Genomic DNA, 144,179 nt, shown 5'->3' with positions numbered 1-144,179 from the left:
AGTGTCTTAGGACCAATAAAACCTTCCTTGGGTGTACTTCCCTGTTTACGATCTGCTGACAGATTGTCCAGAGCCAACCTAATACTGTGTGATTTTAATTTTATAGGTTATTGCGGATCATTCCTACATTATAAAGTACTTGCAAAGACTATATCAAGTAGCTGTCCAACGCATCGCAAGTAATTGCTATTTTTGCTTTACTGTTTACTTTAAACAGAAACATACGTTATAACTTAATTATTGTTTTCCAACCAAAAATAACAAAAAGTATAGGCCTATTATATTCAGGCCAAAAACTACCTCAGGTAACCATTCTAGTAATGTGGGGATGTGATAATCCAGAATGTACCATAGGCAATTGGTAAATACTCTCCATTGGAAGGATCCAATTAAGGTAACATTTTTGCTCTTTTTATTTTTAAATCACACATTTGACCCTCAGAATCCCCAAGTTGATCTTCAAGCAATGGACAGATGTCACAGAATCGGGCAAAAGAAGCCAGTGATCGTCTACCGCTTCATCAGCCGGGGTACTGTGGATGAGAAGATTCACAAAGTTGCTTGCGGAAAACGAAAGTTGGAAAAAGTTGTGATTAAAAAGGGTTAGTATATTGGTAGTTTATATTAAAATTCAAAGTTAAATATTCCACAATTACAAGGGCTAACCAGAAAGTAGATTACGTTTTTTTCTTTATCCGCTAGGGGCGGGGCTAGCACGACCATCTTGGTGTTAGTTTGTTATGCAGCTCAGTCGGTATCTAGCCGTGCTAGTAAGAGGTTTCTGCTGTACTCCGTTGAGTTACTGTGACAGTTTAAAATTTCTGTGTTAATTGAAAATTCCGCAAACTCTGAAGTGCGTGTAAACAAAAAAATGAATGAACTCTTTGGTTACAGTTTGGTAACCAAGCTTTTCGGTTATAATCTCAAGCAACAAACTTCGCGAAATTTGTGGAAAACCCATAGAGAGTTCTGTTATTGTGAACTTTCTAACTTTACTGACAACGGACATTGGCATCGACTTTTTCGACAAGTTTGGCAGTCACAATGCTGGATCTTCCACTTCGCTCTTCGTCGTGAACGTTAGTTCGGCCATTTTTAAATTTGATGACCCACTGACAAACTCCACCTTCAGTAATAATGTTTTCCCCATAAACTTCATAAAGCTACCGATAGATTTCTATCGGTTTACAGGTTTTTTTTTCAGTCAAAAACCTTAAAACTGCCTTCTCTGTTTTTTGTCTATCGACCAATGTTTAGAGCTGATTCATTTTTGAGCTGACCAAGTAGGCCTAGTTGGGAAAATCCTCCTTACCCCTAAGGTTGTGAAGAACCGTCATATACACTTGACACTAAATGTGTCGATGTTGAAACAAGAAATTCTGTATGAATTGGTTATACTACACCAACTCCTTTCTTATTGTCGTTCCATAAAAACACATCAAAAATACCATATCAAAGGTAAATGAAGATATTAATAAATATTACTAACAATATCAAAAAGAAAATTTTATTTTGGACCACTCCAAATCAAGGTAATTTTGGGATAGTTTCCCATGGTTGTGTAGACATCATTATCATCTTCCGCAATCGTTTGTGACTACGGCAAAATTAATTATGATCATCTCCTGTGGTCCTGTGGACATCATCATTGTGTTTCGCTATCACGGAAAAATTTCTGATCATTTCCCGTAGTCGTGTAGACATTGTTATTGTCCCCCACGATCATGGCAAAATCTGTGATAACTCTCATGTAATGGAGTCATCATCATCATCTTCCATGATTGTAGCAAAATCCTGATCATCACCCTCGGCCATGTAGACATCATCGTCTTCCCCTATCACAGCAAAATTTTGACGTTTTTCAGGGAGCAGTATCAACTATTGACGATTGATTCTTGATACCAATAATACCAATGACTATTGGTGGTGTCGAAAATCCTCTTCCACTCATGTTGGCTTTGTCAGAGCCTCACAGTGTAACTGTTATTTATTATTTCTATTAATGTATTATAAAATAAATTTGATTCAAATTATATTTAGAAAATGTTCAAGTCAAAACAAAAAATGTTTATTTACCAATTACAGATATTGTTATTGTTTCTAGTCTTAGTTGAAACTGAAGAATTCAAGTCTCCTTCTCTAGGAATACAAGTTATTCTTGGTTTATGTTTAGGTGCATTCAAGCTAAGTGGACCAGCGAAGAAAGCTATTAATGACCTTGAAGAACTCCAACAGCTTCTTGAAAGTGCAGACCACCATAAAGAAGTTCAGTCCAACGGACTAGGTAATTATTTAAGGGGTTCCCTAACAGAGTTTTATGGGTTTGTTAAATGTAAACTAGATCTCAATCTTTTGTTAGATATCTCTGACTTACAACTCCTTATTCTTAAATAAATTTTTCTTGTATGTATACAATTTTAAGGGATGGATGGGTCCTGAAATGGAGGAAATTCCCATTGCAAAGCAAATTTTCTAACTAATTTGATTTTTTTACTGTGGTTCGGTTCACAAGTTACGGTTGAAAGGAATTCTATTCTACGTTACATTTTCTTTTTGACACTTAATACGAGTAGGCTCTCCCTATTCACCTAGACCACATTTGAAGAACTGATGCTGAAAAAAGTTTAATACAGGTATGAAAGTAGATGTTTAATTACAATTTTTTGTCACAGTATTCACAGATGAAGAGCTAGAGGAGCTTCTAGACCGAACTGTTGACAACGGCGAGAATGAGGGAAATCACTTCAAGGTGTTGGCTGCCGGAGCATCTCAGTAACGTCTCAACATCTCAATGTATGCATCTCTTGTTTGTGTTCCTTTAATTCGTTCAACGTTGACACCTTTGTGGCCTGTATTTGTGAGGCAACGATGTACTTATGTTAATTAATCCTGTAGATACTCCAGTTTATTGAAACGTTGTTTCTAAGAAAGGTTTCATGAGCTGTGATAGTTGTAATGGTTTATTTTGCCATAATATTTTTTAATGTTGGATATAAGTTTCATGGATTCTTACTGTATAATACAGATATTTTCAACCTAAAAGTGCCTGAATGTCAGTTTTTTCATATTGCTGCTCATATTTTATATTTTATTAATACTTTTTTAAGGTAGGTTATGATGTATGTCATAGAAAATAACAAATACCACCCTGACCCGTTAATTAAATAAGTACATACTTAAAGTAGTGCTTCAAATTTTTATTTTCTTACAGTTTATTGTTGATTGGTTAGCTTTCAAGTTTTGCTCTGGTCTTATTAGTTTGAAATGAACCTGTAACCGTGTTCCATTTTGCATTGATTGTGTTTTAAATTATGACTATTTGTGTGAATGTCCAACGTGTGTAATTTACTGTCTTACCGTGTTCGTTTAGTTTCTCATAAAACATCTTTTACAAAATTGACAAAAGTATTGTAGTTACATGTTATTTATTGATTCAAAATCAGGTTCAGTTAAGAAGCTGTTGTCAATTCTTAGTATTAGACTAGCTTTAAGATGCCATGACAAACATCAGAAATGCGAACAAATGTTCCTCTTACTTAAGCAGTTGTTAATGTGTAAACTTTTGTACAATACATTTTGTTACCGTTTTTTATTAACGTAAATTTTATTTCTAACCCCTGAAAAAATTGCCTTCTCAAAAAAAACCTTCATGTATCAATCGCTTGCACAATAGGAATAAGAAATCACCATAAAATATCATATTATGCATACAATTAAACAGTAAACTTTCATGACAATCCCTGATCTGTACAATCATCCACAATATTAGAAGAAAGAACAATACATAGTACACTCCCTAAGCTGGCAACTTAAACTATTTTGCACTGGTCTAAGGTTTTCTTGTACACCAAATAAGCCCTTTTTTGCCTGGGAATGTTTGCAGGTAACCAGCCAGGCTTGAACATACTGGGCAGTAATGATAAACCTTTCTCCATTTTATGTTGTCATTGCCTAGTACAGTGACACCACATACTTGAGAGATTTATAAGTATTCAGTAATGAAGCATTTTTTGTAATTCACTGCTTCCAAAGGGGTAGCAGATTTTTATCCCCCTGGAATTTTACCCCCTGGGCGAATGTGACGTCACAAACCAGGGAGTAAAATTCCGGCCGCAAACTTTTGAGTTTCGCGACATCAGTTTGATGGATTAAACGCGGAATTAAACGTATCTTTTCACGGTTGTGAATTTAATCAGAAAACATCAAATTATAAAAACCTAGAGTGTACGGGCCGGAATTTTACCCCCGGACTTTTACCCCCTCATGAGGTCAGCTCAAAATGTACGGCCCGGATTTTTACCCCCGGAATTTTACCCCCTGGCCAGATATATAAATTAGTAAGAAGGCTTAATTATCTTCATTCAGTTTTAATTTAATAGTAAACATTTCATTATTAAGTAGCCTATCTTAATTTATTTATAACATCAACTAATCAAACAGGTTTTTAATTTTAATTTTGAGATTCGAGTATCAGGATTCGATCTTTGAAAGCTAACTATTGGTTAATATGACGTATAAACAAACATCAGAATGAGAATGGTAATTGATTTGAAGATTTCTTTTAACGATTTATTATACAAACGTGGTAAATAATGTTTTTCGTTTGTATTGCAGCGAAGAAATATTCACCCAATTATCATTTAAATAAGCTACTCAGTTTATTTTGCATACTTACTAACCAACAGTTGGCCCCAAACAAAAATCCCGAACATCAAAATTAAACAGCTAATTCTGTTTACTTAGAAGCGATTACAAAAAAAGGCTACATAATAATGAAATGTTTTCAATTAAATAAAAACAGAAATTGGAAAATCAATCATTCTTAAGAATTTCTATACCCAGCCAGGGGGTAAAAATCCGGCCCGTACGTCTTCAGTTGTCTAAACGTTAGTTGTATGGACAGGGGGTGAAATTCCGGTTTTTATTGCTAATCTAATTAATCACGCTCTGTCTATTTTCATTAGACTTCCAAATCCGCGGGGGTAAAATTCCGCCCCCGAACAAACTTTTGAGCGCTCAGGTTACTTATACGTCATAGTGACGTCAGCTTTGCCCAGGGAGTAAAATTCCAGGGGGATAAAATTCCGGCGACCCCTTCCAAAGCCCTGAACATTGGAACATAAGTCACAGATAGATGTATAGGTTTTATTATTATGAATTGCGTTTGATTTATCTTTTTCAAGTGCGTTTTAACTGTATACCCAATGATAATTAATTTACATTGGCCCTTTGATAACAAGACTAGGATTATTAAATAAGACTAACCTGTTATCAAAATTGACTTCTTATGGAGATTTGCATGTGATTGGGTAAAATAAAATCAAGGGAATTTTGACTATTTATCATGGGTGTGTTGTTATCAAGGTTCTAATATATTGCTATTCAGAACATTGAAGTCTCAAAACCTGAGTAAATCAAACAATAATATGTTAATATAAAATCTTTAATGATAAAACTTTTGATTATTAAAAATATAAATCAGTCTTTACAGGAATACATTCTCAACACACATAAAATATACTGTACATGTTCAAAATACTTGTACAACCACCATGCAATAAAAAGAGTTAGAGTAAGGCGCATTTCAAGGACAAACTATTTTCATTGTAATCGTTAGAAACCAGCAGCTGTGTTAACGTTAATACAAAGGACCAAAAGTGCAATCCCTGATCTTAAAGGTGGGCAGTTGGAGTTGAAGCTAACAGCTGATGCATATCTGTCAAAGACTGCTCCAAACTGCGGCAGAACTCAACAGCACAAGTCTCCGGACAAGAGACGAAGGCTGTGGTGCCAAACTTGATGTCGTTGGGTCTCGGGTTGTAACAGCAGCCATAACCATCTTCGACCAGAGGGCCGTAGATCATGAAACCGTCACTTTTCAGGGCTACCTAACAACATTTTTATAGTACATTAATATTTCAACTGTACACATTATTACTAGTTAAAATTTACACCTAGACATTTTCCAGGGAGAAATTTGGTCAAGTATAGTTTAACTCTTTCCGTGTGCAAGAACACAACACAACAAGAATAATAATAGGACAAGAATGATAATTTTATGCCCAAGCACTCCACTGTTCATCATAGGTGCTTAAAAGATGTTTAATGTAATATGGTTCAAAATCCAGACCTAAACTCACACTAAATATACATACTCAAGGACATTCACTCACGTTTTTAGTCAAAAAAGTAGTCACCAGCATTTAAAGAGACTAACTTTTTATTAATAAAAGGGATAACAGAGTTGCTTACCTTAGAAGCACAGATAGGCTCTAGAAAACAAAAAAATGTCTCAGGCTCCCCTGAGACAAAAAATGTTTGTTTTATGTGAGTTCTCATTAGGCCTGTTGTTACGTACGGTGCAGAAACCTGATCTCTTTCCGCAGTGAACACAAACGCATTGAGAGTGTATAAGAAAAATACATGGAGTGGTGAAGGAAGGGGATAGATGGAGGATATTGAAGAATGCAGAAGTAAATGACATTTTGCAAGGGGAGGATATTGTGCGCTTCATCAAAGCAAGAAGGATCGGTTGATTAGGCCATATGGAGAGAATGCCTCAAGAAAGACATCCCAAATAACTATTGTGCCAGAACATGAAAGGGACTTGGAGAAGGTGAAGGCCGAGAAGAAGATGGCTTGATGAAGTGGAGGATGGCCTGAGGACGTTGAGAGTGAGGAATTGGAGAGAGATGGCGCAAGATCGAGGCGATTGAAGGCAAATTGTAGCTGAAGCCAAGGGCCACCAAGGCCTGTAGAGCTGCCGAAGTAAGATGCGAGTTCTATAGCCCACCTGTAATTCTAAGCTAACCTAGCTGTTATTCCTATTATTTGTACAAAACAAAATCCTAGAAAGGAAAAAAACAAACTTCTGAGTATAATCAGCCTCTGTTGGCAGATACGTTCAATATTTTTATATTTTAAATACTAATATTCTAGTTCTACCTGTACTAACCTGACTCGTTGATATCCTCATGTGCAAGCTCTTCAGATAGCCAGGATCCGAGTATAGGGCAGGAACAGGTAATCCGTGGTCTAATGCTGTTAGTTTCAGGCCTAACAGGTGTCTATCCACACCAAAACCATTCAAAGCCTGTAAACAAACCCAGAAATGTGTGAACTTGGGACAGCCAAACAATTTAAATAAGCATAATACTATACTACAGTATTGATTATCCAACCCAAACAGCAAGATCGGATAAGTTAGGTCAAACAAAAATTAATGAAAGACTACCTCGGTTACCAAGAATCTCGGATAACACGGAGGATTCTGCAGACGGCTCGTCCAGCTTACCATCGGTCTGCGTCCAACCTAGTACGCCTAGTAATCAACTATGTAGTAGAAGGCCTAGTAGATTTTCATTTTCTAGGTTACTGCTGATTATTCTTACCAACAAATCACAAATTACTTGCGACTTTTAACTTTATTTAAACAAAAACATCAATCTATATATATGAATTACCTAAGCCGATCTTTGTGTCAAAATTGTGGGCGAATGGGAAGTCATAGAACGACGGGAGAGAGATCAAATTAAAGGTATCCATCCCGTGACGGAGGGAAAAGTTGCGGATTTTCCAAAACTTTAAATGAAATTTAGATATAACGTAAAATGTTCTCCATTAGTATTGGAAGTCATACACAGCTGGTTTTTATGCTACGTAAAATACTTAATTTTACATAACATGCACATTACATTACCATAGCTTTTTTCACATTTAGAGAAAAGGACGAAAAGGTATTGTGTTTTTCTACAACACTGCTTCAATTTTAACAAGGAGGATATCACAAAACTAAGCTGTAAGCAATTCACTTCTGCTTCTATAATCAATTAAATATTTGTAACTATATTATTCCTTTACTCAATGGTTAGCGTGTAAATTAATGTAAATACCGTACAAAGAACTAAGGAACGAGTATTATAAAAAATTGTATATATTATGTTAATTTCTTTTTATACTTTTATTTTTAATTTTGACTATTATTACAATTTGTGCCGTATCACACAAATTGATAACTTTCCTGCTGTGATATATGATAATAAATCTAGATTATCTAGCATTAGACGTTGGACAGTAGTAACAAGACGAGGGCTTGGACCGTTCCCATTCAAAACGTAAAAAATGTCACTGGCATAAAAAGACACACCAAAAAATAGGGATTGGCTTTCTTACAAAATGTAATACAAGTTTTCCCTCATTTTTGCTTACTGTGATATTTACATAATTAGTTGCAGGTAATGATTGATTCCTGACAAATGTTCAGTAGGTAAGGTACAGCATAGGCCTGTCTATTTTATGTGAAATCATTATAATTGTCTTTTGCTTTAATACAGTACTCTATGTTGTGCAATTCTTTTTTAACCATCAACTATTCATATGTAAATTTTTCAACTAAGTAAACTTTTAAGTGTATAATTTGAAAATTAAATCGTATGTTACAGTATTTTCAAACATGCATAAAGCTCCTCATATAATTTTTACTAGGTCGCCTTTTAAGTTAGCCTAGCTTGAAAGAACAATATTTCTTCAAACTAAGAGGTCAAATGAAATTTTGTTCCTGAAATCAATTAGGTGGATGTGTAACTATTGTATACAACAAATTTAAACATCTATATTTTCTTTTTAGTGTCCTCTCCGTTGCAAAGCACGTGTACAGCAGCTAGTACTATTAAAGTAATTACTGTTTCCAACTGAAAATACATTTAAGCAAATACAAAACGGCCTTCGATAACCGGAGGGCTCATGTGGAACAGTTGACAAACCCTGTGGTATTTTTAATCTATTGTTGAGTATGCAGCATGGGAAAAGAAAGAGAAAGTAGATTCAGTGCAGCCACCATCACCTGTATTGTGTAATCCTTGTGAGCATTCACAGCTTTTTTCAGGGCCAGAACTTTTTGCTGAGGTGACGTCGCTGTGTCAAGCATCGCTTGTGCAAACTCAACACTTTCTTGAGAGCACGAGCGGATGGTCTCTGTACGGCCGTGCAGGTACTTGCGTGTAGACGCTGTCTCGTAGTGGGCCCCAGGCACATTATGGAGCCTGAGACAATAAACGAGGAACTGTAGATGTTTTGATAGGTTAACTTGCAGGATTGATCATCGATAGGTCAACCATAGAATTTCTCATACTGGTAACATCTTTGCAAAAACAATGATAGTCGATATTACAGTATTTTGTTTTGATAGGTTAACTTGTAGGATTGAGCATCAATAGGTCAACCATCGATGTACTCATACTGGTAACATCTTAGCAAAAACATTGATAGTCGATATTATTTTGTTTCGATAATAAACTCTGCCATGCTGTGAATTGTTTTAAATAAAAAGTCTTTGAAGGAGGATTGGTTTTCTGTGGTTACTAATGCTGAAATATAGTATCAGACCAGGCAACTTGGGGAAGATAAGAAATGAGAAGCAAGAAAGCTTACTGGAGACTCAAACAATAAATTTCTAATCTGAGAGTTTCATTTTCATATACTTTCCAAGAAAAACAATTTATATAAATCTTTTTCAAGTAACCATTTTGCTATGGAAAATGGTAGGATAAGTTCTTTACACTATCATTATACCTGTAAAATGCAAACTGCATCGCCATCTGGATAAAGCTATCAGGACTGAGTTTTTGGCTCTTGATGAAATCTTTTCCGTACTTGTCAAAGGAAAACGCTTGAGCTTCTAAATTGTTGATCAAACTGTGAACAAAGGCAAAACAAAAAATATTTTGGTGAAATTAGTAATGGTCGAATCCAGGAATTTTGAATCTCAAGTATATACTTAAAAACATAAAATAATATAATCCCGGGATCCACAAGCCAGACAATAAAATAATAAAGATACCCCCGCCGCAGCAAACCTGCCGACTAAGCAATTTCCATTTGTCTGAATTGATTTTCAGTTAAATATATTTTAATAACATTAGGTTTAACAAGTACCTAGGTTTGCTGCAACAAGGAAACTAATAAAGTGTGTTTTTGAGTAAAATATTGATAGCTTAGTACAAAATAAATAAATTTGCCAAGTTTGATCAAAATATATCCATAAACAAGCAAACTACAACATTTGACAATATTCTCCATAAGAATAACATGGGAATTTTAAATTTACAATTTTTTTTTAATTTTCTTCGTTACTAATAATTGAATAAAAATACTTTTATATACTAAATTATTTGTTTTTTTAAGCTCTTTAAAACGGTCTAAAGAGAAATCAGGAAATTTTGTGTTTTGAGGGTCAAAAGTGAGAAAAACCAATTTTTACCCCATAAAACCCCCCGTAAAGCCCCGTTCCCATGGTCCGATCGTGCTGGTTCGCGAACTCATTCAAGTTTATCCTGCCTTACACCTTCAAACCAAATTTCATCAAAATCGGACAAAAATTACTCAAGTTATCGCGTTCACGGACGTATATATATATATATAAGTCTATATATATATATACATATATAAAAATTTTAACGAATGGTGTTTTTGGCCTCTGGGGACATCAAAATGAAAAAGTAAATCGGTCCCGGGTCTAGGTCTTACCATGCCACCTACGGTAATAGCTACTTCCCTATAGGGAAATTCGCTAAAAACCAATTTTTACCCCATAAAACCCCCCGTAAAGCCCCGTTCCCATGGTCCGATCGTGCTGGTTCGCGAACTCATTCAAGCTTATCCTGCCTTACACCTTCAAACCAAATTTCATCAAAATCGGACAAAAATTACTCAAGTTATCGCGTTCACGGACGTATATATATATATATAAGTCTATATATATATATATATACTAGCTGTAACCCGCGGGCTTTGCCCCGTTTAACTTCTTAATTTTCAAGATTATCTCGTTCGCATGGCTCAATCACGTCCTGGTTGAAGTTTGTTCGCTACGCTCACTCACCTTTAGGTTGGAGCTCGTTCGCTGCGCTCACTTGCCTTCAGGTTAGCTCGTTCGCTACGCTAACTCGCCTCCAGGTTGAAGTTCGTTCGCTACGCTCACTCACCTTTTGGTTGCAAATTAGCTGTTGTCATAAATGTAAAAGAAATAATAGTGCTGCACCCTGTTGGTAATTTTTGTAACTTTAATGCTATTGAACATCACAGAACAGAACCAACTTGTTTAATTGAAACAGCTGTTAAGATTCAATAATTTCATTTCTCATAAGGTTAACATGGGAAACTCCAGAGCCACTGGGGCGGAGCCCGAAAGGATTTTTGAAATAAGAATATGCCTATATGTTAATCGGGAATGTGAGCTATCATCATGCCAAATTTCAGCCCAATCCGACCAGTATTTTTCGCGTTCACTTGTCACAAACATACATCCATACATCCATACATCCATCCATCCAAACTTTCTCATTTATAATATTAGTAGGATTAGTAGGATATATACATATATAAAAATTTTAACGAATGGTGTTTTTGGCCTCTGGGGACATCAAAATGAAAAAGTAAATCGGTCCCGGGTCTAGGTCTTACCATGCCACCTACGGTAATAGCTACTTCCCTATAGGGAAATTCGCTAAAAATTAAAATTACAGTTGAATAAAGCCTAGATAACAGCCAAGGAAATTGATGTTTTGATTTCTGAATAGTTTTGTTAAAGTAAAAGAATAGCACATCAGATGTGCTATTCTTTTACTTATTTCAGTCAACTACTTAATACATACATACAAGCAAACATTTCTCATATTAGAGTATAAGATTTCAAACATTTCTTTTACATGACCATTATGAACGTACTTTTATAAATTCCTTAAAAACCTAATTGATTACAGAACATTATGGGTAATCAATTTATTTCTTACTTTTAGCCAGGGGGGGGGTGCAAGTGCACCTCCCTGTGGGCGCCCATGCCTAGATTGCTCATCTATACCTCCTTGAACTGCCATGTTTTATGGCAGTTTAAAACTATTTAAAATTTGTTTAGGCCTATTGTGTTGCTCGGCCTATTGGCATTGTGACTTTAAAACAAAACATAAATGCTCCTTGTTTCCTAGCCGCTGTTTTAGTTCCTGAAGAAAAATGTTTTTTAATATTTTTAGGAAAAATAAAAGTTATTCCCTGTGTATGATTAATAATCTATAATTAATATGCCAACACGAAATTTGTCATTTGATCTCCTTCCCCCATGTTTGCGTACATTTTATAATTTAAAAAATCAAGAAAGCTTGCGGATATGAGTGGAAAACCATTTGTAGAAAACACTAAAACCAAGATCAGCTTTTGAAAAGTGATAAATTATCTACAAGAAATGTTGATTATATCGAACTTGTATGGACATTATTAGTATTTTCATTAGTTAAATAATCTTTTAAAAGTTGACTCTTTTAAACTCATTATGAGTGGAAATTATGAGTGTTGTTCGTTTTCAAACAACTCCTGTAATACTTTGCAATTGCTCAAATTCGAGCAACATGTACACTAGTATTTATTAATTGATAATTGAATAAGTTGATACTTACTTTTCTAAGTTTGATGCCGACGTTTTTATAGCTTGTTTGATCTCTTTATTCACGTTAAATCTTAACGGGACACAGAGATTTGTGGGAGTCGTGTGATCGCCTTGTACTTGAGCTGATTTGTTTGATTCTCTGAAAAAGAATACAATTCATCTTTGAGACAAAATGTTGTGGATCAGTCACCAGTTAATTACCAAAGTTAAAAACGGTCGTCAGTTTCATCCGTTGTGTGACAACGGCAATTGTAAACGTTTGGGCATGCTATAAAAAGAAACAGATAAGATAAACAAGGAAAGTAATGAATAATAGTTTAGGAATTTTAGTTTTAACAGTTCAGATGACCTTGTGTACCAGATGTAGCATTGAACATTGGCCTAGGCTGTTGCTACTCTACATACAGAGAAATAATTTTACAGCTCTCTGTAAAGCCAGTTCCACGTTATACCTTATGCTTACTAAATTTACTCTAAAAAAGATAAAGCAGTTACATTCTGGTGTAAATCATCTCAATTAAATTAGTACAATGTGATTTATTATTGCTGTCCAATGTGCTGTTAATTTAAAATACAAATGAAATCAAATCAATCAGTTAGATTTTTCAGATAGATTGATTGATGTTCCATATTTTGTGAACTATTTGGTTTATTGGTCTATAACAGATCCCCACATCATATCACTAATGGACTCAAAATTGAAAAACAAGATGCATAGTCAAAGCCTTTTTATAATTTAGATTGAACTTTAGGTAGAGCTTATTGCCAAAATATTGTAGGCCCCTAATCACAAGCTGAATTATTTTAGTGTTGATTACTAAATTTATTTGAACTCACATATAAGACATTATGTGATCGACAATTGAAGCTATGGGTTGACCCTCTGCAGGACTATGTTCATAGGTCAATCCAACTCTCCCCTCCTGGCTCACTAAGAACTGAGAACAGAGTAAATATCTATGTAAGTAAATTTTATTGATTTAGAAAAACATTAATATGTGTGTTTATTCAATTTAATTGGTAAGAGTTAAAATTAAAATACTTTAACACAGCTGCACTTGAATCTACTTGCTCTTTTTTCAGTGCTACATACCCTACACAACAATAGATTAAGTTTCAACATCAGGTTTTCATGTGAGAATAACTTAACTACTAGAAAGCTTTTGTATTGCACAAAACTAAAATTTTACCATAACAAGGCTTACCATTATATGTTTCATTGGTTTTGAGGAAAAGCAAAAAAAAGTAGGAGATTGGACACGGCCTAACCTGGGCCCAGAACTCTCCCTCCCCTACATAATGTTTAAGATTTATTGTGAAAAAAACTGCAAAGAAAGTTCAAAAGTTGAATCCCTTGTTTATATTTCAAAAGTAATCACAATGATCATCCAAGATAGTTTTTCTTTGATGTGACATTCAAACAAAATGTTAAAATATGGAAAACATAATACAATATTTTAGGCATATCCGTGTAAAAGGTTGATAAAGCAAACCATAACCTACCAACTACAAAATCAAACTAGTGTACAAAAACTGATGCTATACTGACGGCTAAAAAACTATCAAACTTGTTTGATCATAGGTATTCTTAGTGTAAGTAAAAAAAAAAAAATGTTATTATTTCTTATTGAAATCAAGAAACTGTATGTTTTGTTAAATGACATGACCAATGCATGTATATGTTATTTTGGTTAAATAAATGACTTATTAACTGATCGAAGGATACATAAAGAAGCAAACAGAAACAACATAAATGTATTGATCCCTAACCTCAACTTGTTGTCAACACCAAAGAAAACAATATCAAGGAAACTTTTGTTCAAGTGTTTACAAATTCTAATCCGTTTATTTATAACCTAAAAATAACAGACATTTTTAAAACCATCAACTGTTCACCACAGCAAACATATTGTAGACAGTCATTAAAAAGAGAGCTTTCATTGCAGATGTCTAATAGACCTAGTGGTGGCCATAACATAAATCAGCAAGTTAACATTCAAGAAAAACTTATGAATAATTATATGAAAATTTATTTTACTCACGTAGAGTAAATACTCGTCATATCACTACATTTCAATACCCAAAACAACTTACCTGAATGGTCTTGTCGTACCAGCGGTTGCCGCCGTTAGACATGACTCCGTTACCGTGTATCGTCTGCAGCCCACACATGGTGCGGTCGTCAACCCCCTCCTCACCTGAGGCGTCGTCCAGACACAACACAAACAACGCACTTTCAATGCTCTTTAACGTCTCAGCGTTACTGGGATCTGGAAAAACAAAAGATTTTGATGAACCGTTAATTCAACGTGGGATTAATGTTTTGCAAAACTGTTTGTGTAGTGTTGAAAGCTATTGTTGATATTTGTCTCTATAGCCTAAGGTTATTTTGTAAGAAGCAGTTGGCTTTGAATTCAATTAATTCAGGAAGACAGGAAATGCAATATGAAGTCACCTCATTAAAAATGATTTGTGAATTATTGATTGCATGGTGAGATAGTTGCAGGTTAGCTATCAATATTGCTTTGATATTGTTTTGTTATTACATTAACAACTGAAATATTTGCTTGGTCTGTTATGGCAATTTGAAAAAAACATAGTTGCAATTTGTACTAATCCACCAATTCACTCAGCAATATAATTGCTGAAATATTCTACCCTACAATAAATCTAAATAGCTGTGTGTTTTCTGTGGTGAAATATACAATTAAGCACAATGTTAACAGAATCACATTTGAATTTTAAAGTGCCCACAACAGTATATTCACTAGTCGGAAATATTTTCTTCAGCAAATCAGCAAAATCAGATCAAGCAATAGGACACATGTCCTTGACTTCAGCTCATTATTTTTTGCTTTAAGAATAAAAAGAACTACTTTAGCTCAGCAAAGCTTGTAGTAAAAAAGTATATTTTCACTGTAGTTTAGCAAAAAACTGTTACAATATGTAGGTATGTGAGCAATAAATTTCTTGGCCTGTTACCATAGAGGTAACACTTTAGATACAACTCACCTTTTACAAGAAGTTGGTAGTTTTCACTCCAGACATCTCTGTGGTCCGAAGTCAGGACTCCGACTGGAGCAACATTGTGATCACACATGTCCACAATTACAGTTAGTGCTTCATAGATTTGCTGTTGACTACACGGAGCATTATCATCTGATATTACATTCAGCTGGAATATCTGGAAAACTATAATCTATAAACATTCATCACAAGTATTTTAAATGAGTCTCATAAATTATTCACATATAGTTTGTAAACAGTGGTTAGAAACACGGATAAACAGAATTAATAAAATATTTTGTGAATCATAACTTCTCGCTGCAAGTATGAAAAATTTCTGTATGTGGTCCTGGTTTGTGCAATTCCAGTCCACTCTGTATTTAAGTTACCACTAAATTTAACCAATGTCGAAATGCCAACATGCAACATCTCCAAAGATTCAGAAAGAGCTGCTTTGTTGCGTCAATGTAATTTAATAGTTTGGGATGAGTGCACCATGGCCCACAAAGGAGCTTTAGAGGCTTTGGATCGATCCCTTTGTGACATTCGGGGTAGCAACACATTGATGGGAGGCTTAGGTGTTTTGATGGTTGGGGACTTCAGAATTTGACGTTATTGCATTTGATCAATTTTAAAAAATGCACACAATTACTCCCAAATGATGACTCTCGGTCGGTATCTTAAAGGTTTTGCAGTTTTGTTGCATTTTCTAAAATTAACTGATGGTTAGTGTGTCTGAACAGTCAGAAAAGACTGAAAATCTGTCGCAGTCATGTGTCTGCCTCTGCACTTCGCGACATGAACGTGAATCACCTTCACTGCTAACCACCACGCGCCCGCTGAAGCCCCAGGCACGTGCCCAGTGTGCCTTATGGCGCCACTGACCATCTATGCAGCATATAAGAGACATTTTTTTATATTTCTACAGTAATATCACTGTACTTACATTATTGTTATGCATGACAACAATATGTCTCGAGTCAGGGTGATAAACAATTTCATCTCTAGGTATCCTTGGTAAACGACAAGTCCCAAACACTTTCTTGTATTGTGCCATATCCAGTGGGTCTTTCCCCATCATCTCTGTTTGTAGCTTGTCACTGCAATAAGAAGTACAAATAGTATGCCTATTTGTTTTTATTTTGTCACTTGAAATAGTGACATAACTTATGTTATGAAACAATGACTCATACTTGTATTACATTTCAGTGAAACTAATAGAATGCCACACTCTTGGGAAAATGCCCATCCGTGAATATATTGGACTTCAAGAACACCAGACAACCAAGAACCAACAAAATAAAAGGTAACCTAAAACTTTTGATTTACAATTTATTTGATATGTTTTACGGTTTTACTTACTTATCAATGAGTGATTTAAAGTCCAGCACAGCAAGGACCAACTTAGCAGCGAACATGATTTGCTCCTCAGGAGATTCAAAGTGTTGCCTTGGCATTACCAAGCCCGGACTGGAGAAGACAACGACTGAGGATCGATACTCTAAATAGGCTGAGTTTAACCACCAATCAGCCAGCTGAAAAAATCACACACTTTAATGATAAGAACTATAACCTCAAAATATTATATCAAAACTACAAAATACTATAGGGGAACCGAACTGAAACAGTTGGATGAATAAATTAGTTAAAAGCAGAATAAAGATAGTTTTACTCTAAAGTAAAATAATTAACGACAAACCCAAGTGGTAGAGCTGGTAGCTTTAATGTATGTATGTAAAAATAAAAATAAAAAATAGTACATTTAAAACTCCTTTTTTCCAAGTTTATATTTCCATTTTGTATTTGTAGCCAACTTTAGGCTGCCATTATTTAAGAAGTATTTTCAAGAAGTACATAATAACAATTTGTAGGAAATTTTATTGTCTCTCAGAATATCACCTTCCACTTTGGTTGATTTCCTCACCATTTCAAAGTTATTTGCAAAAACGTTAAGCAAACTCAAAATTTAAAGTAGTGAGAAAATACTGAATTAAAGATGTTGTTGTTAAGCTCTGTACAATTAAATCTACAGTTCTACTGAACCGATTTTATTAATTAATAGGTCATTGGATAGCCTAATTTGTGAAGATTTGCAAATAATTATGAAAGTACGGTTGAGGTTGCAAACAAGATCGATGATAAATAACTCAATTTTTTGAACAATTTGTGTTGGTTGTTATTTAGCTGTGTGCTTTAATGAAATGGAAGCTGGTATTTCAATGAAGGTTCTTAGGTCAAAACAAATAGAATAACGAAATTAGAATTAATTAAATATATCTATAAAAACTAAATTCCATATTCAAGATATAATCAAATTTATATTTTCTGATTGAGCAATACAGTATTTTGAACTTAACTGATTAAACTATCAATATCTCAAGTGAAAGCCATTGAAGTATTTTAAGACAAAGACATATAAAATAACTTAAATAAAAATAGATTTACGTATCATTGATTGCAGATAGGTACTAAAACTATTGTAATTATTGTTGATTCGTGATTCAGCAGTGTGCTTTAGGTAGTCCGATCTTAATAATCAATAGCTCAAATGAGAGTTGGTACTTCAGGGTTTTAGACCAACATGTATAATGTAATTAGAACTGCTATGATACATCGTTAATTGAAGTGAATAAAATGCTTTCGTCGATTAATACAATAGATAAATTAATGATGATGCTTGATGACAAATATGTGCTTGCATAGCTTTATTTTAAGACAAAAATTATTAAAATCGGGCGGGTAGAAGAGCCCTCCTGTAAACCATCGCCCGCCTGCAAAACATTGAACTCGAAAAAAACCAAATTTAACTCCCGTAGGAAATGTACAGGGAGGCAGTTTGTGCATAACTTGAAATATACGTCAAAATGAATGCCGATGCTTGATGGCAAATCTGCGGTACGTCCATACCTTTTTAAGGCCAAAATTATGAAAATCGGTTGGGTATAAGAGCTAACACGACTCGGAAAAGAAAACCCATTTATTTTTATAGATGGCAATAATTAGTTTACCAGTATGCATAATCTAATCATACGAAACATTTATTAATAATTCAACAGCTTATTGTTATCCAATTAATTTTTTCTTTGATTAAATGTTGTTGTTAAAAAACAATTTGCATTTGTGTTTAAAGTGTGTTCCTTATGTTAATTGTGTGATTCTAATGTTATGTGCTTAAACTGTACCATTAATTGTCTTACAGTAGGCCTACAATAGTCTCATAAACTTATAACGCTGACCGAAAAGGTGCTGAGGTTGAGAAATGTTGGAGGAAAAGGGGTAGGTAAGAAATTCTCTTATTGACAATATCTTAATTTGCAACACTACAATATTAAAATACGTAAATTTCAATTGTTGAAGAAAAAAACATGACCTCCTTTTTTCATAGGATTCAAGGTTGTGGTGTTGACTAACAGACTGACTAGCCAGGGAAGTGTTAAGCGTTTCAGTCGTCAGGTTTGCTTGTCTTGCATATTCTGGTTTTAACTTATTTCCAACTAGCAACAGTGCCCGTTGTGGTTAAATACAACGGTCTCTAGTAAAATAACGGATATGAAATCCATACACCACTTTACTCACTAATATTAATGGTACAGTTTAAGCACATAACATTAGAATCACACAATTAACATAAGGAACACACTTTAAACACAAATGCAAATTGTTTTTTAACAACAACATTTAATCAAAGAAAAAATTAATTGGATAACAATAAGCTGTTGAATTATTAATAAATGTTTCGTATGATTAGATTATGCATACTGGTAAACTAATTATTGCCATCTATAAAAATAAATGGGTTTTCTTTTCCGAGTCGTGTTAGCTCTTCTACCCAACCGATTTTCATAATTTTGGCCTTAAAAAGGTATGGACGTACCGCAGATTTGCCATCAAGCATCGGCATTCATTTTGACGTATATTTCAAGTTATGCACAAACTGCCTCCCTGTACATTTCCTATGGGAGTTAAATTTGGTTTTTTTCGAGTTCAATGTTTTGCAGGCGGGCCAACCTTCTTAAATGGTGTTTGTTCCAAACTGAGTCCTACTCTGCACGTACCCAATTTTCATGTTTCTCTGCCCTCTTGATCAGCAGCTGCTGGAGCTGAGAGCCAACGCCACCTGGCTCACCAAACTGGCGAAACACAGTCTCAGTCTGTGCCAGCTGTTCAGGTGTCACTAGCGGCCGAATTGATCTATAATCATCAAACCTTAGGGTGCGTTCACAAAGAAAGCTGGTTACAAGTAACTTACTTTCAGTGCTTGTTCCAAGCGCTTGAGAATGTTGTTGTGTGTTCACAACAAACGCTTGCATTTCAAGCTCAGTGTAGTCTCAGCTGCAGCTCTGGTTGAGACAATATCTTCCTCAAGTGACGAAGAGTTATTTTTGATTGAAAATGTAGAATAAAAAATTCGTAGAAGGAAAGTAGGTTCTCATGCAATTAACCACGGAAGATGTAGGTTCGGAGAATACCACCATCTATTTCCTCAATTGAAATAGGTCAAAGTGAGGTTTTTTCTTATATATGAGAATGGAGTTAACCACGTTTAATTACATCCACAAGAAAAATGAAAGTGTTTTAGTGAAGTTTTGGGGGTGGAATTGGCATAAGCAACCTATCCATGCGCCAGAACAAATTTTGGACCAATAATAAAACCTAACAAATACTCGAAGGGAGTTTTAAACGACCCTATGTAGCTGATTAATTATGATGCAAATAATATTGTGAGATGTATTCAAATGTTTAAATGTTTTAGGTAAATAAAGTTAAAGTATACAAGTTTCATATATACGAGACCACTGTGCTGCGATAGCAAATATGGCCTGGAAAGGGGTTGAAGTCGAGCCTATTATGAGAGAAGCTGACCCTGCAAACAATGTGCCTGCTTTAAAAGCTGATTTTAAAGTTAATGGTATTTGGGAGGCTGAGAGAGTAGCGTTTTTTGATAATCGCATTGTTAATGCTGACGCTCCCTCTTACGCCAACCAAGAATGGGGAACAATATCTCGAAACCATGCCGTTCAGAAACACAATAAATATGACAAAGCAGCCGAAGACATCAGAGGAAGCTTCACACCATTAATATGTTCCACGGAAGGAGTCCCCCACAAAGAATATGAAGCGTTTCAGAGGAGAACAAGCGAAGCCCTGGCTGTAAAATGGAGAAAACCATACTCCCAAATTATCGGATGGTTGAGGATCCAAAGCCAGCTTTCCATCATTCGAGCAGTTTCGCTAAGGCTACGGGGAACTAGACGAAAAATTCGAAGCATTCAATTTGAAGATGGTGCCGCAATTCCCCCATTGCTCTATTGAGCTTTCATTTTATTTTTGTTAAACATTTATATTTGATTGAAAATCATAGTAATATGTTGAATTGTTTGAAATGTATAAATAAAGTTTTATTGTTTATTAAAAAATAAAAAAAAAAACTAACACTTAATTAATATTGAATTAAGTTTGTTTGTCCATCATCTTAATACAGTACATGTATGTTATATTTATCCTATTGGTTACGTTATTGAACATTCTAGGGAAAAAACCACAATACGTGGGTAATATATTTTTTTGGAAATTGGAAGCTCTAAATACTTGAGCTTTCAACTCATCGACATCCATACCTCACTGTTAGTTGTTTGTTGTTAGTTGTTGTTTGACTGGTTCGGTCAACAAGTACGAAACGTTCTTGCGTGCTTGTCAGAGCTTGTAACAAGCGCTTGCCAGCCGGCACAAGCTTTGTCTGTGAACGCACACGCTTAATACTATGTTGACTTTTCTCACACCGGTTCGAGATTGCAAGCGCTTGCCAACAAGCGCTTGTAACCAGCTTTCTTTGAGAACTTAATATAATAATGATTCTACTAGATCCAATTCAAAATGTAACTTAAGGTATTTGTCTGAAACAGTAGCCAAAAGCAAAAACTGATGTAAAAATACCTGATGTGATAGTTCCAGTTTTTTGTAATCTAAAAATAACTTAATAGGTAGCCTATACCCTAAACTAAGTTTGTTTGAAAATGTAGGCTACTTTTTACTTGGGTCCCGCTCAATGCTACTAATTATTGTTATCTACTCAAATCAAATTTATTATTGTTATTCATTGTAACACTTTTATTGATTTGTTTTGTTGTAACAGTTTTGTTTATTTTTACTTGTTTTGTTGCAACCGCTGTCTTTTTGCCATCTTTTTGCCGTTTCTCTTTTTTGTTGTTATCAATTGATTCTGATTCTTTGTTTTTCTCTCAACATCATTGTATTACTAGCTTTAAGTAGGCTAAGTCTTGTTTGTATTGCACTAATTTGTACGAAATATCAAAATGGAGCTGTCCGTTGGAATGTAAAATAAGTAAATAAAATTAAAATATTGAAAACCATTGGCATTAACTTATCAATTTGTATAGGCCTATATCGAAATATTAACTGTAAGAAAACAGTGGAAATATAAAGCTACCTATGATAGTATAACCCTATAGATATAATAGCAAGGATGGATCTGACTTTATTTCGATTTGATGGTGAAGTTGAGAACAATAAGTGTACGGTATGACCAATGTGCTACTTAAGCTACCTAACCAAGTGCAAAATCGTAATGTCTAAACTTATTTATTTAGCCTACCGGTACTTATTATCTCCACACCTTTTGCCATTTTACATTACATAGAGGATACGCGTCCGGTAACCGGACGTGGATAAGGCGTCCGGCAATGACGTCATGGGGTTGCGGGAGCCTGGAACGCCATTACCACAACAATACAATGATCAGCCATCGGTGGTCGTGGTGTAGTGGATAAGGTGCTCGGCTGATATGCAAGAGGTCCAGGGTTCGAATCCCATTGGTGACTTTAACTTTTTGTCGAAGATTTTGCATTGAATACCATTTCTTCTTAACTATACATCTTTTGTTAGAATTTTTGGCATTTAGGCCTATAATTTTTGTTTAGAAAAAGAATTTAACCTTAATTCGATTTTTTCATTATCAGCAAGTTTGGTTGGTTAGGTTAGGTTATGACAGTAATTGCTGGACGTCTAATCCACGTCTGGTTACCGGACGTGTATCCTCTGCCTTAAGTTAACTTTAACTTAATTATGTCAATAATAACTTAACACTTAATAACTTAATCCTTATGAACTAATATACAGTACAATAAGTGAACTTATTAATAAATTAAAGAACATGGTTTTCAAAGACAACTTTGCATAAAACCGTGGCGAATATTCCACATAAGAATAAACAATGCGAACATACATGAATAGTTAAATTATGAATGGAGTAAAGAGTTAACATTGAAAAAAAAACTGTAGGTACCCAAGTGAATATATATATATATATATTAGTTAGTAATTTTCCTGTAATAATAATGAGTTCATTACCTGAGACATTTGTTGAGGGTGTCTTGAAGCTGAGGAACAGGCAGTCGAGGAAGTTGAGCAGAGCTTAAGTTACGAACCAATGCAACAGAGGACTGTGACCTAGCAAATTTAAAGCAAAGATGCATTTTGCCAAGTTATATTACTAAACTCTAAACTAATGTTACAAAAGATACATTATAGCTTTATTCATAATCTGAGTTAGAGCTTAAACATTTGTTTATTTTGACAATAATTAATTTAAAGTGCTATGGGGAAATAAATCTTTAACACTGGGTTTGTAATTAAGAAAAATAGCTATATTAGTTCTTTTATAAATTCTTTTATATTAAAAGCTCTAATTGTAAAATCAAAGATAAGCAAAGAAACAATAACGACAAATGTAACATAACCAAACTACTAGTATTTTGACAGGAGAACGTATGAATAGAGAATGACTATCAAAAAGAGTCTGTACACAGTAGTACCAACACTAAAAAATATTCAACTCGCCGTCCGCCGAATGTGAAAAGCTTCACCGATATGGTGAAGCACTTTCCATTAATCATGTAGATAAATGAACCAATTACGCATTGGAGCGTATGTGTACAAAATACCCCCGCCGCAGCGAGCCTGCAGACTAAGCGAATTTCCTGATTGGATTTACACTAAAATGTATCATTAAAAATATCACATTTCATGCCTATTTAAATAGAATTTAGTTTAACGACTACTTAGGTTTGCTGCAACAGGGAGGGTAAAAAGTGTTTTTTAATGTAAAATGTTAAAAGGTACTGTAGTTTAGTAAGAAATTAATGTATTTTCCAAATTTGATGAAAATATGTTCATAAACAAGCAAACTACAACAGTTGACTTATTCCCCATAAGAATAACATGGGAGTTTTAAAATTAAATTCTTTTCAATTTTCTCCGTAACCTATTTCCGTGTAACACTTGAATATACTAAATTATTTTTTTAAGCTCTACAAAATGATTTAGAATAATAAATTTTAAATTTTTTTGCTTTTAGGGTCAAAAATGGGAAAACCCTATTTTTACCCCATAGAACCCCTCATAAACCCCCGTTCCCATAGTCCGATCATGCTGGTTTGCGAACTCATTCAAGTTTATCCCGCTTTACACCTTTAAACCAAATTTCATCAAAATCGGACAAAAATTACTCAAGTTATCGCGTTCACGGACACATATATTATATATATATATAGATATAAATTTGAACGAATGGTGTTTTTGGCCTCTGGGGACATCAAAATGAAAAAGTAAATCGGTCCCGGGCATAGGTCTTACTATGCCACCTACGGTAATAGCTACTTCCCTATATGGGGAAATTCGCTAAAATCATTTGCCATGAAAAAATAGTTTCGCTCTGTTAGCAACTAACTTCAGTACTTCAGTAGCTTCATTTCCTTTCCTTTGATTCCTGGCAACCTCCAATCATTTATCGAGCTACAATCTATGCTAGGCCCTACAATGAGCTCCACACTATCCAGTGACGGCCTCACCTATAAAAATAAAAATAGGCGTTATTCAAGGTAGTTTAATACTGTAGACCCATTATACACTTCCTGATACACTTCGGTGTATTATTTTATAAATGGTGATACAAAATTACAAAATAATATACAAAATTTGATGATCGCCGATCGAGTTGTAGGGGGCCCCTTCGCTTGGGGCAAAAATACAATAAATGATATAAAAAATCTTGTCCTTAACGTAGAACGTAACTTGTACAATTGTGTTTGGTTAAATGCAGATTCAATGGAGTTCTAATACGTTGGAAAATTAATGAATTATATTTTAAGCAGGTGTTCCACCACTGTATCTAGTACCACAACTATCACAACATCATCTCTGACAACATTTATTATAGATCCAATTTTCTCTAAAATCGTCTTATATTCTGCTGTCATAGCATTTATGTTCTTATAAATAAATCAATTTGTTAAAATGCATTTTAGAATGTTTTATACTTAAATCCAACAAAGACCCAACGATTCTTTCCTTTGTAGGGCCAACAAATATAGTTTCCGTTGGGCCAACGTTGGCAAGGAGTTAAAATTTCCTCCAACCATTTCCCAACCGTGCCGACCATTTCCCAAAGTTGGGCCACCAATGTGTGCTACTTGGGTATGCATTTAAGTACATACCCCTAGAGGAACCTTTTTGCTTATTTTAACCCAATAAACCATTATGAAGTTTAGTGACGGACTTTACAGACCAGACACCCTGTATTGTAATAATTGACAGTGGCATATGACAACAATTTCTACAATGATGATAGCTGATAAAAAATCTCCTAAAGTGCACAGTAAAATGTTATAGTAGTAGGTTTGTTTATGCCAATGGTGCAAAATTGGTTTGTTAACTACTAATATGATATTGTGTTGCCGATATTTATTGAATATTTCATCAATATTTAAACTAAGTTGATAATAACATTTTTCTATAGATATTGTTCAATATTGGAAAGGAATTAAAACAATATTGTTTGAATATTACCTTAACAATATTGTTTTACAATATTGAACAATATTGGGAACATATCGAAACAATATTGTTTTAATATTGAATTATAATATTTATCACCAATTTTGTACAATATTGGCAAAATATCAAAACAATATTGTTTTAATATTGAAGAAATCAATATTGTTGTAAATATTGGACAATATTGTTTCAATATGATGAAAATATTTTTTTGCTACTAGGGTAGTTTAATTTACTTTAATTTTCCAATTCAGTAGCCACTGGGACAAATCGTCCAATGCAGCCTGAAGGTTTGATGATGCCAGAAAAGGATCCTGATTTGATGATAAAAAAGCAGTGTCGTCTGCAAATGTTGCGACTGTAATTTTGTGATGTATTTGATTAATAATTCTGCAAACACTACAAAGAACAAAGCTGAAGTGAGTAATGTTGTATTGAACGTTGTTTCTGTTGTGTTTAGAAATTAAATAGAGCTACATAACAAGAATCATAATAACAACATAAAAAAATAATAATTTAATGATTAATCTGATAAGGGAGAGGGGCCAAAACAAACGGCAGTTTACATAGAAATTGAAAAGCTTTGACGTCACGTTCTTTTGAAAAGACCATATGCAAACAAAACTACACGGCTCGCACTGATACAAAATGTTCCAAAGGTGATCACCATGGGTTTATGGGTTTAGATCAGGGTGTTATGAACACTCCAAGATTACTGACTCGACCGGCTATCCTAATAAAAACTGAAACTGAATCAATGCAAATGTTGTATTTGTTATTTTGGTTTAATAAATGAGTTATGAGTTATGAGAGTTAATTTACTTCCTGTAAACAGTAATTTTATTAAATGAACGGGTCTGTCTCGATCTAGAGAATTACATAAAACTAGACACTTGGCTTTGTGGCACTTTTTGCAGATTTTCTATGCAAATAAAGATAATTTGATTTGTAGCAGCATAGTTTTAGAACATTAATTTGTCAGTGATCGATTAGTTTTATAAGTGCTACCGTGTTAGTATTAAATGCTAAAGCGGAATGGGTGTTGGCGGCACTGCTTCCACCGCTTAACAAAACTTCGTTCTTCCGGAATCTGACCCTTTTTGGAGAAGTGGTGCTCGTAGAGGTCCTGTCAATTATCTTTCTCCATCTTTCAAAATGCGTATCTACAAGGACATATTTACAGGTAAATAGATTTTATATTACATTTGGATGATTCTACAAATATAGTTTCTTAATGTGATGTAATTTTTCTAGTAAAGTACCTATTTATGTCATACAGTTGGAACCCCCTCCCCCTCCAAGGCCCTGTTGACAGATGCGTTTTGATCTTTTCATTATTAAATTAATTTTGATTAGTCAACATAGCTTTTAATCTCCTTATAGATCTAGGTTACTTCGAGGACAAATACTAACGAATGTCATAGCCTAGGCCAACTTAAAGCTCTGGCAGGCTTATAAGACAAGACCAAGCTTGACTAGGTTAGGCCTAGGCCTAACTTAGCCTAGCCTAAGCATTTAACTTACATATTTTATAAACTGTCGAGACTGTGTTTGTTAATTGTCCTTCAATCTCTGTTTTCTTCTCTGGTTATGGTCATCGGTAGGCTAAAGATAGGCTAGTTGTGCAGTATATTTAGTAACTTACTGGTAAGCTACAAGTTAAGTACCTTAGGCCTAGGTGCCTCCAAACGAATTTTCAATTTAGATATTTACTTTATAGCCTACTTAGTTTTTTACCTCCTGAATCCAAATATACTTAAGCTGAAGTAGGCTACCTAGCCTACCATTAAGTACCAAGCACTGCTGATCACCTTAAAAATAAGTTGTTATAGCCTAACTTACAACATTACAATAGGCCTAAGTTAACCCTCCGAGCGTCACTTGTCGAAAAATCAACTCACGACACACTTTGTGTTGTCACTTGTCGATTTTTCGACACACGAACATCGTTTACGTCGAAAGCTCTATGACTGACTGAATCGGATTGAACTGGATCGAGTTAGGTATCGTTCTTTTTGTTAGATTGTAAGCTTTCTCTGGAGGTCTGTCTCTAAGCGCTTTTCATTTTAGTTCCGTAAATATTGTAGCAGACAGCTGACGAGCGTATTTGTAAACAGCTTGGTTAACCTCGGACGGCTGCACTTTACTTGACGTCCTACACTCATTCGAATGAAAATATCGATCGATATATCAAATAATCGATTGCTTCATTCGATATATTGTTTGGTTAGTTAGGTAAGGTTAACCTAACCTAATTAACCAAACGATATTATCGAATGAAACAATCGAATGTAAATATTGATTGAAAAAACAATCGAATGAGTGTAGGACGTCAAGTAAAGTGCAGCCCCTCGGACCGATGACTGATGTGTTTTATTACGTTTATCATTGTTTTAGTGTTAAAAATCAAAAGTAGTGATATACGTGGTGCATTATAAGAAGATTTAAGTGATTTTGAAGGGCTGGTTGATGATCCTCAAGAAGTAGGTAGTGATATTGATGTAAATTACCAGCCAGATTCCTAGCTATGGTTAGGCTATGCATTCTTAGCTAAACGCTATGTACTGAAATCTGTTTTTCACTCATAACTTATTTATTTGATAACTTACCTCACTACATGATTATATATTTGTAAATCCTCATAAAATTTAGAACAAAGTGGCTATTTTCAAATATTTATAGGAGGCCTATACTTAATTTATACAATTTCATTGAGCGCAAACTTATTTATTTTTTTTTCCAAAAGTTTTTTTTTACCTAAAAACTTTTTTTTACTAATGTTCCATATTTTTTATGTATAATATTGAAGCCCATGATTTTCTAAACAAAATGGTATATAGAACAGTAGAATTAACATTGTTTTAAGCTTCTCAGATCCGTTTTAATAAAACCTTGCAAATGCGCCAGAAATAGGCGGACATTAAGGCCTAAACTATGGACACTCGGAGGGTTAAACAAGGTAGAATTAGAAGTGGAATGAACTGTGGGAACTAAGCCTGACTGTTTTCAACTGAAAGATAAGCAACTGGAAGAAACAACTTTTGAACTTTTACTTATTATACTTTATAAGTTAGGCTACTTTACTCTTCTTTGAAATGGCGACCATACAAAGTAGGTATTTTAAGCCAAGTATGAATGGAGATGATTGTATGATGAGTTTCGCGATCTTGTAGTCTTGTTAGTGACTAAGGCCGACATATTCCTTAAAGACAGCTGTTAATTAATAGCCCATACAGCTAATGGCGACTAAGGGACCTACAGTTTGTAGTGGAATCCGAACCACTTATTTTTCCATGGTATATAATTATTAAACTTTACTCTCTCCGATTCTGTCATCGGCAATAAACTTACAGTAGGCCTAAGTTAACCTTCCATCGGGCGCATCACGGAAGTTACCTCCGTCTAACTACTTTTTTCGTTTTAAAAACCATAAGGTAAATGCCCCAAATACCAACACCCTAAGACTCAATTCAAGTTTACATCTGCAAATAAATAATTATAGGTTATGTTAAGCTTGAGTATTATGGAGTTAATAATTTTGCCATGATATAAACTCTCAGATTACATAAATAGATAAAAGAAAAACATCCAATTAACAGTTTTTAAGCATCTTAAAGTTGGGGAAACACTCTTTGTACTTTTCTGGAAATACCGACAGCAATGAAACAAAATACCGACACCTCATGTCCTAAATACCAACATTATCATTTTAACACCAATTTAAGAGAGAACAGGAACATTATCATCATAATAAAGTATTTTTATTGAAGTTTGTGTATTCATTTAACCTATTCCACAACTTTATTTCAATATTTTGTCCCTATCCATCCCAAAAAGTAAAAGTTAAGACTTGAACATTCTCCAACTTACGGTAACTATGGTAACTTACTTCCCAATTTTATTGAAAACCACTTAGACAAAGTACGTAAAAATTTGTTTATGTTTGGCAAATGTAAATTAAGTAGTCTCTGTATTAATTATGTGCGAAATTGTAAACATATATCGACATCTGATGAAAATTCACTACGATGTAAGAGCAGCAGCAGCAGCCGACGCGACTGACGCTGGCAATGCTGTCTACAGCTGGAGCTGCCTACTTGATAAGCTGTTACGCAAGTTTCTGTGTTTAACTTATTCAATTATAGTACTGTATGACTTCTTTGGTAAAATATAATTCCAATAAAACTGGAACAAGTAAGTATTTAATGAAACATGAAAAAGTAACTTAAAACCATTGACGTATTTAAGTTTACATTTTGGATTGGCCTACCCTTAGTATTAAGATATTATTTACAAAAACATACAGAAAATACAAATACATACATATACAGAAATACAGCTACAGAAGTACAGTTACAGAAATATACACAGACAAATAGAAGAACAAATACAAATAGAAAATATAAAAATAAAACACGCACACACACACACAGATCTTAGAATGCTTTAAAATATTGTACAAATGTTAAAATACTCAAGCAAACACACACACTCTCTATCTCTTACAACTGAAATCTATAATGTCCACGCCGATCAAAAATTGGTTCACTTAAAATTGTGACAATTTCGTCGAGAGGAACCTCGTCGACGTCGTCATTCTCTGGCCAAACGAATGTATCTCCTACTTGGGCAAGAAATTGTATATTGCCAGTCTTCTCCTCGCCGTTGACATCAAGTAGCTGGCCTATGTACCGCTTGGTGCCATATGGAACAATCACCCACTTCCCAACACTAAAGTCCTCGAAGCAGAGCTTCGGATTCACAGGCACCTTGTCGATGTTGAATGCACTTGGTGCCATTGATACATCCAATCCTAGATCTTCGGAGTCGGACGAAAGTGGGGAAACATCTTCCTTTTCAGTCTTTTTTCTAGGCCCACTGACCTTTTCTTTTTTAATTTTCATGGCCACTTTTTTCATTTCTTGTTTTTCTCTTCTTTTTTGTCTTCTTTCTTCCATTTCCTTTTCTTTTTTTTCTTTTTCAGCCACCAATGTCTTTCGGTACTCCTTCCATTTTATACATGTTATTACTGAAGGGACTTTTGCCGTTTTTGTCCTCCTTTTAATCCCAGATTCCTTTTTGGGCCCAGGCCAAAATACGCAGTCTTTGAAGGGCGACGGAATACTGCTTGTGTCCTCTTGGACAGCAGATGTAGATGGCTGGGCGTCTTCTTGAACAGATGTCGATGGCCGAGATGTAGGGGTAACTGCCCTGGCACATGTTACAGGTGGGGTCGATCCAATGTTGGCAGGGATTTGTTGAACAGGTTCGGACACCACGGTAACAGGGAGATCGAGTTCCAAACCCATTGATACATCCAATCCTAGATCTTCAAAAAGTCCCTCGTCCACAAATATTTCTTCCTCTAATTCAATATTTGATGAACAATCGATGAGGACGTTTGGCTCTTGTTGGATTGTTGTGGGCATCATTGGATCTGGATCATCTGGGTCGTCTGGGTCGTTGCAGACAACCTCTTCCATATCAATGCGGGTACTATTTACAAAATCAAGAGGTCGATGTTCCTCAACAGAGTTTGTAGTTTTGTTAGAATCACTACAATTACTTTGGTCAATGCTTGTTTTAAGGTCTTGCCGAATGCTCCTCCACACTTCATACAGCGATTCATCACGACGCTTTATAGGTCCACCATGTCTAAACGCCTTTAACCTGTCATGGCCTATTTTCTTCTCAAGATGAGCGAGGCAGATGTTTACTCTCTCGGTTTCTACATTAGACTGTTGTGTTAGGGGTTTTGGGTTTTGGGCCAAGTTACCTACAATTTTGGTCATGTCAATGTCATTGACATCTAACGTAACTAGACCGCATGTTTTAAAACCATTCTGAATGGTTTCTGGCTTGATTGTCCTTTCAATCACTGACTGCAGCATCGGAGGAAAGTCTTCTTTCTTTAGCTTTTGTGAGGAGTGGTCAAACCTCCATTGGGACACTGCTTTTTTCCACGCATTTTTCAGTGGGTGGAAAACCGCGACGTCTAGAGGCTGCAGCAGATGTGTAGCATTGGGCAAAAGGGCGACAAGTTCAATCTTCTTTGAGGTACAAAACTCACTAAGCTCAAGAGACAGATGTGATACGTGGCCATCCATGAACATTATCACAGGTCTCGGAATATTATTTGCAGTTAGGTAAGGTTCAAATGTGTTGGCCATGTATTCAAAAAAAGCTTCAGATGTCATCCAACCTGATTCACTCTTCCCCAAACCCCACCCATCTGGCACAGCCATCCCTACTTGCAAAGGGATTCTCTCGTAAGCGTATAGAATCATTGGTGGTGCTACCTCCCCATCTGCTCTCACAGTCATTAGAACTGTGACGTTTTCCTTGTCTGTGTTTCCAGATATGTTGTACACACTTCGGTCCCCTCTGGCTGCAATAACTTTCCCCGTTTTGGGACTTAAAAAGAATGCAGTTTCGTCGCAGTTAAAAACCCGACGAAGGTCTTGGAATATGTCCATCAAATCGTTTTCTTGGCAGTAGGTCTTCACTTCGGCACACCAAGAGGCCACACTTTCTTGAGTGATGGCAGCTCTGGAAGTTGTCAGAGTCTGGCACTCCCGGACTGCCAGATTCTTGTGGCGGCCCATAAACAATTCGTACCAACGTCTACCAGGCTTTTGATTGACAAATGGGTTCGGCTTTCCTGATTTGGCAAGCATGCGACCAGCACTGAATATAAGTTGCTCTTTAGTGACTGGAAAGCCTTTTGTTTTACAAGCCAGAACCCATTGGACCAAAACTTCCTCTTCGACGTCTGACAGAAGAGGTTTTCTCCCCAGCTTGCACTTCTCTTCATAGCGGCCGTTGATCTTGTCAAGAAGGGTCACTCGAGGAACACCGAAACGTTTGGCCGCCGACGAAGTTGTCTCCACACCACTTCTTACAGCCAGAATGGCATTTTGCATGTCCTCGTCTGCATATTGCTTCCTTTTTTTCGGGGGTGGCGTTTTCGCTGGAGGCATTCTAAAAAATAAAAATAAAACGTGATTAGAAAAAGGACAAAAACGACTAAGACCACAGCATATTAAAATGCTATACATGATTATAAATATGAAATACGATAGCAAAACATGTTTTAAAGTCAAGTGTCGGTATTTTTTTTCGTAAATTATTCATGAAAATAATACCGACAACGCCATGTCGGTATTTGGCAAAATGACGAAAACTTGCTCTGAATACCGACACCGGCCAAAAAATTACAAGAAACCGTTAAAAGCAAGATTTGAATTACACATTTAAAAACCTAAGTATCTAGATTCACATAAATATTAAAGTTAATACTAACACATATATGACAAATTACTTATTCGCTAAAGCAAATCCCAATGTTCGTAGTGAAAACCTGTAAGATTCTTACCTGAAATCACCGTAGTCGTGCACCGGCAGACGAAACTTGTCATAACGAACTCAGAAAAGGAGGGAACTCATATCTTCTTCTTCTTACTTGTAGAAAAAAACATCGCAAACGCATCTGGCTTACAATATAGCCGGTAGAGACGACAAGGACATTATGTTTTGTTATGAAATGTGGCTGTGTCGGTATTTAGTACATTGTCGGTATTTGGGGCACTTACCTTAGCATGTGTTCGGCAGGGCTGTGGCCTGATTTACCTTATGAACCACTTTTGTGGAATCAGTTTTGTATACGCTAACCCCTTTCCCAGTTGTCAGTCGACCTTGGGGAGTGGTTTGTGTCACTACTGGAAGTAGCTTCCGTGATGCAACGGGTTTCCCGGAGCCTAATTCCGTGTGCGCCCTTGTGTTTGACCGTATTTAGCGATATTACAAAATGGATGAAGAAGAACTGATTGGGAGATTGTTGGCTAGTGTTGAAAGGGAGGACAAGGAACAACATTTAGAAGAAAGAACTAATGGTGCGTGAGTTCGGTAGGCTAAGCCTTTTTTTTATCATGAAAAAGAGCTTTGACAAAATGTGTGGTTTTTCTAACAAATGATTTTTTGCATTTGACAATAGGTGTTTTATTTCAAATAGGCCTACCATAGAAATTTTTTTCTAAAGAGCTTTGACAAAGTAAGTTGTCCTTATGAAATAAATATCTTTTTTCATAATTCCATAGGTGTTTTTATGTCATACACAGATGCAATTTTTGTCTAAGAGCTTTGATTGAATGAGTTGTCCTTGTACAAAATTATTATTTTTATTAGACCATGTACATGTTTTTATGTTATACAATATTGAAATTTGTTTTCTAATATACGATAGTAGGCCCTACTGTATAAGTACAAAGAGTAAATCTTTTTTAATCCACAACACTTACGTATTTTTATTTGTTTTCATAACATTTTCTATTTTACTACTTAAAAGTAATAGTGTAATAACTCATAAAAATGTTTTTAGTTTTTTACTCATCATTGCATAGTTTTTGTACTCCCGGAAGTAACTTCCGAGAGCGCCCTTTGGTGTTTGAAAATCAATGCGCCCGACGGAAGGCTAACTTGGTGAAGGCATTTTACTTCACTACTACTAACCTTAACACTACTATAACACAAAACAAAAATAACTTAGGTACCCATACTCATACTGTACTGCATAGTGCCAAATAAGTTATCAAATACCGGACGCGCCGAATTTCGTCTCAAATAATAAGCATATGCTTAAGACATAAGACATAAGATCAATTTATTTCCTGTAAAACTTACAATATACAAGTCATGCTTCATCTGATCAACACCAAGATTAATGCATTTGTTGGCTTTTAATCAGTCTGGAGACAAATGGGTTTGTAAATCGTCATTGGCCGCTAGATCCAGTGAGCCGTGATTGGTCATGCTGTACGCAGTTTTTGCAAATTTCTAAAATCTCTTGTCTGTTTCCTTTAGAAAGCGGTTGAGTTTCTTAGGCTTTAATAACTATACCTGCCGATTTGTGATAGAGTACAGTTGTTAATATGAAACTTTAAATATTTTTCTGTCATTTCAAACCATAATTAAGAAACTATTTTAAGACTAATTTTCAAGCCCTCCGGAATTGGATGGCGAAATGTAAACTAAGCCTAAGTTCCGGATGCATGTTCAGAATTAGGCAGCGGCACTTCCTAATTTCGGATTGTTACGTTTTTCGTCATATATTTACTGATTTTAACTTGTTATTAACTGTAAATCTCTATAAAAACCATATTAGGTAGGCTATAAACAAAATCATTAAGTTATTTTACAAAATTTATAAAAGTGGAGTACTTTAGAAGGATATTTTTAGCAGAAAATTGCCTTCTTAGGCCCACTGAAGTAGGCTAGTTTCTAAACTACTAAGCGTTGTTACGTTTTTTCGTGGTATATATTTACTTATTAATTTTAAATGGCTATAAAATCCTTAATTATTAAAATTATAAATGATAAATTTTCCAAAAATTACAAAAATGTATACTTTGAGATACTCTTGTTAGGAGATAATGGCTTTCTTAGGCCTACTGAAACAGTTCCGAACCCCCGAACCTTACATTTTTTGTGTTATATATACACATTATGAACTGTTAACAGCTATACAATCAGTAATTATTACACTTATATTGATATATATTTTCAAAATTCACAAATATTAACCCTTAGAGTGCCAGGCGAAAAATAAAAGTAACGCTAAAAAAATGCCGATGATTTTTCCCGAAGGTCGCGCTAAAAATGCCGAGCGCGATCTGGCGATTTTTAGGTTAAAATTTCGTAAAAATCGAATTTTCGATATTTCGACCAACGAAAATCGATGTATCGCATCTAGTAACTTTCGACTCAATGTTAATATATGGGTTAAAAGAATCCGAGTATCCATTCGGTTGTTATGACAACTGTTCGATCATTACGAAACGTCCGGTCAGCCGGACGTTGGCACTTTTGGCTCGTTCTAAAAACGTCCGGTCGGCCGGACGTCGGCACTTTTGGCTCGTTTTAAAAACGTCCGGTTCCCCGGACGTTGGCACTCAAAGGGTTAAGTACTACTCCTAAATGTTATTCATTATCAGAAAGTAGTTTATTAGGCCTACTGAAGCAGTCCCAAACTACCATACCGAATGTTACGTTTTTCTGTTATTTACAAATTATTAACTTAACTATAAACAGCTATAAAGTCGGGAATTATTACAATCATAATAGTTAGCTTATATATTTTCAAAATGCACTTATTAAACGTTATTTAGCAAATAGCAAACCAGAGCCAACACACCCTCATCTCCCCTTACATGACTCACATTCTTGTATGCCATTCCAAAATACCAACTGACCTGCCATGATTAGCCCCTCCACATTCCTACAGTATATATATAACCAAGACATCAATCTGTCCTTGTTTATATTGAAATACGCAAAAAACCTACCAGAGGTCAACTCACCCCATCTCCACTTACATGACTCACATTCCAGGGAATGCCTAAACCATACCAGCTGACCTAGTAAGATCATCCCCTTCACAACCATGATTTAACTCAACCCTTGTTATTTTTAATGTGCTAAATCTTGTATGAAATATATCGGTAATTTAAGAATCAAATGAGGATAAAAATTGCTTTAATACGTTTTTGGGCTTCCTGAGTGCTGGCAGGATTGCCGTCCAGTATTAGGCGGTTTCAAAATATTTGGTATTGGTTGAATAAAACACAAAATACCTACCTATGTCTTATTTATGGAAATATTTTAGTAAAAATGTAATCAGACAAGTTCAGGGTGTCCACATTCTGGAAAGTCAGGGATAGTCATGGAAAGTCATGGAAAAAAATTATGGTCATTGAAAGTCAGGGAAATAGGCAAGAAGTCATGGAAAGTCATGGAAATTTCCAATTATGGATGGATTTGAGGGGACCATTCAATGCTCTAGTCAGCCGTAACCCGGACTGTTGTAGCATTTTTTCAGGTTTTTTCACAAATGTTCGACAATTCAATTTATTACAGTTGTATTATTTTATGAGTTTTCGGTTTGTATTAGTTCATTGTTGTACCTATTGTACTCCATTGTTATCTGTTTATACATATTTCAGTATTTTCTGTGAAATAACTTGTCTAGGCAGTATTATTTGTGTGTGTATGTTATATTATAATTTGCATGTAAAGTTCGTGAGTCATGGAAATCAATGGTAAATGGTCATGGATAGTCATGGAAAGTCATGGAAATTAATGACAATTTTTTTGTGGACTCCCTGAAGTTGAAATTCGCTTAGTCTGCAGGTTTGCTGCGGCGGGGGTATTATCAATACCGTAAGTGCTGTTGTAAAATACAGTACAGTTCCTACTGTAATTTATTATGATGAGTTTTAACTTGATTTAGACGCTCCTGTTTGTATTAGCGACGTGTTTCAACAAAACTGCTTGCCGGTCAAAATTTACTAATATTTAATTGACTCTCGATAGTCCGGATTTTTTGCAATCCGGACCGGACGTCTGCCACATTAGTCCAGATGAGCGACAGTCTACTGTACTGCCTAATCCAAACTTGTTTAGTTGTTCGAATTTATAAAAAAGTCACCAAATCTATACAAAAAAGTATAATGCACATTGTATAATGTAATTGTCCTACTGTTAACATGAAAATATATCAATAACATTATTTTCATAACTTCAATAAACTTGACACTTTAATAAATCGAAAGCAGAGAGCCTGGGTTGATACAGCAACGATTTTTTCCCGTAACCAATGACATGGATTAACCAGAATACAGTAAATAATTCATGACAAATCTTTATAATAGTCCTACATTTTAGGGTTTTTGACTGCCAATCCTTTAGTTGGAAAAACACAACTTGAAACAAGTGTAGCTATATTATAATACAGCTAGCCTAATTTAAATAGAGGGGCCTATTTGTGAAATACCGGGTAACAGTGGGCAGTTTTGAAAACAAACCTGTAATTATGTTAAATCCAATGTTAACCTGCTAAGCATGGGAAGCAGGTAGGCCTATACAACTGGTTTATCTCTTCCATCTCAAAGTTAAACCAACCCAATTGTTGAAAAGCAAAACATTTTTCAGGGTGGCTAGTGACCTGGAAAACCTCGAAATGTCAGGGAATATTAAATATCTGGAAAAGTCAGGGAATTTTGTCATAAGTCAGGGAAAATTGTAAAATGTTTAAAATAATTTTAATAATTGTTAGGAAAGGTCGATCTGGTTCGAGAGTACGTAAGCTGTGTTGGTGAAAACTAAGAAATATGTCTGTACAAATAAATTTTGTGTTTTTTTACAAATTAAATTTTGTTATAAACTGCGTATCATCTTATCAAACTCATTTCAATTTTATTAACGCAAGTTGAAAAATTTGAATATAAGCTAGCCTGTATCTATAGATTTTATGTATTTATTTCATGTAAAGAAACATATATGTAAGATGTTCTTCAGATAAAGATTAGTCCTTTTGAAGAATTAATTAGTATTTAAACTGTTATTTTGAATTTGTCGATCAAGGAAAGTTTAAAAAAATCATGGAATTGTCAGGGAAAAGTCAGGGAATTTGTCAATGTGATTTCACTAGCCACCCTGTGTTTGCCAACTAACCTCTTTTTTAGCTTTAACTTTGAATTCTAAACCAAGCGTTTCTTTTGTTTTAGGTGATGAGATGTTCTCAGACACCTACAAGATGAAGTTGGTGGATGAAGTCATGTATGAAGTAACTGGCAAAGTAAGTGTGGTGTAACATTGTTTTAGTTGAAGTAAAAAAATAATATTATTTTCTCTTTATTTAAGGTCAGTCTAAAATTGCTATTAAGTAGCCTAGAATAAATTCATCATTATGAAAAGATCTGTTCAAGTTCTTAAATTTATTAAGAGGATGGACCTTATAAATGAAGTGAAAAAACTTGCACCTGTAGATAGAAAGGATAGATAACATAAATATTGAGTGATTGGCCTAATAATTTCTTCTCCTTTCTTAATGTTTAATAGTATTTTTATATTGGCCATGCTATTTTACCAAAAATCATTTTGGGGCCATAGATAGATACGAGTCCCTCGCTGTTACTTATTTAAATTCTATAATAATAATACATTTTTATAGTTTTTTTAAAAAGGTATTTAAAAATCTTCAAAGTCTTGAGGGAATTGGTTTTCAGAAGATATCTTTTTTAGTTTCCAATGAGACCTCTTAGCATTTTCAATACAAGAAGGGTCTACACATTTGGGTTGGAAAGGTGCAGTAACCCTCCTATTTAGAATCGCCAACCAATTGATAGTCTTAAACCACTTATGACACTTGATGTCATCAACGCCTCTTTTTAAATTTCCATACCGTCTGGTTAAATCCCTTTGAAGTAAGTTCTTCACAAGATCTTTTAGCTCAGAACTGAAGGATCTTGGCATCTTGTACTTGAGGTAAACAATCCTCTCGTATGTTGTCATTGTATCATATGCAGCAAATGGAGAGTTCCCTCCTACAAACTCATAAGCTAAAATACCAACAGCCCACCAGTCAATGGCTTTTCCATAGGGCTTACACATTATAATTTCTGGAGCTAAATACTCAGGAGTTCCACACAGTGTATATGTTCGTTTGTCTGTCAAAAGCTTGCTGTGTCCAAAATCGGTTAACTTTAAGTATCCTGTGTGGTCAATTAAAATATTTTCCGGTTTTAGATCTCTGTAAATCACATCCATGTAGTGAAGATATTCTATAGCCAAAATTACCTGGCTCATGAAAAATTTTGCTTGATTTTCAGTAAAATGCCCCAAATCTTTAAGATGTGAATACAGTTCACCACCTTCAACAAACGGCATCACCATGTAAATGTAGCTATTGTCTTTGAAGCTATATATTAGATACACTGCCAGGGGAAAGCTTATAGATTTAAGGATGAGTTTTTCACTTTTTATATGACTAACTGCCTTACATTTTACCACTTTTTCTTTTTCTATTGCTTTCATAGCGTAATACACTGTGTTATCTTTGTGCTTTATTAGTATAACTTCACCAAAACCACCACTGCCTAAAAGTGTCACCTGTTCAAAGTCACATAGTTGTTCTTGGTGTATAAATGGTGTGTTCCAGTTTTCTGTAAAATGTTCTTTTGACTTAATCAAAAAGTCTGTCCATTCGCCTATCTCACAAGGTCCACATTCAGGAAATCTAAATTTTTCTAAGTTGCATTTTGTATCTTTGCTAAAAGACATTGTTTATTTTGATTTTTAAAGTAATAGCCTTGTTTTAACTGTATCATATGGTGCAAAATAGTTAAAAATCACATGTTGAATTTTAACAGCATCAAACCATTGACTATTGAATACTAATATCAATAATCAAATATCAAACACAATATAAAAATGGTAGCCTTATTATTCTCTTTATTAAATTGACTATTTGAAACCTGGTTTATTAAGAGTTATACTAACTTATGATGAAAGTATTTATTTGTAAGCTTAATATTTTAATTATTTTTGCCAAGGTCTTTTTGTCCTGTTAAATTAATCACTGTGTAAGTAACACTTGAACATTTATTTACACTTAGGTTTATATAGCCTACTGTTTTAACACCCAAGACAGTAAGAGTAAAACATATAAAAGATGGTAAGTGGTGATCAATTTAGATTAATTGTAAACTCAAATTTAGATCGGACCCAATAGTTGAATGACAAGACAAATAATTGTGTGGCTTGAAAATAAATTAGTTTTATTGCAAAGGAATTTTTATTAAAGAACTAATTGACTCCAAAATCATATTTTAGGATGTAAAAAAATAACAATTTCATACAATTCAAATTTGACATAAAACAATTTAGGGTACCTAATTTAATTATAAGTTTATAGGCCCTAATAAACAAAAACATGCTATTTTTCACCATTGTAGATAGGTTTAGTTAATTTCTTCTATATTTATAAGAACAACTCCCTTAAAGCATGCTTCTATCAAAAAATATTTTGATATGTAGGGTCTATTTTTGTAAGAGTGTAGATAAACAAAATGTTTGATCTATTACTAAAATTCTTAGGTTTATTACTCTAGAGGGTAATTTTAAATTGCAGCTGGTCCAGAGAAAGCACGGTGAAGTTCAGATTGACGGTTTCAACCCTTCAGCTGAAGAAGCTGACGAAGGAACAGATGTAGCCGTAGAATCTGGAGTGGACGTTGTTCTGAACCATAGACTGTGCGAGACCTACGCCTTTGGTGACAAGAAGTCATACACCGCCTACCTCAAGGACTACATGAAAAAGTAGGAACAATTATTGTATAAATTAATCAAATTTCTCGTTGATTTAATTGTTGATTATTATTGGTCTTAAAACATTCTTTTCATCAATTGAGACTAAAGCTGTAGCCTAGATTGTCAATTATGATTTGTGAAAGAAGTGTTGCACGACATCCTAATGTCACCACGCGTTCAAAGCCGCTACCAGTTGCACAACGTCCAATAGCTCAGCGCTGTTGCACAACGTCCAGAGCTCATTGGGCTGGTGCTTTGGACGTCGTGCAACTGGCAGCAACTGCTACTTTTTAAAAGAGTGTAAAGTGTGTTGTTTCATGACGTCCAGAGATTGTAGAAAGACTTTTTTTATTGCGTGTACTTTTGGTCATGGCAAGATTTGGACGACTGCAACAGTCAAATATTTTATATTGAACGTCGTGACACTGACTTAAATCATTGGATATCGTGGCACTTGGACGTCAAGCAATGCAACCTTTGTGAAGTTTATTTAATTACTCAGGTGAAAAATCATTCTAAATTGGAAAAGTCAATAGGCTTGACAGTGTTGTGTACATCTTTATGTTTTAAACTTTCCCTGTCACTGTCTTGATTTGTTTGTACCAATAACTTTTATCAACTGTCTACTGTATCATACAAGTTAATCTCCTAATAACACCATAAAATCAGTTATACTATGCTCAACACATCCTGTTTCTCTACTATAATGTCCTTTGATCATTCTATAACATTTTGTTACGTTCCTACCAAATTTCAGTAATATATCTTAAGCTAACGACTCTCTACATGGTTCTGACTCCAAATATCACCCTCGCACAAGGTCCAAAATGACAATTCCTGGTACAGCGAGGGAGGGTCGGTTTAAATAAATGTCCCTTTTGCAGAAGGACAGAAGGAACTGCTTTGCTACTATACTATACATTGAATATTACAATTGTAACAATATTCTTATAACATAAATATAACTAAACACAATACAAGTAAGAAATAATATATACAATCACTTTCCTTAACATAGATATTTAAAGGAATCCCCTTGCAAAGTTTGGGTCACTCTAGGTTCTTCCAACAAGGTTGAATCGTTGGTTGTTTATTTTATTGTATTTTTGAAGAAGAGCTGTCATACTTGATATCCATGATGATTATTTTATTAACAAAAGATACAAAAATAATTCTTGTCAATTTGTATTTTTTAGACTCGTAGAAAAGCTACAAGAAAAAAGCCCTGACCAAGTAGATGTTTTCAAGACAAATATGAACAAAGTAATGAAAGACATCTTAGGAAGATTTAAGGACCTTCAATTTTTCACTGGTAAGCTGTGTTCTTGCAGTTCATATCTGGCTTAATTTTAACCTAGTAAATTCTCCTGTAGGTATTTACCACCAATTCTATAGACAGATTATTTAGTGTTTGTAGTTTGTATAATAATCAGCGCTGCTTTCCCCAGCTCTGTAGGAGCCCTGAAACCTTGTAACTGGCATACTACCCTTATAGGCTACAGTAAATTGTATAATGTCATTCTAATGCATAAATCTTGTTCAAATTTAGCTTTGCATTAGTTTAAAAAAATAAAATTCTAACCAATAAAATGTTATTATGTTTTACTTTTAATAAATTCTCTTGTTGTTAATTAGTTAGCAGATAATGTTTGTCATTTTTCTTGATATTCTTCATATATTGCTCCTACTGGCCTCATGTAAACCCGGTTGTACTGAATAGGATCAACTGTTTTCAATTATTTAAACCAATTATGATCAGGGGCAGGTCCAATTTCAATCCTTCAAAAACATAAACTAATTAACTTATTGTCTTAATAATAAAACAATAGTCCAGAATTATAAGAGCTACTAAACTGGCATGCTCTAATATCCATTACAAATAGTTTTGTAATGGAAGCAATGCATGCTAAAACAATGGTCTTGCAACTATTAAGTAATGTTAATTACAAACATTGCTATTGAGCAAGACACACATATTTCACTCAAGTTTAACTTGTAGGTGTGAAACGTGAGCAGCTATTTAACACGTTTGCTGCGGCCCATCAATGGCAGGCGTATCCCCGGTGCAGCACAGCGTTGGAACAAACCCAATTCCTGGGTCATTGGCTTTCAAATTTTGGTCTGACGAATAGCAAAAAAACGTGTGGTGATGTACTGCGTTACGACGAGAGTTGACGTAGTTCGCTAAAACACCCACAGATACCAGCACTCCTTGGAACGTAGCCGGTCCCATTGTATTGCCAATTGGAGGGAGAAAGACAGGACAACAAGTTGATTTCTGAGCTTGCTAAGATGGGGATTTTATAGGTAAATTTACTACCAACTTGCACTACAACAAAAAGAATGACACCCACTACACGCTAATGTGGTATAGGTCCGCATTCGACCGACACTATGCTCGCACTGAGCAACAGATTGACGCACTGCAGTGTGGTTTTTGGGTTAGTACTGACCTGGCCGCGTGAGGGTTGCCATCGCCGTGGACCAGTACTGACCCACCCAGTACCTGGCTTTTGACCCAGCACGTGTTAAGCCAAATAAAGATTGTAACACTAAGAATATAAACAATAGTCTATCTTCACTCTAGAGAGAGTGTATTCCATATGTTGGTCATCTTTAACCCTCCCAGTGTTACTTGACGAAAATTTGACAAGCAGCACACTTTGTGTAGTGTTACTTGTCGATTTTTCGACACGCAGACATCGTTTACGGCGAAGGCTCTATGACTGACTGAATCGGATTGAACTGGATCGAGTTAGGTATCGTTCTTTCCGTAATATTCTAAGCTTTCTGCAGAGGTCTGTCTCTAAGCGCTATTCATTTTAGTTCCGAAAATATTGTAGTAGACAGCTGACGCTGCTGACGTGCGTGTATTTGTAAACAGCTAGGTTACCCTCGGACCGATGACTGATGTGTTTTATTACGTTTATCATTGTTTTAGTGTTAAAAATCAAAAGTAGTGATATACGTGGTGCATTATAAGAAGATTTAAGTGGTTTTGAAGTGCTGGTTGATGATCCTGAAGAAGTAGGTAGTGATATTGATGTAAATTATCAGCCAGATTCCTAGCTATGGTTAGGCTATGCATTCTTAGCTAAACGCTATGTACTGAAATCAGTTTTTTGCCCATAACTTATTTATTTGCAAATCTACTTCCTTATATTATTATATATTTGTAATCCTCATAAAATTTAGAACAAAGTGGCTATTTTCAAATATTTATAGGCCTATAATTTATACAATTTCATTGAGCGCAAACTTATTTTTTTTTTGAAAATTTTTGAAATTGTATTTTTTTTACCTAAAAATTTTTTTTTTTTTTTAAATGTTCCTTATGTTTTATATATAATATTGAAGCCCATGATTTTCCAAACAAAATGGTATATAGAACATTAGAATTAACATTGTTTTAAGCTTCTCAGATCCGTTTTAATAAAACCTTGCTAATGCGCCAAAAATAGGTGGACATTAAGGCCTAAACTATGGACACTTGGAGGGATAACAAATAAAATAGTTGAATTTTTTTCTTCTTCCAGGAGAGTCAATGGACATCGACGGTATGGTCGCACTGGTGGAATACAGGGACATCGATGGTGAAAGCACGCCTATTCTCATGTTTTTCAAGCATGGCCTTGAGGAAGAGAAGTTTTAACTCATCTATTTGTAACTTAATTGGCTGACGAATCATAAACAAAATTATCGAAGGTTAGTTTTTCTTAAATAATGTGCTTTAGCGAATTTCCCATATAAGGAATAAGTTTAACCCATTGGCGCCGACTTACGAGCGTTACTCGTACGGCCGCTGCAGGCCCGGCGGCCGACTTACGAGAGCCGCTCGTGTCACCGCTAGGCATCGCCATTTTTTATTTAGTTATTATAATTTTTCGCCCTTTTTGTTTCTTCTTACTATTATAATGTTTATAAATATATTGCTTCTTGATTTGTGTATTTACTCATTTATTTTAGCGAATAACAAACAATTTTGTGTTGCAATGGAAACCACATATCACCAAAAAACAGCTGCGGTAAGGTAAACAAACATTTTTTTTTAATTTTATTACTTTTAAAAGTAAACAACTTTTGATTTTTCTACTTAGGGAATCGATTGACCTTTATAATAGTAGTGTTATTTGGTGTCTGGATTAATCTTGGAATTTGTATATTAAGTTTACTTTCAAAATATTGTTTTTAAAATTTTTATTTTTATAATCTTTATATATATATATTTTTTAAGTTTAGAACTTTGACTATCCAATTACCACTTTCCTGTAGACAATTTTACTGTGAACAAAATGGTGAAAGAATTATTAATTTATTACCTAAGGTTTTCTTTCTATAGCAGTTAGAGTAAAAGTCTACAAATTCGGTAAAATTAATTGCCGCAAGAGGGTGCTGCAGGTAGCGCATTAATTCCTTCCCCAATGGGTTAAGCTTTTACCGTAGTACTCATGTAAGACCTTGACCCGGGAAAGATTTCCTTTTTCATTTTGAGGTCCCCAGAGAACAAAAACAATATCTGGGTTCAAATTCATATATGTGTGTGTGTGTACGCGCGTCTCCGTTAGCACGATAACTTGAGGTAAAATGATCAGATTTTGGTACAAACGTTTTAACCTACATTTATTTTACTGAGTTTGCGAACCAGCATGATCGGACTATGGGAAAGGGGGTTTTATGGGGTAAAAATTGTTTTTCCCATTCTTGGCCCTAAAAAATAAAAGTTTAAATTTCTTTCCAAACCATTTTGTAGAGCTTAAAAACCAAATTATTTAGTATATTTAAGCATTGTTGTACACCTGATGGTTACGGAGGAAATTCAAAACAATGGTAAACTTAAAATCCCCATGTTATTCTTAGTACCTGGGAAAGAGCTTTGCTCGGGTAAAATCACGAGTATATTTGAGAACAGTATTAAAATTTCACGAAAATAGCATATTTTATCACTAAGGCCTAAAGTGTTTCTTTTTGACCCGAGGTCAAGTCTTACTATCGAGGCAAAGCCGAGGTTGGAAAGTGAGGGAGGGTTAAAAAGACACTTTTTTCCCGTGTGGTGAACTATATTTTTTGTTATATTGCAACATTAATTACAAATTAAGCTAGAAAACAAAATCTTTATATCTTTATTTCAATGTTATTATTGCTGATTTATTATTTTTTGTGTTAAAGAGATTTGAGTTACTCTTAATGGAGTATTTTACAAAGGAATTGTTTACCTGAGGAAATTAATGTTTGGGTTACCTGAGAGTCCAACAGCGTATGAATACAATGTCCATACAGTAGACTCAGTCAAGTATAAAGTGGTCGTTGTTTGCTTCATTGGCCACCGATGACAAGTTGTTAATTTGCATTTTGTGTGTGTTAAAATTTTGTTTATTTCTCAAATAATAGTGTTTGTTTTATAAATAAAAATGTGTGTAACAAAACAAAAAGGAAAACGGAGTGAGTGCCTTTCTAGTTTTTGCCGTGGGGATCATAAACTGTCAAAACCTTAAGGTAGGCCAGAGTGAGCAGAGTATAAGAGTTATTCAGGGGAGAAGTATTAGTGGAAGGGGGTGTAACAGAGACCGGGTATAGTTTCTTAACTGGGCTACCCTAATATCAATTGAAAAATATTAATTCAATTAGTAAACCTACATTCAATTGTTCATAATCAGCAAGTTTGGTTAGGTTATAATTGTTTCATTTCATCCCTCAAACAAGTTTAGCTCATCCTGCCCCGCTTGGTTGATCTTTCCACCCCCATACACTCACACCGCCAAGCCTCAGGCTGTAAAATGACCCACGTTAATGTTTTTAGGCAATTGGCACTCGGCCCTGCACTCAAATAAAAAATGTATGTACACAGTATTTAAAAGATGTTTGTACGTAAACGTGTGTTCAAAGCTTAGCTAATTATTAAATCTCAATGTTAGTTCATTCTATTTCCCAGTCATTTTAGGTTATTTTTGCAATAACCAAGATTACTCAGTTACTCATTGTGGTGGATAATCGGGGGTCTGCTGTATATTTTTACCTGAGAATGAAAATGAAACTCATAAGTTTTTGTCCAGCTGCGATGCAATCCAATGGTTACTTGTAAGCCTGGCCCTCTGTCTAAAAAAAAGAAGAAAAAAAGCTTTTGTTACTAATATTATAGACAAAAAGAATTAAATATAGACCGTCAGCTGTGCTGCGGTTACCATAGCTTCTGGCGTACACCGCTTGGAGCGCCATGTATTTACGGCGTACGCGCTACGTAAACTACAGCGGTGTGCGCCGGAACCTATGGTAACCATGGTAACCGCAGCACTTAATTCTTTTTGTCTATGCTAATATTAACTGGGATGTGAACAGGCTTTGAAGCTAAAGATAAAGTAGAAACTAATTTGTTTAATGTCCAGTGTTGCTCTGTTGTTAATGTTTTTTATCCTTTTTATTTGTTTCAGGTTGAAACACTCAAATGTCCACCTTGTCACTTACGACTTAACAACTTGGTGTTGCCATGATTGATGGCAAATTTGTCAACCTTTTAAACTCTCTATATTTGTTATACTAAATTATTCGAATCTATTGATACACTTGTAAATAGCCTAAGTTTTTGTATTTCATATGTTTTGCTTTATTTATTTTTACCTTGTGGAAGATGGGGAAAGATGACCTCAAAAACCAACCTTAAAGAAGATATAATATTTTGCAATAAATATTTGCTTTGGACTTGATATTTTAATTTACCTTCTCATTTCTGTATTGTAAGCAAACTTTACCTATGACCGATTTTTAAAACAAGCCGTTTCAGTTTAGTTCTTAGAATTGAAAAGACTCACTTAACAGCATATTGTTTACTTAACAGCGTTTTTGTTTTACATTACAACACAAGATTAACGGACAAATGAGGTTCAAGGATTGAGAGAAAAGAAGCAACATTGTAATATATAAACATCAACTTATCAGCTGTTGAGGCAAATTTAATTGATTACAACAATGAGTGAGTGGTTGGGACCATATGTCGTAGCATCACAATCAGTGGCTATGAGAGGTTATAAACAAAAACACCAACTTCTTGGAAGTTTATGAGTAGTGATTTTTAGTAGCCTAATTAAGAGGTTGGTATAGTAGTGTAACATTTCTACTTGTCTCGTTAAGAATATCCTTACGGATACCGTGGCGTAAACTACTATAACAATTGATACTTAAAAAGAATATTTTCTAATGCTTTTCTTTTTTACTAAAAAAAGCTAAAAAATACTGAATATTGGAGACAGGGAGAAAGGTCAAGACGAGAAAACAATAATACATTATACAGGGTTGGTACGGTCAGGAAAACCTGGAAAAGTCAGGGAATTATGAAAAAATTCTGTTATTTCTCCTGAAAGACTACTTTTTTACATATATGGTACATTCTGCACCTAAACATGTTTTACCTGATGACTAATGGCAAAAAGAACGACACTGATGCACATTTTTATATCAATAGTTATTTATCGGTACGGGGGAGGAATCCATATGTATATAGTTAGAAACAAGTTTTGTATTTGGGAGTAATTAAATAAGTTAAATATTTAGGCTACATTTTTTCTAATATTTCTTGATTTTGACTTGTCTATATCGACTTGCGGTATACCTGGAAAAAGTATAATATCAGTCTGGAATACCTGGAAAAGTCAGGGAATTTTGTTTTACAAATTTAGTACCAACCCTGTTATATCTTTGATTCTAACTCAAGCTAGATAATGGGTACATACCTAGTACAAAGTATAATAAATAATTTATTTTAAGAATTTGTCCCCAAGATCTCCTTCAATGATGGCATTTACAATTATTTATAGGGTAGGATGAAAATTATTCTTCTTCGGAGAATAAAGATAAAGTATTTGCTTTGGAAAACATGAAGGAAGAATGTATGTACCAATGCAACCAACATATATAGGAAAATGTTCCAGGCAGTTAATAACCTTAATACCACGGTGGTTAAATAATAGGTCCTTAGAAAAAAGATAGAGCAACACAATATTTTGCGAAGATTAAATTTGATTTATTTTTCAACTTATCTCCTTTTAGCTACACACATTCACCTAAACGTTTCTGCAACCTCCTTATGCCTTTATTGATTTTGTCACTGCCGTCCAAATGAACTTGAAAAGCCTTTGAAATGCTCTTGTTCTCTTTTATCAAATTTCCCATATATAATAAGCTATTACCGTAGTACTCATGATAAGACCTAAACCCGGGACCGATTTATTTTTTCGTTTTGAGGTCCCTAGAGGCCAAAAACACCATCCGTTCAAATTCGTATATATATATGTGTCCGTTAGCGCGATAACTCGAAACAAAAATTATCCGATTTTGATAAAATTTGGTACGAATGTGTAAACCTACGTTTATTCGAACAAGTTCGCGAACCAGCATAATCGGACCATGGGAAATTGGGGTTTATGGGGTAAAAATGGGGTTTTCCCATTTTTGATCCTAAAAACAAAAATGTTTGCAATTTCTTTTTAAAACGTTTTGTAGAGCTTAAAAAAAATAATTTAGTACATTGAAGTGCTGTTGTATGCCTAACGGTTACGGAGAAAATTAAAACTGTTGTAGTTTACTTGTCAATGGGTATATACTGATAAAATTTGGCAAATGTATTTATTTCATTCTATACTATTGACGTATGGTCCAAAAACACTTTTTACCTTCCCCGTAGCAGCAAACCTAAGCACTTGTTAAATCTAATGTTATTTAAATTGGGAATAAATATTTATGGAAATATTTGATTAAAAATGTAATCAAACAAGTTGAAATTCGATTAGTCTGCAGGTTTGCTGCGGCGGGGGTATTTTTATGATATCTTCATCTGACACAAAATGTTTCCCACCAGGACTTTTTAGGTTAGGTAATAAAAAGTCACTCAGGGCTAAATCTGGTTGAGGCAATAACTCAAACTTCAAGTCCGTGATCTTTACCATAGAATGCAGGGCAGGTGTGCACCCTTGCTTTTCTTTATGTAACTTAGTAGAATCTTTATTTTTCAATCGCCCTAATTACATTTTATCAATGACATTTTGCCGTAATTTAATCGCTCACACAGCTTAAATGGGAATAGTACTCTATAGTTATTGTTTGTCTCTTTGCCAGGTAGTCAATGTAAATTAGTTACTCCACGAACATCACAAAAAACAGTTGCCATCACCTTGCCAGCTTCGTCTTGGGTGCTGGTTTGCTTGAAAAAACCCACTGTTTGGACCGTTCCTTTGTCTCCGGAATGTAGTAGTGAATCTATTCTTCATCTACAGTTAATGTATCGACAAAGAAACTCATCATGATCACAATGATGCACAAGAGTTTGTTTACAAAAGAAATCGGCTGCTGATGAATTCAACAAGAGATTAAGTGGTGGAAGAGAACAAAGAAATGTACAAATGAACAAAATAATTTGAATGTTAACAATTTACAATTACAAATATTTGGATTTTGAATAAGAACATGTGATCAAGGGGAAAATAAAAGCAGACTAATAGAAATTGAAATTTAGACGATTTGAGTTGAATCACTTTGTTCACTATCTTAAAGTTAAACCAGAGAGGAACTTTGTTTTAAGTAACAACTGGTGAGCTAATTAAGAATTTAGAATTTCCTTTAAACCAGTTTGTTGCATTTAGGATTTTGATGAGGATCTACTTTGTGTTGCCTTAAGGGTAAGCAGCCTTCAACATTTTAGTTACAATTCAAACAATAAATATACGCCCGTTAGCATGTGTTCGTGAACGCTATAAATTGAGTAATTGTTGTTCAATTTTGATGAAATTTGTTTTGGTGGTGTAAGGTGGGATAAACTTAAATGAGTTTGTTAACCAGCATGATCAGACGATGGGAACGGGGTTTTATGGGATAAAACTTGGTTTTTCTCATTTTCGACCCTCAAAACATAAAATTTCCCAATTTCTCTCTAGACAATTTAAAGAGCTTAAAAAGACAACTAATTTAGTATGTATATTGAAGTGTTTTTGTGCGGTTATTGGTTACGGAGACAATTAAACAAATTTTAATTTGTGAAAATTCCCATGTTATTTTTATGGAGAATATTGTAAAATGTACTTTGCTTTTTTATGGATTGATCAAACATGGCAAATTTATTTATTTTATACTAAGCTATTAATATTTTAATAAAAAATATTTTTTTACTAGCCTCCCTGTAGCAGCAAACCTAGTTATATGTTTAACCTAATGTTATTTCAATATATTTAATTGTATATCAATTCAGGCAAATGGAAGTTCACTTATTCTGCAGGTTAGCTGCGGCGGGGGTATTGTTTTCCACATACTATACTCCTACTGAACGGCTGAAGAGTACACCAAATTACCTTTGTGTTGTGTAAACCTCTAATCTTCCCTCAAGAATGTTGAAACCCTATTCTTAAAATTTTGATTACTAAAAATGTGAACAAAGGCCTTTTGACACATCGATGGTTGGACAAAGGATGACAAATCAATGTGGAAAACATGTTTTTACCCTTTAGCCAATAGTCTATGCTATAGCTCAGGAAAACAACAGCACATTTTTGTTCGTACTGTACTTTTTAAACTAAGCCGAACATAACCATTAGCCTGAAATATAACTACTGTCAAATGCAGTAGTTGGTAGTGTTGATCATGTTAATATTCCAAGAAGCTCATTCCTCTTTGATTTTTTGGATATTTTAATTTAAACATTGACCTTGCCAAACAAGTACTTATTTCATTATTATACAAAAAATAGTTTTGTTCATTGTAGTTATTTGCTTTGAAGTGCAACTGTTGTATATGCAAAAATCAGTCCAAGTACCTGTAACAAAAGTTAAATAACTAAATTATTTAACTTGATATTCAAATTCAACCTCAATAAAATAGTCTGAATTAAATCATAATAACTTTTGATGACACCTAAAGGCACTCTATAGAAATTTTACATCATAACTCATCAGACTATATATTTTCAAGCTATACGTCTTGCAACCATATGAACTAACTAAGACTCATTATTCAGCTTGACAAAAGAAACAAAAAATGTAATATAACATGTGTCTTATCTCATTCCGTTTTCGGTCTATCTGTCTGTATGTGATTTTTACAAAAACTTTCATAACTCCTAAACTGATTGAGCTACAGCACAGCGTTGAAATCCTGAAAAAATGTTCATCTTATTGACCTCTATGTTTGTGCAAAATATATTATATTATTAAAGTGATACAATCAAATTTTATGTAAATGGTTAAGGCCATTAACCAAATAAAATTATAGGCATATGGCACATCAAAATAAACCTCAGAGTGTGTAGATTTGCCGAAAAGTATTTGTATGAACAAAATGAAAGGTCATCCAAGAGGTTGTCACCGATCTTTAACAGGACGTCGTGAAAGAGAGCGGCGAGTCCAGGTAAAACCACGTGGGCCACCTCAGGACGTAAGGTATGAATTAAGGTCCCACTGCTTTTAACATTCCTTCTGGTGAGAATTTCTTGAACTTGGGCCCTTAATGAAATATAAAGTCAAAATTCTTAATTGTACATCGGTGGATTTGCGGGTAGAACCTCTTGTATGAACAAAAACTCTTGAACTGTTTAAAAATGACGGCTTTTAAACATATTTGATGCCAAATTCCATGAAAACCGTTAATTTTCCAAATGTTTGCAAGAAATGTAAATCTAGTAAACTTCATGCAGATTACAATGGTATCTAAAATTTTAGTTTGGACAAAGAATAACTGAGAAATAAATTTTTCTTCTTGCCATACCTTCAGTTTTCTCTATTTAAACAATGTTAAAGAGTAATTTTATCAATTTCACTCATATTTGGGTTAAAATACGTACATAGTGGCGTCCCATCTTAAATAATTTATAATTGATAGTTGCTGTACAATAAATTGTCAAAACAAAATCTAAACCCCCAATTTGTATAACAAATTAGACTTGAAATTAAAATAAGCTGTCATGTAGAATTTTAATACACTTACACTGAGGGTTTGATTTAAGTCAATTGAAAACAATCCACAAGCGGTGAATTCAATTTCAGAGCACAAGATTAGCTCCTCATAACCATCCAGCTGAAAAAGAAAAAGTAAAAGTTGCTTTAAAAGCAATATGAGACTACAGGTGTGGTCTGTAGCTCTGTACATATCCACACACGGACATCACACCGAAAACCACTTTTTTGGGGTTCAGAGGGACCCAAAACGGATGGATATATCCACTCAAACTAAAAAACATTCTCCATACTAGAGGGAGTATAGGGGGAGAAAGTAAAAAAGTGATGATTCTAATTTCCATAAAAATTATTGTTGTAACAACCAAAGGTAATTTTTAACCTTTTAATTTGCTTTATTAATTTGAGTAGTGTGTTGAACCATTGATCCAGGAGCCCCTGATCACTGTTATAAGAACTGCATGTTCAATGTCCAAGAGCCCTGTTGTGTACTGTTTATGTTTTGTTTATTCATCCTATTTATTTATTTATCTACTATCAACATTTTATAGGAAACCTCAGTAATTTGATTGAATAAAACAAAAGATGTCATCGTAAGGAAAGACAGCCCTGACTTTAATAGAAACTATAGTCAGTGATCCTGCAAGCACTAGCTACTCTCGACAAGTTGACTTTGTATGGTAATTCTATCAATACTGTAGTTCGAATTTTAAGGAATGCCCCAAGCCATCAACCAAGGCATGAGTGACATATTTCCAAAAGTAGCAGGTATTGATAAGTATAGTACTGATGTGTCCAAGTACAGTAATGTCTTCTTTTGCACCGACATATCAGAGTAAAAAATAGAAATAAAACGGCTTGACCGGTTTTGATTACAATTTAGTTAGTAGTTATATTTACTTTTAACTCTAAAATGTTACAAACACAATTCCTGTGAAAAACGCAGTTCAAAAGCTATTGAAACTTTTGTCATTTTCCCATAAAAATCATATTTACTCCTACCGCTGACCCGTGATAAGAAAAGAGTTGACAAGCTAATACTTTAATAGGTACTTTTCATAACGGGAGAAGGTATATGTGTCAGATTGCTGATACTGTTTATTTAAAGTGTTTTCCCCAGTGTTTATTATGTTTCAGAGTATTTAAATTTTTGCATTCTTTTTACCTGTTCATTTTGATCCTTGGAAGCATCTTCTACCCAAAGAATTCTTAAGCGGCGAAAGGTCTTCATTGTATCCTGCCACTGAACAGCAATAAACATTAAATACTGTAATTATTAATAAAAGATAAGTACAATTATGAAAAATGCATTTTTACTTGTTGGTCTTAAATCATCCTTGATTTATGGGGATGCTTATACACTTTCCAAACCAACCAAACTTGCTGATAATGAAAAGTCGAATGAAGGTTTACTAATCAAAAAAATAGTTCTGTTCATAAAATAAAATAAAAAATATGCATAAAATTCAATTTTTTAATTATAAAATTAAACTATCATAACCTAACCAAACCAACCAAACTTGCTGATACGGTAATGAAAAAATCGAATAAAGGTTACCTAATCAAAAACTAGCTCTGATCATAAAATTATAAATTCTAACAAAAAATGTACAGTTAAGAAGTAATCGCATTCTAAGTGAAATCTTTGACAAAAAGTTAACGCCTCCGGTGGGATTCAGAATTCTCGATTCCCCACCCCTCCACCGGTGACCACTACCCTCAGGCCATAAATCAGAAGATCAACCCAAACAAAGATCTGGTCCGTTGTCCGTCTCCCGTAATTTTATCATAACCTATACCAAATTCAGTTATTTGTGTTGTAGAACTTTTGTCAATTGGCAAAGTGCCTATATCTTGTTGACAGAACCTTGGAGGAGAAGCTGAATTTGTCAATGTGATCATATTGATTTCACCAGCATTCCTTTTTGCCAATGGGCTATTTCTTCCTCGCAGTAGGGTTTATAATATAATTATGTAAAATAGTAGTCTTGGGTTATTATTCCTATTAAACTCTGCTCTATTGGTAGAAAAACATATGCAATTAATTATTAAATTAACTAACTTTTATGAATCCAAAGTACAACTAAATAAAAGTATAAAAAACTTTATTATGCTCCTAGGAAGTCCGACCATATCATGGATTCCTGTCACTAGAATACTATCACAGAATAAAATTTGAACTGCGAACATTAATGTACTCTCAAAGGGTATTGATGTAAAACAGCAAGTGAATTAAGTATATCACAGAATCGGGTACATACTCTTAATTCTGTGGTCCTATTTTATATAGAAGCCAATAGTTCAACGTGTTTTAATGTAAATTTGCTTAAACCTTTAGTAACCTGTTTTGCTTAAGTGAAGTTTAACTTACTTTAAGTGTAACTTGCTGACACCAGTGGCACAGAAAAAACAGTCTTCCTGTTATGTAAAGAACATGAATTCCAAGAGATAAAACTTGCTCAAAATCCCCGATTTTAAAATTTTTTACTAAAATAATGGCGTAACAAATCATTTGCAAAACATAAATAGAAAAAATATTTAAAAAATGAACACTAAAATACTTAGCAAATTGATTTCCAAATTGGGAAACGAACAAGAAATTTTTCAATAAATCTATTATGCTTTTAAAAGTTTTTCCATTGCACTGATTCATTTTTTTCAATTTCCTATTTAAATCTATAAGAGATCTTGAGACCACGTAACACATAAGGACTACTGTAATTTCTATACAAGCCGTCGGAGCATATTCATAGTTGAACTCGAAAATAACAAAAAACAATCTATAATCCAAATTTTTAATCACAATAAATAAAAGTAGATAGATTATTGTAATCAATGGATAAACAATCAGGAGTACTGATAGACTGAGCGGAATCTTTTTGCTTTTTGAAGGTAGAGTAAATAGTCTGCAAGCCAGTGAACAGCAAATGCATAGTTCTTCTGGTTGGTAGAAAAGAACCAGAAACAAACAACACACAGCTGATAATTGACTTGCGTTAAAAACTACTGCAAATAGGTTATCAATGTGTAATCGCCAAGGGAATAACCTCTGATCATGACTGAATCTAATAAAAACCACAATTTGGAGAACCGTGGCCAACTTCCACTTGTTACTGACAGAGAAGCAGGCTGAAACAAAGAAATTAGCATCAAAATGTAAGTTCATATGAATTTCATAATCATGAACACTTATTATCCATAAAATAAAGAATAAATTTATGAATAAACAGAATATTGATGAAAACCTATGCTGGGACAAACATGTCGAACATATATCGAGAAAAATTAACTCCGGTTTATTCGCCTTAAGGCGTATGGCCAGCCTATGCTCATTGCCTGTACTAAAACAAATATATTTTGCTCTGATTCACTCTAATATTTCTTATGGAATTGGCTTGTATGGTGCAACAACAATAAATAATCTGAATACAATTCTAAACCTACAGAAAAAAGCAATTAGATGTATGCTCAAACTTGAAGATGATGACTCCGCAAGAGAACACTTCAAAAATCTTAAAATTTTAACTGTGTATGGTCTGTATATTTTTGAATGTATCTTATTTTTTTATAACAAAAACTTATGTACAACCAATAGGTCATCAATATAATACAAGAAGACAGACCGAAAAACATTTTGAAAAACATAGATTGGAATTTAAAAAAAAAAAGACGACATACATTGGCAATAAATTCTTTAAAGCACTTCCAAATGAACTAAGATCAGAAAAAAATAATAACAAACTAAAATGTAAATTGAAAATATATTTGATCAACAAACCCATTTACTCAATAGAGGAATTTTATGAATACAACAAAATTATGAAGCAGTAGTGGTAGTTTTTTTTTAAATTTATAATTGTATTGTTTTTTAGCTTTATATTTGACGCCATTTCTTGTAATGACATGTACAAGGACAAATAAAGTGATTTGATTGATTGATTGATGGAATAGGATTTTATGGTATGGAAAATCTAAATAAGATTCCTTTTCCATAAGTCTTTTATGAACATTTTCCCCTAACAACCAAAATAATTTTACCGTGCAATGTAGTACGAGTAATTTACTATTAAATAGAAGCTAAGCTGGGAGCAGCCAATGATATTAACATTGTTATACATGAGCAGTGGTTATTACCTATTTAATGGCAACATTAAAGTAGTATGTCCCTCTATTTTAAAACTAGGCACGTGACTCAAATCTTTAAGCATAACAATTTAGAAGTTTTGAAGATTAATAATTCAAGATTTAGAATGAGAGTTATTCTGAATAACAGTTGTCACACAGTGTATTGTTTTTGACAAATAACCTGACATTGGATTGGTAAACATGAGTAACTTGAACTGATAATTGCTTACCTTTATCTTCACCACAAAGGTGTAGAGAATAGTTAATGTGCCTGTTCCATTTGATTGGCAAAACACCAAACACTCGGAGCATAAAATATAGACATGTCATTACTAACCAGTCTCTATCCATCATAACGCCACTTCTCACACACCTGTTTCTGTATATTCTGTGTTTGACCATACATTTCATCATAAAATCTCTGAGGAAAAGATGTAATCATCTTTATTCAAAGGAAACAAGTATTTGGTATGATAGGAAGTCATTCAATTTTTTTTAAGGTCGCAGTAAGTGTCTCAGAGATGGTATCATCCAACAATTGACTGGGATCACATTACACTTGAGTTACCTCTTTATTGTAATTTGTTGCCAAAGAAGTCTGGCCGTAAGTTAAAAATACTTGACTAGGAATACGTTCTTTTTCAAAAAATTGAATCAAGGCCATTAATAATACTTGTTACCGATGTGTTTAAATTAAATGTTAGTTTCCAAGAATTGCGTTCATTTTGATTGATGTCTGTATGATTTCAATTTTAAATTATTACTATTAACTTTTAACGTGTGTAGAAAAAGGTTATGCATTACCAAAGTGTTCACATGGAGTGAAGAGCACTAAGGAAAGTATTGTAATATTGATGGAACAATTTTACCATATTACCTGTGATAATGATTAGCCATGGAAAACGTTTGTTTGACTCAGAACAACGTGAAACAGAAAAGTATCCCTAGTTCTTTCACTATCTATTGTCATATTATGTACAAATGTACTTTGTTTTGCACATGGTTCCAAGATAAAAACTTTCATTGAAATAAACCCATTTAAAAAATCATAATAGTTATCATGGCTAGGAAACTTTCAAGCTGATAGATTTCAAAGCCTATAAAAAGGAATATTTGACTGAACAATAAGCTCATTGTATAAAATTACACACATTGAGGGAATTATAAAGTATCAAGACCTTTCGTCCACATTTAATAGAAAGCTCCATGAATTTGTGAACACGAGACGATGTTACACAAGGCTCTTACTGGAGAACTTTAACATTAATTAGAAATTGATAATTGGTTAAACTGATAACTGAGATTTCCCTCTTTGACTTTCTTCTGCTCAGTAGTACAAGTTTATGGAACTAACCAATATGACAATTTTTATGATAATCAATAATTAGACCTCCTCAGCAATATGTTATCTTCCAAAGAGATAACTACATAAAATTACTGCATGGTTTTTATTCTCTTGGCCATAGATTTCCAAACATATGTTTCCAAACCTCATGACAATGTCATAAAAAATGCAGAAGAAGAAAAGAAAAGAAAGTATATGACAGCTTGTGAGAACCGGAATGCCTCTTTCACCCCTTTGATTACATCAGTTTGCGGAATCCTAGGAAATGATTTTCAAACACTAATAAGAGCTTTAGCTGAAAGATTGTCAGAAAAATGTGTTAAGCCTTACAGCCTAGTAGTCAATTGGATAAGAACGAGACTGACTTGCTCAATTTTAAGGGCAACAAGCATGTGTCTGAGAAGATCTCGGAAAAAATGGAGATCTGCTAGAGAGTTCGAAGATGGAGCAGGCATCCAATATATATATTGAAAGAATCAAAATTTTTAGTAACATCTGTAATTTAGATTTATTTGTCTTGTAATATTTATAATAAATGTTTATGTTTATGTTTATAGTTTTTATTAAATAAATTCACAGGGTAAAAAAAGGAAGCATTAAAGGTGTCAGATTTTACTACACACAATTTACAGTTATTGTTAATAGAAAATTATACAGGCTTAAGATAAATATATTTTTTTATAAATAAGTATTGATATAGGTAAATAACACGAAAAAAAAAAACTAAACAAAAGCCATTCAAGGATCTTTTAGCCTCCCTCCAATAACAGAGAGCAATCAGTAGCGGCATTCTAATATAGAATATATTTTACAAGATGACTCCTTACCACTCAAAGCTTAGTTTTATAACTTTAACAAAACTTTCAGTCACAATTTTTACAAACTAAATGAGGGTCTAGTCAAGTAAAGAAAAATAAATAAGGTATAGTTATCCATTAAAAAACGACATTGGCAGAGTTAACTTGAAAATATAGTTGTACTGTATAAGAGACAACTTAAATAATGTTTGGTTTATGGTACAGTTTCTTAAATGTATATATCAGTAAGACCGCTCTATATCCTCATCATTGCACATAACTAGTTGAAAGAAAAAAAACAAACACGTGATTCCCTGCTTTGGGGAATCTAAATTATTTGAGTATCGGTTTAGAGAATTTTCTCAAAACATTAAACGCTAGATTTGTGGTCGGATTAGTTGTTGTAAGACAGACAACTAACTGGTATACTAAGAAAAAAAGTTTACTTTAAATATTACCTATCCTTAACAACTTTGCTCATCAGGTCAGAACAGATAAAGATGGCCTTTTCTGAAAAATACAGCTAAAGTACAACCTGTCCCAATGTCACAATTTCTCTCTGCAAGATCTCATTTACGGTGTTTTCTGATTTGTGATTAAAAAAGTGCCAAAGAACAACGGATTGAGTATGTTAATACGTCACAGAAATTTACACAGATAACAACCATTGTTTGAAACGTCAGTCTCATTTTAGTACTAATTAGACTGATCTATGGTTTTACCTGTGATATACTTAACAGTTCAATCACACATACAAGGACACAGACTGTACAGTATTTACAAGGTCAGTTACAGAGTTACATCTACATGTAGCTGTAGTGGAGTATCTCGTCCCAGTTGGTGGATGACTGGAACACTTCTTGTTGTAGCCAAAGCTCGTAGTGTTGTTTGAACTCTTCTGTAAGTTCTATGCCACTGAGGGAGCCCAGTACACTTGTGATACAGGTGTCGATGGGTTCAAAGTCTGGGTCCTGGAACAGAAAGTATGTAATTGACTGAAGTCCCGGAGTCACCAACACTTATCAGTACAGTTCACCCCTTGCCCTACTTTTTACATGCCACGCACATTTCTGAGGCTAAAGTAAGGTTAATATAGTCCTATTGTATAAGCACTCAATAAAGTCACCTCATACAGAACAAACTTGGTATATTTAACTTAATTTAAAAAATATTTTATATGCGGTAGAACACTATTAGAATCAATTGGGACTCTAGCGCATTTGTATAGTCAAAAATTGTTGCCGAAATTTTGGGTATTTTACAGAAAAAAGTATGATTTGAGCAAAGATTTTGTAACAGAAAGATTCATGCTTTTGCCGCAATTGCAGAAGACAATTACGATTTCCTGTGACCGCTTGAGACAAAGATGATGTCGACAAGACCGCGGAAGATGTTCATAAGTTTGCAGCGATCCCTGGAAATGTTTCCAAGACCATGGGAGGGGTTTTAGATTTTGCGATCAGAGCTTTTGCCTTCTTTGATAACGATTCTTATCACTGTGGTTTTAAGCTTTCTCCTATATTACGGATTTTTTGAGTATGGAAACTATCTACATAAAAGAACATAACATAACCTATAAAAAATAATTGCCACACTCTCAGCCTTAGTACTGTATAACACATTAATCAATCCTGGTATAACATATTACCACAAAGGCTAGCTGGCCAGAGGAATGCATCTGAACAGGAAAGTCTTCAGTTTCAATTATAGGCTTACTGTACTACTTTATACTACTACACTGCAGTACAATGTTCTTTAAACAGTCACTGTCGATAAACATTAGCACGTACCAAACTACTGGTGCTGTAGCGGCGTGTATTGAACCTGTCAACAGCTGCTCTCAGCGCACACTCCTCAGCCTGGAAATCCCAAGGTCTGGCGTCTAGGTCTGCAACAGGAAATTTCCTAAGTTATCAACATGTTTGTGACAAACAGTTATAGTTCAGGCAATAGATTGTCATTAGGTTCCATCTGAGAGGGAGGGAGATGAACAGGTTATGTTTATGCTGTTTACGTTTAAGGGGATCAATTCAACTAGGTTTATCTATTTTCATTCTTAAACTGACTACAGCTAAGATGGGAATGGACTCTTCGGTCAATAGTCAAGAAGCTTTGCCATTGTGGTGTTAAAGACAATCAATGTACATTTTCATACAATTTCACAGTACCCAAATTTTTTTAAAATTCCACTTATTTTCTTTTACTAAAACATTTCAATAAATAATAAAGCAATCATTGAATCATTACATTTACAGTCCATCTTGTAAATCCAACTTTAACTACACAATTCTTACCGGTGAAGAAACATATTGTGAATTAGAAAAAAAAATTATCACCGTTTCCATATGCCCAGTCATCGTTCAGACGATGACGCACTTTCTGGTAGATTGCACTCATAGTCTTCATGTTGGACTTCCTCCACTGACGACCCAAATATTTGGTCTGCATCTTCAACAACTTTAAAACGTACAGTTGCATCATGGCGTGACGGACTTTCAGAGTCCTCTTGAGGATTGGTGCCGATTTGAATACCACCAGCATCTGTAGAATTTATTATGATTACACCACTTGAGAAAAAAAGTAGCAGTTCTAGGTGGTAAAAGGAATTGTAAGCAGCAATTTAATTTTTTTTAAATAAATCGATAGTGAAAACTCTTGATTATCTACTGGCAGTTTATCTGCTTTTATTTATTATCAGCAGTAGCTATGGAAGTTTAACAAAAGAGAATACAATAAGAGTGGCTGGTGGAGATATACTGGGAAAACCATACAAAAACTAAATGTAATAGCGATTTGTTTTTTGTATGACAACTCAGGTTATTTCTAAAATAATCAGATATTACTATTTAATTGTTAAGGCTATTAGAAAATTTTACAAGTTGACATCTATAAGACAAGATGTATGTAACAAGACTAAAAGATTGTGCTACTCATCCTACACTCATCTCCATTCATACATGGTCGCCATTTCAGATGAAATGATTAAAGTATTATGTTAAAGTTTTTCTAGTTGGCTGTCCACAGAGGATCAGCTGATCTTACACAAATTGTTATTATATTGTTTAGGTTTTTAGTTAAGCATTTTACTTCAGGAACTTTGGATATATATGTTACAAAATTTACAACTAACCATTATGCGGGATGGTTTCCACTTGGTGAGTTTATTGAGTATACGCAGCAGGTTGATGCAGCTGAACACGTTACGCCAACAATACAGCTGACTGTCTCCGATCTCTAAACTCTCGGCTGTCAACTCAGGTTGGTCACCGATCACACACGCGGGGAAGTCCAGGATTGGTATGCTACACAACAACACAACCATTGTAGTTTAACAAATCTAAGAATGGGAATTATAAAAAGGCAGACACTGAAACTTCTACAATGAGAGTTTAGCGTAGAGATAGGCTTGGGATGACAGTTTGTTTAATCTCACCAGGCATTAGATAGATAGGTAGATTATTTAAAGGAAGAGATAATAATTGTTTGATACAAATGGCATATTGATTTAGATTAAAAAATAAGTAGTTTTAAAAAAAATTAAAATTTCCAGATTATAGCAATGTCAAAGCAAGATATTAAACCCAACGTTAAACCCACTGAATCTGAAGAAAATATTTAAGTTAAGACTTACGACTTACAAATTTAGAGAGTGTGCGAGGGGCAGGAATTCTTGTAATGCCGTACGGGAAATGTCGTCCTCCTTGTATAACAACAACCTAGCTTCAGTGTGAGCTCAGCCTCGCACGGGGAACGTTGTTTCCGATTGCTGCTTATTGTGCCAGTTTTATAATTCAATTCAGTATATTTGATTTACAGATATGACTATTTTATCGGTGGAAGGGGGGTTTTGGCTTGGATTTAGTGAAATGGAATGCAACAGTGATAATAATTACTGCAGTGAAGCATTGTTGAAGGAGCCTAGCCTCAAAATTGTGCTCGACGCCTTTTTGCCGTATTTTTTATGGTGTATCCGGTTTTTCGTCCCTACCTTTTCCATCCATTTGGCAACACTGAGACCCTGCTCTTTAGTGCTGTCTTCAGTCAGTCTCTTAACACGACCGCAGCGAACGTGTTAAGAGTAAAATATTGAATTTCAAATTTAATTTCACCCTTTGCCTCTGCTACCACAAGTGACAATAACGTCATGAAATCTGAGAAGGGAGGTTCAAGTCAATTACGGTACAGATCAATGAGTGGTGTCGCCGATACTGCAAGATATGCTCACAGGTGTTATCAAGATTGTTGCAACAATTGCAGGAAACAATCAACTTAGTAAAAATTACACGTATACCCAACACTTAATAATAAATTTAATTGTTGTCAATCAAAGGTGAAATATTGTATCTCATTTTTACTGACAATAACCAACCATCCAAAAAATCAGTTATCCTAACATTCCCTACCTCAAATTGTTTTAGATAATCGACTCTCTACTGTAAATGGAATTTCAAGATAATCTAACACTTACACATTCTTAGCGCCAACAAAATCCATGATGGTTTGGTTGAAGAACTTGAGCACAAGTGGTATACAGTTGGCAAACACCAGGTGTTGTGACATGAACTCAAACTGGTAAATGTGGTTGAGCTTGAAGTGCTTCAGTAGGAGCAACAAGATGGCCGACACTGCCTTCACTACAATCTCCTTGTGTCGGTTGACATCCGTACCCAGCTTGAGGGATTGTAGAACTGTCATCCTAAAAAATATCAACTAATATAAGTCTTTAGCAGAACCTCTTTAAACTATGATATGTGTATTTACTATTACAGGAATTAACTTAATTTGAGAAAATTTCCCGCATAGGGAATAAGCTATTACTGTAGGTCTCATAGTAGGACCTAGACCTGGGACAGATAAACTTTTTGTTTTTATGTCCGCAGATGCCAAAAAGACCCTCAGTTCAAGGTATCGCATCTAACCTTCCCAATGCAGCCAGCTAGATGCGTAACATGCCTAGTGTTAATAATAAATTACCTTAATGTCTTTACATTACTATATTAATGTTTTGTAATAAATCAGCATTTTACACATATCAACTTTGAATTAATTACTCACGGCATTTCTTCTGGTAGAACATCCGCCATGATGTTGATTGATTCTGTTTTTGCCTTTGATGTTGGAGCAGCAGCCAATAATATTTTCAGCAAGGCAATCATGTATTGTGGTAAGTTTGCTAGCAGGGCCTGAAATTTGCAAAATAATTTGTCAACATTGTGTCAAATATTCAATCAAACCAATGTTTATGCTATAAGATTGAAAATAACCAAAACCTGTATTTCAGTATTTGCCATTAAGCCTTTCTAAATGCAGTGACGTTAGTGGTATGTTTGTAGTTACTTATTAAATTGTGTAACTTGAGTTTTTGAAGAAATTATTGTAACATTTTGTTAATTAGCCAACCAGTATAATATTGATTTTAAAATCAAATTTACAGTTTTTATAGTTAATACAAAAAATATAGGTTTTAACATTTGAAATTTTGTTTAGTAAAATACAACAATACAAAAACACATTGCACATTGGGTTGATTGTAAATTTAATGCAAAAAACAGTTTAAAAAATTTCCATTTCCTGGATTTTACCTCTTCTTTTTAATATATTAGGAGGAGTAAATAATAATACATGCTATTATAGCACAAAAAACAAATAATAACTAATATGAAATGTTATATACTCATAGACTGTATAGTTCTACAATTGGATTATAAATATTACGATATTGCCTAGTGTAATACTGATGATGAGTATTTCTCTAAAGTGAATGTAAAAAAACATTTTTTGCTACACTTACTTGATAAAGTATTTCAGAGGCTGTAAGCGAGATGGGAGGTTCTTTCACTGATATTGGGCTTTTAGCATAATCTTCTTCTTGTTGAGTTTGTATCTCAGCCAGGGATGTGTAAATATGCTGAAAATTTTGTTTTCTTTTAATTACAGAAGACTATCAGCCTAAATGTACTTTTTAGAGGGCTAAATGGTTTTATGCACTAGTAAAAATTGAAGAGTTATCAGTGTCGGTTATAGTTATGTTTTAGACTGTCCGCTGTATTGAACTAACTAAAACACGGTAGCAAAAATTACAAGCTTACAGACCCTGTTAAGTAGAGAGGTCAAACATCAAATGGCTGTGTGTCTTGACTCCACTGAACAAAACTTTTTGAGTCTTTACCATTTCCATTGTAATATCATGGCTTTAGTTCTAAATACATACTTCAGACTAATATTTATTTACCAATTATCAGTGGATCTGAAACCTTTATATTGTTATTTAATGTTTCATGATGGGTTAGGATCTGGATCATGGATACCATAGAAGAATTCGAGATTTACAGAGCATCAAAACAATTACATCAAGTATCAATTAACTCAATTATTTAAGAAAGGGACACTATGTGCGTATTTTAACCCAAATGTGAGTGTAGGATGAGTGGCACAATCTTAGTTTCTTGTTAGTGACTACGGCCGACATGTTTCTTAGACACAGCTGTTAATTAATAGCCCATACAGCCAATGGCAACTAAGGGACCTACAGTATATAGTGAAATCCGAACCACGTTTTTTCCTTGTAATCAAGGAATTGGTCTAATTATCAGGATAGTACTGCGGATAGTGGTAGTACTCATTAGTGCGGACGTTAATCCACACCAGGGAGTATGGCATCCACAGTGCATGCCTATAAATATCCACAATCCGTGACCTCCTGGATTTCAGGAAGACGCCACCATCACAGTCAACACTCTGACCATATCTTAAACAAACAGCTGTCCTTCAAATCTAATATCATTTACAATACTGCTATCCACATTCTCGAAAAAAAAAAAAAAACAGAGTCAAGATAAGGAGGGAAAAGGGGAGGGGGTTACTACCTCCGACACAGGTCAGTCATAACTAATCATCAACCGGTAATGCACCTCGTGTTCGGACTACTTTTTTCGTGTTCGGGCAAGTTTTTTGTTTAAATGTCGTATTTGTACGTTTTTATGTCTAAGAAGAGTTTAAATATAAATGCTGATGACCTCATAGATCAATGAGAACAGTCTTTAACGTTTAACCTGAAGGTGTGCTCTTAGCAGCACGAAACAGCTGTCGTTTTTTATTTATAACACAACAGGGTCAATTGACGCAACAGTTATTCCAAACAATTTTAATATTATAAATGTTTGATGAGATTTTTTTACTTTTTTTTACAAAACCTGGAAAGGTAGGACACTTGTCTGTAATTTTACTGGTAGGCCAAACAAATGTATTACGCACTGTTTCTGAATAAAAAAAAAACAGTAAGGAAAAAACACTTAGAACAGAAAATAAATGGATAAAATATGTGTTTTTCTACCAAAGAGTTGTGAGCTCAAGTGCATGTAGAACTTAAGTATTCAAATGTAAGCTATGTAATAAAAAGTGTTAAGAGTGAATAGTTACAATACTTTTGTTGTTGGAAATATTACCTTTGCTTTGTCTAACAAGTGGTAAGAAGCTGAAAAAAAATCTCTGTAGCTTACCTGCTTCAAAATGTGAACGCTCTCATGAATGGGTTGGGGCAGTCCAAAAAGCGACTCTCTATCACCTTGTAGAGGAAAACCAACAAACTTGATCCTCGTGTTGTCCAGAAACACATCCAAATCTCTCTGTCTAACTTTCGGAAGCCAAGGAAGACCTGGGAAAACCATTTGAGCAGTTTATGTCAGTCAGTAGCGTGGTAGTGTGTGAAAACAAGGTAGCGATGTCATGGATTAGCGTTCCAGTACTGACACTTATAATTCATCAGTTATTTCTTGTAGGTACTGTACTGGCTCATCCGGGCCTATATGAATGGGCAAATTCAAGGTTAAAAATAGCCACCAACTTTGAAATGTTTTGGTGAGGCAAAACATGCCATGCCTACATGGTTGCTATCATGGTGGTTTTTATTGTTCCTTTTAACGTTGAAAATGAATCTGAGCTAACCCATACAATATACAATTGTAACACTGGGCGAAATGAACACTTATTCATTAAGTACCTAATTTGATCAAGTAAAAGTTAAATTGTGAAAACGTGAGCAGGATTCCCTTTGAAAAGAATGAGATTCGCTCAATAAGCAGATAAGACTTACACAATTATTAATGTTACTAGTTTTGTTACTAGTTGTGTTACTTTTCTACATTTCTTGACCTATTGAGTGAAGCTCATGCTATAATACACACTTCCACACTATTACCTTTAGCAGGGGTGGGAGTGGAGGGCCGTGGACTGGAAGGACGTGTATTCTCCCCTCCGTCCTCCATAGCTTGTTGATCGTCAAACTCTCTCATTTCTTCATCTGACTGATCAAAGTCCATTCCGAGTGACTCGTCCAGCGAGCTTTGCTTCATTAGACTCTGAAATTTCAACAGTTTACAGACAATACATCTTAGATAAATCTATCATTGCAGAAAATTATTTAGAAACCTCTGACTTTGAAAGCAATCTGTATGATACTAGAAAATGTTTGAAAAATGATAATTTCTATCCAATGTAAATTAACTGATGATTACAAATCATATTATATAGGACTGCAAATTTTAAAGTACTTTCCAGATTACATTCATATAAAGACACTGATTACAAGAAACATATCTGATGCTGACATTTATCTCCTCAGGATCGATCTGGCTTTTGATTGCCAGGCAAGCACTAAAACTACTCTCTACGCAGCCAACTTGTATTCCTTTCGCTCTAAAAAAATCATATGCAATGTTCATTCTATTTGAGTGGCCTTAGTAACAATCCAGTCAATATGGTGTTAGTAGATGTACTGACCCTACGGAATGGCCGGTTGTTGCGTCGCTGGTTCTGATTCGGAGTCTGATTCTCCAGCAACAGCAGGTCCGCTGCACTGGCTGGTGGGGAGGAAGCTCTCATAGTCCTCACTACTTCTATTGTGTCCTCCTCGTAAACAGCGAGCCCAGCCTGCTCACGGTACTTCTCTGCAATATGATAAATGTTCTAAATGATCAAATTCTTATTGCTCATTTTGAAATAAAAATATTCAACACCAAACTTATGGAGTTTCAATTCAGATGAAAAGAATAGATTCTTATAGTACAAGATTATTCTTACTGTTATTAATGTAGATTTATGTTTTGTATAAAAAAAATTGTTTTTAAAGTTATAAACGAGTCTGTTTTAAATTGTTACAACTACCTAAACGAATAAAATGCCATTGAGCACCTTGGTCCCTTGGTACTATACATCTATACACAGTTGAGTAAAAACCAAGAACAAATTGAAATTGTTCAAACACACAGACTAATTTTTCATCAAATCAACATTTAAGAATATAAAAAGTATGTCAAAATATGTTGTTACCTTAATAAGCTGACCATAATTAATTACAGACTGATAATTTTAGTAGGTCCAAACATCTCTACGTTAAACACATTTATACAAGAACATAAACCACTTTACTTTTCAATTCTTGAAGCACACTCATGCCACCGAGAGATACTAGAATCATTTTCCATAGCAGCAACAATACTTTCTTCATGGGAAAGTGTGGAGCGGAGTTGCCGCAGAACTTAGTCACCATACCAAACAGTTTAACCACCAGCAGCTCTTCTCCCATTGGATGACCTGTAGAAGAGAGTATGACCTTATCAATCAAAACCACAAAATGTACTGAGATCGATTTTGTTTTTATTTCAAAGAATTTAGGAATGTTTATCTATTATCTTTTTGGGTTCCATAAACATTGCATTTGTGTACTGTGCTCTATGTGCACATTGTGAACAATGTTTGTGTCTATGTTTACCATGTATGCATAAAAAACCCAATACAATACAATACTGCTGCCACCTAAAACCAAATACAAAATACCAATTTACAAAATACTTGCAACATCTTGTTTTGTATTTGGAGCAGGTATTGGCTATCCAAATTGCTTCTTTGTTAAAAAAAATGAGACATGAGCTGCATCCTGGCATTGGGTTTACCAATATTGACAGTGTGGTAGTTCGTGCAGTCTAGCCAGGAGACAGAACAGTACGGTAAGTCAAGAGTTTGAATCATGTCTCGAACAGCTCTGTGGTAGAGCTTGGTGGTAGAGACCCACATATATTAAGTGGTGAATAATTGAGATCAAACAAGTATATGTTCAAACGATAGGTGGAATCTTTATAAGTTTTACCTTCAATTAGGTAGTTTAATACTACAGTAGTTCCGTTAGTCCGAAATGGTTGGGACCAGGCCCATTTCGGATAACTGAATATTTAGGATTAAATGTTTTGTTTAATTTTAAATAAAAATCTTCTTTTGGAAGATGCTCACAATTTTGCCATGAGCATGGAAGATGTCCTTGATTTGACCTTGACTGTGAAAGATGTTCATGATTTAACCGTGACCACGGGGATGTTCTCCATTTTGCTGTAACTGTGGAAGATGTCCTCAATTTTACTGTGATCGCAGATGATGTTCTTGATTTTAACATGACCGAGGAAGACATTCAAGTTTTTGCTTGGACAGCAGACGGTGTTTACCACGTTTTAACAGTCAGGTTTTTCATGCGTTTATACAAGCAAATACATAAACTCTGTACGCTGGGTGTGGGTGTTTATCTTTTCTAAATTGGGCTTAAATCCGTAATACAACAAATGACAAAATGGATTTCCCAGGCAAATTGCAAAAGTCAAAACAATTTCCAGTTTTACCGGCTTCCTCGGTGTTTCTCCATGGTATTTTCTTAAATCCCGGGAAGATACCCCCAGACCCCCCAGTTCCGCCCCCACCCACAAAATGGAATTAATCTGCCACTAAAGTGGTTGTGCCCACCAAAAATTTTGACTAAATGGGATTTGTGATTTGGATGAATGAATAACACAATAACAAAACAAATGGTATATAACCTCTGTCTGTCTTCAGTCTTAAAAAAATAGTCTGAAGATGACTAGTTTCGGTTTGGTGACCCATGTTCAAAGACTTAAGACCGACAGAGGTATGTAACCTTTTATATTATTTCATACAATCAGTCTTGGTGGCAAGAATGAATCATGTTACATCATAGTGTTTAACTTGTACTCACTGATGTCGTTTTTGAACATGTCCACAACATTGTGCCATTCAGGGGGGTCGTCCTCGTTGACACATCGGATAGTCTCTGTGATGATGTACAACACACTCAGTATCACTCGCAGATCTGTAGAGTCTGCTAGGCTCACAGCCAGCTTGCGCATTGCAGTAGACGCTGTGGCTAAGTTGCTGTCACATACATACTGTATCACTCTACTATAAATTTGAATAACAAGCTTAGACAAGGCCATCCTAGCACAAGAAACAAACAAACTTTACTCTTTACATATCATTAGAATATTTAACGTTTTCAAACAAGGACTGTTTCAGCTGGACATAAAATATTAATGGATTTGGGACTGCTACTGGGTTTTTTATTGCATCATCACCCTAGTAATAAATTATGAAGATCGTAAACAAACATCTGATAAGCCTTTAAAACTACATAGTAAATTGAAAGTAATTTTTTACTATAATAGGCTGTACCCGAATTTCGAACGGACCCCTACTTCTTGGACATTCTCTAAGATACGCTAGTTACTATTCCTTTCTTTAAAATTATAATCCTGGATCAGAGCATTTTCTCAAACAAAACTAACCTTAAAGTACCCATTCTCTCACTTTCACCCTTTCAAGTTTTCGGTGTCCTCCATTTTTTGTGTATACAGTAGACCCCCTCTTAACCGACCTCGTATTAAGCGATTATCGGATTATCCGCCTTCGAAGGTAAAATAATACAGTTTGTTTTAACCGACCTTGCTTTGAAAGCAACTCGGTTTAACCGCCGCTTTCTAGGAATCTCGGCATTCCCAATGAATCCCACGCTGGGCGATGAGAACTAAACCATACGCTTATCTCCATAGGATATGACTAACAATCAGTTATTTTGTGTTGATCACAAAAAATATAGCATAGCCTATTGTCAGTTTGTCATCATCGTTCGTAGCTCGAGCACATCTGATCTGATTTGTTATCTGTGCGGCAAATTTATAACATCATAAAGTTACGATTTTTAGAACTGATCATCTTATCGCCGGAGTAAACAAACAACGCAACTTGTAGGGAAGGCAGGGAAGGGGGGTTAACAACTCCAAGGTCAAGATAGCTTTTGTGCCTCGAGCCTCCAGTGAGAGGCTATAAATAAACGTCCTGTCTTGTAACAAAATGGTCGCTTGTATCTTTAATGACGACAAAAGGTTCTGTACTGTATTACGATGTATTTGGAAAGCATCAATTAATACATTACAGTACTAAATTTATTAAAATAGGAATTTAATTGACTCTTGCCTAGTATTATAATATATTCCACTGAAAGTAGGCCTATTTGACTTAACCGTGTTTTATGTTTATATGTGACTTTTCTATCAATATGAAAAAGGAGATAAGAGTAGTTTATTTTATAAATAATGCAAGTATGACTTCAAAATAATGATTACATAATTCCAAATGAATAGCACTTCATTATGTTATGATTTTAGGGATTGCACGTTTTATCGGAACCTTTTGAGTTATCTGACCTAGGTCCGGTCCCATTAGGGTCGGTTAAGAGGGTGTCTACTGTACTACCAATCTAAACTTTTCCAAGGCAGGCTAGCAGCTGCTACATGTTTGTTCTTAAAGTCATAAAGTAGAATTTTTAGCTTTTCATCACTTAAACTCACTCTATCTCAATGTTGAGGAGCTCAACAAAGGCGTGAAACACCCCACACTCGTACAGAAGGAAAACATTGTCCTTTGTACACGCTTGCTGCTCTTTATCTGACTGCATCTCCGCCCAACAGCCCTGAGTAAAACATATATTATTGCATCTTAGTAAAGTGTGCTAGACACTAGAAGGACAGCAAAACATCTAAACCGACTATCCTAATATTGTGATCTTTTTAAGGCTGTGACAATCAATGTGACAACGTTGCAAATCCCTTTAGTTGCCAACCTATTTGCTCCGCTTCACTATTGTCCCACACACTATTGAGTAAACTAAGATTATATTTTGTCTTTTTCTTAAAAAAAGGTATAACATTTATATACTGTAAAGCACACAAGACCCTTAGTTCATAAATCATTGCCACGTTTCTCTCACAATGGCCTTTACCGGAGGAGGTCACAAAACTATGTATTTTGTTGCATTGTTTACTTTGAAGCTTATCTTTTAACAATCTGAAAAATATATCTGATCTTCATTATTAAGAAAATACATTATTAATTCACCCCAAGTTTAATAGTTTTAAAATCACACCGCTGAAATAGGATCAGGCTACATATAATAGCCTACATATAATTAACAACAAAGAACACACCTAAAGTAAGAGGCAAAGCTTTTCCAAACAGATATGGTATCAATTTGTTAACGATGAAATAATTTAAGTTAATGCCTATGAGCTTAACTCAAAATAATATTAAAGTCTATTTATAGTCTATAATACACATACCTGAGCCAAGTACTGAAAGCATCTGGCAGCTTTCATTCGCAGATCTTTATTGGAAACTTCCAGTTGGTCCAACAACTTTGTTATTGTGGATTTTTTCTTTTCTAGACTGAATTTTTGCCAGCAAGGTGTCAGTCCATACATTTCCATCAGATCTTCAAACGCCTAAAAAGATATTATCAACTACTGAAGCAAACTTTTTACGTTATATATAGTTTCACATTAAATAAGGTACACACTCTTTTCATAAAAAATTTTTACTGTGAAATGTATTCTGGCCTACTAAGATTTACCAAGCTACAACAATAGTTTTGATAGCTGTAGGTTCTATGTGTTGGTAAAGTTCAAGAAGGTTATTGATTTAAATTGTGTAGGTTCAGTTGTATTCAGAGAGTGTCACTTTCAATTTCAAATAATATATAATCTAGGCCTACAGTGAATGACTGAATTTACTAATGTGAACTACTATCAGAGTAGGCCTACCAGTCCTTCGTACGGGGTTAACGTACAGGGTGGGGCAGAGTGGACTCCCTAGTTTCAATCAGTCGCTGAAGAGCGTGCGCGCGAGTTAGCGGAGTAGGAGAGGTTTCATGTGGTGGGGGGAAAGACGCCATTGTTAGTAGTCACCATCGTCATGATAGTGTTCCCGATGCTAAAACAATAAGGAAATGGATTACAAGTGTACGGGCGACCGGATCTGCACTGCCTAGAAAACCAGTCGGACAACCAAAGAGTGTGAGGACACCAGAGAACATAATGGCGGTGAGAGCGTCTATTGAACAATCTCCATCGCGCTCTGCACGGAAACATGCTGCTGCTCTTAGAATGTCGGCCAGAACGGTGAGGCAAATTTTACACTCAGACCTTAATTTACACCCGTATAAGATGATGGTTGTTCAAGAATTGATGCCAGCAGATTTTGTTAAACGTACAGATGCTTGCAATGCATTACTGGCTTCTTTACAACCCGGCACTATTCTGTGGTCTAGTGATGAGGCACATTTTCACCTCTCGGGCACAGTATATAAACAAAATTTTCGTTACTGGGTAGCTGAAAACCCACAAACTCTTCACCAAAAACCTCTTCATTCTCCAAAAGTGACTGTGTGGTGTGCTGTGTCCTCCATAGGCATAATTGGCCCCTACTTTTTTGAATCGGAAGGTGCAACTGTTACTGTGAACGCTGTGCGCTATTGTCAGATGTTGGAGAACTTTTTCTTCCCCAGAATTGAAGAGTATGGTGAGGAAAATAATATGGAAGCCTTTTGGTTTCAACAGGATGGTGCCACGGCTCATACCGCCCGTCGCTCTCGCCAACTTCTGCAAGAATGGTTTCCCGGCCGCTTGATCTCATTACGAGGAGATGTTTTTATAGCCCCCTCGCTCCCCCGATCCAAGCCCATGCGATTATTTTCTTTGGGGTTACCTCAAATCTGAGGTTTACAAAGTTCGACCAAGGACCTTGGAAGCCCTTAAGGAAGCAATTGTTGATGTTATCACTGGAATAACGCCAGATATGCTGCGTAGAGTTTTTGAAAACTTCATTGAACGGCTGAATATGTGCATCGCTCGTCAAGGTCGTCACCTGGGCGATATCATTTTTAAAACTTAATGAAAAATTAATGGCATTGTATTTAGATTTCAGAAATAAAAAGCTTTTGTAATAATCTTGTATGGTTTTTATACAGTTAACCGATCAAATCAGGGAGTCCACTCTGCCCCACCTGTATAAAATGCTTATTGCAGTTATACACATGCTTTGCGTTTGCAATGGGAGAGGACACGTTTTAAGAAAATTTTGTTTAATAATGTAATACCATAATGTTCTACCACTGCACCTAAACAATAGAAAAAAGGAAAGTTCTCACAGCTTTTTGTTGCTGCTTGGTTCAAATTAGCTGTTGTCATAAATGCTAAAAGAATTAATTAGTGCTGCACCCTGTTGGTAAACCTTATAACGTTTTAATGCTATTGAATATCATAGAATCAACTTGTGGCTGGCAAAATTCTTTAATTCCTTTTAAATATGAATACTCATAAGGTTAACATGGGAAACTTTAGAGCCACTGGGGTGGAGCCCGAAAGGATTTTTGAGATAAGAATATGTCTATATGTTAATCGGGAATGTGAGCTATCATAATACCAAATTTCAACCCAATCCGACCAGTAGTTAATGCTTGATTGAACTTCAAACAAACAAACGCACAAGCTTTCACATTAGTATGATTTTGTTCATTTGTAACAAAAATTCACAGGCTAGAATTTTAAGTGGTACCTTTCAGGTGTATTAAAGGGATCGTGTCTTGTTGTATCACCGTAAAGTTGTCGGCTGAGTAACAACTAGACGTAGATGCAACTCGATGTAGTAGATACAACTTGACGGTGGCGTACCCAATTTTATTTCAAATGCATTGAATTGAAATTTTAAAGCATAAAATGTGCAGTCTAGAGGTACAGGTAAATACAGTAGCCTAAAACTCATTTGGCGAGAACATAAAAAATCAGTTTACGCTACAATTTTAAAAGCAATACTGCCTTGCAGGTTTTACTAGAGCTACCTACTCCATTACTTTCAGTGTAGTAATTGACTAGCCTACTTAGTAATTCTTAGGCTTACCTTGACATTAAGCTGAAATTCAGACTGCTCAGTATAACTATACAGTTCAGCAATCTCGTTGGTATACGAATCAGCATCTGCATATACAAAGTCAAGATCTGGACTTTCTGCACCTCCCTGCAAACAGTGATATAAGTTATAAATTTACGGTGAACATGAGATTAGGCAAAGTAATAAAGGGTAGAAAACTGTGTCAATTACCATCCTACTGTTATCAATACTAGGCCTATGAGTCGTTTAATATCTTGTAGAGGAATACTGCGTCCATCAACTCTCTTTGAAAAAGCAATGGCAGGAGGCCAAAAAGCTGGCCAATCTCATTGATTTCTACTTCCATGTAGCTAAGACCCATCTTGACTCCAATCAGCCTAAGAAAACGATTCTGGACTTTTTCTAGTTGGTTAATCAATCCCATTTGGTAAGGGGACCACATAGTTGAGTTGTATTGTTTAGAATTGAGCATGAGTCATGTAGAGAGTTATAATGGTAGTAAGAGAAAAGGGTACTCTGGTGGCTCTGAAAATAAAACCGAACAAGGAGCCTTGTGAGTCACTCTTCAAATCAGGCATTTGGCTGCTTACGACCCTTCCATAATATCCAACAAAATGATTATCACACAAATTTACATTTGTGTCCATAAAATGAGGTGGGTCTGGATACATATAAGCCTACAGCAGGCCTGACAATGTAGGCTTAAAAACAATGGTTTGATGAGTTGTGCACCAAATTAGGCCTAACGTGACGTTGGTGCAAACATTTGTAAAAGTAATAGGTTATGACATAGGCCTAGTCTACTTAACTTAACTTACATCAGAATCTTGTCTCTGTCGCCGAAAGATGTCACGAAGTTTAGGAAGTCCTCGTTTGCCATTACCATTAGGGTCGACCGTGATAATTCTGTTATCCATCTTCTGAAATAACTTCCTATTTTAATAGGTGGATTGTGGCAGTAAAAAAATCTATATTAATTAGATTCCATTCCTCACGTTTTAGTAAACTTGTCGTTTTTTTAAATCATTGACAAGGTAGCATATTTCATTTCCCTTGTAGTTTATTATTTACAAAACTAAAACTCCGTTCCTTTCCTTGAATAAAAGAAAGAGTAAACAGTAAAGATCAGAAGAGAAATAACTGACTGACACTGGTCACTGAACTGACTAACTGACACAGTGACACTAGTACACTACTGACAGCAGCAGCAGGAGCAGAGCAGAAAGAAAGCAAAGGCCACAGAGTGAGTACGATTTCCTAAGTTACAACTTTTTTTCTCATTGAAAAAAATATATACAATTTTCTTAGGATTTGCTTGAAAGCAGGTTTATATTATACAGCCTCGTTGTGTATTGTTAATATTAACATTTTTTCGTATCTATTCTGCGCGGGATTGATTTAATTCATGGTATTTCCAATATCTAACAACCTACTAATGCAAAGCATAATAATTGATTAATGAATAAATCAGTGCATACTCTAATTATTAACTAGGAGCGTTTGTAGCATTGTATAGTATATAAGGTATTGCAAAATCTAAGTACAATATATTAAAAAACTTGAAATGTTTTATTATTAAAAACCTTATCTCTTTGATCTTTATTTGCATGTTAAATATCCTTTACTATAAATAAACTTGACCATTTAGCATAAATCCACATACTTTGGTAATTACTTATAACCAATGAATAAACGTAGTAGACAGTGTACACATTGGATTCTAACTTGCTGTAGAAGCTAGACAGCTGATTTTACAAAATACTCAAACAATAAACAATCATTACTGTCTTTGGAATTTTTATTTGCAGCTAATTTACAAATGATTACTGTTAGAAGTTTTAGACAGTTTGAGACAGAATAACTTGGAATTTTTAAACAGCTTTTTTCGTTTATCTTGTTTTGCGTTACAACATTGACTAGTTGGATTCATAAAATGGTCAAAGAAACCGGATATTATGACATCCTTGGCGTCAAGCCCGACTGTACTTTAGATGAGTTGAAGAAAGCATACAGAAAGCTAGCTCTCAAATACCATCCGGACAAAAACCCAAGTGAAGGTGAGCGGTTCAAGCAAATTTCGCAGGCTTATGAAGTACTGTCAAACCCAGAGAAGAGAGCCATCTACGACAGGGGTGGTGAAGAAGCATTGAAGGCGGGAACTGGAGGTGGAGGATTTTCCTCCAACCCTATGGATATATTTAACATCTTCTTTGGAGGTGGCAGAAGAGGGCCGGGTGAACGGAAATGTCAAGACGTTGTACATCAGCTCTCAATATCCTTAGAGGATCTGTACAAGGGTTCCACGAGGAAACTGGCAATCGAGAAGAATGTTGTTTGTGAAAAGTGTGAAGGTCGTGGAGGAAAGAAAGGTGCCATTGAGAAATGCGGGACCTGCGGAGGCTCCGGAATCGAAATCCAGGTACACCAGCTGGGACCTGGCATGATGCAGCAAATACAGCGTATGTGCAGCGACTGTAAGGGCCAAGGAGAGAAGATCCCCATCAAAGACCGCTGCAAGACGTGCAACGGGAAGAAGACAGTTAGAGATCGAAAAGTCCTCGAAGTCCACGTCCTTCCTGGAATGGTTGACGGTCAAAAAATCACGTTTACAGAAGAAGGAGACCAAGAACCTGGGTATAAACCTGGTGATATTGTTATAGTACTGGATGAAAAGAGTCACCCCAGGTTTAAAAGATCGGGAAGTGACTTGATCTTTCGAATGGAAATTGAGTTGGTAGAATCCTTATGTGGGTTCAAAAAGGTGATCAGAACTCTAGATGACAGGAATCTTCTGATCACTGTCATTCCAGGGGAAATAGTAAAACATGGGGATATCAAGTGCGTTATAGGGGAGGGGATGCCTCAGTATCGTAATTCGTCCGAGAAAGGTAAACTAATTGTTCAGTTTAGTGTCAATTTTCCATCCGTGCTTCCACCTACTGTGATGGCGCAACTGGAGCAGTGTTTACCACCAAGGCCTCAGCAAGACGTCCCTGAAAATGCTGAAGAGTGTCTTCTGAGTGATATGGTCATGTCCTCCGAATCTAGAAGACGAGCACCCAGAGGACAAGAAAGTGAGTCAGAAATGCCTCAGGTCCAGTGTGCAGCTAATTGATTGGTTGAACCATGCAGTTGTTATGTACTTGGAGTTTCTTGTTGTTACCGTTTTATCAATTTTATTTCCTTAATAAAATGAGTTTAATAATAATGTGTCTACTGGATCTTCTTTTTTTACATACCTCTAAGGCTTGTGCCTTACATAAATATACTAACACAAAATAAGTTAGGCTAATTAAAAGAAGAGATTATAACAATGAAACACTTTTGTATTAAGAAAGAACTACAATAATATCAAAAATAAAGTTTACAAAAAGTCAGCTGATCATATGATAATTTTAACATTCAAAGTACAGTTGAGACAGTAATTAGCAGATTCAAATTAATGGCAAAACTATGTAGCCACATACTCCCCTCCCAGTGTCAATGAGGAATGTAACGATGCGGGGGATGAACACTACGACCTGATCTTGTGAAAATCAGTGTCATCTTCATTTCTGTCTTTGATTTTGTCTACTTGAGTTTCTCTAGATTGCATGTCATTTTTTCTTACGTTAATGGTCGTATCATTCATAGAATCTTGAAGGAGGAATGCCGGTTTGAGTCGGTCAATAGAAATCGACGTAGGTCCTCGTGGAGTAAGAATAGTAAACCACTTGTCAGACCGCGAAACCACTTGGTAAGGGCAGCTTCCCAAGTAGCAAGAAAATGTATAAACAATACTGTAAAATATATTGAATCGATATTTACCCAATATTAAAAACTATTGATTTAATATTGCAATAATATTTTACAAATATCGATTTGAAACAAAAGACATTTATCGGTAAATATTGAGTCAATATTGAAATATATTGAAACAAGACAAAATATATATTGTTTAAATATTGTTTCTTTAAGTATTTAACATGGTTTCTATATTGTTTCAATATTTCAGCCTAAACATAAAAACACAAAATAATAAAGATTTAGTATGAAAATCATTATTAGGCTATCAGTTGAGTAAAGCGATTAAATAGGTCATAAAAACAAAATTTGTAAAAAAACTAGAACAAATTTTTTTTGCCCCAGATGGGTCTCGAACCCATGACCGTTGACTTGTGAGTCTGATGTCTTACCTCTGAGCTATCTGTGATTGTTGATATTAAGAGTTTTCAAGTGTTATAAGAGCAGCCGGTTCCAATGGTCACAATACTTCAAATATTTTTGACACTACAGTATAATATGATTCTGTTAATCAGTTTAGGCATCAAAGTAGTTAAATTGTTTTTCTGTGAGTTGGAGAGGATTCTGGTATTTGAATATAGATTATTTAATTACCATTAGATTAGTAATGTTATTATAATTGATTGTCATATGATTAATTAATCTTTTCCCTTAATTGATTAATCTTAAACTATTAAACATGTACTCATATAAGTTAAAGAATATTAATTAAAAAAAATATATTATAATGAATTATATTTTAAGCAGGTGTTCCACCACTGTATCTAGTACCACAACTATCACAACATCATCTCTGAAAACATTTATTATAGATCCAATTTTCTCTAAAATCGTCTTATATTCTGCTGTCATAGCATTTATGTTCTTATAAATAAATCAATTTGTTAAAATGCATTTTAGAATGTTTTATACTTAAATCCAACAAAGGCCCAACGATTATTTCCTTTGTAGGGTCAACAAAATACAAGTTTCCGTTGGGCCAACGTTGGCAAGGAGATAAAATTTCCTCCAACCATTTCCCAACCGTGCCGACCATTTCCCAAAGTTGGGCCAACATGTGTGCTACTTGGGTATGCATTTAAGTACATACCCCTAGAGGAACCTTTTTGCTTATTTTAACCCAATAAACTATTATGAAGTTTAGTGACGGACTTTACAGACCAGACACCCTAACTTGCATGTATGTCACAACGCTAGTAGCGTTATCTGTTTAGTATCCATGAAATTCTGTAACTTTGAAAGATTGGCGTTTAGTACAGGAAGGGAAATTGGGGTGATTAAAAAGATTAATTACTTTTTTAAAAATTTTTATTATGAAAATAAATCTTCCACCTGTCGTTCTAATGCTAGGAAGAGTTCCTTGTCGTGTTGCCCAATTGGACAGGGCTGGGGGCAGGGGAATTGTGGGGATTCTGAGCTTTGACGGGTAGGATTTGAGGTTGATCATCTGTTGAATCGATGGAGACCAAGGGCATGAGGTTTGCGTGCAGGCGCTACCCTGGCTACAAGACGGGCATAGGGTTTAAAGGCCTCTCATAGACGACTTCTACGAGGAAGGTCTGCTTTATTCGGGATCTCCACTATCCGTACGATCCCATCGTCGGATGCAGTTTCTGAAACATTAAACAAGACTTAGCTATTTTATAACAGCGGGATATATTTTAAAGTTCAGCTGTTTTGCTTATACAGCTTTTGCATCTCAGTAGTTCTATATTGCTATTCACTTTGTTAATCAAATTCTTCTTATTTTCTGTTTTATGTCATCTGAATTTATACTCCCTACTCTGGTAATATTATGCAAAAGAATTCTTTTGGATATCTTCCCAAGCAAGAACTAAACATGCTGAGAAATTATTTACCTCCCACTTAAAAGATCTGATTACAACTCATAACAAAAACTGCATAAACTGATGGTTTGTTATGCTTTAAATAACATTATGCCACAATTAATTGTTATTCACTAAATCCAAGATAAATATTTTGTCCATTGGAGGATTAAAAAAAAAATATCAAGTTAGATACAAAATCTTAAACGGGTCAGTGCCATGTTTTGCTTGCGGATGCATTGAACATTTAGATTTTACAGGATGCAAAATGCGTAGATTTGCATATATCCTGTTTATATACTTTTTACATACATGAATAGTGTCAAAGAATACAAAATTGGTTAAATACAACTTAATCTAAAAGACTTGACCATACAATTTGACAATTATCTTAGAATGGATAGCTAATTCATTTTTACTTTCTCCCCAATACCACAGTAGGCCTTATACTGATGTAAGGGAAATGTTTATTAAATTTAAATTATTTTAATTCACAGAATATATAATGTACATAGAATATCATGATCAATGGCTAACTAGTTTCACTATATTACACTTCACCTTGTTGGCAGAACTGGAGAACAGCTGTTAATTAACTAAAGTCATTTTTGTAATGAGCTGTTTCTTCAAATCTTTCTTAGTTGGCTGATTCCCTTAAAAATTGTACAAACTCGTGAAAAAGTAGAAAACATTTTAAAAATAAGAAAATTAATTTATGTGGTTTTATATTGTAAATAATCTTGATTGCCATGTTTTTACCTATGATTATATATAATCTTTTGATTGTCTGTCAGTTAATAACTTTGAAATTGTCAAATATTAAATATTCAACTTTCATGTTCCATTTGGATGAAAAAGCACATGTTCGGAGAATATTTTGTAAATTGTAAAATCACCTTAAATTAATTCTGTTTGCCTCAACTATGTGAAATTAGTATTACTTTAGTTTACCTGTTATTATTTCTTTTGAAATTGTTACAGACGAGTTCAAGCATTAGGCCTAGCCTACTGTACTTGAAAAAGTCATAGTGTGTAGGAACTGGGAATCACAGCCTATTTAAGTCAGATCATAGGAATTTTACCAAGTAAGACTGTTGCCATTTAATTACTGATATAGTAATATTATCATTTATAAGAAAGATTATAAAGGATTTTCATTATTTAGAAGAATAAAATTATAATTTGTTATTACCATGCATTGGAGTAATTTGTGCAGGATCGTACCATAGACTAACCAACACAAGTAGACTTCTCATCCCATTGTAAATTTTGAAGCACGTTTTTCGTGTCTAGTTCATGTACGTGACACAAAGGCGCTAGTGTCGATGAAACTTTGTTTCTATTATTTTATGGTTAATTTCTTGATTTGTGCTTTACTGTTTGGTTATATAAGTAGGGGACAAGTTATTGTTTATGATTAGATCGTATTATTTGGTTAAACGAGGTTTTAAATGGCTGTAATAACGGGAAACAAATTGTAAACAAAACACGACCTCTACATAAACCGTACATGAACTAACAATAAAATTGTCTTCAGCTGTTCCATAAGGATGAGAAATCTACTAAGGGAGTATGTTTTATCTATGATCGTACCATCTGAGGGAAATCACCAAATGATAGGTTATCACAGCAAACATCATCTTAGCTGTTAGCTTGGTGCTGAAGAATAATAATTCTAAATTAAATCCTGCCTACCTACTATTCGGTGATTGGCCTATACAGGGGTACTGGGTAGCGTACAGCCTATATGGAGAAAGTATTGTTTTCATCAAAATTTTAGAGTTTGAGTTTTGAGTGGATATATCCGTTTTGGGTCACCCTAGACCCAAAAAAGTGGTTTTTGAAGTGATGTCTATGTGTGTGTCTGTATGTGTACAGAGCTACAGACCACACCTGTAGTCCGATTTTGATGAAATTTGGTATGTAGGTACTACTCCATAGTATCTCCAGGCGTTTTTTTCATTTTTTTGAAATTTTGATTTTTAATGTCAATTTTCCCATAAAAACCTATAAAATAACAGGAAAAATAGGATTTTCTCAAAAATAACCCAAACGATTTTAATGAAAATTTAGTATGTTGTGGCCCTTTAAATTCTGAACAAAATGGTGGAACTCCCATTTCTGTAAAAATTATGGTTCAAAAGTTATTGCAAATTATGTTATTTTCCCATAAAAAACCCCATAAAATAAGAGAAAATCGTATTTTTGAAAGAAACCAGTTTAGATTGAAATTAGTATGTGGTAATACTTGTAATTCCAAACAACATAGTGCAACCCCCCATTTCTGTAAAAATTATGGTTCAAAAGTTATTGTAACTTATGTTATTTCCCCATAAAAACCCATTTAAAAACGGAAAATGGATTTTTTGAAGAAAAACTGATTCTGATTGAAATTCTTCTGTTATGGTCCTTATAATTCTAAACAAAATAACACATCCCTTCATTCCTGTTAAAATTACTGTTCAAAAGTTAATGAAACTTTTGAGATTTTACCTATTAATCAATTATCAATTATCAATTATTTAAGATGGGGACGCCACTATGTGCGTATTTTAACCCAAATATGAGTGAAGGATGAGTGTAGGATGAGTGGCGCGATCTTGTAGTCTTGTTAGTGACTAAGGCCGACATGTTCCTTAGACACAGCTGTTAATTAATAGCCCATACAGCTAATGGCAACTAAGGGACCTACAGTTTATTGTGGAATCCGAACCACATTTTTTCCTCGTAATTAACGAATTGGTCTAATTATTTAGGATAGTACTGCGGATAGTCGTAGTACTCACTAGTGCGGACGTTAATCCACACCAGGTAGCATCGCATCCACAGTGCATCCCTATAATTATCCACAATTCGTGACCTCCTAGTAGCTGGATTACAGGACGACGCCACCCGTCCCCTACCATAGTTACTCTCATCGCTTACCCATGAAAATGGTTGTTGACAAGCTAATGGGAGAAAGTATGTCCCAGATTGCTGATACCGTTTATTTATTTAGAAACTCATCTATGCCATAAGGAGCAAGATTAATTAAGAATGATTTAATTTTTTTTTTAAATTGGGTTTGTTTTGATCTTTATTTAGTAAGGCAGGTAAACTTCTTATAAATAAATAGCTGATATACGAAGGCTTGATTTTTTAAAGTTTTAGCCGATGATGACTTTTTACAGTAATATTTTTCTACCTTGTATTGTAGCTATGGGATACTGCATTATTTTTATTATCTTTATAACCATGCTGAATAGTTTTAAAAATGTACAAACCATACACTGTACAAATTTTAATTTCTTTAAAGTACTTTTTCACCGACTTCTTATCCTTAAATTTTTCAATAACTCTGATGGCCTGTTTTTGTAGTTTTAAAACCTTTTTCAAATTTTTTTGTACAATCCCGCCCTAAATTTTGATTCCGTGGCCAATATGACATTCTATAAGCGAATGGTATGTCAATTTTAACACAGTTTTATCACAGAGATAAGCCATTGATCTTAAAACATACAAGCCTGAATTAATTGATAGTTAAATTAATAGTTGAATCAATAGTTTTCTTATTCCATTTAATTCATAATTACAAACATGCTGTAACTTCAGCAGTGTTTATCTGGTTTGTAAATACAATTTTAATAGTATAATAATTATTGCTAATAGGTACATATTGTTGGAAATACCTGCGAGTGTCGTGTTCGGGAATTTTTCTTGAAGTCGGCTGATCAGGTCCGGAATATCCTGGAAAGAGCGGGGAAGCAGAGTGATGGTTACTTGCAGTGCCATGATTACAACCTGCATTTGAATACTTTGGTAAATACATTTACCATTTCCTGCTTCCAGCAAGGTAACATGCAATGTTCCGTACACACCCTGTCCACCTTGATGCATTTGTCTAAATGATTTTACAAGTAAGATTAATATTTAATTTATTTTTTTCAGAAAATTGGCTTCACTTAAAGATTGATTCAATTCAAAGTCGACTATAGAGTTCCTCCCTAGGCTGAAAATGACAGACTTGGAGGTGTCAAAGCCCTACCCCGTTCTAGGATTTAAACGAGTGGAAACAAAGAATACACTATTCTTTATATATATATACATATACCAAGGGTACCATGTCTACATTGGTACTTAGCTGAAGTAAACTTTTTTTAATAAATCAGTCTCAAAGTCGACAGTGCTACATCACATGCTGTAGCCAGGTTACTACCAAGTTGCAAGACATTTGCCTACACCCTGCCCCACATGCAAAGTCAACAGAGGATCCCCGACTTACAAGTACAATAGTCTCAAAGTCGAAGGTGGTACCTCATTGGCATAATCAGTGTGGCCCGATTACCCTACTAATAAACTATATACGTTCTAAGCTATCTTTGTTTGCCGCATACGTCAATAAAAGTAGCAGAGGTTATCATTGTCTTTCTAATCCTCCTCTAACATCATAAGTGAGAACAAAAAAATTGCGCCCAGGTCTAAAACAGGTTTTTCATTGGTTATGCTGGCATTGGAAAACGGGAAGGAATATGTAGTATATTAATATTAATGAATCCAACAACTTAAAAACCAATGCTTATTAGACCAATGCTATAGAAGGAAACTTTCATGACAATTTGGTTCCTATTCATACTTTAAAAGCACATCAATAATTCTTTACATTTTGAAAATTTCTGAAATTTTGCTGGATTGTTAAGTTGAAAATTTTAAGAAGCCACTTTTTATAACCCAAGCAATGGTGTTACCTTGACCTGAGTATATGATAAATTCCTGCTTTTTCAGTTGATCAATCATAACTCTTTGCTTTTAGCTCTAGAACATCAAAGCCCTAGAGATCTCTATGGTGCTTCCCAATGGACTACAGTGATTAATTTGACAATACATAACATAATACATTATCAGTCTGTTACTTGATGTACGGATGATAACTTACTCATTCATTCATGGTGAGGAGAGTGTTCAGCTTCCCAATGTTTCTTGAGTCTTAGTTTTCTCGGTCTCCACCTCAAGTCTTGCAATGACTACTTTCACATCACTCGGCTGAGAACCACAATATTGAAACATCAACACTCATTAGTACAAAGAGTCACAATAATGAACTCTTGGAAGAAATAATCATCCAGCAAAGCAAGGGGTGAGCTGATACAAGGGTGGTGTGTTCTGATAAAAAGAAGTGGCAGGTAGTAGAATTCAAACCCACATTTAAATGGGGACCTTTTCTTGGATAGCATCATACAAAGAGACAAAAGCTAGTTAGTGTTTACAAAGATAAATGATCAACTCACCAAGGTATAATAAATAAAAAAAAATCATAGCTTAGTAAGTAAAAAGAAATGTATGAAAAAATGAAAACTGATGACATCCTGCAGAATCTGATCAAAGGCGAAGCATGATGTATGTGCATAGGTGAGGTAGAGCGGTTGAAATTAAATTTGAGGTCCTAAACAAGTTAAAACAGTTAATCTACATCCAATTTGCTATTGATTAAGAACAAAGACAAAATCTTTTGTTTAACGTTAGTGGATTGATATCAGCTTTGTTATTTTGTCAAATCAATGTACCTGTTTGAAAGGTCGCTTGCGATGAACCCTGTGAACATGTCTTGCCAGACTGCCCGAGTCGAGGAAGGCTTTCAAACATTGCCCACAGGAGAACGGTCGTTCCCCTGAGAACAAACAAATGTACGTCAAAACAAACTTGCAGTCCACAAAGAACAAAAGTTTAAACCCTCCGTAAACCATTGATTATTGGGTTTCAATTTTTTCATCACTATACAAGACTATCTATTCAATAAATTAAAATATTTAGTCTGAAGCCTGAGCTGTCTTTGATGCAAGGCCTGTAGAGGCGCAAGTTATCCCACACCACTGTCATAACTTAAGCTGTAAGGTTGCGGCTCCACTGGCCGTAAATTGTCACGCAACAAACTGCAGCTGGTTGAAGAAAGAAGCAGAAGTTGAAGAAATGGGAAGGCAGCGATCAAACGAAGGTGGCTCCACTAGCGACAGTCTGTTGCGCACCGCAGAATGTAGCGTCACATGGTAATGGAACCGGCCTATTATCGTGCTACATTTCGCAGCTAGCAGGTGGCTCCACTTGCTGTAGATTGTTTGTAGTGCCGCGTCAAGACAGTCAACAGCCGACCAGCATACAGGCACAAGACACATTTATGCTATACTAGCAGGGTACCAGTCCTTTTTACGGGTTTGGCAATTAAATATACAGTGCTTATTGCAGTTAAGCTTTGCTTTTGTAATGGGGAAAGACATAATTTGGTAAAATTTGTTTCTTTAAATTTACGGTATGCTATACTATAACACATCTACCATAGCCATAATGCTCTATCACTGCATCTAAATCATAGAAAAAAAATTTACTATCAAATAATATTTTCACAAAATCACAAATTATTCTAAAAAAAGACATAACTGTAATCCTACTTTGACAGTTAATATTGAGTATCACAGCTTTTTGTTGCTGCTTAGTTCAAAATAGCTGTTTTCATAAATGCAAAAAAAATATTAGTGCTGCACCCTGTTGGTAAACCTTATAACTTTTTAATGTGATTGCATATCATAGAACCAATATAAATAGTTGAAACAGCTGACTAAATTCTTTAATTCCTTTTAAATATGAATACTCATAAGGTTAACATGGGGAACAACAGAGCCACTGGGGCGGAGCACGAAAGGATTTTTGATATAAGAATATGCCTATATGTTAATCGGGAATGTGAGCTATCATCATGGCAAATTTCAGCCCAATCCGTCCAGTGGTTATTGCGTGATTGAACTTCAAACAAACAAACATACAAACAAATAAACAAACAAACACACAAACTTTCACATTTATAATATTAGTATGATTAAGTATAGACGTTTCTAGTGTCCTAAGTTGAGTTTTGTAGATTATTTTGTAAGCAATGAGGCCTGAACTTGGTTGCAAAGCGAGGACGCTGCATATTGAGTTTCGTACTCTGCTGCTAGTGGAGCAACCAACTGTAGAGTGTACTGCACTACAATATGCAGCACAACAATCTACAGCCAATGGAGCCGCAGCCTAAGATTGAAAGAGATAAAATAAGTGAATAAATAGTTTATACCTGAGCACTAATGTTACTAACCGCTGATGATCCACATTTCATGGACGCCTTATTACACCACAAAAATTTGACGTTCCTACATCGGTTTGTTACAAAAGAAATTCAATGCACGCTTACCAGTGTGAGTGCGGCAGTGTCTGACTAGAGATCCCTTAGTCTTGAAGCCCAGACGACACCATTGACAAACGTGAGGCCTGCTTGTACTGTGAACTGTCTCCTCATGCACTCTCAATATCACTCTCTGCCAAACCAAAGTTAAATTGTTTACAACATTATTGCAGACACTTTTCATCTTGATGAGTCCATTTACAGTAGTATGTTAAGTGGAAAGTAATATACATAAAAAGGGCGGTGAGGTTCTAATTTTGCCTGGTTTCATATTCATAATTCATAATCCAATTGTAAAACCTGTTGAATTTATTAATTTAACACTAGATTACATTGAATTGTAGAATAAGAAGGATAGCTGCAGGTAGGCCACAGAAAATACACAAGATAAATTGAACACACAATATTTCATCCCCCAGGGGAATTCCTGGCCTAGAGCTTATTTCCTTTAACATGATTATATTTGTGTCTTTTACTGAACTAGAAAGATTTCTTAGTAAATATTTCTATAATATTAAGAGGTATTAAGAAGACTAGACCTATAACATAAAAGACATTATAACAAATGGGTTCTTTGTTTAGGTTAAGTAATAACATTAGATTAATAATATTGCTGACTTACGTTTTTATAATAACGCTTGCACTCTTTGCAGTAAAATTCTTTTGTATTGTCATTTTCAAATTCAGAGTTAGTATCTACCTGGAAAAAAACATCAAAGTTTATATAAGAACAAGTATTGAAAAAATAAAAACCATACTAAATGGCATAGACTTGTGGTGGGTGACATGTCATAAGGAAACCCCAAGTTTTTAAGAAACACACCTAGTCGCCCAATAACTATACAATGAAGGCTACAAGATTTCAAATGAAACACCGAACTATACTTTAGTCTGAGTTCATGCAACAACTAAAACTGCCTTCTTTCTAGCAACATGAAACTAATTTGCTAACAATCAGTCAAAATGATTATTTTAACTGGTAAATCCCAATTTTGTCATATTTTTCAACCTCCTTCAAAACCCAATTAGGATAGGCTATCATGAAAATCACAAACAATTAATTCAAATTATCAACAGTAGCAACTCACTGGAGACATCTCCTTCACTACACCCTCGTCTATCCGCAGTGACTCAGGTTGGCTCCCGACAGAGTTGCTGTCATCACTCGCATCATCATTGTTGTGCAGAATATCATCGCTGACAATGTCACTGTTTACAATATCATCACCGACAATGCCATCTTGCACTGGAATATCACCACTAACAACATCATTGTTCACTGCAATATCATCACTGACAACATCATTGTTTACAACATCATCCCTGACAACATTAGTTGCAGCATCATCATTAACAGTTTCATTTGCTGCGTCATCGCCAGAGTTTGTTGCATCCACAATGATCTCGATGATGGGATCACAAGCTGCATCCATCACATTTAAAAGCTCAGGAGCATCAAATGTTTTGGGTTTTTTACACATTTCGGACTGTCCATTTTCTTTGTCCGTAGAAAAGGAGGTTTTTGCTGGTGTTTCTTTTATTGCAACACTGGGTTTGGGAACTTGGTTTATTTTTATGAATCTGAAAGTAAAGGCAAAATACAATTAAGATTGGGTCATTTCAGTTTCGATAGTCTTATAATTAATATGAGCTAGAGTATTAAATGAGGTTTGTAAACATAACTGCCAGTTACTAAATAAAGACTAGGTAAGCTAATTATTTTATTTGACTGGCTAGACCTACTTCTCTTACATTTTTGGCAAGAATTTACTGTTTCATTGAACATTAAACCATACAATATACTTCCTCAACATATCAGGAACATTGAATCTTTTGATAATTTTAAAACTGTTGTAACAAATGGTGTTCTAAAGCACACACTTTATTCTGTTCACGAATTTTTACATTTGAGTGCTACTGATTTTATAGATTTTAAGTAACATGCATTGTTATTGAACTATTTTTTTTTATGATATTTATTTTCAGTTGACAACTGTGATATAGGCTAAGTTTTACATCTATGTTAGGGCCTACATATTAACACTGTTTATAGCTTTGACAATGTCTATTGCACAACTGTGTCTAATGACAATAGTAAAGGATTCTTCATATTCCTATTTTGTATTATTTGAAAAAATGCCACGTATTTTCATCAGCACCCGGTCCACTTTTTAGGCCAAAATGTTTAGTCGTTCTTTAGAAAAGTAGGATTTTAGGTTTTTTTTTTTAATTTTAGATTTCACACTTTTTACTGAAATACTAGGTTTTTCAACCAATCATGCGTTGTTACGATTATTCTTATTTCTATATAACTTGTCAGTTATATCCCACAGAAGACTGTAACTCCTATTATCAATAAAATCAACAGTTTCCTTATTGTCTGACGCCATCACTGCACAATACAATAAAATAGTTAAAACAACTCTAGGAGGCAGTTCACGACCTCGGGTTTTTCGTAGTCCGAGCCCAAAATCCGAAAATAACCGGTATTTGTGCTGTGACTTGAAAAATCAGGTTCACAAGCTCGAGACTTTAAAAGCCATATTATAGGCGAGCTGTGCAAGAATATATATACGCAAACGCAATTAATAAAATAATTGTTTTGGTTCAGCCTTTTTTAACGATTATCCTAAACTGTTTGGAAGTGCGTAAGTCAGGAGCAGTGGCTTCACATGTGTTTCCAGGCTGTTGCTACTAACGTCTTTCAACAAAAATTCCCTGTGAATCCCTGCCATTAGGCTCCGCTTAGATTTGGTCTCGACCAAAAATAAGCCCGGCTTTCACATCATTACATTCTGTCTCGTGAACCCAATTTTTGGTCGTTGCTTATATAACTTAGTCCGGGACCAATGTCTGTTTGGGGACTATGAAGTCCTGAGCTCGTTAACTGCCCCTAAAGCACGGGTCACACTAGGCTGCTCGCCAGCTGCTGGTAATCGTGATATTGACGATGTTGAGAAGGAACAGCTGTGAGGTTTTGCAACAACTCGCTGTGCTGCTTATTTGACGTTCCTACTTCATTAAAGAAACGTCCCACAAGCACGCATAGTTTTGGAATAAATTAAAGAAATCAATTACCTGCTTCCCTGACAACCTAAGCTCAGTAATTTCTACACTACAAATTACTACTTTTAGCCTAGTTTAAAACTCAGTTCTTGTTGCCATAAACCAGCAATTATATAATTTTGAGGATTTTTGTGAAAGAGAAATAATTTTATTAAAATATGCTTAACCGCAAGAAGAGGTGTTTAGTGGACCAGCCGGTTGCCAAAATTAAAATACAAGATGAATCAGAAATATACAAAAATGGTTTACGAATGTCACCATGTACATCCCAGGAATTACTAGAATTAGTTAAACCTCTAATTAAAAAATTGAGACAGTTGCTTTTGTCCTTTTGTGTTAAACCAAGTTGGAAATTATCTTTGGTCGCCACTGGCACGCTTCTAGAGGTGGTCAGACTACGCTGCTCGCTGGTGTAAGCAAGTGTGAGTGGTCACGTGACCTCTAGTCGCCGCTGCCTCGCTACCAAAAGTTGAACATGTCCAACTTTGCCAGCCGCTGACAAAACTGCGAATTTTGTGGTCACATTAAGCTGACAGTAGCGGCTTCTTTCAATTCGCCGCTGATGCCAACCTAGTGTGACCCATGCTTAAGTAGCACGGTACAACGCAAGAATAAGCAAAGTTTTGGACCTGCTTGCTTTGCAGCATGTGATTCAGAAACTTTGCGTTTCTCAGAAAACAAGAAGGCTTCTCTTTGCAGCATGTGTCAAGAGTACGTAAAATAGAATAGCACAAGTGTGGGCATGGCTATTAACTTAGTCCCTTAAAATAATTAGGCTAATGGATGAATACTTACTTGGGTAATCGAAGACTAGGAATCCTGAGGGAACTTTCAAGGGTCAGTTTATATTGTTCAATGAGTAATTTGTGGATTAGGAAGGTCTCATATGAATTAAACTCTTCTTGACAATCTCCACACTTGTGTACATCCACTGTAAACAAATCTGTTTATAACACAGTCTTTCTCAACACAGTCTTTCACAAATAACAGAGTTTAATAAGGAATTACATCCAAGTGGTTTTGGACAATTGCTAAGTAACTTAAGCCTGGTAAGAACATAGGTAATGAATGAGAAAGACAATCAGGTAGGTCTAATAAAAGAATAGGTCCTAAGAGGTGGGTCTGTTCGATCAGGACCCATTGAATTTGACGAGCCTCCAAAGTAAATGAGGGACCCAGATCATACCGACCGAAAAGACCCATTTCCGTACTCCGTTTTGTTCACTTTTTTCTGTTCTAAGACCAACCGAAGAGACTGAAAAGACTAGTGACAGGCTGACTGATTTGGTGACTGGAACTGTGGAGAGAAGAACCAGCTGCACGATAGTTGGGTAAGTTATACGTGTCGTGAGTACATTTAAACCTCAGTCCACATCCCCAACAAAACTAAAGCCAATGGAACTGGGCATAGCCTAAGTTACAAATTAAAGCCATTCGTAGTCTCTTTGATTTTAAGTTTTACTAACTTATCTAACTTAGGCTATTCCATTATAATCAGGAGGTGGTTATTGGAAACAAATCAAGTAAATTACAACAGCCCACTTGTAAATATCACTAAAATTGAGTAGAGTCTTATTCCAAGCTCTGTAAAAGCTTGGTTAGGTACAAGAGTAATTATAATTGAAAGTAAGGATAATTAGAGCTGTAGGCTACACATGTTTGGTGCCAAAAAATGAATAAAGTAACTTTTTTTTAGGCCTAAGTTAAGTACACTAACTTAAACATTGTGTAGGCTATTTTTGGTTGTTTGAAATTTAGCCTATTTTTATAATTTTCATATTTGTTTAAGTTTAATAGCTCAATAACTTATCTGTATCTATCAGAACGATCCAAAGATCCGTAATCCAAACTAACCTGGTAGGTTTAACTTACCAGCGAACACAATGAAATGACTGGCTTTTGCTTAACTTACCGGGTCAGGACCGTGACTGAGACCGACTGATCAAATCGAACTACCCATCTCTAGTTCTAAGTTACTATATTGAAAGAGTAGACTGTGAAACGTACACTTAAATATACCGTATGGCCTACATTATAATTGCATTGGCTGGCCAAATGAAAAGATAGCATTTAAAAAGTAGTTTGGACAGCATTTCAGTAACTTAGTTTCGACTGCATTTCTTTAAACACAAAGGATACTTTAGGCGTCCGGCAGTGAAGTCACCGGGTTGTGGGGGCCCGGAACCCCATTACCACAACGATACAATGTAGGCCTACAGCTATCAGTGTTCATGATGTAGTGGATAGAGTTCTCGGCTGATATGCAAGAGGTCCTTGATTAGAATCCCACCGGTAACTTTAACTTTTTGTCAAAGATTTTGCTTTGATTGCCATTTTTTCTTAACTGTATACGTCTTTTGTTGGAATTTTTGGCATTAATAGCCTAATGTTAGGCTATTTTATGAACAGAATTTAACCTTCATTCGATTTTTTCATTATCAGCGAGTTTGGTTGGTTAGGTTATGACAGTAACTGCCGGACGCCTAATCCACGCCTGGTTACTTACCGAACGCGTATCCTCTGCGTTCTTTAAACACAGAATATACGCGTCTAGTAACCGGACGTGGATTAGGCGTCGGGCACTGACACCGGGTTGTGGGGGCCCGGAACGTCATTACCACAACACAACGATACGATGAATAGCCATCGGTGTTCGTGGTGCAGTGGATAGAGTACTCGGCTGATATGCAAGAGGTTTCGGGTTCAAATCTCGTCGGTAACTTTAATTTTTTGTCCAAGATTTTGCTTCTAATGTAATTTCTTCTTAAATGTACATCTTTTGTTGGAATTTTTGGCACTTAATAATTTTTTTGTATGAACAGAATTCAACCTTCATTCGTTATTTTTCATTAGCCTATCAGCAAGTTTGGTTGGTTAGGTTAGGTTATGACGGACACCTAATCCATCCTCTGCGTTTTTTAAAAGCATTAAGTTTTGTATTCTCTTACAAAATGTCACAATTTTCAAAACAAACAGAACATTTTCCAAGTATTTTTAGGCCTAATCTTATCAATAATAAGATGAGGCCTACTTGATTACTTGATTTTCTTATCAATAATAAGATTACTGCCCCAGAACTAGGGTATTCATCATTCATCTGGTAATAAAATAAAATAGCCTAGATAACTTAGTGGATTGACAATAACTTAAACTTACTAACTTAATGCACTGAATACTGATGTAAATATTAATACCTGTATAAATACTTACTCATAGATTAATCTTAATAGGCTATTCTTTGATTTACTTTACTTTAAAACCACAAACAAGATGAAAGCATAGATAAAATGATGATAGTAGATGAGTGAACGAAGTGAGTGAACGAATCTATGTATCGTGTATAGCGGAGTCGGAGAAAAGTTGTCCGCTTGTCTGTGAGTGTGTCTGTGTGTTCGCACCAAAAACTCAAGAACCGTCGCACTTATAGCGTTCAAATTTTGCACAAATAATTATGACACCAGTGGGAAGACCTCATTAAAATTCTAGACGATTCTGCTCAGTAGTAATTATAAAACCCTTAAAAAACATTTTTAAATTTGTCCCATAAGAATAACATTAGGAGCTACCTTCTTCTTCTTTTTATTTGTTTACGTTTTGCGACCAACAATTTTGTTGTCTACTTAAGACAGAGAGAACGACATTTACTCTAAGCTCTTTCATTCATGGAGTAAACAGTTTGGCGTCTATAAATATATATCATTATAATTTCACAGGTTTCAGAATAATGTTGTTCAAGTTTATTAAATTTCACAACTTTCTGAATAATAAATTGAACTTTACAATATTAATCGGCAGTTATATACCGTTTATGTTCAGTATTAAAATTCACCTTTAAACTAAAAATATATATGTATATATTTAGAACGAAGCAGATTTTTACATTATTCAATTTAATGTTGGCATTGAATATTAAATATTCAAAGATGTTAGTAATACTAAAATGCTATGCGAGGGGGGGGGGACAGGTCCAGGTTAGAGAGTGGTAAAGGAAGCGGAAAGGTGAGCACTGCGGAGTGTGGAAATACTTTGTGACTGTTAAATTAATATATCTGTAATACTTAAATGCTATGGAAAGAGAGAGAAACAGGTCTACGATGTAGGAAGTAGTAGTAAAGGAAGTAGTCAAGGCGAACGCTTCGGAGTGTGGAAAGCTTTTGTGACAGTTATATTAATAAATATCTACATTCTAAAAACCTTTGGGAAGGGAGAGAAACAGGTCCAAGACGTAGGAAGTGGTGAAGGAAGTAGTCGAGGCGACCATTCCGGAGCGTGGGAACCCTTTGTGACAGTTAGAATAATGTATCTGCAATTCTAAAAATGCTATGGGAAGGGAGAGAAACAGGTCCACGACGTAGGAAGTGGTGAAGGAAGTAGTCAAGGCGAGCAGTCCGGAGTGTGGGAACCCTTTGTGACATTTAGATTAATGGATCTGCAATAATAAAATGCTAAAGGAAGGGAGGGAAACAGGTCCACGACGTAGGAAGTGGTGAAGGAAGTAGTCAAGGCGAGCAGTCCGGAGTGAGGGAACCCTTTGTGACAGTTAGCTTAATGGATCTGCAATAATAAAATGCTAAAGGAAGGGAGGGAAACAGGTCTACGACGTAGGAACTGGTGAAGGAAGTAGTCAAGGCGAGCAGTCCAGAGTGTGGGAACCCTTTGTGACAGTTAGATTAATGTATCTGCAATAATAAAATGCTAAAGGAAGGGAGGGAAACAGGTCCACGAAGTAGGAAGTGGTGAAGGAAGTAGTCAAGGCGAGCAGTCCGGAGTGTGGGATTCCGTTGTGACAGTTAGATTAATGTATCTGTAATAACAAATTCTAAATGAAGGGAGGGAAACAGGTCCACGACGTAGGAAGTGGTGAAGGAAGTAGTCAAGGTGAGCAGTCCGGAGTGTGGGAACCCGTTTTGGCAGTTAGATTAATGGATCTGCAATAAAAAAAATGCTAAAGGAAGGGAGGGAAACAGGTCCACGACGTAGGAAGTGGTGAAGGAAGTAGTCAAGGCAAGCAGTCCGGAGTGTGGGAACCCGTTGTGACAGTTAGATTAATGGATCTGTAATAAAAACATGCTAGGGGAAGGGAGGGAAACAGGTCCACGACGTAGGAAGTGGTGAAGGAAGTAGTCAAGGTGAGCAGTCCGCAGTATAGGGACCCTTTGTGACAGTTAGGTTAATGTACCTGCAATACTAAAATGCCATAGGAAGGGAGGGAAACATGTTTACGACGTAGGAAGTGGTGATGGAAGTAGTTGAGGCAAACAGTCCGGAGTGTCGGGACCCTTTGTGGCAGTTAGGTTAATGTACCTGCAATACTAAAATGCCATAGGAAGGGAGGAAAACATGTTTACGACGTAGGAAGTGGTGATGGAAGTAGTTGAGGCGAGCAGTCCGGAGTGTGGGAACCCGTTGTGACAGTTAGATTAATGGATCTGCAATAACAAAAATTCTAAAGGAAGGGAGGGAAACAGGTCCATGACGTAGGAAGTGGTGATGGAAGTAGTCTAGGCGAGCAGTCCGGAGTGTGGGGACCCTTTGTGACAGTTAGGTTAATGTACCTGCAATACTATAATGCCATAGGAAAGGAGGGAAACTTGTTTACGACGTAGGAAGTGGTGATGGAAGTAGTTGAGGTGAGCAGTCCGGTGTGTGGGGACCCTTTGTGACAGTTAGGTTAATGTACCTGCAATACTAAAATGCCATAGGAAGGGAGGGAAACATGTTTACGACGTAGGAAGTGGTGATGGAAATAGTTGAGGCAAACAGTCCGGAGTGTCGGGACCCTTTGTGACAGTTAGGTTAATGTACCTGCAATACTAAAATGCCATAGGAAGGGAGGAAAACATGTTTACGACGTAGGAAGTGGTGATGGAAGTAGTTGAGGCGAGCAGTCCGCAGTGACAGTTACCCTTTGTGACAGTTAGGTTAATGTACCTGCAATACTAAAATGCCATAGGAAGGGAGGGAAAGATGTTTACGACGTAGGAAGTGGTGGTGGAAGTAGTTGAGGTGAGCAGTCTGGAGTGTAAGAACCCTTCATTAGTTAGATAAACATATATTGGATTTTTAATCATTTTAGAAGATATAATTACGATATCGTTTTAAATCATCATTGTAAGCCATACGATATTTTTTAGGAGATTCCTTACATCGTGATTTGGCAATTAGGATAAGTTAGATTAGTTCAGTTTGGCTTTGTTTTGTTTATGATAGGGCTCATAACAAATATGGAAATATGCTTTATTTAATCAAAAGACATGTTGTACAGGAACGATGGATTTACCTCCTATCGATAACTGTTGGAAATCGATTACGTATATCACCAATGACTTTGGTTTATTAATGGATGAGAAGTTAGGATTGTTGGTGACTAAGATTTGGTTGATTTGCCCATACAAATAACATTGTGTTAACCAGAGTGACCACCGGTAAGTAGGCTAGGTGTGGGTGGACTCTTTCATTACTGCGCTCATGTTCACTCATCCCGTTACGCGCAGAATAAGCGTACTACTAGTATTTAGGTTATGTAGAATTTAGAATAGAATTGTAGAATTCTTGAACTGAATGATGTCTGATGTCTATGTCTAGGAGTCTAGGTAGCATCGGTTGGCACTAAGCAAGCAGTCTGCTAGTCTGCTCGCTGGCCGTCTCCCGTCTGCTGTCTGCTGCTGCTCCTGATCCTACCTTGCCCAGGAGCGGAACACGGGAGATTTTTCAGGTACTGTACCGTTTTGACGTCACTAACCACTAACCAGCCACTTCGTCGCAGTACAAGTACAAGTAACACGCAAGTAGTGTTGTTTAGCGGCAGACGTCCCATAAGATAACATGGCAGACAGGTGACACCAGACTCAATAATTCAAAGTTCATCAAAATGAAAAAAAAGTAAATCGGTCCCGGGCCAAGGTCTTACCCACTAAAATTATAACTGGAGTTAGCACTGCCAGTGCCATGGCAGAAGTCTATCAAAAGCGTGTCGCTGATTTTGTTAGGTTGGTATAGCAGTGAGTTTTCTTATCATAGCAATAACATAGCTTCGATAACTAGGTTGGTATAGCAATGAGTTTTCTTATCCAATAACATGGCTTCTTATAACTCACACCTCACGCAAACATGGCGGCTGGCGACACGCACCTTTGACATTCAGTGCTACCTCCAGTTAGAAAGAATTATAGCTCAGTGGTCTTACCCGTCTTACCATGGCACCTACGGTAATAGTGTTCCATTTAAAATGCATTGGGATTGAAAACGCCCGCTTTGTTTACTTTAAAAACATGTAATTACAAATGTATTATCATTTTTGTTGAAACTGTGAAGTTTGTTCACCAATCTATATACCGTAGATCGGGGTGACTTTGTGCCAGGTGTGGTGAAATTGTGACAACCTGTTTTGTTTTGGTTATTTAAATCTCCCGCCAAAACGAATGGTCATAGAAACCACTGCCACTGGTTAAAATCATCGTGTTTCGTGCTGCAACCTGGTGGCTATTCAGTGAAATTCTACTGCAACTCCATGTGTAGAGTACACAAACATATTTCACAAGTTGGATTATGTTGGTTTTTGAAAAACTCCCAAACTTTGTATTGTCAAGCTCAACACGCTGATTGGATGATAAATACAAATATCTTTTGGTCTGTAGATGAGCCATCAAAAGAGAAAGGAGGTAAATTCCTTTGGGGCTCTTCCCCCAGTGACATTTAAAATTTAATTCTCATGTTTTTCTTAAATACATTGAACACAAACACAAGATTTAATGTCATTCAATGAATGAAATATTCTAACGTTCCGTTTAGAAAATGACTACTTAGTAGTCGAAACTAAGTCAATGGAAGTTCGACTGAGGAATTGTAGACGTCAAAACGTACGTAACCTGTTATAATTTATTACCAATTCTGGAAGGCTTCAACATGCACATCTTTTAAAGACCAGTTTTTTTGTTCAAGGACATTTCAATAAAATATTATACAATTATTTAAAGGTTTATATCGAAAGAAAACTGGAATGGCGTTTGTGTTGCCTTAGACTTGGATACTAAGTTTGATATTTTCATGACTAAAATTCTTTATTCTTTTGAAGCTTTGAGAAGAACAATTGGTTTAATATCGTCGAGCATAATTTTACTACAAAATGAATAACTAAAATTAGTATCACTGGAATTAGGCCTAAGCCCACACAACACAAGATCCCGCAAAGTCCTCAAAGTTTCCTGGGGAACTCCCTGGGATATCCCTATGTTTGCCCAAATCCTGATCCCTGGGATATCCCACCAGGATATTATACATAAAACACAAAAAATAAAGATTTAGTCTGAAAAGCACTTATATCAGTTGAGTATTTTAATTAAATAGTTCATTATTTCTTTTACATTTATGACAACAGCTAATTTGCAACCAAAAGGTGAGTGAGCGCAGCGAACGAACTTCAACCTGGAGGCGAGTTAGCGTAGCGAACGAGCTAACCTGAAGGCAAGTGAGCGCAGCGAACGAGCTCCAACCTAAAGGTGAGTGAGCGTAGCGAACGAGCTCCAACCTAAAGGTGAGTGAGCGTAGCAAACAAACTTCAACCAGGACGTGATTGAGCCATGCGAACGAGATAATCTTGAAAATTTAAGAAGTTAAACGGGGCAAAGCCCGCGGGTTACAGCTAGTAGTTCATAAAAACAAATTTTGAAAAAAATAGAAACTATTTTTTTCCCCAGACGGGTCTCGAACTGGGAACCTTTGACTTATGAATCTCTTATCTTACCTCTGAGTTATCGGTAATTGTTGAGATTACTATAGTTTTCAAGTAAAAGGAAGCAGACAGCTGCAATGGTCGCAATAGTTAAATATTTGATATTAAATATTAGATACTATGATTCTGTTTAGGCATCAAGTTGTTAAATCGTTTTTCTGGGAGTTGGGACGAAGGATACTGGTATTTAAATATAGATTATAATTGTTGTATGATTAATTAATTAATATTTCCCCTTAAATTGTTTAGCTAATAAATTTTCTCAAATAAGTTATTTAGAATTTAAATTAAAAAGGAAATATTTGCATTATTATTATTTTTATAGGTGTATTATTATTATAAAAAGGTGAACATTTTGATTTAGATTATTCTGCCCCACGGGGAATCCTCACAGATCTCCAAAGGATGTCCTATGGATATTCCTACACTCATCTCCATTCATACTTGGCTTAAAACAACTACTTTGTATGGTCACTATTTCATTGAAAAGTATTAAAGTATATGATCGGAAAATATGATTATTTATTTATAAATCATTGTTAATGTTATTTTTAATTCAAAATAATATTGAATCCTTTTTAATTATGTTTCTCAAGCACTTGTCACTTAAATATAATACATCCAATACTATAAAATATGTTTTAATGTAGGTAGCCTACCGAGAATATCCATAGCAAGTCCCCATAGGATATCCTCAAAATGCATTTTTTTTGTGTGGGCTACGTGCAAAATCCTAGGATGGTCCAGGGTATTTCCCAGGGATCTTCCATGGATCTTCACAGCATAAGAACAAATATACTTACCATACTAAGAAATTATATAATAAACATTAGTGTTTGAAAAAAAAAAAATATAAACATTACCTTTAAAGCAGTATTCTTTTGCATATCTCGAGAAATACTTGAATTCATAGTGCATTTTACAAATTGTGAAAAAAGGGATATCGTGGATATTCTAGGGATATTCCAAAGATACTGTCCATCGATCAAAAATCCTCAAAAAAATTTTAATTAATTACTGTAACGGGCATATCCTAGGGATATTCCTATTTCCCATGGGAATTTGGGACGTTTTGAGAACTGTGTGGGAGGTAATGCAACATTGACTTTAGATAGGTACAGTACTCCAAATAGCCATTCCATTTATGTATACCATTGACTTTGGATACTGCAAGTAGTTGAACATTTTTACATCTCATTTATGTGCAAAAACACAAAATTAAACCTCACTATTAGGCCTACCTAGGTATTCTTGAAACACTAGATAAAAGAAGACAAAGCAAAACACTTTAATATAATCAATTTTGACATGGAAAAATAATAAAACATTTGTTATTTAAATTAATAAAAGAATGATTCTGTTGAAATTGTTTCATCACCAGACAAAGGAGATTTAATTAAATTATTTTGTTACCTTACAATATCCTGTTTAGTGTTGGTAGACAAACTACATGTTTTGTGGCGACTGCCACATCCTCAGGTTTATCCTCTTCTCAGATTCGTCATCAATTTAAAACATAAAACACAGATCACACGTAAAAAACACATTACATTTATTTTGGTACCGTCACGGTGTGTGCACGTGTTTGGTCGGGCCGGCGGCTCAGAGTCGCCGTGACGGTACCAAAATAAATGTAATGTGTTTTTTTACGTGTGTTCTGTGTTTTATGTTTTAAGTTGATGACGAATCTGAGAAGAGGATAAACCTGAGGATGTGGCAGTCGCCACGAAATATGTAGTTTGTCTACCAACACTAAACAGGATATTGTAAGGTAACAAAATAATTTAATTAATATAAAGCAATATCCAGAAGTAGGACAATGAAAGGAGATTTAATCAAAGTAAATTCACCGTTCTGTGGATGAGTGGTACAAAACAAAATGTAGCCCATCTCTTTGGCCCAGGCCTTATCAGATAGAACTCAGTGTTGATTACAGTACATCAGTTATCAGATTTTAAAAGTGTGAGATGTTCTTGGGTTTCAGTCTACCAACCTTTGTACTCAGTGTTTTTTCATTCATTGGCCTTAGTTTAGGTAATTGATTTTATGTTACTCTCTTTTGTATAAACTTTAAACATATTTTGCCATAGACTGTAACATATTCAACATTTAGTTTTACACAGTTTGGTGCTTATGACTGTAAAACTTTATTTGGTTTACTGGTTTTAGACCATTATACATATATTTTTTTTATTCTCGCGTTATGGTTACATTGGTATAATTATTGCTTTCAAAATATTTACTGTACAATCCGTAAAATATTGTTCGTTACTTTATGGATGTTTTAAAGAAAAGAAAAAAAGTAGGTATGATCAAGTATAATTTGTTTTTCAATCAAATTTTCTTTCTGAAAAAGTAAATTATTTCAGGGTTGAGTCCAAACAATCTTCACACCGTCTGCAGAACTCCAGGATGTTTAGAAGCAGGTAATTTTAGTTCAGGCACAAATTATAAATTACTAAAAAACTCATAGACATACCTTAGGCATAGTGGGATATAAATAAGCCCATGATATATAATAAACACAGTGAAAGTTTTTGCTTGAGCAGTTTAGATTGGAGTTATTGAAATTATTTCATTTCAAGATACTTGAATCAATTTGAAGGTGAAAAACCATTCCAGAAACAAATTCATTGTGCAATATTTGAAAAATTGCAACGAGATCAGAAAATGAAAATACAAAGGATAAATTTGTATGTTTTAATTTTGTAGTATTGGCTAATTTTGCACTCTTTCCATATTTTAGAATGTTTGTTCGCTGTTACAGCCAAACAGATACAATACAACATGGACCCATCAGTAGACCCTTGCCAGGACTTCTACAAGTTTGCTTGTGGAGGGTTTATAAACAAAACTACAATCCCACCAGATAGGGTAGGTGTCGTGGCCTTGTGCATGCACGTGTATTTTGTTGACTTTGATAATTGAAAAATGTAGCTTCATTTGAACAGATTTTTTTTACAATATATAATTGATTGATAAAAAATTTGTAATGTTGTTGATGACTTATTTAACACTAATTATTAATAATAACATATGATAGATATTTACTTATTGCCAACATAGGATATTGAATAACCAGTGTACATGTTGCTCGAATTCGAGCAATTGCAAAGTATTACAGGAGTTATTTTAAAACGAATAACAGTCATACAGTTATTACAATTAATTAATTTAAAAGAGTCAACTCAAGATTACCGGTGTGTAGCTCAGACCATTTTTATATTCGTTATTGATAAACCTAAAGCATTCCTGCCGGTTTTCTACTTCTCAAAATGCCTCGCTGTACAGGCACAGGTCATTGATAGAGGGCCAATTGAGAACGAAAAGTCGTTTTGGGGTAGTGTTAGGGCGGATTTTTAACCTAATAGTTGAGATTGCCCAGGGTCAGGTGCTGACTGTGATGAGTTAAGCCTATTACGCGCCACTGTTCTGTAGTTGCGGTCGTTATCACGATTACGCCTCCTATCTATGTTTTGTTGTCATCATGTCGGAGACATTTAAAAGAAAATAACAACAAATTAACAAATTATAGCTACACAAAACAACGATAAATTCACAAATATAAGTTACAATCATGCTAACACGACCCGTCATAGCGACACAAAACAACGATAAATACACAACTTTAAGATACAACCATACTAACACGATCCGTCTTGGGGGTTATGTTTACACAAACTCAAATAGTAAATAAAAGTACTCAATGCGTTTCATTGAATTGAAAAATAAATAACAGCAATTAAATTATACAGCTGATCAAAATGTAAACAATTATGTTCTCCATAAGGATAACACGGGAACTTTCAAAGCCACTGGGGCAGAGCCCAAGGGACTTTTAAAAAAATGTAAGGCCACTTTGCAAATCTACGCGGCACGCTCTTTTCAATGGTTTTTTTGGTGAGTCGGTGGCTCAGTTGGTAGCATCACGGACTTTGGGCCCAAGGCAGAAGTGTCGTGGGTTCGGATCCTGGTCACTGCCACAAACTTTTATCAGTACAGTTCACCTTTGTACTGTACCGGCTCACCCCTTGCTTTGCTGGATACGTTCCACGCACAGATCTGTAGTCTATGTGGACGGGCAAATGCAAGGTTAAAAGAGGCCGCCAACTCTATATTTTTAAGAGAGGAGGGGGAAGACCCTGTAGCTGCAAAAGCTGTGTCATTTGTGCTCTTCAATTTTTATAAGTTTTTAAGTAGTAAATTAAACTTTTACATGAAGAAATTTATACCTAAATATTCAGTAAGTTTTTATCTGTGAAAGTGTTTAATCAGTTTTCTCATTCAAGTAACCAGTTTATATAAATTATAGTTTTTCTGATAAACTGCAGGATTATTTCAATGTTCATAGATAAGATGGGACCATAGATAAGCTCGGCAAGGAAAACTGAGTGAGTGATCTGAACTTTGTACTGGCAACTGATAGAGATAACTCCAAACATGAATATCTGAAACCTGAATATATCTATACTTCAGATACTGATTACTTCAGAGACTTTTAACTTTTTGATTTTATTTACTTCAAAACCTATTTTTAATGTTGTTTGCTATCCTTTAATTTTACCCCAGTGAAATATATAATAAAGACTATCAATTTATTATTTATTATATGCTGTTATAAAATTTGGTAATTATGGATTTTAAGATTGATGATCTTGTTTTTGGTAAAGTACGTGGATATCCATATTGGCCAGCCCAAGTTGTAAGGGTGGATAATGAAACCTATAAAAATGTTACAAAATTTGAAGTAAAATGTTTTGGAACTAATGAAATTGCTAGAATTAATAAAAATGACATTTGTTCATATCATGAAAACAAACTCAAATACCCATTGGATTCTGTGGCAGCAAAACATAGAGAATCATACAATATTGCGTTGACAAATATAGCTAAAGTATATATGAGCCCTGGTACTTCAAAAAAATCAAAAACTCCCTCAGCTAAGCAAACTCAAGGACATTCTGGATTTTTAACACAATTCTCTCCTTTGTCTAGTAGAGGAGATGAATTAGGTAATCAGTCCCAGAAAACTCAAACTGCAACTACCATAAACAGCACTTCAAATACCTTGTCCTGTCCTGAAGAAACACTAAGTAGTAACAAAAATAGTATTGATAATACAGGTGAAGATTTTCAAACACAAATTCTTAAGCAAGAACTTAACCATTTTAAGCTTGAAAATAAAAATCTCCAACTCGCACTCAATTTATTAAAGGAAGACAATGAAAAGTTACAACAAGAAATCAACCAACTGAAAGCTTTTAGTCAAAATTGCTCTAACTGTTACCCCCCTTTGCTTTCTCCATCAAAGCTAAACCCATGGCGCAGAGTCAAGTCAAAAAGCCCTACAACAAAGCCTAGTATTACCACTGATAGCTTAAGTAATATAGAGTGTACAAACAGTTTTTCTATACTGTCACAAGACATTCCTGCAGGCAATGTACCTAACAAAGAAGTAGCCTATAGTAAGTCATTTCTCGGGCATGTAAATAGTAACTGCAAAATAGGGAATAAATCTCAAACAAGCCATAAAGTTGATAAATCTCGGAAAAAACTGGTGATTCTAGCAGACAGTCATGGCAAACACTTAAGCAATTTAATCGAACAAAGAGCACCCTTCAATGTTTGCTCCTTTGTTAGGTCAGGAGCTAAATTTAACCAGGTGACAGAGGAAATTGAGGAACTTTCCAAAGGTTTGGACAAACAAGATTACCTCATGGTTATAGCTGGAACTAACAATATGGAAACTACGGGTATCAGTCGGCTTATTAATGATATTCAAAGTCTTATTAGTAAAACAGAACATACAAATCTTATTTTAGCAAGCTTACCAATGAGACATGATACACCGAACTTGGACCTAAAGATAAGCAGAGTCAATGTGGAAATCGAAAACTTAGTAGCGAAGAAAAACCACGTAAAACTGCTCCCTTTACATGTACTTCCTCGGCACTATTTTACAACTCACGGCCTACATTATAACAAGAGAGGGAAAACAGACATAGCTAAAACTGTGGCGCATCTTCTGGTCGAAAAAGACACATCTTCTAATGCATCAATTTTTTCCACCGATACTGCCATCAATGTTGTAGAATCCAACATGTATGACACAATTGAGCAGCTAAGGGGTAAATCATCCTTAGCTTTCGCTCACTGTATATCTTCGGATTTTAACGACCCTAAAAATATGTCTTCTGGAGTGGCTGTTGTTTTTAGGCGCAAGTTTGGTAGACCCTGTAATACGGACTTTGTTGATGATAATATCACTTGTCAGAGAGTTAAAAATGGAGCGTACGTGTATGGTCTTGTCACGAAGCCAGCCTATTTCAAAAAACCATCTACTGAGGTTTATGACAAAGCTTTTACACAACTCACTGCAGATTTTAAAAAAAGAGGTTTAAAAACACTTGTATGTTCTCCTATGGGGTGTACTAGGGATGGAATTCTTCCTGAACACTTTGTGAAAAATATAACAGATTTTCAAACCAAAACTGAGGCTACGGTTTATATCACATTGTATGATGAAGTGTCTACTAGAGTGATAAGAGGCGGACTTAGTCATCTCGAACTTTTAAACAGACTCACAGAACTCGTCACAGAACATAACACCAAATTAAAAGTGCAAAAACCAACGGACCATCCATTAGCACAATCTGCGGGTATCTCCATCTCCCCTTCTTCACTCATTGATGCAGAAGACAGTGAAGATGAAGTCATGCTATTGACCTCCTACAATTCATCTGCGGTGACCTCATCCACACCTATCACCTGTACTCCGACATCCCCGCTACAGGAAAAAACTATTCCAGTGGCAGCGAGGGACACACACCATATGGAATCCACTTCAACTGATACAAGTAATGTACCTTTTTTAGAAAATGTTATAAAACCCGTAGTAAATGTAAGTTTAAACAATGTAATAGAATAAATAACGATAGTCCTTTAGATACTGCCTGTTTTAAAGATAATAAAAATGTTTGGTTGATGCATTTTAACATACAGGGTAGTATAACATTTAAGATTAATATGTTAAACATTTTTTTTAGAAAATAAAAACATTGATATTGTGTGCTTAAATGAGCATTTTCTGGATACAGCTAATGTTAACCTCCTGAATACATTGGTAAATTATAAGCTAGCAACATACTTTTGTAGATCACAGGGTACTCATGGTGGTACATGTATTCTTATTCGGCATAATTTAGCTTTTTTAAACAGAGATGATTTAAACATTTACTTTGAAGATGCTGTGTTTGAAGGATGTGCAATAGAAATACCTAGCCTAAGAAGTATTGTAATATCATTATATCGTACACCTGATAGGACTAATATTAACAATTTTCTCTGTAAATTAGAAGCTTTGCTATTGTTGCTAAGAAAAGAACTTAAAAAAAAACAAATTTATATTGCTGGAGATTTTAATGTGGATACATTAGATAACTGTAGGTACCCTATTCACAAAGATTCGTTTCTTAACATAATTAGGCAATTTGGATTTAAGGAAACTTTTTTTGAGCCAACACGTATAACGCCTACAACAAATACCTGTATAGATAATGTATTAATTAATATGAAAGTTGAACAACACCAAACTCTAAATATGGAATTAGGAGTATCTGACCATAGAGCTTTATTTATTACATTAGATAGTAATATTGAATTTAGTAGTGACTCTGTAAATTTTAAGAAACTCGGATATAGTAGGTCTTTTTCAGCCAAAAAAATTGATCAGTTTATTTCTACTTTAAATGAGGAAAATTGGGATTTTAGTGAAAATAATTCAGTTCAATGTAATTTTAATGATTTTTTTTCTAGATTTAAGATGATTTTTGAGGAACATTTTCCACTAAAAACTTGTAAAGCAGGACACCGAAAAAACAATAGGAAAAAATGGGTAAATTCAGAGATTAGAGAATTAAGTGCTAGGAACAGAGAATTGCAAGCCTTAGCAAAACAATCTGATAACCATGCCTTTAAAGAGTATTGTAAAGTTTTTAAGAAAAATTTTAAAGCTGTCTGTTCTAGGGCAAAAAGAAATGCAAACACCTCTTTTATAGAGAAAGCAGACAATAAAAGCAAGGCAGTGTGGTCAGTTGTTAATGGGGAATTAGGTTTAAAGGCAACTCAAGAAAATAGCTTTTCAGACATTGTTTTCCAAAATAAGTGTTTAAAAGATGGTAATAAAATAGCTGATACTTTTAACAATAAATTTACTGATATTTGTTTAGAGAATGAGATTTCACCATCAAGGGAAATGGCAGTTAGATTTGCAATGAAAAAAAATGAGTGGAGTCAAAGTTTACCAGTTTTTCACTTCAGTCCAGTAGATGAAAATCATGTTAATAAAATAATCAAATCATTGAAGAACAAGCGATCTTCAGGATGGGATGAGGTTCCTTTGTTTTTATTGAAAAGGATTGCCAATCAAGTTTCAAAACCATTAACAAATATTATAAATCAGTCACTCATTTCTGGAACATTGCCCTACCAAATTAAATATGCAGAAATAAAACCACTGTTTAAAAAAGGAAGTAAATTGGATATTGACAATTATCGGCCGGTGTCCCTGCTTCCTGCATTTTCAAAGGTTTTTGAAAAAATAGCTAATAAACAAATCTTATAATTTTTTGAAGACAATAATTTATTTATCAAGGAACAATATGGATTTAGAGAAAATAAGAGCACAGTTTTAGCCATAGCAGATTTAATCAGGTGTGTATCGGAGGGCTTGGATGGATCGCAGACCACAGCTGGTGTGTTCTGCGATCTATCCAAGGCTTTTGACTGTGTGGTACATGATATTCTTCTTGATAAGTTAAAAGTTTACAACTTCGCTTCTTCCGCATTATCTTGGGTTAAGTGTTACCTATCTGGTAGACACCACAGAACTGTTATTAAAAAAAATGATATGGTTTTTAAATCTGAATGGAGGAAAGGAACGCGGGGCGTGCCCCAGGGTTCAATTCTTGGTCCTATTCTGTTTTTAATCTATATAAACGATTTAGCACAAAATTTTGATTTCAAAATTGTTCTGTATGCAGATGATGCTACAGCCATTCTTAAATCAAACAACATTTTAGATTTACAGCAAATTATTCAGAATTCCCTCACAGATTTGCAAGTGTGGTTCAAGGCCAATGGTCTTAAATTAAATAGTAGTAAAACTAATGTAATCAATTTTAGCACTACGCAAAGACAGGAACAAAATCTTAATCAAATAATATTAAATGATGATCACCTTCCTATTGTAAAGTCAACAAAGTTCTTGGGTCTCGAGGTTGATGAAAAACTAAACTGGAAAACATATATTGATATTTTGATCAAAAAATTAAATTCTCTTTGTTTTCAAATGTTTGTTCTGCAAAAAATTACTGACTTACAGACGAGATTGATTGTATATCATGCATTGTTCGCTTCATCAATGCAGTATGGTGTTGAGCTTTGGGGAGGTAGTTCAGGTATACAGTCTGTTTTTAAATTACAAAAAAAATATCTTAGAATCATGACAAATTCTAAACCTAAAACATCCTGTAAATCTATTTTTAGGGAACTCAAAATTTTAACACTACCATCTATGTACATTAGTAAATGTCTGTTTTATGTTAAATCTAATTTTAATATGTTGATGGAAGATCAACATATTCACAATTATCAGACTAGGAACAGAAATGATTTCCAGTTTCCTATTCACAGATTAAGTTCCTTTGAAAAGTTGCCTCAGTATTTTGGTAAGAAATTATATAATAAGCTACCAAACAGGATAATGAATATTGATAATGATCTTAAGTTTGAGAAAGAAGTTCAGTCCCTGCTGCTAAACAAAGTATACTATTGTATAAATGATTTTTTATGTGACACTTTGTAATATTATGTTAATGTATATAAAATTAAGGAATTCGATTAAGTTTTTGCCGAAAAATTGTATCATGTATATATTTTGTTTTTAGTTTTTAAGATGTTGACATGTCACCTGTTTTACCAGCTGTGCTGGGGAGGAGAATGTATTGTGACGAATAAAGAATCTGAATCTGAATCTGAATCTGAACCTCTTTAAAAAAAAAAAAAAAAAAAAAAAAAAAAAAATGAGACGTCAATGGATAAAATCGGTTAAGAAATGGGGGAGGAGATCAACCGACAAAGTTTCATGTAGCGTATTGATTATATAGATTATTAAACATGTGGTTGATATACTATAATTCTCCCACACTTATTAGAAAAGATAATTTGTATTGAAGAATAAAATAAAAACAACAAAACTAAGACGTAACAAAGTCTTTCAAATATTCAGGCTGGCGATTTGTTCTATTGGATCTGCGCAGTGCTGGACTTTCATTTCCTGTCTCATGTTGAGGTTGTTCATTGATTAGTGGCGGTGGTTGTTCAGTAGAGATTGTGATGAGGTCTTCAAATGGATGATGTGGTCTTGGTTCTTCCGAAGTGGCTTCTTGTACTGTGGGAGCAAATTTGACAGTCTTTGTTGGCATTTCAATGAGTCGTAGTTGGTTGATGTGTCTTTTTAACACATATCCACTGTCGAGTCTAATTAGATAGGTAGTGTAAAAGTCCGTAATTCTTAGTGATGGTTCCTGGCCTTCACGAAACTGTTTGTGCTATTATTAAACTTTACTTTTCTACATTGCCTCTTCAACATTAAGTTTGAATTAACAACTCAAGAGTCTCACTAGGTGGGGTTTTTAAATTGTTAAACACAGAACTTCATGTTTGCACACTGTTAATGAAATGCTATTTTTCAATGTAGATACACGACCAAAATTAACAGACAGTGTAGACTTGCAGGTACACGAAGCGCTTACCAATGCTGCACTATGGCTTGTCAGCTATACTCCCACTACCGATATGCCCTCCCCAGGAGTCATAGAAAAGGCGAATTTCCTACTGGCAACTACACAAAATGTCTACTGTTATTATTGATATGGTAGTAAAATAAAAAAAAAAAAATTGCAAGGGAAAATATTTTACATAAACTACAACACCTATAAAGTCTCCAACTCAATTACACTTATACCTATTAATTATTAACCCTTTTTTGTCATGAAAGACAACATTATATAGTAACTATTCTTGTGTGTCACTGTCTATAGGAAATGTGGACATCAACATCAGATCTGGAGATGAAGATACTGAGAAGGATCCAGGCAGAGTTTAACTCTACGTCAGCATTAAAAGGGAAACCTAGGTGTTACCAGCTAGCCAATACATTCTACAGAGCCTGCATGGACATTGGTAACTATCTACTGGAATAATATAGAGGTCTACACAATGAAGGTCCATAAATAATAAATGTTAATAATTTAAGGCGAAGATAAAAATCATAAGTGTTGCAAATGAGATTACAGCTTTGTTACTGACTTAGATCAGCTGATTCTTTAGTCAAGATCATTTACTGCACAATCATCAAGGATAGCTGGGTTCAGTTTTGATCCATAAAAATTTCACCATTCTCAGGACTGAATCGGCATCCTCCTGATGACTAGACAAGACCTATATCTGCTCAGCCACCTTTGCCATGTAGTATACTTGGTTACACAGAAGTTTAACTGTTTTTTTTACAAATTTATGTTCCAAGTTGTTAGTGATTTTGTCATGGTGATGTTCCAGAGGCCGTAGAGGACCAGGACCTTGATGACATGAAGGTGAGGCTAGAGCAGCTGGGAGGGTGGCCTGTGATGGACGACCACGGTGTCTGGGACCCTGACAACTTCCACTGGACCAACATGACAGTGTGGCTAGCCCAGAGGGGCTGGTGCTGGGACATGGTGGTGGATGTGGCTGTGGCTCTGGTGGCAAATGATACTTCCAGGTATCAGCTAGAGGTATGTAGCTTTATCTTCCATACAAGGTCTACTATGTAACCTATGTATATGGTAACTATGTAGATGTTTCAAAATGTCTGTAGTCCTATTTGCAGATACACATTTTGTTAAATAAGTAAATGTCAAAATTGAACTTAGAGCAAACTACACTTACTTCATTGCTTCATTAAACCTTGATTGTTGTAGCTGTCCCAGCCAGTCCTAGGCATCCCACGTGAGTACCTGGTGCAAGGTCTTGAGGACGACGTGGTGCTGGCCTACTATGAGATGATGGTGGAGGTGGCAGTACAGTTTGGAGTCCCCTTCCACTACGCCAAGGAGGACATGAGCGATGTACTCATGCTAGAGATGGAGTTGGCTAAGGTCAATATTTTTTGGAGTACTCAAGGGAATGTTTTTTTTTTATACAATAAATAACAATAGAGAATGAATATTTGAAAGTTTATAAAGAGCTTGATGACATGGTAATTCCTACAAAACAATGAAGACATGTCGTTGAAAGTGTTGTAACAAAAGTATAGATTGTGTAAACAGGGCCGATTCAATAAATAGGTCCAGGGGCATAAGAGGTTTTAGGTTCGTTGGAGGCTCAAGGAAGAGAAAAATTCCCCCACAACGGAGGTGGAGAAGAGCGCAAATTATCTTTTGGGACAAAAAATGGAGTATTTTTTGGTGCAAACAAACGTCATTGCTCGGGCTGGCCTGTAATTTTAATAACGATTGCCAACTCGTTGTTGCTAAAAACCGTTGTCCGCCGGTTGGTGTTGCGGCGTTCAGTTATCGTTGTGGGTTGATCAGTTCAGTTTTCAGTTTTAGTTGGGAGTCGGGAATTGTCCAGACAGGATGCGTTATTCTAATTCTAGTTTGTTTCCGAAGTTATCGTTGCTCTGGTAGCGTTGCGGCAACAGCACTAACGGCAATATATGTTTTCGTTTTTGTTGTCCGCGTGGCTTTCCTGCAACATGGTGTGAATAGATAAGTTATTATAATAACAGGGGCGCAATAACTTTGCCGCGGCCGTAACACTGTTATTCATCCTGTTATGTTAAATAACGCCCATCTCTAACAGCCCAATGACAAATTTTATCTGGGTCTAGAAAGAATCTTGCTTCAAATTGTACAAGAAACCTTCAGATTTGAAGATGAGCACTATAACTACTTGGCTACCCAGCCTACCGAGACAAATTGAGTTGTAAACAGTTTGTAAACTCTCAAAAAGACTACCGGTACAGCAAAACGTTTTTTACATCAAGCAGTGTCATAATCAATGGATGTATAGAGCAGAGAGGAGGTGAAAGAACTTGAAGCTTCTCTTAATGTACTTGTATATTAATAGACCCATCTATCCTACACTCATCCTTCACTCATATTTGGGTTAAAATACGCACATAGTGCGTCTTTTACCCCGTCTTAAATAATTGATAATTGATATTAGTCAACAAGACATCTGTTTTCTACAATTCTTTGAGTCACTAAGGATGTTTTATGTTTATAAGATTTAAGATTTGACTCACTTTAGATTTCAGTGCCACAAGAGGAGATGAGAGACCACTTCCAGCTTTACAACCCCTTCACTCTAAAACAAATGGATGCCAGGTTCCCTTACGCTAACTGGAGCATGCTCATACCTGCCTGTCTCAAACGGTGGGTTGCTGGTACTCGATTAATTAATTACAAACTAACTTGTAGATTTGTACAAGTTTGTTAATTTTTATACTTTAAACACACATTGTATTCCATATTTTAAGTAATTTTTCTATTTCTCAAGTACCTAATATTGTTTTATCATTGTCAAGAACTTTTTAACCCTGTTGATACTTTTTTCTGATCAACAGGTATGTTACAATCACACCTAATGAAGTGGTCAACGTTGCAGTTCCATCATTCTTTGAACATCTTGGAGAACTACTTGAGAGAGTTGACAAAAGGCAAGGCATTGATTGATAACTATTTACTGGAATTTAAATAACATTAGAGTTGCTGTCATACTTTTACTTCAAATCTAAAGGTCGCTGGCTTGATTTCTAGCAAGATCGTTTTCTAGACCCAGATGCCATTAGTTATTGGCATATCTAACAAAAAGGTCGACATTAGATAGTAACAAGACCAGAGTTTGGACAGTTCTCTTTCAAATGGAAAAAGAATTCCGTTGGAGTAGAAAACACACAAAAACAAATATGCTGAACATCTTTAGGCATTTCATTTGTTATATAGTTTCTACATTATGCAATGACACTTCACTGGATAAATAAGTGATTTACCAATCAAAAAATTTATTTTTCCTATTCATATTGATTATCTAAACCTTCATAAAAATAATTCAAACACGAGTTTTAACATTTTTAATGTGGTTTGTAAATTATTTTGAAACATTTTTCTAGTCTAGTGTTCAACTTAATCTTCCTTTGATTTCATCACAAAGAAGTTACAATACAGTGTGTAACAGCAACATAGCTGAATGTGTTGTAGTTCTGGGACTGCCTCGAGGTCTTAGCACCTCTCTCTTATCGTCGTCAATATACACGATTCATTAATTTTGTTATGAGAGACGATTAACACTTTAATGAAAAAATTCAATATAATTTTTAATTTAGATGTATAAGTAAACAGTCACTTTTCACTGTTCTCTTCTTCCCAATCCCAACTCTTCTTCCCCCTGTGTACGATCTCCCTTATTCATCAATGTACATACCACACACACAGATTCAGGCTCTACACATGGCTTTGTCAATTGTGTTTGTATTGTGTGTGTTTGTCAACATGTAATATGTTGCCTACATAATGGTTTAAAGCTGGTCTTATAGTCCGTTCACAAAATTTAGGCGGTTTAAGATGAAGGTTTCCTAGATTCTCCAACCACTAGGTTTTTTTCTTAATGTATACATCATCTCTCAGCTGTTTTCAAAGTTGGGGAGAGGTGGAGGGGATGGAAACATTGCCCCTAAACAGCCAACATTTTGTGGATGGAGTATAGTAAAAGTGTACGAGAGACACACATGTAGATTTCATTCAAACTTATAAAAATGTACATAAACAGTGTAACAATAAGCGCTGGGAGGTATATTTCTTTGTCCAGGATCGTCGCCAACTACATGTTGTGGCACATTGTGTACGAGAGCATGCCCTACCTTACCACTCGAGTGTCTCGTCTGCGTCTAGTGTTGATGACTGCACTCACTGGTGCCACCAAGCTCAAGCCCAGATGGGAGTTTTGTGTCAATAATCTGATTGACAGGTAAGAATAATAGATGGGCATCTGTATCATACAGTTGAGTTTGGAAAAATAATAAACAAGAGGTACCTTGTATTTAATTATGCTCACAAATATGCAGAGTTTAATATATTGTATAGGTACAAACTATTCTCTTGATACTGTACATTAAAAAAATATGGTAACCTCCAAAAAAAAAAAAAAAACACCATTTATAAAAGAAGTTAAAAGTTAGTTAGAAGTTGTAAAAGAAGTTAAATCAATAGAATTACTACAGCTTTAGTTAGCTCACACTGGTGCATATTTTTCTAGTACTTCTTTATATTATTGAGTTTGAATCCTCAATGTTTCAGGTTTGAACATGTTGTTGGAGCTGCGTATGTAAAGAAGTATGTTTCTAGAGACATGAAACCAGCTGTGACGAGAATGGTAGGAGTGATTCATCAACAGTTCCAGAAACTTATCACAGAAGTGCCTTGGATGGACGAGCGAACAAGGTGAGTTCAGCTTAATTTAACTTAAGTTAATTATTAGGGTTACACCACTTTCTGTACACATGCAAACACACTACAATAACTTATTTGTTCACTAACCAATTGGTAATATGTGAACAAAAGGAACTGACATTGGTGAGTATTGAAAAAATGACATTAAAATTCATTACAAATAGGTAAATAAAGATAAGGCGGAACAAGTAGTGACATATGCAATCAGTTGCAGTGATGAGTTATGAGTGGGAAGTGTGAGTGAGGAGGATTCCACTGTCGCACGATTTAAAATATTTTATGCTGCTTGCGCCCCCAACAAAACCAAAAACTCTTGTGCCCCAAGGTCCTTTATAAACGCGGTACTGCAAATTGCCTGTACCGTAGGTAAGTTAACTATTTCAGTAAAATATTGTACAATATTGTAAATATAACAAAGTTTACTTTTCAGACGAAGAGCAAAAAAGAAAGCAGATAGTATATTCTACCATATTGGATACCCAGATGAACTTCTTGATGATAGAGTGCTAGAGGAATATTATGAAAAGGTAAATGTTTACAAGTTGATCTTTTACTAAGAAATTTATTTTAGATTTTTTTAGATTTAAAGTGTTGTGTATCTTGTGCCAGTTTGGACTCTTTCCCATCCAGATAAGCCTGCTATCCTCCCAAAAATCCCAAATCCAAAAATCCCAAATCAAAAAATCCCAAGTCTTGGTTTTAGTACTTCTGAAGGAGCATTGAATGCTTGAACTCGCTTTCATATTTCACCTGATGTGAGCCTGGTATTATTTGTTTTCTTTTTCTTGTTGCAATTTCCTTTTCAGTTTTCTGTTGCCAGGTGGATGTGTCAGCAGACCTGTTGTCGTCTGTGCTGAGTCTGCAAGACTGGGAGAGTCACAAAGCACTCAGTCTGCTGAGGTCAGAGGTCAACAAGACCAGGTGGGACGCTCACTGTGAGGTCACTGAGGTCAATGCATTCTACCTGGACGACCACAACGCTGTAGGTCAGTATGTAAATCATTGACAACATTATACATCACAGCAGCAAAATTAAATATATCATACATTATATAAGCAAAAATTTCCCTCTGATCATCAGTGGCAAATAAAGTGTCAACATTTTATGAGAATTACATAGCTTTAGTAAGAAAGTCTACATTTACGCTACTGAGGACATGAATTTAGTAAGTGTAAGCACAGACCAAATCAATTGGTAAAGATTGTGTCAATTAGTAGGCAGAGGAGGGTAAGAAAAGACATTTTTTCAGGTGTTGCCTAAGGGTTACTTAACAATTACTATTCTAGAGGTAAAATACTGTAACTCTTTGCCAATGTAATCCTTGTTCGTCTAAATGGCTAATGATTACGGCACGGCTGCAGGTTCAGGGTGTAGGTCAAGACTGACTCAGTTGTATGGCCATACAGTATTATTCCTTTGTAAAAATGTTGGTTTATGTTTGTGTCTTGCATGTGTTTTGGAAAATTTTTGACGACCTCCTATAAGAGGGACAACCATACGTTGACAATGACACCTTAAGAGTATCGAAACTGGTCACCATTCAGGCGACCAATGATTACGTTGGCAACAAGGTATGTAACCTCTAGAATGGCAAAGAAAGAAAACTTCCCTTACTCTGAATATGTATATTAAATTATATATAACAGCTACTGTTTTAGTTAGAAAATATAAATAAAATTAGAAGCTTTAACATTTCAAGTTCAGAAGTTTATTTACAATTCCACTCAAGACTGAAACATAAACATGACTGATATTGTTTACCTTCAAGCCTTCAACTAACATATGATACATTTAACATATGATGATATGTGAATATAACATTATAATACATCTTTCCCCTTTAAAAAAAACAGCAAACAAATTTGAAAGAATTAACTAAAAACAATAACCAACCAAACTTCTCCCTTCTTTTGAGACTATTATATTGTGTTCTGAAATCTTGATGGTAGCTTGATTTCTCTACGCGGTCTTAGTTGTACTGGCTCGTCTTGCCTTGGAACTGGCTGGGAATTGTTTTGTTGAGTGAGTGATGGTTTCAGATGGCGGCGATTTCTTCTTAATGTAGCCCCGTTATCACCTTCTACCCAGTAACTTCTTGGAGTTGGTCCTTGATTAACAATCTTTCCCTGCTCCCACCTTCCTTCATTTCTGAAGACAACTCTTTCGTTATTTCTTACAACCCTTAAGTCCTTGGCTGACCGATCATAGTATTTTTTCTGCAGCTGTTGTCTTGTATTTAACTTGTCTTGTACTCCATCATTCAGCGTTGGTTTCAGCAGTTCCTCGGTAACAGGGATTGTTGTCTTACACCTGCGTTGAAACATCAGCTGAGCTGGAGAATATCCCAGATGCTTAACGGGCATGTTCCTAAGCTCCAATAAAGCCATTTTCAAATCCTTATTGTCATACTCTACTTTCCTTATCAACTCTTTGGCTATTCCAACTGCCCTTTCAGCAAGCCCATTGGATTGTGCATAGCCTGGACTGCGTGTCACAATTTCAAAATTCCATTCACGGGCAAATTCCCTCATTTGGGCACTGTTGTAAGGGACATTATCCGCTACCATTATATCAGGAGGGCCAAATCTACTGAAGATGTCTTTGCATGCTGATATTACAGACGTTGCTGATTTACATGGCATTTTAACCAGCTCCAACCAGTTTGAGTAAGCATCCATCATGACCAAGTACATATTTCCTCCATATGAAAATATGTCACATCCGATACGCTCCCATGGTCTAGTAGGTATAGGATACGGCATAAGGGTTTCCTTTGCATTACTCCTGGAAAACCTTTCACATATCCTGCAACGAGCCACAAAACTTTCAATGTCTGTAGCCATTCGTGGCCAATAAAGTATCTGTCGAGCCCTAGCTTTGCACTTTTCAATTCCTCCATGCGCGATATGGATTCGCTGAAGCATGTCCTGTCGTAGCTGTCGTGGCACAATCAGTTTGTGATTTAAAAACAATAAACTATCTTCTTCAGATACCATATGTCTTTGGTTCCAATAGTGGCGTACTATCTCTGGGGTGTCTTGCTTCCTTTCTGGCCAAACTTCTTTGCAGTATCTCTTCACAATAGCAGTTTCTTGGTCCTCTTCAGTGTAACGCTGGAATAATCTCTTCTTCTCTTCAGTCATAGGCAATGAACTTGTTAAACTGTGTACTTGAAATTCTGAAGACACTGTCATTCCTGTGCATTTTAATGCTGCTCTTGACAACGTATCAGCAATAAGTTGGCTGCTACCAGGTAAGTACTTTACTTCCAGATCATAATTCAAACACCTTAGTCTCATTTTCTGCGGCCGACCTGGTACCACGTGCAAATCTTGTTGAAAAATATTTACAAGCGGCTTGTGGTCAGTCTGAACTGTTACTTTATAGCCATAAATAAACCTGTGAAACTTCTCAACAGCAAAAACTATAGCTAGAGTTTCCTTTTCGATTTGCGAATATCTCTTCTCTGTATCAGTCAATGAACGGGACATGAAAGCCACTGGCTGCCCACTCTGCAACAAACAACATCCTAGGCCATCTTGAGAAGCGTCTGTTTGTATTTCAAGAGGTCTTCGAGAGTCAAAGTATACCAAAACTGGTTCACTGGAAATTAATGTCTTGATAATCTTCAGAGCATCTTCATGCTCTACGGTCCATAAGAAGTCCACATCCTTTCTTGTCAAATGTCTGAGGGGTGCAGTGATTTTTGCTAAATTTGGTATGAACCTCGATAAATACTTTAGCATGCCCAATAACCGCATTACCCCTTTCTTGTCCGTGGGTGGGTCCATTTCAACTATGGCCTTTACATAATCTGGGTCGGGTTGGATTCCTGCAGCCGATACTATGTGTCCCAGATACTTAACTTCGCTCTTCTTAAATTGCATCTTGTTTGGATTAAACTTGATTCCAAGTTTAAGGGCTGTGTCCAAAACTCTCTTTAAATTTTCGTCATGCTCTTCCGATGTCGTTTCTCCTACAATAATATCATCATGTACTATGTTAACTCCCTTCAGGTTTCCAAAGCATTTGTAATTATTTTTCTGGCACAATTCTGGACCCGAACAGATTCCAAAAGGAAATCTACAAAATTGATATCTCCCAAATGGGGTACTGACTGTGCACAGTTCACGACTCTCCTCATCTAAAACAATTTGAAAAAACCCATCCTTAAGATCCAAAACAGTAAAATATTTGTAACCACTCAATGTTACCAGAATATCATCAGGGTGTGGCATTAGAAAGTGCTCTCTCATTACCACCTTGTTCAATGGCATCGGATCTATGCAGATTCTCAAAGACTTATCGGGTTTTCCCACGATCACCAGAGGATTGACCCATGCTGTAGGTTTGTCAACTTTTCGAATCACCCCAGTTTCCTCAAGTTGGTCCAACTTTTCCTTTAGTTTTTCCTGTAAACTGTAAGGTACTCTCCGTGATTGTCGAATTTGTGGGATAGCACCCTCCTTAAGCTGAATATGATGAGTGCTTGGAAACTGTCCCAATCCTTCAAAAGCTGTCTTGTAGCCGGTTAAAACATCATCCTTATCCTTAAAATTCAAACATATCGATGACACTCTCTTAATGAGTCCTAAATTGACACAATCGTTCAGTCCTAAAATTGGCAGTTCATGTTCGACATTCACTACAGCAAAATTCACATCTGCAGTTACACCTGTAATTGTTTTACATTGTAACATCACAAGACCTAGTGGTTTGATTTTGAATTTTTCATCTCCCCAGGCTGAGAGTACACAAGAACTACGTTTTACGTGTGTAATGTTCATTTTCCGTACATAACTAGCAGGTAAAATACTGATCTCTGCACCTGTATCTAGTTTAAATCTAACTTGTGTACCACCAACAGTCAAGTTTTCCGTCCACGATTTTTCACTTTGACCTTTCACTCCACTAATGTTTAAGCTTACCGAGCCTAAACTAACATCGCTCACACAAGAGTCTTCATCGTGTTGTTCCTCGTTTGTAACAGCATGAGATTTTATAGTTTTACTCCTACAAACCTTTGCAAAATGATTTTTACCATCACATTTCGAGCATGTTTTGCCATATGCAGGACATTTACCCCGAACATGTTTGTAGCCGCAAAAGCTACATAGATCATTCTGTTTTTCTTTTGCAATACTCCGCGAAAGTTCTTGATTTGGTACATTATTAACAACACATACACTGTATGGATCCGACTTAGTCCCCGAAAGCTTGGTTTCATTGTGCTCTACAATAGTCCTACATTGATCCTTGCTACTCTCTACAATCATACAGAAATCAATAGCTTTCTTCAAGTCAAGTTTTGTATCTCTTAATAGACGCTCTTGAGTACTTTTATCTCTTATACCTAAGACAATTCTATCTCTAATCATATTGTCAGGTTCAAGAAACTCGCATGATTTAGCTGCTATTTTTAACTGCATAACAAACTTACTTAAGTCTTGACCTTCTTCCTGCTTCATTCTATAGAATTTAAACCGCTCAAATATGACATTTTTCAGAGGACAACAGTAAGATTCAAACTTATCAAGTACGCAATCAAAACTATCTTTGTCATTATCTTCAAATTTAAAAGTATTATATACATCTAGGCCATCATCGCCTAACAGATTAAGCAGCTGCGCAATCTTAATTTCATCCTTAAGTTTCTTACCATGACTAGTAGCTATTAAGTACAGTTCAAACTTCTGACGAAATCTTTTCCAATTTTCACTCACATTTCCTTCAAAACTCATAGGTTCAGGCAACCTAAACAATCCAGATACTTCCATTATTTCTTCTAGGTTTCAAAATACACCTGACACCATGTTTTAGTTAGAAAATATAAATAAAATTAGAAGCTTTAACATTTCAAGTTCAGAAGTTTATTTACAATTCCACTCAAGACTGAAACATAAACATGACTGATATTGTTTACCTTCAAGCCTTCAACTAACATATGATACATTTAACATATGATGATATGTGAATATAACATTATAATACAGCTACTTTTTGGATGACTCTATAAAATAACAAAAGCGATGGTGGTAGGCGAGGGTTCTGATGTACCTGCACATTCTGCTCGTCACTAAATGATTCGATCTATTCAAGTTAAACGCATTGTACTGTTCTGAATGCTACGTGTTACAACTCTATTTACGTAATTAACTGATGTTTTATTCTGCAGAGATCCCCGCTGGTATTCTACAATATATGTTCTACTCTCCTGATAGACCCGACAGTCTCAACTACGGAGGCCTGGGTGCTGTGATGGCTCATGAGCTCATACACTCTGTTGATGATGAGGTCAGTGTTACATTGGGACCAACTCCAGTTTGGTAAGCATTAAGGTTTTGCCAAAGTAAAAAATGACAAAGAGCTATCAACCAATGTTAGATTGCGACGTTGGATTCATTAATGCATCTTCGATCTTCAACTGCCTGATCATCAAATTCAAACAATCTGGTCTCTGGCCCAACTATTTTGGACTAAGAGTGGTTTTTAAATATTCGGTTTTGTTTCAGCACTTTCAGCTATTGCTTTTTTCATTCTTTACTTCATGTCAAGGGCTAATGGTATCATCTTATGAGACAGTTCTCCCATTGTCAAGAGAATTTTTATTTTGCAAATAGTTATAAGATTTTAGCTGATACTAAATTATGTTCTTCTTGGTACCCCCTTGTTATTCAAATAACAATTTTTAGAATGTACATGGAGTGCACATTCTTCAAATGTGAAATTTCGTAAAAAGAAATGACAGGTAATTTCACTTGGCACAGGAGAGTTCTACAATATCCCGAGTATAGGTTGTAGAGATTTGCCAGATATGGTACATGATAAGAAAAATCAACACCAAACCTCACAAAACAAATTAAAACCGAAGAAAATGTTAAACATTTTTTAATGAAAATGAAATATTATCCATAGAGTTCTTGTGTCCTTATTCCCTAAATTATTTTAAAGTTAATTTAGCATGTTATTAATCCTTTTGATGCTAGAACTTTTTTTGTAATTTTCCAAAAAATGCTATTTTGCTAAATTTACTTATTTGATCCGAAAAGTGCTAGGCTTTTCACGGGGGCAAAGTCTAGTGTGCGAGAAAAAAATGGTAAAAATCAAATTTTTCATCTTAAAAGTGCTAAGGAACGATATATTGGGCTTTGATCGTATGAGGAATCAAAAGAAAGCATTGCTGTTTCCAAACAACAACCGAGTCAACCAATATGCCCATTTAAACTCACACGATCGAAAGTCACGCTAGCACAAAATATCGCCACTTAGCACTTTTTGGCAAAAAGACGCACAACAATAAAAACATATTCAGTCGCATAGCACTGAAAGGGTTAAGTCATTATGTATTGAAATGTCATATGTGAATAATGACAGTCTATGTAAACTCTGTATGAAGTTTACATTTCATTTTATCTCGCCCTTTATTAAACATTCTCAACTGCGTGTTATTTGTCATCCAGGGCAAGCAGTACGATGACAGAGGCAACCTGAACCAATGGTGGGATGAGGAGACTGACCGTCAGTTCAATCTAAGAGCTGCAGACATCGTCTCAGAGTACTCCAACTGCACTGTCAAAGAGGTCAACATGACGGTGAGTCACTACGAATGTCTATGGCAGATATTGGTTTCCATTTTCTACTACAACTTTGCATCAAGGGCTTAAAAAATTATTGTCAGGCTCTAGAGCTGGTTCCCCTGATGTAGTAATGCTTTAACATCCAAGTATGAAATTCCGTACTGTTAGAGCTCCTGCTTTCAGTCAAATTTCCTTATTCCCTTTACAACAAACTCCGATTATATATTCCTTTCATTTCTTGGCAAGCAGTAATTTAATCCCGAGATTAATATGCTGGATACGTTTTGTAACTGACTTTCTTTTTATCAACACTTTTATCAAATTGTTCCCTGTCCACTACTTGGTGGTAACTTCACTCAACATTTTTATGGAACTTTTAGGTATATGTTGTATTTATGACAACATTACCAAATATAACAATTTCACATTTATTCTAGATTTTTAACTATAATCAATATACAGAAACTAATTCTAGGCTTTTAACTAGTCTAAGTCCATTTAACATCAGCTACACCCAGATTTTATCAATATCTTTGTTTTGTCCGACAGCTAAAGGGAGTCAACGTGCAAGGAGAGATGATAGCAGATCATGGAGCTCTGAAGCTGGCTTACAACGCTTATCTCAGCTCCCGAAGTGGCAACACTGGTGACGAGAGATTGGCAACACTGGAGCAATTCTCTTCCGACCAGCTGTTCTGGTTAGCAGCAGCTACCAGGTACAGTACAATGTAAAGAAGTGTGTCTCTGATGTCTCAGTTTATTGTTAAATAATGTTGCGACTCCTTTTATCACTTGTTGTATGTTGACAGCTGGTGTAGTGTGGAGCGTGTCGAGAGTGTGAAGGCGAGTGTGATGGTGGATGTTCATCCCCCGGCCAGTGTGAGAATCAACGGACCACTGAGACACTCCGAAACCTTCAGCAAGGACTGGCAATGTGCCTCACACACCTACATGAACTCACCCTACAAGTACAACGTTTGGTAGAACTGTAAATCAGGATTTCATACATATTTTCAAGTAACCTGTAAATATAAATCCTTTTTTAAGCTTTTGAAAGTGGTTATGGCTGAAACCTGATGCTATTCCCGGCAATTAACGTACAGAGTCTTCTATAGACTTGTACCAATTCTAGTTTAAGTTGTCTAGGTCAGTAGTACTGAGTGTGCAACAAGTTAGAGACTCGGATTCCATTGAAGAGTCCTGTTGAAACTAGGAGCTAACAATATTGGTGACTAAGCTCTCAATAAGAGTGTGTTGAATGCAAAGCCTTTTGAGCAGTGTTGTGGAGACTCAGAGCCATCCAACTGTGCCAAGAATTAGCGCTCATCCAAGATTGTTACGACTCAGCTTATAAAGCCAGTCAATAGACAGCAAGTAGATAAAATAAACACATCAAACTGTTTAAAATGTTACCTTTAATCTAAACCAACACATTTTGTGAGAATAGTGCTAACGGCTAGTGCACATCTCAGAAAAAAATAACAATATACCAAAGTATTGTTGCAATTGAATAGATTGTTTAGTAATGCACTGATAGGGCATAAGACAAACATTTGATTTTCTACATATAGAAGAAATATCTAATAGTGCACACACTTATGTTTTGTTATTTTCAAATACTATGAAAAAGCAATTTTGTCTGGAATTTATTAGTCCAAGCTGCACTAATTATCCAAATAAGAAAGCTGCCATACCAATATTTTTATATATATTTTTTATTGTAGTTATTCTTGAATTGCCTTTTTCTTTCAACCAAATTATTACCAATTAACTGTCATGTCATGTTTCATAAATATCTATTTTTTTTCTCAATTTCTAATATTAATTTCCTGATAGCGGAAATCTCTCACGCACGGGCAGTAGCCTATGTGAGAGGCATTTCATATTAATTACTAAGTCAGTATATTATTATAATCATTACATAGCTATAAAATTGATACTGACAAAGTACTGTAATAATGTATTACTTACTGAAATAAAAATGATTTTTAATTTAATTTTGATTTGATTTGATTTGAATTAAATTTTCTTTGAAAAATGTAATAAGCATGTTTCTCAATGTAATTGGAAATCCCATAATTGGAAATCCCCCAACAAAAGCGAGTTTTGTGTTTTTAGAAATTCTAAAAGAAGTAACAGATATGAATTCGCCAGTGCAATAAATATTTCCCAGAAGGTTGTTGCTAGAGTTATCAGGTCAGTTTGACCCTGTTTATCAGCTGTGTAACTTCAGTGTTGTGCACAAACATCTCACAGTATGGGGCTCTGTCATATGCTTGCTCTTGTATTGGTATTCTCCACCATAGGCAAGTTGTTAGTTTCAATAATTTTTCTAAATCTAGACTAGAAGTAATTATTTTCCTAAATTTCAATCACTGCTATTGGCAATATAGTAATAAAATATGATAATACAAGTAAGAGGTACATTGAAATAACCTGTAGTAAATACCTGTAAACACACACACACACAGTTTTTATAAAATAGAAATATATCAAAATTGTACTTTTTGTTATGAAATAAGAAACTCAAAAAAGCAAAGACCATTGAGTTAAAATACTCTACCAAGTAACAGTAGCGTAGCGACCATGGAAGAGGTTGAGCAATCGCTCCAGGGCAGAAATTATTGGATTGTTGTTATACAAAAATTAAAGTTTTACCTTTGTCTATAATAGTCAATGGTTTTACATTCAGGTAAATAATATATTTTAGAACAGATATTATTATAATAACCTCTAAGTCTAAATATACGTCTTCAATTATAACATTTTGTGGATGGATTGATGTCGCGGCGCGTGCGAAAATTAAAATGGCGGTGTATTGTCTGCTGGGGTCTCACTGAATTGCATGTGTTTAGTGATCAGTCTTGTTTAATGAATGGCTAATGGAAATGTTTTAGCTTTCAGACAACACCTGACTAAACAAATTTTAAAAAGAAAACTACCGCTCAAATCATAACATTTTAAAAGATGATTATATTCCTCTGCTTTTACGTCTTTTGGTTTTACACTATTTAAAATATAGTTTTTGAGATTTTTGTAAAACAATTTTTCTTGGGTGTTGGGTAAAGTTTATTGTCATACTGCAGTAAAAACAGCTATTTTCAATACTGTAATGCTGTACTTGCGTTGTGGGGCTGGAGTAGTTTTTGCCAAAGCTGGAAAATCTCAATATTGATTTTCAGATTTACTATCCCTGGATACCTGCTAGGCACTCTGGTACCTGCCTGACTGCTCAGGTAGTGAGAATTACCTGACTTTTGGGTCAGGTTGAAAAACAAGTTCAATCTTTCTCTTCACTTAACTCATAAAAATTTCTTTGTAATACACTGTATAACCAGTTTGGTGTCTAGATGCAGCCAGAACACGGAAGGAATCCACATCCACAGACTGTAGTGCTGTGGGGTGTTCACATTCCTGTGAGGCTGTGGTAGAGTTGGTGCCTCCACAGTGTACATGTCCAGCAGACATGACTCTAGCTAGAGACGACAAGACTTGCACAGGTAAACTGGCAATACAGGTCACTAAATGTGATAAACATAATGATTTTACTATAGTGGATGATTACTAAAATGATTTTACTTTAGTGGAGATTTTACTCACGAGGGGAGTCAAGGAAAAATTATTGAATTAGTAGCTGAATTCAAATTAAAGACATTATAAGTTTCATATTTGTTGAGAGGTTGTTAAAATATGCACCTGTTAAAATATGTTAATGTTCAGATATGTCACAGAAAGGTTATGAATTTAAGGATATTGGCCTGTGTGAATCACATTTGACAGACAGTTACATGCCTTGAATGAAGGCCACACTAAAAAAACAGGCCGTAATGCTCGTCAAGCATGACGTCACGATAGAAGACGGCAATGACGTAATTAAGGTTATATTTTTGTTTTTGATGAAAAGATTAAAACAAGCAGCTGATCACAAACGGAAAACATTACGTCATTGCCGTCTTCTATCACGACGTCATGCTAGACGAGCATTACGGCCTGTTTTTTAAGTGTGGCCTTGCTTAAATATACATGTATAACCTGTCTGCATTTGTCAAAAGTCCAGATGGAAATAACTGTGCGTTTTCTGTCTTTTGTGTGTTCTATGGTCTACTGTGTTGGATTGGTAAGCAAGCTAGTTGTTACCCATTTTTATTTGAAAACCACAATATGTACATCAATAGATTTATTTTCTGATCTTTCATCACTCCAATGCCCTGGTTATAAGACTGCGTACAGGATTAACTTTTTGAAGATACTTGACATTTATTCATGTAATATATTTACAGTTACTCACTTCCTGCTGGCAATGTTCCGAGCTATCAAGCTGTTCAAGGGTGAGGATGATGCAGTCATAGCTCCAGTGAAGGCAAGATGTCTGGACTACCATTATGACAGGAGGGAGGTGTACGCCTACACCAACAAAACTATCATTAGGTATAACTGTAGTTGGACCTAACTGTAGTAGAGGTAGTTTTAATCCTAGGACCCACAGGGATTTTTCACTGATTAAATTCTGCCTATTTTTATAATGTTTTTCCTTTATATTTAGAACATTTTTTTCCAGTAGACATACACACACAGTAAGAATAAGTAACAAGTACCAAAAATGCCTGATTTGAGGTATCTTAGAGTTTCATTTATGCTTGACTCAAACCTTCTCAAGGTAATCTTGTTGAATATATTCCAAGAAGATTAAAAGCTTTGGTGACATTTATTTTCCCAGGTACTCCTACGGGAGGAAGATTGCGCTGCCAGCCCATATAGTTACCAGGCCAGAAACAGCCGTCACCAGCCTGGCGGTGGACTGGCACAATGACCTGGTGTACTACATAGCTGACCAGCAGTCCGTGGTGTATGTGATATCTCGCGAGGAGGCCGACTCTCGGGAAGTCCTCAGTCACAACAACTCTGATATTAGCCCAGGCTGGCGGGAACTCAGGGTGGACCCTTACAGCAAGTGAGTCTGTAGAGACAAGTTTAATCATTTAGTTTTTAAATAAAGATTGTAACGACCCAAAACCCGTCAAGGGGTAAAAACCCGATTTTTAAAAGTTTCATTTTAAATATTATTATTTTCTAAGTTCGGGGTAAGCCGCGCCCGCGTTGTCAGCGGCATCGTAGGGGCAATGGTCCTACGTCATCGTAGAGGGGATGACGCTAGTTACCTACCCCGCCGCCAGGGGCGATGGCGAAGAAGGACCAGAAGAGCAGACCTCGAATCAGTCGTCCACCCGCTACCAAACCGTCAGTACGCTTGCTGTTTGGAGATAGATCCAAACTTACGAAATTCTGGTCAATTAAAGATTTCCCCCATTCCTGGTATAGTCCTAAGGCATCAGGTTAGTGTGCTACCGAGTTTATTTTGTTTATTCTCATTTTTGCAGAAGTTTTATTATTTTTATTTTATTGTGCCGCAGTCGCGCGCACCGCGCACGCTTTGTCACGCACGAGCACACTGCCTTTTGTCTTTAACCAGCTACGGAAATCATTGAAGTTGCCAGAACGATATCCGTAGTACTTATTCCGTTACCCCGAACCGTCCCACGTATATTTGGTTCAAGAAACCCCGTATCGACTCTGGTGATCAACCGAGTCTAATTTTCCCGACACGTTTACTTTGGTGATTACCAAGTGTAACGACCGAATCACGTTTTAGTTAAGTTTCTAATTAATTAGGTCATCCGCATTCATTATAGGTTATTCAAAATTCTAAATTTAGCGTCACATATTTTTCGAGTGGCTATGATGAACACTTGTTAAAGGTAAGCTTAACATTGTAAGCATTATTATTGTAATTAATATTCTGAGCCAATAAACTCGAAACGATAATTAATTAACGTACACGTTAGAGTCCTGGACTATCTCATAGTAGGCTAAGCTATCTGGACAAACTTAAAGGTGTGATAGAATTTCAGGTGAGACGACAATTACGTACTTTAAAATCTAATTTTGTCTCTTAACCCGAAATTTCGTCATAAGATAATCAAAATTGTTAGTAATTAATCTAACAAATCATTTTGTGACCTTTGGTCTCATACTCACTACATTTTTTAGGTATGTTTGAATATAATCCCACCTTATTAGACTAGATTACTACGACACTGGCACAATAGGTTGTGTATGGTAACCTGTTGATTACTAGTCAAGCACTATGTCTACCAGGGGTTAAGATAGCTGCAGAAGTCCCATCAGATGCCAGTAAAATAAAACCACCATTTTATTTAATACATTTCTGCTATACTCGGACTTAAAAAGTCTCAGGGTCAAACTGACTAGCCCCAGCCGCTCCAGTGGTGTAGTGTAGTGAGAACACAAGGAAACAGCTTTCTCACTCAGCTTTTTCCAATAGTCCTATGGGCCTACATTAATCTTAAATATTACTCAGTTCTTAGACGATGGTGATTGTTCCCACTGGAAATCTTAGAATTACACCACTATAGCCTCTATATATAGCCCTAGAGGCCAATAAAAAACTAACACTCTCCACAATATCTTTCTGCTTTTCAGACTTAAAACCCCTCTCTCAAACCTACTTAATCTACCAATTTTTACCCTTGGCATTTTATGTCCATGCAATATGTCAATATGTTTTATGCCAATAGCATAGCAACGCTGGTGGCGCTGCCTACCGATTGACAGGCAAAGCTCTCTCAAAACGCTTAATGCTTTTTACCATGCGGTTGGCATTCTGGGTTATAGTAGTACGTTTTCTGTGCTAGGATGGTCTAAGAGGTTAACTGTAAGAAAAGACCACGAGGTCCTAAGTTCGCTAAAGGATTTTCATTTAACTTAATTTCATTAATTTTATCCACTACTAACTGATCTCGGAAGACCCTTTACGCTGTAGGCTCTTGTACCCTGCCAGAGGTATTAATGTTGCTTAAAAATCTGCAATGTGTTTCCTACAATTTGTTATATCCCTGCACATACATCCCCAGGAGTATTTATAGATGATAGGTTACTTTCAAATTTAAATATTGTCAATCAAACATTGTTTGCTACAGTGTTTGTCCTCCACAGATTGTTGTTCTGGGTTGGAGACAGTGGAGTTTTCCAGTACAGTGAGCAGAGCAAGACGTTGTCACATGACATGTTCTTTGGTTGGTTACGTCCTGTGGACAGCATCTCCCTGGATGTGACTGAAGGGATAATATACGCCATCGGACGCAGGAACAACTCCACAAACAAGTTTATCATCAGCACTAAGTGAGTGGTGAAATATTGTAACATGAGATGTGCTTACTTGGTGTGAAACTAAACACTAATCAGTTTCGATCTTGTAAGTTTGAACATTCAAGAAAACATATTTGGAAGTAAAATTATCTGACCTCGATCCAACAAACCTCAATGTTGGGATTAACATTGTTAAGGAACAGAGTTCAACTAGCTTAACTGAGGAAATTAGAATCCAGGAGCTGATACACAATAGTTTTCAAAACACATCTCTGATATTTTGAAATAACATCAAAAACTATTAATCCTTAGAATGAAATATGAATATAATAGTATAATCTGATCAGTTGAAATTTTTATTGCTGTTTCTGGCAAATAGCGTTGTAATTTTGTCTCTATTCATTTTAATTTCCAGTTTCAACCAACTTTTATTATCAGAAAACTACTAGGCGTTTTGTTGAAACAGTTCGGAAGATAAACTAAGTTATTTGGACTGCTGTGTGTTTCCGTTATTTTCATGGTTCTTGGTTTTTGGCTGTAGCTACCGTGACCCGATGGGGAAAGGAGTCAACACTGTTGAACTAGACTTTCCTGCGACTATGGATATTTATGGGTTTACCGTTATTGGCGAGTTCGTTTTAAAACATTTTTATCACTCGTGAATTTGATTTTCACATAGATGAATGGCTCTACTGATGTGTTCAGAAGTCACATAATAGTCAAACAATACCATAGAGTCATCTGGATTCATGGTCTTCATGGTTTTTTTTATTCTTTAATTTCTTTCAACTTTTTCCTGATACCAATTTATTTTAAATTCTCTTATAATTTAAATGGTGATCTTTTTATCACAAAAGCCTCATTACCTTAGTACATAATGCAATTCAGAATTGTTCAAGTAATAGGTCTAATAAGCAAGTTGTATTTTAATTTTTTACATTATTCCGGCGCAAAAAAAAATTAAAAGTACGTGAGCTAAATGGTTAAAAAAGATAGTTTAACTACTATTTTGAGGGTTTTTACAACTTATTGCACAATACATTTTTGCATTAGTACTTTGAATCTATACAATGGCTTATGTTTTATACAACTTAAGCAAGTAAGGAAACTTATTACTTTTTAGCCTCATAGAACTCAATTTTAAGATGTAGTTTACTAAACCTTTAAAAAATAAAGGTAAGAGCCAAACTATGGATATTTTGCCTGAAATATTTAATATTTTGACCCCTTAGCATTACTGTTGGTTCACAGGCAATACAGCTTACTGGGAAAGTAACCACGATGGAAAAAACATTTACAAGTGCAACCTGGAGACAGAAAAGACTCCAGTGTCACCTGTCGTAGTGGCAGAACTGAACCAGGTGACTCACTAGTGCCAACTAACTTAAGCATGTTTAAGAGTCTCTTAAGAGAATAATTTAAAATCAGAAAGAAAGATTTTAGTTTTTTAACACCATTAATAGTGATAAAATATCTTGATTTGTGATGTTGATTATCCCAGGTACTAAGCTATGAATTAAGCCATAAGGTACTATCAACAAAAACCAATTATGAGAGAGTTAAAAATTAATAAATTCATTGTTAAGCCCCTGAGCTGTAGATAATATTGTAAGAATAGATTACTTACGTCAATAGCTCATTGAATCGTGAGTTTCACTTCAGTACATGTTTTGACATGATGATGACAATGTGTCGAAACATGTACTGAACACCTTGTCATACTCACAATTCAATGAGCTATTGACGTAAGTAATCTATTCTTACAAAAATTAATAAGTGGTTTGGTTGAAAATTGCCAAAGAAGAAACCCAACACAGACTGTTATAATGTATTTCAAAATTTTTATACAATCCAAATACTGGTACTCTAAAAGTAATTGCAATGGGGGTGAAATAGAAAAGGATGAAAATGATGAAAGAAGAACTTTTTAACTACTTTATTCTAAAACCTGTGCGTAGGTTAAAAAAGCAATGTTTCAAATATATTCACTATTTTGTGAGACTAAAACACCAAGAGTATTTATTCAACATTTTCAGAAAGAGGGAGGTGCAAAGTCAAATTTCATACCATGGGCTTGTAAAGTAAAAGATGTGTTTTGGAGTGTGTTAAGCAAGCCATTGGAATACAATTCAAGAATAACATGTCCAGGTTTTCAGTTCAATATTTCCAAAATTTCAGGTCAATACCTATGTAAAAAAAGAAAACTAACTTAGGCTATTTTGTACCTACTTAAATTAAAGGTTGTTCAATAAAAAAAACCTAAATCAGCTCCAATTCAAGAAGAAAACAGTGTTGTACTAACTTCTTTGTACATTGATTATTCCATATTTGATCTTGGTTTTGGGTTTGTTTTACCATGCATATTAGTAAGGTTAAAGGCAGAAATTTAACTATAGTTTAAAATTCAATATTAAAAATCACTACAATGTGTTTTTGGATTCTATTATGTCTATTTACTTAGAATATTTATAGATTTTTGAGTAAAAAACTTTGGCTTGACGTATCTTATTGTTTTTGAAATTATAGTTGTACAGTAATAACGTAGGGATATGTTGCACTTATATCAAAAACATAGCTTACTATCAAATGCAGTTTTGTATGCAGATTGTTGAGTTCAAATTTCTTTGTAAATGCATTACTAACTTTACTTGTTATACTTTCAGATTGTTTATGATATGAAGATTGTCCATAAAGACATACAAACTTCCTCTTTGCATGGCAATTGAACATTTCTCCAACAGTAGTTATAATGTGAATATGTTAATAATTCACAGAATTAATAAAATATTTATGAAACATAATTTTATTTGTATTTACCATTTACCATACTGCTCTAGGTAATCCGTCTGATAATAAAAATAAACTATTCATAAGGTAACTTGAAACAATCAGTGTGTGAATTTCAATTCCTCTCTGTGTTCAATGAAGTCTGAAATCCGCTAATTTCTATACAGGTTTTGTATCACATGCTGATTTAGTAATGAAGAGAAAATTACATTCTGTTGGTGTTAGAATATCAGATTGCTGTATGAATATTTTGGAGATTTCCATCCAAACAAAGGTTTAGTATTGAACATGGAAACAATCATTGTATTTTGCTGTTTATTAAAGTTTTGCAGTTTAAATCCCATCCTTGACTGCCAATACCCTGAGATTGCACCCATAAAATAGTGAAATTTACCACATTTCTTTAAGTTAATTCAGGACAGTTTGACTCAAGTATGAATATTTTTCCTCTTTTAATTACTTTCTATCTGATGACCGATCTCCCCCCCCTCTCTCCAAATTTATAACAATCGGTTTGCTGTCTTTCACCAAACCAAATTCACATTCTTTCTCTTACACATCTAATCTTTCAAATTGTTCTTTTGTTCCAACCTCTTGTGTCCAATCGTCCTTTATTTTCCACTGTTTAGCTATGTCTTAGTCATCCTTTTCCACCTCATCGTACCCGAAGTGCCTGGTTCTGGCCATGTCGTGGAACATAGCGCCCAGTGCCTGCTCCACTCTAGGATGTAGTGAAGGAAGATCATTCTTCCTCGTCCTTTTCTTCTCCTCGCCACTCCAGCCCACGGACTTGTGCGCCCAGTTGCGTATTGACACGTTCTCTCGGTTCAACTTGCTGAAGCGCCGCATATACCTCAAATGACGGTTCTCTTTCACTTGAGGTCTTTTTTGTGCCCTGAAAATCAGACCAGAATAAATATTTAATAGGTAACACGCTTCTTATGAGAGTAGAATATTGTGGATGGAAGTAGTTGTTGAACAATCTTAATACGTTCAGAGCAGCATACATCAAACAGGCGCTCGCTAATGGTGGCGAGGCCTGGGCGAAGCCCCAGCTCAAAAGAGCACCGATGATGGTGCTGTGTTACCCCTAGAGTGGATGTAGTTCACTGAAACACCCAAAGGTAGCACTGCTTGGATCTGTAGCCAGGGTCTTTGTAATGTGGCTCGAAGAGAGAAAATCCCCGAAACCGGTACAAAAGCCAGACGGAATGAGTACCAACCGACTCCAAAATAAATCTCGCATTCTAAGCTACAGGCTGGCAACGATTATATTGTTCCCCTGCAACAACAGAGCTCAAAATTATTGATTGTATTGCGCAGTGAACGTGTTAACAGGAGAGGCCGAACTAATTAAGCATAATATTCTCTCTGGACAGACTATAGCAAAAGACAATCAGCAAAAGACAGTAGTTGGGAGTATATGTATATAACCACAATAAAATATGATAGGACATTAAGTTAAGTGCTATATTGTCAAACATTATGACACTTTTGTATATAATTAGAATTCAACGAAATATTCATCTCATCGCTATATGCAAATTTAGAAACATCTAAATAGTGCAGCACTATTTGACAAAACCCTAAATCAGTGGTTGGTAACACAAGGAAACAGCATGATCTAGCAAGTATTGGAATTGGCAACACTGTTATATTTAATAGAAATTTTTGCACTCAAATCAAACAATAAGGGCTAATGTTAATTTTGCTTTAGAGTTCACGAATTTTCAGTGTGCACTTTTTGTGGCAGCGAAGAATAAAAATAGGAAATATCGTATAAGAAATAAATCATAAAATTCCCCTGATAGAAAACGTTTGACACATATTCTCCATATATTTTACTGCATCACTATGACAATGTAATAGTGGATGCGAGCGCCACTGCAGCAGCCCAGCATTGTTGACTGCCTTTTAAAGGAGTATCCTCCTGAGCCACCTAAAAATACCACTCAATTCTGTAAACACTATCATATAAGTAAACATACTTGATAAAGTTGAAGTCAGGCAGTCCGGCTCTACAATTGAGGTTCATCAAGTCTATCAGTTTATATTCAGGGACATGATTATTTGTGGTTTTGCCCCATCGGTAATCTTTCCAATCGCCATCCCTGAACATCTTCTCTTCAAAGAAGCCGTCCTTGTAGATCTTACCCCACTCTAGACGGCTCCATGTTGGACTGTATTTCAAATTAGGATCCAGATCCAGGTCGGCATCCATCCGAGCCTGGTAAAAGTCTTGTGTCTCGGCTTTCCATTCGGCCAAACTCTCCTTCTCATCATATGCATCTGCCCTCCCTGCGTCATTTCAACATTTTCAATTTTAAAACCTGTCATTGGCTATGTTTATTGAAATAACTTAACACTTTTTGCTGTAGCATTCTTTGACTTTATTATTTTATTCTCATCTTCACCCTGATGCGGAAGATGATCAGTTCCCTCAACCATAGCACAATATCTAAGTTCCACATGGCATCATAATCCACATCTGTTAGATTTTGAATATAGCTGAAATCTGAACTTTCACAGAAATGTTTAGGCCTACTTGTCTACCTAGCACATTTTTTTGACTCAGTGGAGTTTTAAATTAGACTAGAGGACCCATGCTGCTCCGCAGCGTTAAAATTATCATAATATCCGAGAAATAATCAAATTTATAATTTTTGATTGAGTATCTTGAGCTTAACTGATTCAAACGATCAATAGCTCAAATTAAATCCTATAATTTACTGATTATTTTGTGTCTAAAACATATAGAAAAACAGGAACAATACTGGAGCTATTGATTTTTAGCCATATTAAAACATTATGAAAAATAATTTTTATATTGGTTTATCACCTTGCGTTTGCTTGAAACTCGTTGGATTTGAATAACTAATAGCTTAAATGAAAGCCAGTATTTAACTGAAGGTTCTTAGACTAAAATTTATCGGATTATAAATCTATAACTGGTAAAAGTACATCTTAATTTGAAGTAAGAATTATAAAATAAATCAAATTATTTGTTCTGGTCGTGTAATACTGTAGGTAAATATTTGTAGATGATTGATGGCAAATTTGTGCATGCATACCTTCAATTCCAGACCTCAATCATGAAAATCGGTCGGGTAGAAGAGCCAAACGAATTCGGCAAAGAAAAACCAAATTTAACTTCCATAAGAAATACATGGGGAGCAAATTTCATTTGCGTATGCACCGAGTGGGATTATAGATAAATATATGCCGATGCTTGATGGCAAATCTGTGCGTGCATACCTTCAATTTGAGACCTCAATAATGAAAATCGGTCGGGTAGAAGAGCCAAACGAACTTGGAAAAGAAAAGCCAAATTTAACTCCCATAAGAAATATGTACATGGGGAGTAAATTTCTTTTACGTATAAGCCGAGTGGGATTATAGATAAATATATGCTGATGCTTGATGGCAAATCTGTGTGTGCATACCTTCAATTTGAGACCTCAATCATGAAAATCGGTCGGGTAGAAGAGCCAAACGAACTCGGAAAAGAAAAACCAAATTTTTTAAATATATAAGATTGTTGGCAAAAAAGTTAGATGCCACTTTATGAATCAAATCAGCAAAGAATCACTTTACATTTAACTTTTTATTATTAATAAAACTTCAGGATTCAAAAGTCACTATTAATTATACTTATGGCATGAACATAATAATATTAATTTTCTTTGACATAAATGACTCACACAAATGATACTCGTCCAAATACTCTTTAAGCTCTTTGCCCTCCTCCAACTTCTTGTTGTGAAAGTCTAACCCTGGATACTGAAGTCCCAGTCCCATGGCGAATCTGCAATACCAGGGGTTTATTGGATACACAGCACTGTCAAGGCTTAATCTGTCGTGCCAGTGTAAATAAATGGTAACAGCAATCTGACAGATACATTCTCCCATTAGCTTGCCAATAACCCTTATCATGAGCGGTGGGAGGAAGTATATGGTCAAAATCACTAAAGGTGCAATAACTCTTGAACTTGAACTGTAATTTTTACAACAATAGGGGTTGTACCTTTCTACTTAGAATTATAAATACCATAAAATACTAAACCGTAGTAAAAAATTGTTCCAAATTTGTTTTAAAAACCTAATTTTTCTGTTATTTTATGGTTTTTTAAATGGGAAAATAATGTAAGTTACAATAGCTTTTTAACCGTAAGCGTACAGCCATGTTTGGACCGTTTTGTTTCGAATTATAAAGACAAAGGACCATATTAATATACTAATTTTTTTTTCAAAACCGTTCAAGCTTTTTTTGAGAAAATTATAGATTGGAAACCAACATCATAAACATTTAAATTTAAAAAACAAACGCCTGGAGATACCAATATACCAAATTTAGTAAAAATGTTATCACATGTGTGGTCTGTAGCTCCTCTATACATCCACTAATCCAGAAGCTCATACACACAACAGGAAGGAACAGTCAACACACTTCAAACCCCACTTTTTTGGGTTCAGGAGGAACCAAAACGAATATGTCCACCTTAACTCAAAGTCAAAAATTTTGATGAAAACAACACTTTATCTTGAATTTAAAAATCATTTAGTTTCGCAACTATTTTTATATTGTAAACTATACTTCTCAAAACACTTTTGTCATAACTAAACGAACACAGTTTTCAAATGTTCCTACAAAAAAGAAGACCACAACACAGTATGTCACAATGTCTGTAACTGACACTTTAATGAGCATGAAGGGCATTCTCAATCAAAAAGACAAACACCTCAAAGATAGACATTTATTTTTGTATATTTGAAATATTTTTTTTTGCTCCAGTAGAATGTTTGATGTTGATAAACTTTCTAGTTTAATTATATAAATAATTAAATGGATTAAATAAATTATAGTATTAGATTTTTGTTCATTTGGACCATTGTAAGTACTAGTTAACCCATAAACTGGCTTAGGGCACAATATTTTTATTCGTTTTGTTAGTTAAATTCTTGTGATTGGCCAGCCTGTGGTATTGTAATGTATTATATCTGATGTAATATTACAATGTAAAACGAAAAAAAAGGATTTATTTATTTAACTTCACTACTTCAATTAAACAGAATTGAAACAATTTACAGCACAAAAAGTTAATTAACTATCTTAAGCAAGCTTTGGATGATTTGTGCAGCAAATTTGGGAGAAATTGCTTTTTTAACCTTCAAATCTGGAAGGGGTCCAGCCCTTTATATCTCATATAGAAATTCTCTTTAACCCTAATGCAACATTACTTACCAGCTATCACATAATATTACACTTATCAATCCAAATTAGTTATAAACAACAATTTTGATAAAGTCAGTCAATCACATTCATAGATCCATTTACGTATCACAATATTCAACAAGCCTGTAACATTTGAATGTTGCTTTGGAAATTTCCCCATGCAACTAGATGAGAAAGAAGGTGTCAGTCTGAAAGTAGTTTTTAAATAGATAGTTTTGTTAACTAAAAAAAATTATATGTCACACTGGTCCAATTTTCACCAGTCTAAAACAACATAAAGATTCTATTAAGTTTTCTAAATATTCAAACCAACATTAGTCTAGTCCATTTGTCAATGGTGTATGCACCTGAAACAAGATTGGTTTAATTAATTGTGTTTGTTTTGGGGAATGTTGCTGAAAGTCAACAGTCCCGGAAGATCAAATAATTTATACCTGTGCCGCTAGGTCAAAAACTACAATGTTTGCAGTGTCTGTAGATCAAAAATCCCAGAAAGTCAAATAGTACAGTCCGGGCGGACGCGTTGCAGAAAGTCAACAGTCCCGGAAGGTCAAATAATTTATACCTGTGCCGCTAGGTCAAAAACTACAATGTTTGCAGTGTCTGTAGATCAAAAATCCCAGTAAGTCAAATAGTACAGTCCGAGCTAAAAACGTGGTCTATGTTAAAGCAATTGACTTATTGGGAATTTGACCTAATGCAACAGCAGTTTTAATATAACGAAATAAGATAAAATATAAGTTCAGTTTCGCTGAGTCAACAGTGCCGGAAGGTCAAAAGTATAATCTGTTAAAAACAGCGATAGTCCTCTCGACGCATGACTTCAATAATTTCGTGTTTTGGTGTACCTAAAGTTGTGCTAAAATTTTGAAAATTGGCACAGAGCTTCTTGGTTAGTCCTACTCGATGACTGTTTTGTTGGAACTTTAAACTATTTACCTATCTAATTAATACAAATTGATATGTATGGTGAAATAGTTTTAAATCGTGATTTCTAGCATGAAAAAGTTAGCATGCGAGATTTTTTTTTGTTTTTGGGTTAAGGAGGTTTTGTCTGCGGCAAAGTTGTAGCCAAAAGTGTGATGCGTAAAATATATTTTTTTGATTTTTTTACAATCAGTGGTTCAATAGATAACTTGGGTTGAAGAGGACGGCAAATGTAACATTTCGCAACGCATGGAAAGAACTACATCGTACGATGCGACTGCTGAGTGGACTTTTAATTAACAGTTCTAAGAACAAGAAAAAGATGAATATACAGATCACCAGTACATTCATATTATTTATAAAACATCTTTCTGTATTACCAGCTTACATTTTTCACTTATAAGAATACATCATAAACAGGGTGTTAAAAATAAGCGGGGAGATACTTTACCTAGTAATTCCTTGGGTCAAAATAAACAGAAAATGAAGGATAACATTTTTTCCAAAATCGTTTCGTTAACCAGATATCCGCCATTTTGTATTTTTTACATACAAATATTTATCTTTACACTTTTCCAACCGATGTTTATGAAACTTGGTATGTATCCAACTTGGTATGTAGGTAGGAGAGACCCATGTTATAAAAAAAGATTCATCTCGATTCACCCTTATATTTCAAAATTTAACACTTAACTACAATATAATATACTTTACTACACCACAATATTTACGTATCACCATAAATCTTTAATAAAATAAAACGTTCACATTTTTAAAATCCAAAGTAAATCAATATAATCATATAATCAATATAAAAAAGTGCACTAGTACTTACTAGTGTCCAATAACAATTTGATGGATTTAACCAAAACCTTTTCTATTTAACTTATTTTCAGCTGTTAAATTTCAAACGATACGTTTTAGCTACATCATTAACATTATTATCATCATCATCGTTTGAGTTTAGGTTTGCGGCAATGTATTTTTATAATTAAAACTTTTAATTTGATACCTACCAAACTTGACCTCTGCTGCTATTAATTGACTGTATGGACTATTAATTAACAGCTGTGTCTAAGGATTACGTCGGCCTTAGTCACTAACAGGACAACAAGATCGCTCCACTCATCACACACTCAACTCCATTCATACTTGGCTTAAAATGCATACATTTGTATGGTCGCCATTTCAAAAACAGGTAAAATAGTATTAAAATTATATATGAATTTTGTCTTAGTCTTTGTGGTCCATCCCCCTTAAGGGATTAAACAGTGATAATAGCTTAAGACAGTAGATATTTATGGCTATTATATTATTGATATACCAAGTCTCACTACTTTATCTATATTGTTAAAAAAATATAGCCAATCCAGGACTTTTCAACCATACTGTATAACGCCAACACGAAATTTGTCCGTTGAACTCCTCCGAATTTCTTAGGTGATTTTGACCATTCATGTCTCTAGAAAGAGCGTGTCACGTACATTTGCAAACCAACCTTACATTTTTAAATCCCTTGGGCTCAGCCCCAGCGGCTCATGTTATGAACCCATGTTATGCCTATGAAGAACATATTGATTTATTTATATTAGGATCAGCCCAGTTAATTGCTGTTATGCAATTCAAGGAAATAATGTAGGTTACATTATTAACATGTTACTGATTTGTTTCAAATACTATATTTACTATTTTTATTTGGGTTTGCAGGATAATTTAATCCATTTTACCAAACAATAAAATTAATGGACAAAGTACTATATTTCATGAGCTATCATTGAAAGGACCGATTGAAGTCCTCATCAACCAAAATAATGCCTACTAAAGCAATTAAAATTGAGACGAACATGTAATGCACGAAATCAGGTGGTTCTTAAGTATGTGAAAAAATGTATCGCTATTCAAAAACAGACGGAAAACTTGTAACCATATTCTTGACAACGGGTGTAACCATGTAACATGGCTACATTATCAATGACAAACGTGGACAACCTTATACGAGTGTGAGTACGTCCGAAAACGGAGTAAGTCCGAAAACAACTCTAAAAAACAATAAGCAATAAATTGCAAGAACCGTTGCTTATGTCATTGGGTACGGTATACACGTATCCACTGACGTGTATACTCAATGCTTATATCGAACTGTTATATGTACATCGTGAGTTGTTCCATTAGTTGTTTCATTTAGTTGTGTGTCCATTAGTATAGTAGTTTAGTTGACTCTTTTAAAGTCGGCGGAAATTGTGACTGTTATTACCCTTGAAATAATGTTTGTGAAGTACTTTGCAATCCTATCAATGCTTATAGGCCTAGAATCATACGATTACAATTTTCTGGTTAGAATATGTCGCATAGAGTGGTGACTAATGTATCTTTTTGGTTTGCTTGTAAAACAGGATCAACAGAGATTTTCCATCGACTTAAACAATACGATACTCCCAAATTGTTCATTGCAATAACAAAATATCACACAGTTTGATGAATATTTGTGTGTAAACCACATACAGTACACCTTTATTCTATCTATTTTACCTTTTATTTTTCCAAGACTTTATAGAAAATCACGCATTACGTGATCAGTGAAGAAAAGGCTGTATCCCATGTGTTTTATAGGTAAAGAAGACAAGGGCGCTCCTAGACATATATTTGGGGGGGGGTCACCAGGGGCCTGTGGGGTATGGAATACCCCCCAAAAAGGAGGGGGTCCTGGGGTTCCCCCCGGGAAAAACGTATAAATAAATAAATATAGGCTATACAGGGTGAAGGAGGCCACCATTGGAATATCGGAAACGGTAAGAATTAGAGAAAACCTAAAATGGAGGACATTCCTTCATTTTTTTTGGCAGTTTAAAATATGATTTTAGTCGTTTGAAATTCAGCCACCATTTTCCAAAATGGCGGCCAAATTTGAAATTTCTTACCGAGCACCCATATTTTATCATGTTTTCGGACATAATAGGCAATTTTAAAACTTTTTTATCCTTGACATTTTTTCGATAAACCCACTCGTTTAGGAGTTACAGCCTATGGAAAAATGACTTCCGGTGTACTTATTAAATCATGTAGCTCCTAAACAAGTAAGTTTAAAGCAAAAATACGAGGAGTAAAAAAGTCTTACAATTGCATCCACATTCCAAAAAGACCATAAAATTAATTAAAAATATAAATTATATTATTTAAAAAAATGGCGGCAAACTTGAAAAGTGGAAAACTTTTTATTTTATAGTCTTTAAGGAATGAAGATGCAATTCTAAGACTAATATACTTTTTGCAATTTTGCTCTAAACTTACTCGTTTAGGAGCTACATGATGTAAAATGTACACCGGAAGTCATTTTTCCATAGGCTGTACTCCTAAACGAGTGGGTTTATCGAAAAAGTGTCAAGGCTAAAAAAGTTTTTAAATTGCATATTCTATCCGAAAACATGATTAAAAACTAAAATCATATTTTTAACTGCCACAAAAAATAAAGGAATGTCCCCCATTTAATGTTTTCTCTAATTCTTACCGTTTCCGACTTCCCAATGGTGGCCTCCTTGAGTTGATATTACATTCAACCAGCTGTTAGTTAAAACAAATTATATGGGACTAAAACAAATCGATGATTACAAAGATTCCTTTAAAAAATAATTTGAACATCCTACTATTTTTCTATGCAAATTTAAATAATCTGCCATCCTCATACCTAGGAATTGAATGTATCAATGGTCAGCATTACACATAGAATAAATAAGTCAACTCTAAATATGTCTTTAAATTTGTTTCCAAATGCTGAATTTGTGTCACAAATGCTGAATGTTTACAGCTGTTATGCTAAGCAAATTATATTGTACTAAAAGCTGGCTTAGAAGGTTAGCGTCGGCTGCTAGACTTTAAAAAAATTAAAACTTAATTTCTAAAAAACTGGGACCCTTAGTTATAATTATGGCTTTGACATTCCCTAGTTCTCAAAATTATCTTTCTTTCAACACAAAAATAATGAAAATCCGTCGACTGGTTGATACAGAATGTGAAAAAACCATATTTACGTTTTAATAATATATATGATAGTTTGAACAGGTTTCAACCCTTCCGAGGCGTAATACATTTACACAGTTTATGTGTAGACTACATTATAACTTATAAAATAGTTCAAAAATTAAATGGATCTCCTTTTACAAACGTATATAATAACCAGAAATTTTCAGATCGTCCTTGCGTGTATTTTATGCCACAAATTTTGACGAAAGGCTTTTCATTACATAAACTATACCTATTTACAGTGTTGACCAAACAGTTGGCAAGACGCATTAATAGATAAGCTATGTACCAAATATGATAATTTTAGCTCTATTCTAATTATGACAAAACACGAAGTAACTAAAAGCAAGTTTTGTTGGTGTAGTAAGCGTTGCAGGAGGTCTACTTTACACTGAATCGACGTTCACTTTTATTGCTTTTGATCTTCCGGCACTGTTGACTCAGCGAAACTGAACTTGTATTTTACCGTATTTCGTTATATTAAAACTGCTGTTGCATTAGGTCAAATTCCCAATAAGTCAATTGCTTTAACATAGACCACGTTTTTAGCTCGGACTGTACTATTTGACTTACTGGGACTTTTGATCTACAGACACTGCAAACATTGTAGTTTTTGACCTAGCGGCACAGGTATAACTTATTTGATCTTCCGGGACTGTTGATTTTCAGCAACATTCCCAGTCCGGACTAAAAGTTTAGTCTATGTGGGAATGTTGCTGAAAGTCAACAGTCCCGGAAGATCAAATAATTTATACCTGTGCCGCTAGGTCAAAAACTACAATGTTTGCAGTGTCTGTAGATCAAAAGTTCCAGTAAGTCAAATAGTACAGCCCGAGCTAAAAACGTAGTCTATGTTAAAGCAATTGACTTATTGGGAATTTGACCTAATGCAACAGCAGTTTTAATATAACGAAATAAGGTAAAATACAAGTTCAGTTTCGCTGAGTCAACAGTGCCGGAAGATCAAAAGCAATAAAACAAAACGTCGATTCGATTCAGTGTAAAGTAGACCTCCTGCAACGCTTACTACACCAACAAAACTCGCTTTTAGTTACTTCGTGTTGTGTCATAATTACAATAGAGCTAAAATTATCATATTTGGTACATAGCTTATCTATTAATGCTTCTTGCCAACTGTTTGGTCAACACTGTAAATAGGTATAGTTTATGTAATGAAAAGCCTTTCGTCAAAATTTGTGGCATAAAATACACGCAAGGACGATCTGAAAATTTCTGGTTATTATATACGTTTGTAAAAGGAGATCCATTTAATTGTAGAACTATTTTATGAGTTATAATGTAGTCTACATATAAACTGTGTAAATGTATTACGCCTCGGAAGGGTTGAAACCTGCCCAAACTATCATATATATTATTAAAACGTAAATGGGATTTTTTCACGATTCTGAATCAACCAGACGATGGATTTTCATTAGTTTTGTGTTGAAAGAAAGATAATTTTGAGAACTAGGGAATGTCAAAGCCATAATTATAATTAAGGGTCCCAGTTTTTTAGAAATTAAGTTTTATTTTTAAAAAGTCTAGCAGCCGACGCTAACCTTCTAAGCCAGCTTTTAGTACAATATAATTTGCTTAACATAACAGCTGTAAACATTCAGCATCTGTGACACAAATTCAG

At 35.2% G+C, this 144,179-nt stretch overlaps 10 protein-coding genes across 12 annotated transcripts in view; 5 read left to right on the top strand and 5 right to left on the bottom strand.

Moving 5' to 3' along the window:
- LOC128999935 (lymphocyte-specific helicase-like) overlaps nucleotides 1-3,592 on the top strand; it is a 25,756-nt gene extending 22,164 nt beyond the window's left edge. Inside the window, exons 15-17 of the mRNA XM_054426722.1 lie at nucleotides 443-602; nucleotides 2,174-2,284; nucleotides 2,673-3,592. Of these exons, the coding sequence (XP_054282697.1) occupies nucleotides 443-602; nucleotides 2,174-2,284; nucleotides 2,673-2,776 (375 nt within the window). The 3' untranslated portion in view covers nucleotides 2,777-3,592. The remainder of the gene's footprint in view (nucleotides 1-442; nucleotides 603-2,173; nucleotides 2,285-2,672) is intronic.
- Nucleotides 3,593-5,433: 1,841 nt separating this feature from the next.
- LOC129001730 (carnitine O-acetyltransferase-like) lies at nucleotides 5,434-23,143 on the bottom strand. The gene is made up of 12 exons (XM_054429138.1): nucleotides 22,811-23,143; nucleotides 19,498-19,633; nucleotides 16,805-16,977; nucleotides 16,389-16,542; nucleotides 15,449-15,620; nucleotides 14,531-14,706; nucleotides 13,274-13,374; nucleotides 12,447-12,575; nucleotides 9,571-9,693; nucleotides 8,843-9,041; nucleotides 6,956-7,093; nucleotides 5,434-5,888 (listed from the first exon to the last, which is right to left on the bottom strand). Exons 1-12 carry the CDS (start codon nucleotides 22,933-22,935, stop codon nucleotides 5,673-5,675), a joined length of 1,842 nt encoding a protein of 613 aa, XP_054285113.1. The 5' UTR covers nucleotides 22,936-23,143; the 3' UTR covers nucleotides 5,434-5,672.
- Nucleotides 23,144-26,337: 3,194 nt separating this feature from the next.
- Nucleotides 26,338-47,131, top strand: LOC128999807 (translationally-controlled tumor protein homolog). Its single transcript, XM_054426489.1, has 6 exons — nucleotides 26,338-26,477; nucleotides 37,855-37,925; nucleotides 40,260-40,447; nucleotides 41,635-41,750; nucleotides 43,975-44,143; nucleotides 46,864-47,131. The coding sequence occupies exons 1-5, from the start codon at nucleotides 26,450-26,452 to the stop codon at nucleotides 44,088-44,090; spliced, it is 519 nt and encodes a 172-aa protein (XP_054282464.1). The 5' UTR covers nucleotides 26,338-26,449; the 3' UTR covers nucleotides 44,091-44,143; nucleotides 46,864-47,131.
- Nucleotides 38,012-39,423, bottom strand: LOC128999806 (cAMP-dependent protein kinase catalytic subunit alpha-like). The gene has a single exon (XM_054426488.1). The coding sequence runs from the start codon at nucleotides 39,407-39,409 to the stop codon at nucleotides 38,318-38,320; it is 1,092 nt and encodes a 363-aa protein (XP_054282463.1). The 5' UTR covers nucleotides 39,410-39,423; the 3' UTR covers nucleotides 38,012-38,317.
- Nucleotides 47,132-58,428: 11,297 nt separating the features above from the next.
- LOC129001265 (striatin-interacting protein 1) lies at nucleotides 58,429-75,780 on the bottom strand. Its single transcript, XM_054428497.1, has 16 exons — nucleotides 75,504-75,780; nucleotides 74,695-74,811; nucleotides 72,081-72,242; nucleotides 71,313-71,434; nucleotides 69,665-69,840; nucleotides 68,056-68,220; nucleotides 67,408-67,574; nucleotides 66,827-66,986; nucleotides 66,129-66,283; nucleotides 64,421-64,537; nucleotides 63,685-63,812; nucleotides 63,098-63,325; nucleotides 61,760-61,931; nucleotides 60,966-61,170; nucleotides 60,420-60,517; nucleotides 58,429-59,600 (listed from the first exon to the last, which is right to left on the bottom strand). The coding sequence occupies exons 1-16, from the start codon at nucleotides 75,600-75,602 to the stop codon at nucleotides 59,433-59,435; spliced, it is 2,439 nt and encodes an 812-aa protein (XP_054284472.1). The 5' UTR covers nucleotides 75,603-75,780; the 3' UTR covers nucleotides 58,429-59,432.
- Nucleotides 75,781-76,486: 706 nt separating this feature from the next.
- LOC129000909 (dnaJ homolog subfamily A member 1-like) lies at nucleotides 76,487-77,893 on the top strand. The gene has a single exon (XM_054427989.1). It carries the CDS (start codon nucleotides 76,619-76,621, stop codon nucleotides 77,798-77,800), a length of 1,182 nt encoding a protein of 393 aa, XP_054283964.1. The 5' UTR covers nucleotides 76,487-76,618; the 3' UTR covers nucleotides 77,801-77,893.
- Nucleotides 77,894-79,799: 1,906 nt separating this feature from the next.
- On the bottom strand, nucleotides 79,800-93,835 carry LOC129000912 (zinc finger and BTB domain-containing protein 14-like). 2 transcript variants are annotated; one of them, XM_054427991.1, is made up of 9 exons: nucleotides 93,760-93,835; nucleotides 91,345-91,480; nucleotides 88,572-89,064; nucleotides 88,106-88,183; nucleotides 87,493-87,616; nucleotides 85,835-85,938; nucleotides 85,207-85,313; nucleotides 83,963-84,074; nucleotides 79,800-80,081 (listed from the first exon to the last, which is right to left on the bottom strand). In XM_054427991.1, the coding sequence occupies exons 1-7, from the start codon at nucleotides 93,761-93,763 to the stop codon at nucleotides 85,233-85,235; spliced, it is 1,020 nt and encodes a 339-aa protein (XP_054283966.1). In that variant the 5' UTR covers nucleotides 93,764-93,835; the 3' UTR covers nucleotides 79,800-80,081; nucleotides 83,963-84,074; nucleotides 85,207-85,232. The 2 variants fall into 2 exon arrangements, with proteins under 2 accessions (XP_054283966.1, XP_054283967.1); XM_054427992.1 differs by having other exon boundaries at nucleotides 83,963-84,020.
- Nucleotides 93,836-101,647: 7,812 nt separating this feature from the next.
- On the top strand, nucleotides 101,648-123,419 carry LOC129001782 (neprilysin-2-like). The gene is made up of 15 exons (XM_054429225.1): nucleotides 101,648-101,706; nucleotides 102,048-102,154; nucleotides 110,383-110,524; nucleotides 110,900-111,114; nucleotides 111,301-111,477; nucleotides 112,634-112,758; nucleotides 112,950-113,042; nucleotides 114,191-114,349; nucleotides 114,679-114,822; nucleotides 115,262-115,358; nucleotides 115,652-115,817; nucleotides 121,008-121,126; nucleotides 122,293-122,424; nucleotides 122,959-123,125; nucleotides 123,219-123,419. Exons 2-15 carry the CDS (start codon nucleotides 102,068-102,070, stop codon nucleotides 123,391-123,393), a joined length of 1,998 nt encoding a protein of 665 aa, XP_054285200.1. The 5' UTR covers nucleotides 101,648-101,706; nucleotides 102,048-102,067; the 3' UTR covers nucleotides 123,394-123,419.
- Nucleotides 123,420-124,655: 1,236 nt separating this feature from the next.
- Nucleotides 124,656-132,377, top strand: LOC129000045 (uncharacterized). Of its 2 annotated transcripts, XM_054426899.1 has the most exons (7): nucleotides 124,656-124,715; nucleotides 125,760-125,909; nucleotides 126,690-126,837; nucleotides 127,127-127,360; nucleotides 129,424-129,609; nucleotides 130,828-130,937; nucleotides 132,240-132,377. In XM_054426899.1, exons 1-6 carry the CDS (start codon nucleotides 124,667-124,669, stop codon nucleotides 130,850-130,852), a joined length of 792 nt encoding a protein of 263 aa, XP_054282874.1. In that variant the 5' UTR covers nucleotides 124,656-124,666; the 3' UTR covers nucleotides 130,853-130,937; nucleotides 132,240-132,377. The 2 variants fall into 2 exon arrangements, with proteins under 2 accessions (XP_054282874.1, XP_054282873.1); XM_054426898.1 differs by lacking the exons at nucleotides 130,828-130,937; nucleotides 132,240-132,377 and adding an exon at nucleotides 130,118-130,253.
- Nucleotides 132,378-132,389: 12 nt separating this feature from the next.
- LOC129000046 (uncharacterized) lies at nucleotides 132,390-137,743 on the bottom strand. Its single transcript, XM_054426900.1, has 4 exons — nucleotides 137,606-137,743; nucleotides 136,065-136,168; nucleotides 134,352-134,661; nucleotides 132,390-133,258 (listed from the first exon to the last, which is right to left on the bottom strand). The coding sequence occupies exons 2-4, from the start codon at nucleotides 136,159-136,161 to the stop codon at nucleotides 133,000-133,002; spliced, it is 666 nt and encodes a 221-aa protein (XP_054282875.1). The 5' UTR covers nucleotides 136,162-136,168; nucleotides 137,606-137,743; the 3' UTR covers nucleotides 132,390-132,999.
- Nucleotides 137,744-144,179: the final 6,436 nt, after the last annotated feature.

The sequence above is a fragment of the Macrosteles quadrilineatus genome, unplaced genomic scaffold, assembly GCF_028750875.1.
Source record: "Macrosteles quadrilineatus isolate MER2022 unplaced genomic scaffold, UCM_ALF_1.0 Scaffold_8__2_contigs__length_117827958, whole genome shotgun sequence".
Classification (NCBI taxonomy): domain Eukaryota; kingdom Metazoa; phylum Arthropoda; class Insecta; order Hemiptera; family Cicadellidae; genus Macrosteles; species Macrosteles quadrilineatus.
This window is presented reverse-complemented; position numbering and strand designations above follow the sequence as displayed.

What these genes read in the sequence shown, in the direction of transcription:
- LOC128999806 (XM_054426488.1), bottom strand. Translation starts at nt 39,409, where the DNA reads ATGTCTTTTAGCAAAGATACAAAATGCAACTTAGAAAAATTTAGATTT.
- LOC129001730 (XM_054429138.1), bottom strand. Translation starts at nt 22,935, where the DNA reads ATGCATCTTTGCTTTAAATTTGCTAGGTCACAGTCCTCTGTTGCATTG. An exon ending in CTACCAACTTCTTGTAAAAG is followed by an intron (nt 14,707 to 15,448) that starts GTGAGTTGTATC and finishes TTGTTTTTCCAG; the next exon opens with ATCCCAGTAACGCTGAGACG. An exon ending in TGAGGATATCAACGAGTCAG is followed by an intron (nt 5,889 to 6,955) that starts GTTAGTACAGGT and finishes AAATGTTGTTAG; the next exon opens with GTAGCCCTGAAAAGTGACGG.
- LOC128999807 (XM_054426489.1), top strand. Translation starts at nt 26,450, where the DNA reads ATGCGTATCTACAAGGACATATTTACAG. An exon ending in CTACAAGGACATATTTACAG is followed by an intron (nt 26,478 to 37,854) that starts GTAAATAGATTT and finishes CTTTTGTTTTAG; the next exon opens with GTGATGAGATGTTCTCAGAC. An exon ending in CTCAAGGACTACATGAAAAA is followed by an intron (nt 40,448 to 41,634) that starts GTAGGAACAATT and finishes TGTATTTTTTAG; the next exon opens with ACTCGTAGAAAAGCTACAAG.
- LOC129000045 (XM_054426898.1), top strand. Translation starts at nt 124,667, where the DNA reads ATGGGGCTCTGTCATATGCTTGCTCTTGTATTGGTATTCTCCACCATA. An exon ending in ATTGGTATTCTCCACCATAG is followed by an intron (nt 124,716 to 125,759) that starts GCAAGTTGTTAG and finishes TTTGGTGTCTAG; the next exon opens with ATGCAGCCAGAACACGGAAG. An exon ending in AGGGTGGACCCTTACAGCAA is followed by an intron (nt 127,361 to 129,423) that starts GTGAGTCTGTAG and finishes TGTCCTCCACAG; the next exon opens with ATTGTTGTTCTGGGTTGGAG.
- LOC129000912 (XM_054427991.1), bottom strand. An exon ending in CCTAGTCTTCGATTACCCAA is followed by an intron (nt 89,065 to 91,344) that starts GTAAGTATTCAT and finishes CTTTACTTTCAG; the next exon opens with ATTCATAAAAATAAACCAAG. An exon ending in TAGTGAAGGAGATGTCTCCA is followed by an intron (nt 88,184 to 88,571) that starts GTGAGTTGCTAC and finishes GTTTTTTTCCAG; the next exon opens with GTAGATACTAACTCTGAATT.
- LOC129000046 (XM_054426900.1), bottom strand. Translation starts at nt 136,161, where the DNA reads ATGGGACTGGGACTTCAGTATCCAGGGTTAGACTTTCACAACAAGAAG. An exon ending in TTTGGACGAGTATCATTTGT is followed by an intron (nt 134,662 to 136,064) that starts GTGAGTCATTTA and finishes GAAATGACGCAG; the next exon opens with GGAGGGCAGATGCATATGAT. An exon ending in CCTGACTTCAACTTTATCAA is followed by an intron (nt 133,259 to 134,351) that starts GTATGTTTACTT and finishes TCTGATTTTCAG; the next exon opens with GGCACAAAAAAGACCTCAAG.
- LOC129001265 (XM_054428497.1), bottom strand. Translation starts at nt 75,602, where the DNA reads ATGGATAACAGAATTATCACGGTCGACCCTAATGGTAATGGCAAACGA. An exon ending in CATGTTCAAAAACGACATCA is followed by an intron (nt 68,221 to 69,664) that starts GTGAGTACAAGT and finishes TCTCTTCTACAG; the next exon opens with GTCATCCAATGGGAGAAGAG. An exon ending in TTTGTTGGCGCTAAGAATGT is followed by an intron (nt 61,932 to 63,097) that starts GTAAGTGTTAGA and finishes GTTGTTGTGTAG; the next exon opens with CATACCAATCCTGGACTTCC.
- LOC129001782 (XM_054429225.1), top strand. Translation starts at nt 102,068, where the DNA reads ATGGACCCATCAGTAGACCCTTGCCAGGACTTCTACAAGTTTGCTTGT. An exon ending in TAGAGATGGAGTTGGCTAAG is followed by an intron (nt 111,478 to 112,633) that starts GTCAATATTTTT and finishes GACTCACTTTAG; the next exon opens with ATTTCAGTGCCACAAGAGGA. An exon ending in ATACCTGCCTGTCTCAAACG is followed by an intron (nt 112,759 to 112,949) that starts GTGGGTTGCTGG and finishes TCTGATCAACAG; the next exon opens with GTATGTTACAATCACACCTA.
- LOC129000909 (XM_054427989.1), top strand. Translation starts at nt 76,619, where the DNA reads ATGGTCAAAGAAACCGGATATTATGACATCCTTGGCGTCAAGCCCGAC.